Source organism: Bactrocera tryoni, chromosome 1, assembly GCF_016617805.1.
Source record: "Bactrocera tryoni isolate S06 chromosome 1, CSIRO_BtryS06_freeze2, whole genome shotgun sequence".
Classification (NCBI taxonomy): Eukaryota; Metazoa; Arthropoda; class Insecta; order Diptera; family Tephritidae; genus Bactrocera; species Bactrocera tryoni.
Genome location: NC_052499.1, coordinates 18589699 through 18733877, shown reverse-complemented (window position 1 = coordinate 18733877; position 144179 = coordinate 18589699). Strand labels below are relative to the sequence as shown.

Sequence of the window (144179 nt, the reverse complement as noted above, 5' to 3'; positions counted from 1 at the left end):
CGCTGTTCACTGTTTGCCGTTTGGCTTTTGTATTTATGAACTTTTTCCATTAGCGAAAAGCATTTCCGAAAAGCAAATAAACAACAGAGCACAATCAGGATAACACACAATAACACACACACACAGTAAAATCAGCGGTGGAGAAAACAAACAAATTGCTAACTTCAATCCAGAACGAAATTCCATAACATTTAGCCGCAATTAAAAAAGCAGCAATGAAATGGTACTTCATCACAGGCATACGGCCGAGCGGCGGCCAGGCGCATAAAGGCTTGCGGAGCAATGATGTGGAAAGGACAAAGTCATACAAATATGCCCGAACCCAGACCACAATGTACGCCTGTCAATGCCCACATGTGCCAACAGTTATATGCGCTCTAATTGCACATTTCGTACAGCTGAGTGCTTTGCCAGCGGGCTGCGGCGCAAGCAGGGTACGCGGTTGCGGACGCGAACCACGGCTCACATATGTACGTGCGCGCAGCAATGTGTTTAGTTGTGGTGGTGGCGCCATGTCATTTAATGGCAGTTGGAAGCATACCAGCTACATACGCGTACTTACCAGCCGATGTACATTCAATTTAGTTGGTCGTTTGGTCGTCGGTTGGTTGGTGCGCGGCAGGCAAGTTATTGCAATATTTTGTACCGCAAGTTCGTATGCTCGACACCGCGCGGCGGCGCGCTGCACACAGTTTTTCCAGTTCATGACTAAACGATGAATGTCACAAATCAAGCGGTGCGGCCGTCACACGCGCGCCCGCATCATGAGCTGCAGAGAGCTATATGTGCGCGCGTCGTTTAGACGCGCTTCAACAGCAGCCCAGCCAGCTCTCCATGGGCGATAATTCAACGCTAATTGAGCCGTTTCGTTTTGCGAGCGAGCGCCTAACAAAATTATAGGTTCCACCAGCAATGGGCAACATTATGTGCTCATAGCAGCAGCAACAACAACAACAATAATCAGCAATAACGTCTGCGTCATAACAAACAGACCCAGAAACGAGCGCACACACAAATCGCCGTTAAGTACAGCCAGCGCCAGCAACAGCAAAGCGCAGTTAGCAGACGGCCAGCAGGTGTCATAAGTGCACTGTTGTTGTTGCCGTTGTGGTCGTCGTTTCTGATAAACGCCACTAAATGCTACACTAATTCGGCCACATTCAGCGTTAACCGCGCCGAGTTTTACATATGGCCAGATTGTTTTTGAATAATGTTGCAGACTTACAGTTTCGTTCATTAAAATAAGAACATATTGTAAATCACCTACGTTGTACATATTTATATGTAGCCTTTGCCTGGAAGACTAGTAATACGACAGTCTATGGCTGCAGCCATGTCCCCATAGACAGAACTTCCAGTAGAATCCGTACAAAAACGTTCGATTTCTGAAGCGGATAGTTTCTGATAATGAAAAGTTGATTATTTGATATTGGAAGGAACAATCTACGAACACTGTGAGCCGATCATTCCGATCTGTTTTCTGAAGGAAACAATCGACCAGAAGCGGCCAGCTTTAGCCAATAGAAGTAGAATTGTGTTCTAGCTAAAAACGCCAGACCACCATATTGATAGTTTCTCGCCAGAAGCTCCGAGAGCTTAGTGAGCGGTTTCTTCAGCATTCACCTTATAGTGCGGGATTAGCACCAAGTGATTACTACCTATCAATTGGTATCTCTGATAATTTGGACCACTGCGCTGCGGAACATACTCCAAGCGGCATCTCCGCGCACGTACCTCCGAAATGTAAGGATGTAAGGTGGAGTTGCTGGAAAAGAGGCGCCTTATCATCGTTGAATCGAAGCTCAAAGATAATGTTGGAAGGAGAATTTCACGAATAAATCGAAACTCAAGGGGAATGTTGGAGCGAGCTATCACTCAACTCTTGTTTCGGACTGCAAGAGCACTGTACGTATAGTGTCTTTCAAACGGAAGTAGCAGCCCTTAAGATGGCAGCAAATTTCTCAACGAATTGTGGCACCTTCTGTGGAGATATGCTTCCGCTCAGACAGCAGAGCTGCTATACAGGCCTTGATATCGCTGACAGTGACCTCAAAACTAATCAAGCACTGCATGACCTCACTAGCAGTAGCATAAAGCTACTTCCGTATTAAGCTTGTCTGGGTGACTGGCTGCAGTGGAATCGTCGGAAATTGTAAAGCCGATGAGCTGGCAAGAAAGGGTACCCATATCCAAAGTCCATTAAGGGTTCCTCTGTGTTCGTGCATACAGGCGTCTATGGGCTTCTAACAACCTCGGTAAGCCTTAGACAACAACCAACACTAGTGGGATTGCGAAAGTTTTCTAACCCAGCGTGGAACATGAATCATTCTTAATCAATAATTTTTTGTTTTTAAATTAATTTGGAGTTTTTACAATCCCTTCTAAATTTTTTAGTTAAGTGTATCTATTTCAAAGGCTTATGCTTCTGTGTTCCAACAATTCTTACACGGACGAACATACATGTAGGATTACACACACTTCTACCCATAAATTGCAAGCCTAAATCATATTTTTGTGGTTACATTAATAAGTACAAAACAGGTCAACTGAAAAGTTCCCGATCTACCATAGTAAAACACATTTTTAGACAAAATTCATTTGTTTTTATTCAACAAAATTTCCTTCAACGCTGATGTATGTACCGACCACAGTACCCCTCCTACTTTGCGATACTAATTCTTGTAGTTAGACTTGTCCTTTGCTTCACAATAAGACTCAGTTTCGGCGAACACCTTTTCATACGACGGAAATTTCTTCCCAGCAAACATTCTTTCGAGAGCTGAGAACAGGAAATAGTCGCTGCTGGAAAGATCTGGGGAATACGGTGAACTCGGAAGCAATTCGAAGCCCAATTCGTAGGTTTTTTTCATGGTTTTCACTGACTTGCTGAAACAGCAACATCGACGGTTTCGTCTTTCAAACGGTCCAGTAACGCTATATAGTTAATAGTGGCTGTTGATGGTTCTTACTTATTCAAGATAGTCAAATACAGACGCCATAATTTGGCCAGTCGACTGTTGCGTTTTTCCACGCTGTGGAGCGGGTTCATCGTGTGCAGTCCAATCGGATGACTTTCGATTGGACTTTGGAGTGAAGTGTTGGGACCATTTTGCATGCATTGTCACATATCGATGCAAAAACTCGGGTTTATTACGCTTCAAGATCTCAACACTGCTCCCAATCACCAACTCGTCGTTGTTTCTGGTCAAAACTGAGCTCCCGCGGCATTTACTTTGCACAGAGCTTTCTCGTACCAAATATTCGAGAATGATATGATACACTTGTTCAGCTGATATCTTTAGAGAGAACAACTTCATTTTACGGTCATCCAAAATTATTTTTTGTACTTTTTTAATGTTTTCTTCGGTAACAACGTCTTTTGGGCGTCCACTGGGTTTGTAATCTTCGGTGGTCATTTTGCCATTACTTGATGGCTGACTTTCCTGGGGCAAAGTCCGGTCACTCGTCTTCAAGTCAAGTTTTCACTTCAGCTGTATTTTTTCCTTCCAAAAAACAATATTTTATCAACATCCGGAATTCCTTTTTATCCATTTTTTTCACAATAACAACAAAAGTTGCTTTTACTCAAAATGAGCTTGTGAATTAAGCTAATGATCCAACAGTTGTCAAATTTATACCCTCGTTTTCTAATATCGCCATCTATGTCAGACCGGGTACTTTTCAGTTGACCTGTAAGGTCTACCAAGCGCTTGTGTTGGGGTGTGTAAATAAGTATGTATGTGTGAGCTTTGATTTTGTTGTACACATGACCCTCTCGATTTCGGCAAAATACCACACACAATAAGGCAAATTTGTTCCCTAGGAGAGGAGAGAGATTTTCAATATTTCCCTTTTCGCCAATTCATTTCCAGAAAGTGTTTTGTGCTGCACCAATTACCGTAAACACCAATACCGAATTTGCACTCCGTCGCACACACATAACTACTGCGTGCTGGTTCAGTTATAGTCTCAGTTCTATTAACATAAAATCAACTCAATACAACAATACACACATCCAAATGTATGGTTCAGTTCATGGCAGATTTGAACTATATGTAGTATATGTTCATTCTCTTTCTTTCCCAGAATTGCTTTACAATTTGAATATTGTTAAGTTCATCTGCTATTTGTTGTTGTGGTCATGTTTCATATTTATCACGTTTAGGGATTTTATGCAATTGAGAGCTGTTGTGGAGCATTTCAACGATGGGAACTTTTCCAGGTGTAAGCTAATCACAAAATTTATAATTGTGGAAAAATTCGGAGAAATTCACCAGGCCAGGTTTACATTTCGATTTCGAATATTTAATGCTAGCAAATAGGATTAGGAGTAAAACATTTCTGCAACGAAAATGCTACCTAGATACATAGTTTTAATTGATTTGAGTAAGTGTTCGGGAAGCTAAAATAATACTAAAAAAATTCCACAACTTGAGGGTGTCCTGCAAAACGTAAAATTGTGTTAAGAACAAGAGGAATTTATTTAATGTTTCATGTGCTACAAATGAGCAAAAAATAGTAGTAAGACTTTGTTCATGATTTTAAAACTCTTAATATACATATTCTTCAAAATCTATGGTGTCGCTCTCATAGTAATCTCCCTTTGCTTCAATACACTTGTGCCAACGTTTGCTCCAATTCCCGAGACTGTTTTTATAAACGATTTACGGAATAGCCTTCAATGCGCGTAGCGATTCACGTTTAATTGCTTCAATTGACTCGAAACGTTTTCCTCGGAGCAGTGTTTGAGTTTGTTGAATAGCCAGAAGTCAGACGGAGCTAAATCAGGCGAATACGGTGGTTGAGGCACGATAGTGGTTGAAATTTTAGTGAAGAACTCGTGAGAATCAATGCAGTATAAAACATGGGTTTGCATTATCGATACTCCCTCAGAGTATATGCTAAATCTCCCAATAATAGATATTTTTAGGCACAAATATTGTACAATTACTTTCCTATGAACGATAATCGTAATATTCCGGCGTCATCGATTTGCTAGGACCTCCGGTGAATTCATCCCAAAAGCACAATTTTGCATCGCACACACCTTGTAGAATAAAATAGAATAGAAATAAGATGAGGTTTACACCGCGATCTAGGGTTTATTGTGCCCTCTCCTCCGTTATAGGTATTCTCAAAGGCCCAAAACTCTGATGAATTCCAAGAAACAAAGCCCAGCCTTGAGGCTATACCATCTCTATCCACGTAAATGGATCTGCGCCTGAGTCTACAAATTGCTGTGCAATCTACCATCGGGTGTTCTGAAGTTTACGGTTCCATGCCGTAAAACCAGCAGTTTGTACAAGAAGCCATCCCATATTGGTAAGTTTTTCTTGAGCCTGCAGCGCTGCTTACGATAGTTGCTTTGAAAATTAATTTCTACATCACAATAGCAAAGACTTCTGCTTGAAAATGCTCGGAAAATATCCCATTGATATGGAAAGCTTTGTATGCCGCAGTGCCTGCTCCAATGCTTTCCGGTGTCTTCGAGGTGTCAATAAACAACCAAGTAGTACTGCCCTTAGTAGTCAAGTATGGTAACACTCTAGTCCACCTTACTACCGACAGTAATTTTAAACCTCATCTTGAAGTTAACCCTAAGGCATTCATTTGCTGAGACGAAACTTTCCTGCCTTTTTCATACTCTTTTGTTGTCATGAGAAGCATGGTATGATTCGCCGTCTACCAGATCACTTGTGCGAGCGGTGTGAGCTCCAGCACTACTTCAAGTGCTGCGGTTGGAAAAGCCCTCAATGTCCCAGACGCACAGACGCAAGAAAGTCTTTGCAGTTTCGATAGTTGAAGACTTACCGAAGTATACTATGCCTTTGATGCCCAAGCTAGCGCTCTAGGTTATCCGAGAGGAATATAGTTGCGATAACTGCCGAGGCGGCCGATACGTGGTGTAGGTGCATTGGCTTTCAAATAGATATGCCAAGGACATTGACGTTCTCTCTAACAACATTCTGAACGTACATCCAAGCATCCTCTACACTGCGCCTTTTCCTAAACACATACTGCCAATCCGACCACATACCCCGCGTTGCTCCTGAATCCGTTCCACCATAACTCTCTCCAGTACTATTCCAAGCACCGGAGGGAGACTGATGCCCCAATAAGAACGAGGATCACTCATGATCTTATCGGGGAACTTCAAGAGAGAAACAACCGTAGCTCTTCTCTATTCGCATGGAAACACCAACCTCGATGTATTTTGAAATCTCTCCGTCCAAACCAAACCCAACTCCCCATCGTATAATGGTGGGACTGCTTGAGGTAGCTGACTGCCCGTCCTGGGTAAGAGCGCTCGCGACAGAACCCCCGCACACTCTCTCCGCGTTGACGACACGGTGGCACCAACGCGATGAGATGTGATCTCCTCCCTCTTACGACCACTACTTTTTTGGCGGCGCCTGCTAGATCGCTTCCGCTATCTTGAACTTTTTTTGTGTCCTTTCACTAAATTCTACCTGCGACACAGTCTATGCCTCGTATAACACACACACTATTGTCACTGCTTATTAGCACTGTTACTGCCACGAACAATGACTCTGTCGGTGGCGGCATGAGTGGATGGCTCATCCACCAGCATCTTGTGCTCTGCCGTGTCCTTACAGCCGTCGTTTAAGCCTTCCAGGACCTTATTATCATGGTGCCAACGTGAACCCTCGATTCGGAAGAAATTTGTTTGACTCATCATCTATGGTGATGTTAAGTCTGTATCCGGCATCGTCGATGCTGCTGTCAACTACCCTACCCGAGGTATTAAAGCTGACTAAAAGTATTACTTATCTGAAATAAAGACCATAGAGAGATCCAAAGCACCCACGCCACCTATATATCTCATCCATGATGTTATCTTAGTTCTTCCGACCCCAAAAACTCCGCCAGATAGTTGCGGCGAAGCACCGCCATACGTATGCCTTTTTGAGCTTCCGAGTATTTGCGCTGGCCCTGAATCGCCTGGGGGAGGGACTTGGGGCGGAGCGTTGCCCTCTAATTGTGATTTCCTCTGATTACCTCGCGATCCGTTTGCACCCGGTGCTTCTTGAGAAGTTAATTGTCCGCTAGTCGGTTTCGCCTTCCTGTAGGTTGAGTTAACCAAGCGACACCTCTGATTCTCGCGTCTAGCGATGGACCAGAAAGCTAAACTTGCGCCTAGCTTCTGGGTCGCAAACACCCTGCATTAGAAGGTGTCAGCTCTAGGTCATCGTACGAATTCGGTCCCTGGCTACCCATCTGAGGAATGCTTTACAGAACCACGCACACCGACTGAGAAGGACCGAATGACGTTGCGATTAAACCCCTGCACCACTGGAAAATGCCCGCCAATCGCAGGATCACACTTTGTAAAGTAACAGAAATACAATCGAATCTGGTGGTGGTAGGCTTCTACGAATTCTTTCATCCTGGGTAGGGAATCTCTTTCAACAACTAACATTCCCATTTCATTCTCTGCTGATGGTGAGGATGAACCGACCAACTCATTTGCAATTTCCAATAATAATTTTAATATGAACAACTTTTAGAGCAGTTTGCTCAATGTCTGTCGGTTAAGTTCTGATTATAAAAATGTTAATTACCAAAAGACAAACAGATGACTGCTAACCCGAGATTGAGAAAATGACCCTAAATGTTAATTAAACTTTATTCCCTTTCTTTTTGGAAAATTTCGAAATATATGTAATACAGATTTACTAAAATATAACAATTGAATGCCTTACCTTGACACCCTGTGCTGTGCTGTATTACTCCAAACATAATTTAAGGCCATATAAACTCATTGCAAAGCACACTTTTAAGCTTTTATTCACTGAAAGCTACTGATTGAATTTCATATAAGCCTAAAAGTCGGCAACACTAAAAGAGTGATTGCGCTTAAACCTGCTCTTATCAGTAGTCACTAACCCCAGCTTGCTGCAAATTAGTATTTACTAGTTGCTCGACGTGCTAGAGCTACGCACAAAATGCCAAAAAGGCGAACAAACGTTAAGTAGGTCAGTGCTGTAATTCAATTAAGAGCAATAAATAATCACTGGAACAATAAATGACCGGCGTTTGCAATCACGCGCTCATTAAACGCTTGATTAATTTCAGAAAAGAAAATTTTGCACAAAATTGGGTGACAATTTCTAATAGGCATTAAGATTTGATTTCGAAAGTTTTTAGGTTAGTTGGATTTCTTATTCTTATGACTTTCGGTTATATCAGGTCATCTAACTAAGTTAAGCTTAGTGAAGCGAGGATAAAAGAAATTCCATAAAAGAATTCGAAATGATTTTTTATTATTAACTCTAATTTTTGTTGGAAGATACATATGTATATTTCGAGTATTTGATTTGAGATATATAAAATAGCTTAATTTTAACAATTTGGCCGTGCTGATGACGGAGGTGAGAGTCGATGCTTTAGTACGGTGGAAAAGCGCTTTCTCTTATGTCTAATTTCTTATTGGTCGATAGCTTTCCTTTCCCATCAGGGTTGATACTTGGGGCCTTGCTAGTTTCGACCTTCACACACTATCAGAGTCTAGTCAGTCAGCGACATGGTTTCCGTAAAGTACACAGAACCATCACAGCACTTAACGTCAGAAACGCACAGCCAACTTATGGGCTTAATCAAAAATCACACACAGCGTTGCACTTGTCAGAAGCTTTTGCCAAAGTCAATAACACTAGAAGAGTCCTCCAGTGCTGAAGTGATGGGTGAATTGTCTGAGCGGTCGGCGTAATCGAGTAATTGTACTATTTTGGGGTTAAAATTTTAAGCTGAGAAGAATTAAACAGGAGGTACTGCAGTGCTTAACTTCTACATATCAAAACTATCTACTCCACCAGAGAAAATGTCTATTAACTCGTCCTCTGTAGACTGTACAATATACACGTCGCGAACTGTTATCGATGACATGTGTTCAAAAGTGAAATTCTTGTTCCTTGTTTTCTCTTCTGCACTTCAAGGAGCTCAAAAGTCCTTCCTTCTAGAACCTCAGCGCCGATATTGACCAACTGGACAAAGAAATATAGACTAGACCTCAACAGTTTTGTCAAAGACGTTAAAATTGAAGTCAGTGCACAACCTTTACATCCACATAGTACAGTGTCGCAACAAGATTCTCGGGAACCTGGAACAAAGACAATGAAACATTGATGTCCACTTGCAAGGCAATCCGCCCTAATGTAATTATATATGATGTCTCAATATGATCGTTGGGAAACAGCAGGACGCAGTTGAAGAAGGTCACCGTACTCTCGACTACCACACGCATTCCGAACTGCCATCATATGTCCACCGTCGTATACCATCATAGTAAGCTTCGCATGCTTACGGTTAGGAAACATAATACACTCCTCCCCGAATAGTTTTTTTTGGTATATTTTTGTAGAAATCATTCTGCAGTCATCTGCAACCGAAACCGCTTCGTAGAAACATCAAGAGCACATTCCGACAATATGTTGACGAATTTCAACAATACTATACCGACGCAATTTCGGTCAAGTCTAACATCTGGCATGTATTGATCGCCATTCATAGCGGAGCTATTAACACTTTGATTGACTCCAAGTAAGTGGAGTCTTTTTTCGTTGGAAAAATACCCATCGATGTCCGCATCAACATATAGTGACCCGAGCGCATTTTAATTTTGGATAGTGTAACAGGTTAAACCCCTACTATGTAGATCCTATGTATATATCCAGAAGAGACTCCGGATTAGTAATATATCCTGTATGCAAAGAGTTTGGGCACTAACACTACCTCTTCTCCTACCTCACTTAACAACTCTTTCCCTCTGGTCAGTATCCGTCGAAACAACCCATTTTCCTGGAGCTATCGCTTAATGATTTTGATGATAGTTGATTTTGTAGTTTGCAACAGCAACATTAGTCATCGGTCGGGCCAAGCACTTCCCGAGGCCGTAGGCTGGTGATAGATCATGTCCGTGGAAGCACAGCGCATCTAAGAGGTGATCCGAAGCAGTTGGGTACTTATTCGTCTCTTGTGGGCATAAGAGATATAATAGCTCCTTACTGCATCCTTATGCGGCATGCGCCTTTTTCTCTACATTGATTGCGCAATATATGACCAAACTCAGGGATTTGAGTACAAACAGGTCTTGTAAGTTCTAGGATCCTACAATTAATCCAACCTATTCTTAACTTATTTGCGCCGAAGAGTTTTGTTGAGATTGACAAGGGGAGACTTGTAAGGCAATTTTTGTTTTGCCTTTAAGCCGTCGCATGAATTTGGTAGCACTACGTCTTTAGCTGTTTTCTTTGCTTTGCTCATGCTGTCGCCGAGGGCTTGAAGTCTAGGGTTTGATTTCCTTTTCTTCAGCATACCTGCCTGTCGCTAGTCTTCGAAATCACCAGAGCTTATGTACGCTTCAGCTTCCATTTTGAGATAATTGGCTCTGATTTTTTGGATTCCGGTTCATTTCGTTTATTTTTTACCAGTTCTCATTCAGGTACTCTGTTCTTCCGGGGGTGGTGCTACATACACTGTCAGATATTTGTGTTTTTTATACTCTCGCAACAATGTTGCTAAGGAGAGTATTATAGTTTTGTTCACATAACGGTTGTTTGTAAGTCCTAAAACTAAAAGAGTCAGATATAGGGTTATATATACCAAAGTGATCAGGGTGACGAGTAGAGTCGAAATCCGGATGTCTGTCTGTTCGTCCGTCCGTATGTCCGTCCGTCTGTCCGTCCGTGCAAGCTGTAACTTGAGTAAAAATTGAGATATCATGATGAAACTTGGTACGCGTATTCCTTGGCTCCATAAGAAGGTTAAGTTCGAAGATGGGCAAAATCGGCCAACTGCCACGCCCACAAAATGGCGGAAACCGAAAACCTATAAAGTGTCACAACTAAGCCATAAATAAAGATATTAAAGTGAAATTTGGCAAAAGGGATCGCATTAGGGAGGGGCATATTTGGATGTAATTTTTTTGGAAAAGTGGGCTTGGCCCCGCCCCCTACTAAGTTTTTTGTACGTATCTCGGAAACTACTATAGCTATGTCAACCAAACTCTATGGAGTCGTTTTCTTCAGGCATTTCCATATACAGTTTAAAAATGGAAGAAATCGGATAATAACCACGCCCACCTCCCATACAAAGGTTATGTTGAAAATCACTAAAAGTGCGTTAACGGACTAACAAAAAACGTCAGAAACACTAAATTTTACGGAAGAAATTGCAGAAGGAAGCTGCACCCAGGTTTTTTTTAAAAATTGAAAATGGGCGTGGCCTCGCCCACTTATGGACCAAAAACCATATCTCAGGAACTACTAGACCGATTTCAATGAAATTCGGTATATAATTTTTTCTTAACACCCTGATGACATGTACGAAATATGGGTGAAATCGGTTCACAACCACGCCTTCTTCCAATATAACGCTATTTTGAATTCCATCTGATGCCTTCTCTGTATAATATATAGTACATTAGGAACCAATGATGATAGCGGAATAAAACTTTACAAAAATACGGTATTTGAAAAACATGTAAGTGACGTATAATGAAATCTCGATTACCACTTTATCATGCGAGAGTATAAAATGTTCGGTGATACCCGAACTTAGCCCTTCCTTACTTGTTTTACTTGTCTTTACTTGCATTGCAAACATAAACCACGGCGAAGTTTGGAACGTGTTTTCCCTCCGTTCACAGGAGTTTTGAATTAATAGATTGCTCAGAGACAGCTAGCTCATACAGTCATTTAAGCTACTCAAATTCGATTTTCATCTTCAACTGCGTAACTATAGTAGATCCTAATCGCTTTTCCCAAGATTTCGTTTTCTAAATTTTTATAAATTTAATACCATTGTTCCGCTATGCAACTTTTTCGAAAACAGTGTATTTAAATTCACAAAAATAGTTCTGATAAGAAATTAATTTACTTATTTATTTTCATTAGAATTTATATGTATATACATACATACATGAACAGATGTTTACTAGACCCACACTTCGTAGAAAAACGATTGCTTTCTCAAGTATAACATACATACATACATATGCATATGTAATCTAAAGCTCTTTCTCTCACACAATCTCTGCCGCTCTCTGTGATCGGCAACTCTGTCGTTTTTCCTGCATTATTCGGTTAATTTCAGCCGCTACTGGTAGTAATCACCGAAACTCTCCGAGGGCAAATAGAAAAAGTTTTGAATTTAAGATTTTTGTGTAGCACAAACACATGTTTACAATTTAGGGGTGCCTACCGTGCCACAAAGGTCAGCTGATAAGCCGGCTGTCGGTAGTCAGCAGCGCTTTGAACGAATTCTATTTGTTTTGAATCTATAAATTAACTGTAGTTTAGCGCAACTGATTCAGTTTGAGTTTCCAACTTGACAAGCAAACAGAAAATATATATAAAGTGAGTGCTGAGAATAAAAAAAATTTTTTAAAAATATTTTTCCTGAAACAAATATCAAAAAAAAAATTATTTTTTAAAGCAAAGTAGTATAATAACGTTAAACAAGCTTTCCAATCCTTTCTTTAAAAAATATATATAATTTTTTTTTTTAATTTTTGCTCTCCTCCCAGTTCATCATGAAAGTGCTATTCTTCCTCGCTCTCTTCGTTGCCGCGATTTGCGCCGTTATGGGTCAAAGCTGCCCGGTCAAATTCAAGTGGGATTCTGGCAATAAGCTCTGCCTGGCTGAGCGTCCCATCCATGGCGAATGTCCTCCCAACTCGCAATACAATTTGAACTACAACAAGTGCGTCTATGGAGCTCGCGGTTAAATGGCTTCAATTTATTGCGTCACTTTGTTCTTTGTCGTCAGATGTTATGAATAAGAATAAAAAAATATGAAAAGCTGAAATGTGTTGGATTATTATTTTTCATTACTCTGACTCTTTTTAGGTAATTTTGCAAAAAAAAAAATGGCTAGCGGTCTGCAGTGCTAATAATTAAATGGCGTTCGCTAATTATAAAATTTGTGTTAAATGGCAATAATTGCATTCTGCGTTTAAAGAATAATGAAAATGCAATATATTGAAGCCGCAGTCGGGTTGCCTTGTGGTGAAAATATTATTTAATTATTTTATTTTTTGAATTTGTTCCATACAGCAAGCAGTGGCAGGGTAAAAATGTATAGCTCGAAAATGTTAAACAAAAATAATAATTTTTTATAATTTTAATTTTTTAAATATTTCTAATAAGTATGTGTCTAAGCCAAGTTTTCGCCCGATTTTATTCATTTTAGGCGCATAAATGAACCATTATTAGAAAATCATGCTCTCCGTATCTTATTAAAATAACTTACATATTGACCGATATATGCGGTATAAAGCCAACCGGAAGTTCGAAAATCTTTCTGTTAGGTAGATGAGGGTTAAGGGTATTTTTGAACCGATTGAAACCATCCAGCCATATCATTATAGGAAAAGGGTTCTCTCCGAATTTATGTAATATATCTGACAGATTGAACGATATTTTCGATAAAAAGTTCGCAATTGGAACTTTGATCTACGTATTCGGTATCTGGGGATTTGGACAATTTTTGATCATAAGATATCAGATCTCAGGGATACTACTCGCTAAAAGTTTTATCCCGATATATTTGTTGGTGCCTGATTTGCATACTGGAAAGTGTAAGTATAAGATGTCGTGGTCTTATTTAACTCATTGGAATTTATGAAAGTCCATATAGTTTTAAGTTCTAAATTTGGTTGAATTTGGTCGAGGTGCTAAGATATGAAATGTGGGCGATGCCACACCCATCGAACAATTTTAACCACCGCTCTTATAACGTCCTCTTTTGTAATACTAGGTGTAAAATATAATATCCAAGACGAGCCCTTAATGTTTTACTGTATCCACGGGTTGTAGGGGGATTGCTCCCATTTGTGGCAGCCACGATCCTTAAGTTTATTTCAGGTCGTCAACGACCAGAATCCACCTCGTGGGGTTCACTTGCTCATATTTTGTCGACCACGTGCGTTGTCGCATTCCATTTCAATCACTCTGTCCCACAAAGTACTAAAAATGAGATGTTTGAGGTTTGATTCGACCCCAGGACCATACAGAGTAGTTACGACTGTAAAGGTAGGTCCCAACAACGAACTTTAATGATTTTCTCAAGCCATGATATGCAGGGCAATACTACTGATGTAACTTCAAATTAAGAATGTTGCGACTGTATATACGGGAAGCAGTCCTTCAGTTTTCAAGAGCTCATTTATCGGACCACTATAGCATATAGCTGCCATACAAACTGAACGATTAAAATCTAGTACTCGTAGGGAACTTTTGTATCTGTGAAGGGTATTAAAGTTTACAATTTTTCTTTTTTTTAGGGTTGTCAAGACTTTGCTACATAAGTGACGATAAATTAAAATTTTGCGTTATTTTTGAGACTTTTATATATAGTTAATCTGACTACTACGGAATTTCCGGTATGACTAACTTCTATTTTATTCAGCTTTTCAGTAGAATATATACTATGTACATATATATATTTGTCTATATGAAGCTCTACACTCTCTGAGAGGGTTTGTCTATGCATTTACTTGTCAAATATTTTCAATTGATAAGATCGCGACATGGGACTAAGGTTAGCGCGATTATTGATTGTGTTCATTCCATTTTATTATTTTTTCTTTCTTACTTCTATAAGTAAAAACAATTGCATTAATATAGTCGATGTTACAAAAAAAATATCACAAAATTTTTCTTAACAAACATTGCAATATGGGCCAATTTTTTTGGGAATTCGAAAAAACTTAACAAGTTGAACAAGACATTAAGGCTCATATATTCGCAAAGATTAGAATCTCATAAACTAAACAGAAATATTAGAAAAATCTTAAACCTAAAATTTCACAATTGAAAACACATCGGAACAAACATTTGTAAGAATTTTTCATAATTTTAGAATTCATTATTTATTCTTCAAAATCTATCCTAGTCGTCTCTCTCAAAGTAATCTGTCTTAACCTCCCAGTACATTTGTACCAACGTTTTTTTCAATCCTCGAAACAGTTGTCAAAGTCAATTTCCGGAATAGCCTTCAATGCGCGCAGCAACACGCCTTTTATGTCATCAATTGACTCAAAACGGTTTCCCCGGACCGGTCGTATGAATTTGCTGAATGAACACGGTGTTTGCGGCACGATATTAGTTGAAAATTTTAGAACTTTTAAAAACTCGCAAAGAATCAGTGTGGTATGCAAAAACCAAGAGTTGGCGGCCATATTATTGAATCCATTGTATTGTTTATATTATAAAAGAATGATTAATATAATATTAGCTAAGCAATATACAAAACATGCGGGTAAGCTGTTGGAGGTACGTTTTCTATTCAATTTTCAGGTAGGAAAAATTTAACCGGGCGAGCTTACCGCCCTCGTTAAAGATCTCCGTGAGTATCTGCTCTCAGTAGAGCACATACTCAATAATAACAAAACCACCACCACCAACTCCAACGACAACCCCAACGACGCCACCATCGCCGCCATGCTCCAATGAGCATCGATCCGCCAGATGACACCATGTTCATCGAAGTTCGTCGCCGGAAAAAACCTAAATATGTAACCTCCTCCTTAAGGAAAAAGCCCCTCCTCCTATTCGAATCCTCAAGAAGGAATCGTGGGAGAAGGTGAGATCTGGTCTGCGCAAAGCAGACATAAAAATCAGATCGGCTAAAGTGGTATCTGAAGCCATCATCGTCTACCCCGAAACCGTTGACGGATTTCGGGAACTTACTTCTGCCTTAGAAGGGCATGAAATCCCTTACACGACCAATCAGCTCCATCAGGACAAGGACCTGATTGTCGTGATCAGAGGCGTCCTTGAATGGCTCGATGACGAAACCATCCTCCATGAATTGAGGATGAAAAATGCAGCGATGAAAAGCATTTACCGCATGCGAAGGGGCCCAAAAATATCGCCCGCAGCGAAGGCGATTTTTGATCTGAAAGCAATCGCTGGCCTCAGCGTCGAAGTAGTGGCAAAGCGGAAATCTAAGGTCATACCGCAATACCTCCGCTGTCTTAATTTCGCCCACACGGCAAACTACTGCCACGCTCCCTGGGCCTGCGCCTTCTGCGGTCGCTCCCATGCCACGGCATCCTGCGCTCTCAAAGACAAAAAAACGTGAAGCCCGCCTGCATCCAATGCTAGAGCCCACATCGCGCCACCTATCGGGGTTGCCCTAAAGCCCCCAAAAAACACCAACCCGGACCTCCAAAAAAGGCCCACAACACTCCCAGGGCTCTCTCACAAAGAGCTACCCACCCCCCGGCACAGACCACACCACAACCTCAACCCCAATCCCAACCACGAGCCGCCAACACTGGCCCCTCAACACTCGAGGCTGTAGGAATTGACGTATTCCTCAATTCACGCAGGCATAGGATCATCACTGTATATATCGCTCCTGACAAAAGCCCTCTCAACATTTCATCCCTCTTTAACTTCTCCACCCATACCATTATCGCAGGCGATTTCAATTCCAAATATAAGATTTGGAACCGTTCTACAAATAATGCTAACGGATTAACCCTCTGGAGAATGTCTCTCCAATACAACTGCGACATCGAAGCTCCCTCCGAACCGAGCTACCACCCCACAAGCCCCAGGTTCCAAGCAAGCACCTTGGACTTATTTCTCACTAAAAACGTGACCCTAAACAGAGACCTCTGGACTCTCTCGGAGCTCAGTTCAGACCACTCCCCGGTCTACCTGGAGCTCACAAATCGCCCCCTACTCTCCCCTCGGTTAAAGACCAAAACCGATTTCTTCCACCTGAAATTCTTGCTGGAAACCTCCTCTTTCACTTGCACCCCAATCAACTCCATAGCTGATCTTGATAAGGCGGTCGCATATCTGACGGAGGAAATCCAGAGGTCAAATTTTTCAATTTAAATTTCACTCAAAGGGAATTAAAGGTTCTCCACCTCCAAAGAAGTTCTGAAGACTTCAATTCCTTTATCGCTGAAGCCGAACAGCACCCTAAAAGTTGCTGGAAGGTTATTAGATCCTTCCGAAACCGTAAACTCCACCTCCCCGCCCTAATTAAAGACGGGATATTTTACCCACAGAACAAGGACAAAGCCAAAGTTTTCGCTCAATCCCTTAAAAATCAATGCTCCCCGTTTCCAAGCCTTCAAAAACGGTCGAGTTTCAGCCGACCTCCCTCAAAGAAGTCTCCGAGGCTATCCGCGCCCGCAAAAACCGGAAAGCTCCGGGCCACGACAGTATCGGTAACGGCGTCTTAAAAATACTACCGCGCAAACACCTTGTTGCCCTAAACAACATCATAAACGCCATGATGCGTTTCCAATATTTTCCCCTGGCCTGGAAAGCCGCCACAGTCGTGTTTCTTCCCAAACCGGGTAAACCCCTAAACGATCCGGCAAACCATCGGTCCATCAGCCTACTCTGCTCCCTCAGCAAAAAGCATAATTCTCTCCCGACTGGAGAAATTTGTTACGGAAAAGAAAATTCTCCCCGACTTCCAACATGGGTTTCGAAAGCAACACGGCACCGCACACCAATTTCTGCGGGTCTCCGAATTTGTCGCTAACAATCTCAACAAAGGAAGACACATCCCTATGCTCCTGTACGACTGCAAACAAGCATTCGATCGGGTCTGGTATGATGGGCTTATTTATAAGCTTATGAAGCTAAACTTCCCGCAGTACCTCATTGGCTAAGTCAAATTCTTCTTGTCTCACAGGAAAATCACTGCTCGGGTGAATAGTGAGCTCTCCAAAGCTCACCCGATCACGGCGGGAGTCCTTCAGGGCTCCAAACTCTCTCCAGTGCTATTTAACATTTATTGTTACGACATCCCAACCTTTAGGAGATTTCCCCCCACATCTCTTCAAAAAAAAAAAGAACTTTATTTTAAAACCAAAAAGCACTTTATTAGAGAAACATCACGGGAAATTATATTATCAGTCGCAAAACGCATTAAAACAAAAACAAAAAACAATGGAAGATTTGTACGATTTCCTAACTCAATCCGCATTTCAAGAAATCAGCGAACATAACCAGACTGCGAACACCAAACATGTTCCGAAAGCTCATTCAGCGCATGGAAAGTTACGCGATATATCCAGTCGTAACTTACGCGAACGCCTTATCCACCTGTTGGCACTAAAGCCGCTCAATAAGCTTGAACTGAATGAGCGTCTACAAAAAGATGGCATACGTAAGCCTGAAGAATCTTTAATTGGAAATGTTCTGGCGGAAGTCGCTCAACTACGCAACGACGAGTACAGTTTGAAGCACTGTATGTGGAACGAAGTAAAAACAAATTGGCCTTACTACACGGAACAGGAACGACAGCAGTTGAAGTTACGGAAGACACAGAACCTCTCAAACCAAATCAGCTCAGACGAGGTCACGTCATCTTCTAATCAAACCTCTCCTTCAAGAATTATTAACGCCCCTCTACCGATTCAGGAAGAACCTGTCATTAAAATCTGTGGAAAGCGTCCTTGTTTGGAGTTTGAAGAGCCCCAGATTAAGAAAAAGCGTCGCATTAGTCAGATTTCGGTTGATCATCGCAACAATACCGCAACATAGCTTAATACTAAGAATAGAGGAAACAGAAGTTAATGCAACGGAGCACAAACGGATCACCAGCAGATCCCACACAAGGAACCAGTTCTTCAAACAGCCTCCAAGGTATCTCGTAATAATACCGCTGAGAAGAGCCAGCATCAAGAAGCAACAATACAAGTAAACAAAAAAGTATCAAGTAAAGGTACTCACAAGAAGAGCACGCAAAAAGAACCTGTTCTCAAGACAGCTTCTGAAGTACGAGCTACTGACATCCATAAAAATAAGCAACGCCAGGAACCAGTACCAGAGATTGCTTTTAAATTTTCAGGTCCTGATAAAATGGAGAATAACCAACAGCGGAAACCAGTTCCCCAAACAAACGCCGCAGTACCGGGTAACGATATTTACAAGAGTTACCAACACCAGAACCAGGAGGAACATCCGACAAGAAGATAAACCTAGAATCAGCTCTACAGATAAACAACAAAGTATCAGGTAAAGCTATTCACAAGAAGAGCACGCAAAAGGAACCAGTTGTCATGGTAGCTGCTGAAATATCAGTTATTGATACTCACAGAAATAACAAATGCCAGGAATCAGTTCTACGGGTAGCTTCAAAAGTTTCAGCTAACGATACTAATAAGAATGATCAACACAAGAAACAAGTACTCCAAACAATCTTCAAGAGGCCGTTGAGAACCCTGTTATTGAAGACGGCAATATCGAAGCGCCAAGCTATGGCTTTAGTAGTTACCCGACTATCCAAAGCATTAAACTGATAGAGGCCGAAGTTTCGGCAAAGACCAACTATTTTTTAAAATAATTTATATTTAGGCTTAAATAAGATATATTGTATTGTTGAATAGTTGTTTTAGAGATTTATATTGTTTCTATTTTTTAAATTTATCTTTAAGGTTTTTGTAATTGAAATTTCTCAAAAGTTTTTGCGATATAAAATAGTTGGGACACGTGAATTCACTAAAATTAAAATTCAACCAATTGCCTGCACTTAACTCACGATACTGTGACGAAAATTAGCGAACGAAAGAAAACGCGTGCGATCTTGATTCCGGTCTATTGATTCAGAAAACTAATTAATTTTAATTTCATGTTTTATTTTCATTTTAGGTTGAACATATATATGTAAGTCGCTTGACGCCACACCGGCCACCTTGACATGATCAGGATCCTTAACTTCCATTGGCAGTAATGCGAGTTTATGAATTGGGCGCTTAATGGTGCCCGCCTTGGTTGCCACTTCTGCCACTCGTACCTTGTCGTCTGGACCTTCGATTACCCACTGCTGCGGCGGCACGTTGTCTTCGTGAACGAGGACGAGATCGTCTGGCTACAGGTTGCGTTTGGGGTGCAGCCATTTGTTGCGCTCCTGAAGGCTCGTTAGATATATTTTGGACCACTGTTGCCAAAACTGTTGCTGGAGACAGCAACAACCAATCGGACAACCGATTAAAAGATGCGCTGGAGTTAGTGCTTCTCCGTCGTTGGGGTCCTGGCTCAATGGTGTTAGGGGACACGAATTCAAAATGGCCTCCACTTCAGCCAGTAGTGTTGAGAGCTCTTCCGTCGTTAGTAGAGCGTTGCCGAGTGCTCGAACGATCAGATGCTTGGCGGACTTCACGGCCGCCTCCCATAATCCGCCAAAGTGCGGCGCCCTGAGTGGTATAAAGCCGAAGCTGAATCCTTCTTCGGCTGCGAATCCCATTAGTCCTGGGGCTTGCGCTAGAAACGCCTCCTTCAGTTCGCGCAGCTTGCGGTCGGCGCCAATTAAGTTGGTTGCGTTGTCGCTGAATATTTTCTGTGGCATCCCTCGGCGACCAATGAACCTTTTGAGGGCGAAAATAAAAAAAATTAGTAGATAGGTCCGAGATGAGTTCTAAATATAGTGCTGTTGAAGTGAAGCAAACGAAAACTGCTATATAAGTTTTTACGGGTGGTCGACCAGGTATTTTTAAAGTTGTATATATGGGACCACAAAAATCTACGCCACATATCAGAAAGGGTCGTAACGCTCGAAGTTTTTCAACTGGCAAATTTCTCGTTATTTCGGTTTGCAACTTCGGCTTGTAATGAAAGCAGTGTGTACAGTTTCTTACGGTTCTACTGCAAGCTTCTCTGGCATTAATTAGCCATATGCGTTCTCGAAGAACGCTTTTGCCCCAGCGTGGTGATTTCGAAAGTGCAGAAACCGTAAGTAAGTGATAAAGAAATGCGAATTTTTATTCAGTAATAAGGGAAATTTGGCATTGTATGGGAGAGGTGCATTTAATAGACGACCTCCTACTCGGGTTAATTTAAACGAAAACGACATAGCCGAATACTCATGCTAGAACGGGTTGAGTTTTTGCAAGCTTGCGGGTAGCGTCGCGCCTTTAGTCAGTTTTTGGATTTCACTCGCAAAATCAGAATGTTGAATTACCTGGACAATTTTCAAAAAACTCAGGTTTAATTCGTCTGCAGTCAGAGCTCTTCCCACATTAGGCATTTTTGGTCGTCTGATCCATCGAAATAAATATGCGACCACACGAAGCAGCTTTTGATGAGAAGAGAAGTTTTCAATCAGTTCCATTATTTGCAGAAAATGTGAAAGCGTTTTTCTTCTTCTCTAAGACTTCGTTTTCTGGGGAGAGCTGAAAGTGAGCGTTAATTGGCCATAAAGCGGAGTCTTCTAGGAGGAACCGAGGACCGCCAAACCATATAGAATTATTCAATTCGTCCATGTTACAACCCCGAGACACTTGATCTGCAGGATTTTGTTTCGTTGGCACATGTCGCCACTGTACATTGTCAGTTAAGTCTTGGATTTCGGACACTCTATTTGCGACGAAGATGGATGAAGATGGATGCATTTTTACCCAGTGCAATACAATTGCAGAGTCTGTCCAAAATGTAATTTTCTCGAATCGTCGACTCAACATTGGTGCAACTCGTGACCATAATTTGACAAGAAGATGTGCTGCCGAGAGCTCGAGACGCGGAAGAGACTTGGTCTTCAGCGGAGCCACTCTAGACTTTGTAGTAAGCAGCATACATTTAACACCACTAGCAGATTGGCTTCGTATGTATATGCAGCATCCGTACGCTCTTATTGAAGCGTCGGAGAAGTCATGGATTTGGCATGTAGCAGTCGACTCTAGGTTTACATACCGAGGAATGCTAATTGACGAGAGCTGCAGTAGGTTGGCTTTTAAATTCTGCCAGCTAGTGTCGAGGCGCAATGGAATCGACTCATCCCAATCTAGTTTTTGAATCCAAAGCTCTTGCAATAAGATTTTTGCTTTGGTAACTAGTGGGGCTAATAATCGAAAAGGCGAGCGGAAACTGACAATATGTTCATTAAAGTTGGCATCCAAAATAAATCGAAACAAATCTTCTTTCGGCAACCAATGGATTCCTAGTGTTTTAGTTGAATTTTTGTCATTGAAGCTTAATGACTTTTCAGTGCAATCACTATCGAAAAATTTAGGGTGGTTCGAAAACTACTTCGTTAAGGTGAATCCTGCCGAGTTAAATATTTTCATTACTTCACTTCTTATTAGATCTAGAGACTCAACATTTTCAGATCCTGTCAATAAGTCATCGACATATAAGTTTCTTTTAATGGCCAATGAACCGATTTGGTATTTAGTTGTACTAGCATCACTGAGCATTTGTAGACACCGTGTTGCGAGAAATAGTGCAGGCGCAGTGCCGTAAGTAACGGTGTTAAGTCAATCAAAAGTTCATTCAATGAAATTTGAGATGAAGTACGACTCAAAGCGTCAAAAACAACACGTAATTTGGTTGTTGTGCTTTCGGGTCTTAAAACGCATTGATGCGGAATGTGTGGCTCACTCGGGATCTTATTGATCGTTGGGCTCATGTGCCCCAGTGCTCTGTATTCATTCATAAAGTCCGGATACATTTTACGAAGTTCTGGATCTTTCAACGTTCTTCTCTCCAGGGCCTGAAACCGCCGAAATGCGGTTTCATAAGAGTGTCCGAGTAACTTACGGTCAGCTTTAAATGGCATTGTGACTTGAAGCCGTCCTGAGGGCAATACTTGAGTTGTTTTCATGAAAAATTTTCACACTCTTTTTGCTCTGTTGTGAATTTTATGCCATTTGTTTCTGAAGGTAATTCTTCTAAAGCTCAAAATTTTTGGACCACCGAATTATTTGACGTTAAATCATCTTCAGAGGCCCATGCCCCGTAAGCAGGAAACCTAGACTTCAGATTTTGTCTGGGTGGCGCAAAAGTAATCCTCCTATCAAAAGATGCTAAAAATTTTGCAATTGACCTCTAATGTCAGTTCTGTTTTAACATTTGTGTAGTAAACACTTGCGAAATACACTTAAATAAACAATGGTACGCTACACTGCGTGCCAAAGCCGATATGCTGAAGGATGCATTTCCCGGGCGCTTAATCTCCCGTTTTGGCGATTTGCACTGGCCAGCAAGATCGCCTGATTTTACCGCTCCAGACTTTTTTGTGGGGCTTTTTGAAGTTACGGGCTTATGTTTCAACAAGCCTCAGACTCTTGTAGCTCTTAAAGACAATATCCATTAATAATGTGAGGACCTATCGCCGGAAGTTCTGGCCAAAGTGATGGAAAATGCCATAAAAAGGGCTTAAATGACAATCAACTGGCTTCCATTTACATCGGTAGAGAGGCGCTAATTCTTGTAGGAGAGATCGGAGTTGAGGTGTCTTCGTCTAAGCCGGTTGGATTTAAAAGACTCTGTGTTTTCCGCAAATTCAACTGCTGCCGTTCCTGTTCCGTGTAATAAGATCAATTTGTTTTTACTTCGTTCCACATACAGTGCTTCAAACTGTACACGTCGTTGCGTAGTTGAGCGACTTCCGCCAGAACATTTCCAATTAAAGATTCTTCAGGCTTGAGAATGCCATCTTTTTGTAGACGCTCATTCAGTTCAAGCTTATTGAGCGGCTTTCTGGCTTTAGTGCCAACAGGTGGATAAGGCGTTCGCGTAAGTTACGACTGCATATATCGCGTAACTTTCCATGCGCTGAATGAGCTTTAGGAACATGTTTGGTGTTCGCAGTCTGGTTATGTTCGTTGATTTCTTGAAATGTGGATTGAGTTAAGAAGTCGAATAAATCTTCCATTATTTTCTCTTATTTTATTGCGTTTTACGACTGACAATATAATTTCTCGTGATGATGCTCTAATAAAGTGCTTTATGGTTTTAAAGTAAAGCTCGCCGTTGCAAGCCTTTCTATACTAAAAATCACTCGACGAAGAAGCTGAAAGAAACTACCTGCCACAACTATCTGTTGTTCAAAAGGATTGGAACGCGAAACTTTTTTCGTTGGTTTTTCCTACCTGAAGGTCTCTGAGTTGCTGCTCTATTTAATTTTACTTTTGAGGGTTCCCCATATTGAAAAGAAAACGTACCTGAATACTATGAGTTTACCCAAATGTTCTGTATATTGTCTGGCTAGTAATATAATGTTAATCATTCTTTTATAATATGTACGATACAATGGACTCACTAATACATTTTATGAAAGAGTGTGATCTAGAACAAAACACAATTTCAATCAAGGAAACATAATTCTATTATTTTTTCCCCCGGCATAACGGCAATTAACTTAGAAGTAGGCCGCTCGTGGACAACGCGTTTGTATGAACAACAAATTACTAAGTTACACTACTGCATTGGAAACGTTGAAGAGCTGCGATCTAGACCTATATCCCATAATTCATAATTTTCTTCACGTATTCTGCTTATTTCAGACAAAATCTGAAGTCTGGGTTATCCTCAACGAACCCCACGTTCCTAATGTACTCGCACGTCACTCGGCCGTTAGGACTATTGTCCCAACGTTCTTGCCACATACACCTAACCCTACCTGCCCTTAAGCAGCATTGTCACCGTTTTTTCCCTCGATATGTCCACCCCCACACCAAAACCCCAAGAATTAACAATCTCTAAGAGATCTCCTCCCGCCCGCTCTAATTCAGACCTCGAGCGACCTTCAACCATAAGAAGAAGGTCGTCCGCATATGCACAACACTTACAGAGTGGCTCGAGCTGCCCAAGCAGAGTGTCCATCGTAAGGTTCCAAATGTATGGACCACAGATTGAACCCTGCTGGCAGCCACGAACTACTCCAATCTCCACATTCCCATTCATGCCGACAAGAGAGGCCTTTCTGTCCGAAAAATAACTCCGCCAAAGAGTAATTTCCGGACAGCCAAGCTCCTCCAGCCGTTGCACTACTCGATACCAGCTTAGGTAGCCAAACGCCCCCTTGAAGTCAACAAATATGCCAAGGACATACTTGTTGACATTCTCCCTAACGACATTCTGAACATCGAACCACGCATCTATACTCTATACTGCGCTCTTTCCTGAACCCAAACTGCCTATCCGACCACATACCCCGCGTTAGCTCCTGAAGCCGTTCCACCATGACTCTTTCCAGCACTTTTCCAAGTACTGGAAGGAGACTGATTCCTCGATAAGATCGAGGATCGCTCCTGACCTTATCAGGGGACTTCAGGAGAGGAACAACCCTAGCACGTTTCCACTCGCGTGGAAAGTATCCCTCCCTGACGCACTTATCATAAATGGCTTCCAGGTATTCCGGAATGAACTTCCATAAGCTTTTATACATCTCTCCGTTCAAACCATCAAAACCTGGGGACCGTTTAGACCTAACCAAGCCAAAGGCGTACCCCAACTCCCCATCATCTAATGGAGGGACTGGCACCTCTTGTGCTTGAGGTACCTGCACCTCCGACCTAGGAAAGAACGCACCTAACAGAACCCCCGCACACTCTCTCTACGACTATAGCAAAGTGTCACCGACGCGAAGAGAAGTGACATCCTCTCTCCTACGACCCCGCCAGATCCTATAGACCTGACCCCAGGGGTCGTTCCTATTCTCACTAACGAAACTCCTCCAATCTTCCTCTTTAACTTTCACTAACATCTCCTTATACTCCCTATCCGCACAACTAAATTCGTACCTAAGCTGAGACAGCCTATCAGAATTGGACCGTCGGGCGCGTTGAAACTTTCGCCTCAATCGCCTGACAGTCCTTCTCATCAAGGTTAGCTCACGCGTCCAACATTTAATTTTACTAACTTTAGAACAGTCATACCTACGAAAACCCCTATCATTAACCCCCCAAACAGCGTCATAGAGACGAGCAATCTGCTCGTCAACGCCCAACTCCTAAAATTCACTAAGCGATATACCGGATACCGCTTCCCTAACCGAGAGTCCATATTGGTTCCAGTCAGTACCAATGGTACGCCATCGCCGCAATGGACTCTCATAAGGCAAGGGAGGGGATTGAGGGGAAACCATAATTTGAATCCCTAAATTGGCACTCCCACCACAGCTTTCGCTCTCACCCTCGCTTCAGCCTTCAAGACGCGGCGACCCCAAACGCGGTTTACTCCGCGGTGGAGACCTTACTCCCGTCGCTCCCGTCACTTCCCCATCGCCGCCCGACGTGGAATCATCCACGACTGTCGAAGCGGCGGATTCTCCGCTTCCAGCGAGGGTCGTCCTCCTCTTCCGTCCACGAGGTATCTCGCTTCCCAACTTACCCTTCAGTCGGACTGATCCGCTGGCGTACCACTAGCGTAGAAGGCTCACGGACAAAACAGATTCTGGAGCAGCTGCTCTCCCGGTGCGCGCGTTTGAACGCGACGCACAAAGGCCCGCGCAGTAACAGCGACCACCCAGGCGGTCGATTATAGCGTGCTCGCGATGGCACAGCCCACAACCCCAACCAGTGGTCGTATTAAGGCCACTCAATTGGCCGCCGGCCGGACAAAGATCCCGTAACGGTCCCGAGTCAACCGATGTGGCGCTGTACCGAATCGCACCGTGAGCTAAACGGTAGCGCTGTTACGACCGTTGGTCCTTACAGGAGTCGCAAACTCCAACGCTGGACAGACGGTAGCAACCTTTGGGCAATACTGTCCAGATCCTCTTGACACTGAGCCAACTAAACACCAGATGCTCAGCACAGAACTACTGGCAGGCAGTCTAGTCAGCAAGAGTGCCAACAACTACACTGGAACCGTGCGAAGCTTCCGCCAATAACAACAACGTGGATGACCACGTTGTCCATATATACAGTAGTAATTATAAATTGCTTACCGCTCCTCACGACGATTTGGCACACAAAAATGCACAAAATTGCAAAAAAAATGTGTACCCGCACAAAAACACTCGCAGTCACCGACCCTCACTACTCGCGATCGCACCAACAATTCCATCGAACCGCTACGCACACGCGCCAGGCAATAACGGTGCCAGCTAAATCGCGTAAACAAATGACCGCACAAAAGCAAATCCCAAAAAATTCACCGAAAAAACACTTTAAATATCACAACGATGCGCACGCACGTCTATCCGAGTCGACAGCCAACTAACGAAAGCCGCTACAGATACAATCGACTATATATTTTTAATCTAAAACTCAGCGAACCAAACAAGGTTAGATCACCGATATAGAGAGAATGATCCAGCTGTCGTGGATATTAGAAACGGCTATCTCTCTGAACTTTGTTGCTTCTTCTTTGCAAAGGGCCTCCCCACAAACTGGACGAAGAAGTACAGATTAGACTTAAACACTGCAATCGATGACGTTAAAATTCCAATTGTTAAAAATCTTAAGATTTTAGTTGCGACACTAGATATCATGTGCTTCTTCACTCTTCATACGATCGCAATAAAATCCTCAAGTCACTAACCGGCAGTATATGGAGAAAAGACTAAGGCAACATACAAGGCAATCGACCGACTTATGTTTAACTACCCGCACCAATATGGTGCGACACCATGTCTTCCGGGAGATCTGCTAGAGGATGAAGTGAATGCGAAATTTTGTAAGTATAAATGATTCTTATTTAATTATTAAGGATTATATCGACTGCCACTTATTAGAGTATATCGGATATTTGCTTAAACCGAAATCTTTTACATATTTACTATTAATATCTCGCCATTAAGCGTAATCTTAGCAGGAACCACACTTTAAAGCGGTCTCATTAAAGATTCATCAGGCTTTGCTGTCACGTCATACGAAGAGGCAGTTGTTGCTTGCTGCCAGCTTTTTTTCTGGCAACTAGTGACTTGCCAAACACAGCGGAAGTTGGCTCAGAAGTTATGCCATACCGTTATGCGTCGCCTGCCAGCTGGCATTTGACAACAGTAGAAAGCAAATCTTCATATGTACATATAAAGATACACATTTGTGGTAACAAAGAAAGATGGATTAAAAGTTTATCATATATCTACATATACCAAACATTAGGTTAGTATCAAAACTGAAAGTTCTCCAGTGAAATTTTATGGTTTTAAAAGATGGCTGGGGGCACTGTTGAAGTCTCTACCGCTGAAGAGATATTTTGCAAAATAAATTATATACCACCCTAATGTATATTTATGTATGTGTGAGTGCGATCAGCTGCGAGCAAATTTCTTATATAATAGTTGGAAATATAATCGTGTTCACTGCATTGTATGTTCAACTTTAAAAGTTGAAGCACCACCCTAATGTGTACTACCTTGCTAACATATTTGCTTGTCTTTCGGTTTAGGTTTTTTGGTGTTTACTATGAATATCCTCGTAGTTGCTAAGTCTTATGAGATCTTTTGCAAAAACTGTAGGCATCACCCTAATATGTACATCGCTAGTGTGTTTGCTGCCATTTGGATGTAAATTTTTAGATGTTAACCGTGAATATCCTCTTAGTAGCTAAGTGATACGAGATCTCTTGTTAAAAAGTTAAGCACCACCCTAATGCTTATATTACTAGCATATTTTCTGTCATTCGGGGGTAAGATTTTAGGTGTTAACTGTGAATACCGTCGTGGTTATTAAGTCATATGAGAGCTATTGCAAAAAATTTAAACACCACCCTAATGTGCATATCTCTAGTGCTTCTGCTGCTATTTAGGGGTAAAGTTTTAGGTGTTAACTGTACACCTACATACATAGTTGCTAAGTCATAAGAGACCTATTGCAAAAACTTAAGTACCACCCTAATAATCGACTTTAGCCACTGAAGATCGATTCCGAAAAATCGATTATTTTAAGAGACAACTCGATTTTCGAGTAGAATCGGAATCGAGTTTACCATCCCTACTGGCAGCCATCGCGTGCACATAGAATAACCTCCGCACAATAACCACCACAAAAAAAATGTTTTTTTTTCCACATAATTTATATGGAAAACATATGTAAAATTTGAAACTGGCACCTCTTAATATTAGGTTGTCAAAAAAGTCTTGCGGTATTTGCGCTAGTTGGCGCTGATAGCGCGTAGTTCTAGTTTTATTCGTCGCATCGGGTCATGCTATACCATTTTGGAAAGCTCATTTGATTGTCGTTTCTTTTAAGTCGTTCGTGAGTTATAGCGTCGCAAACATGGAGCAAAATAAAGAGAAAATACGGCATATTTTACAGTACTGCTACGATAAAGGCAAGCATGCATCTCAAGCCGCCAATAAAATTTGTACAGTTTATGGACCCGATACAGTTTCCATTTCCACCACACAACGATGGTTTCAACGCTTTCGTTCTGGTGTAGAGGTGGTCGAAGATGCGCCACGCTCCGGAAGGCCTGTCGTCGAAAATTGCGATAAAATCGCTGAATTGGTCGAAAGAGACCGGCATAGTAGCAGCCGTAGCATCGGTCAAAAGATGGGCATGAGTCATCAAAAATTCATTTCAATTTCAATAAAAAAACAAAAAATTCAATAAAAATACCGCAAGACTTTTTTGACAAACCATTATTATTATAAAAAGCGCATCTTTTGAGTGACTTTCTTTTTCACATTTTCGAAAGTTTTTAGCTTGTTTTTCAGTTGAAAAAAAAAGGTTGACTCAGAATGACACACCCTAATATATATATCACCTTTACTGAAACTATTTTCGTTGTTACTAAGTTGCTAAGATCTACTGCAAACAAATTAAGCACCACCCTAATGCGTTTATTTGTTTGCGCGCTGCCTGAATTACACACTTCGACGCTCATTAATAATTTACAAATCCATATTAATTCCTCATTTTATGCGACTGCCAATCGAGAGTGTTGAAGTTATTTGCATATAACATACATACAAGCGAGTGTATGTGTGTGCGCGCGTTTACAATTACGCGTGTGTTTGTTTATGCGTTAACCGTTAATGGAGCGTAGCAGCTGTTCGCCCGCATAACGAAGCACCCTTAAAGCCTAGAATGGCAACAACTTGTCCTCTGTATGCAAATTACTTCACATGCGTGTGAGTATGTATGTGTATGTGTGCGTGTGTGTCTCCCCCACGCTAAAGCTGGGTGTCTTCGTGCTGGCGGAATAATTGCTTTTAAGTGTTTTTGGTATAAAATAAACAACAGAGTCTAATTGCATAATTGCAGCTAGCGTTAAGTACCTTATCATGTTGTTGTGCATTACCATATGTAGTTACATACATATGTGTTGGTGAGTGTGCATTAGTGTGTGCCGGTACAAGTATGTTAGCAACACTACGCATACACACTTCCGCTTGACTAGCGCACTCATTCACTTCCCTACTCATTCATTAACTCACACTTTGGCAGCACTCAAAACGCGCTTGTTGTGTCGTTACGTATACGCCATGGCATTTTTTCTTTTGTTCATCCTGTGTACTTATCTTGCGTGTGGTTGCTATTATTTTTTGTTGCTGTTATATAAATTAATCATATTTTGCATATATATGTATGTTACTATTGCTACACATACACACACATATATATAAGTATGCGAACGGAACTTATTTATTTAATATATACAAGCATATATTGTGGCATTGTAAAATATGAGAGACAATCTGCCACCGTTGCATAAACATAAAGGACGCGAGAACACTGTGCGGAAGCAGCAACACGTTTGCGTTTGGGGCGCCACCACCGCTAACTATAGCTGCAACTGCAGTGGCAACAACATGCGCGCTTCCTGTTATATATGCAGCATTGACATACAAAATATTTCAACATTAATTGCAATTCTCACGTGAATGCATTGCTGTGTTGCCTGGTTTGTTGTACAAGGTTGTTGTGCGGTAGCACAGTGGGTCTAAGGTGTTGAAAAACATATTCAATTTTATTTTAGAAGCTTTATAGCGGGTCTTGCGGCATATTTATTTACGATGTCGAGGAAATTCTTCAAACTGCTAGTCATTTATAGTAGAGACGCTCACAAGGAGCAAGTGAAAGCTATCGGAAATAGAAATAATCTATTTCCCACGAGGCAGGAAGTTCAACCAGCCAGATGACAAATATTAAATGATAATATAAACAAACAAAAAAAGTTTACTTCAGTCCTACGGAAGCTATAATAATTTACAGGGTCTCTGAGTTTCATTTTTTGTTTTGCAAATAACGTGGCAAACTTAATATACACTACTCAGGGTATAACAAACCTTGAAAGTTGACGTAGTTATGCATTAAAAAGCTGTGAGAGGTATCGAACGTAAAGGAGAAGTATAAGACTGGTATAAAAAAAAAATTTGATAAAAGGTTTCAAAATCACTCCAAATTGCTGTAACGTTGGCGTTCAGTGTATATTTATGCGTTATTGGTCTGGCAGCAATCCAGACGTACTTTATAAATCACCATTGCATTCCGAAAAAAATACGGTTTGAATATGGACTTGGACAATAATTAAGGTGAGCGTCTGTTACCCCGAATTACGACTACTAGATTGTAGCTGAAAAAGTCACAGCGCTGCCAGAACGTAGTGCTTCAAGAGTTGTCAAAACAATAGCTATTAGCCTGGATATAGTATTTTCTGATCATTTTCTAGTGACAGAGAAAGCTGTGGTCGCTTGGAAAATTATGAAAGTAAAGATCTTCCTATCTAAGCGATGAAATGGACTGTAATCGTAGGCTGACACGTTGAAGGAGCTTGTCTAAGAAGAAATGAGATTAATACTCTTATTCATATTCACTGAAATACTCATACTTACACTCATATAAATACTCGTAATTATACTTAAAAAGTGCGTTCCAAAGTAAACAGGACTTTAAAAAAACAGAACAAATGGTTTTTTTGGCAAAATCAATTTAATTTATACAAAAGTCTCCTTCTGCTTCAAAATAGCTTTTTGCACGGTCCCAAAGTATGTCGAACTAGTGTTTTAGCTCGTTGGCCGGTATGGCCGCCAGTATGCCTGTGCAAGCCTTTTGAATGGCCTCTACGTCTGCATAATGCTTTCCTTTCATTGGCAAATGCATTTTTCCGGAAAGGAAGAAGTCGCACGGTGCCATATCAGTTGAACACAGGTAGTGGTTAATGGTAAAAATGTAATTTTTTGTCAAATAATCGTCCTTCGAATGTTTTATTCTGAGCAATTTTTGGTCGTCAGTCAATTTGTGCGGAACAAACCATGCACACACCTTTCGTAAGCCCAAATGTTCGGTCAAAATGCAATAAATCGATATTTTAAAGATGTTCAATTCTATTTCCATGAATATCAATGTTGATTTCGGCTGATTTGTGATGAATTCACGCACAGGTTCGATGGAATTTCTGGTGATCACGGATTTTAATTGGCCCACATGTTGATCGTCATTTATGTCCTCACGACCACTTTGAAAATGGTGAAAGCACTCGTGCACTCTCCTCCGGGATAGACAATCATCGCCATAAACTTGTTTCATCATTTGAAACGTTTCGGTAAAAGTTTGACCATTTTTAAAATGAAATTTAATGTTGGCTAATTATTCGAAGCTAATTTTTGCACCGTTAACACAAACATACTGACACTTAAAACGCAATAACTTCACTTCCAATAGATGAAATGTCATTAAATATTCAGATCTGAAGCTTGAATTCTTTTCTTCTCACTTAGTAATTGATAAAGATAGCAAATTCTAACGCACCAGTCGACATATAGATGGCGCCACCAGTGGGCGCAGGATTCAAAAAGTCAAGTTTTACTTTACCATGCTTGTATAGTTGTATAAATATTCATATTCATAAATAAAAACATAAAATCATACTCATACCTAAAATAATACTCAGCCTTTTATGAATACTCAGCCTTGTATATTTACTCATATTCATATTCATACTCGTATAAATACTCATAATCAAACTCATACTTAAATAAATATTTAAATTCTTGCTCATACATACTCATACATCATATATACTTATTCCATCTTTCTATGTAATTACTCATAATCGTATAAATACTCATATTCAAACTCATAATTAAATATTCAAATTCACATTCATACATAACTCATCCTTTTATAAATACTCATAGTCATACTCTTCCTCATACTGGTATTAGTTTGTTCATTTATACTCTTATTTATTCCAAAATTTGAACTTTTGGCTCATTTGAGTATTTTTAATATAATTTATACTCATAGTCCTTCAATTGCTATTATATTCCAAACCTCCTTTTATTTATTCAAAGTCGTATATATACTAAAATGAAGATTCTTGCTCCATATTTATAATCTTACTTTGTACCAATAATATTCCTAAATTTATTTATTTACATTTATATACTCATATTCGTAAAAGTTCTCCTATGCGTTCTTCAATTTTTAGTCATACCCATTAGTATATCCAAAATCATATTTATGCTCAACTCCAGCCATTTGTGAATGTTCGTAGTAACTGTAGATACTCCAACTTTTTCTATTATTCAAATACTGCTATAAATATTCAACTTAGTCTTTATACTCAAACTTATAATCAATCTCAAATGTCGCTCAAAGTTTCACTCACATGTTTTGTTTGCCAAAACCATATTAATAATCAGATTTAAGTATATATAGGTATTGTACTCATAGCATTTGTTGGACTCAAGCTCTACAAATTCACAATATTATTCACAGCAGTAAAATTGTATTCAAATTGTCTCACTGTTGCAAACTCCGCTGCCTGGAGTGTCATTACTGTTATTGTTGTTAGTGGCATGCGGTTGCCGCAGCGAGTGCTGTGCTATTTCACGTTATCCTTGTCCGCTTTGTTTGTGGTGAACGCAAAAGGAAACAGCAATTAAACGCTCTCCACTTGTGGTCGACAGTACACATGCTCACACACACACACATATACACATTCAAAAACCATGCAGGAGACAATTATACAATTCAACATGCATATATGCATAACGGAGAATTTACGCACACACACATACTCACTCATAGCCGTAGGATAGTTTATTACTGCAATCTACTATTTGCTGGCTGAAAGCTGCAGTGGCACTCGAGCACCATACTTGGCTTCATTCAGCACGGAGCACTTAGTAAGCAAGCAGCTAACGAAGCAACCGAAATAGCGGCCAACCAAACGTACGACTTTGTCAGCCTCTGATTCAGCCTATCAATGAGCTTGCGCCCCGTACTCGGCTCATCAACAAGTTTGTAACTTTTGCACCTCCGACTCAGCTTGCTTCACTGACTCGACGTCAGCCTATCAGCAGTCTAGAGCCAGCCAGCCAGCCAGTCATTCAGCCAGCGGCAGTCTGCTTGCCGCGCTTTTATGGTCTGCTAAGAGTGTTGTAGAGCAGTTATGTTCTGGCCACTGCTCGCCTGTTTGCGCGACTACTGTGCTAATTGCTCCTTGGCCGGCATCAGCTACATTGCCAATAACAAGTAAGTACGTTGGCTGCTGCAACCCTGCAAGCTCATCTTTGTATTTCCATGCTGCTTACACATAGCACTGCATAGCGCATAAATGCTTCCAAGAGCATGCATAATTCAGATTGTATTGTCACGTAGCGCTTTAGGCTCTGGCAACTCACGTTTTACCGCCACATCTGCTTTGTCTTGCAGAGCGAAATTCTTCTACTTCCTCCTGACAAAGGCGGCAAAGCTCACAGTTCATTTCATTCTTTAGCATTAGCATAATCCATATCCTGCTCATTTCCTTTTTCCTTGAGAAATGCGTTTGTCTTAAAGCACTGTATTCATTTTCAAACATAATATACTGACTCTAATCCGTTTTGTACTCATCGTCACTTTTCTTCTTTTCACTTGCAGATTGCATATTAGTGAACGAGTTTTCTGGCTCTTTTGTTTTATACTCTCCGCTTTTGGCTCGTACAAGCTCATTTCAACATTCGAACGTGACTTTGAGCAATCCGCTGTGAGCATTGTCTTCGAGAGTCTAACGCCGTATGACAAAATATATTTTCCCAGTGTGGCCGTATGTGAGACGTTGGAGAAGGATGGCACCACGCCAGCGGTGGAACAATATATCGAGAGGTAAGTGTATTTTCGACAACTGCAGATTTTCTAGTTTCGATGAATGTAGTGCTGGCCGGGTGAGTACTTCTCTGTGCGTCAAACCATGGTAAACCCAGTCGTTCTGCCGTACCGCTGTTTGGCACCAATTCGAGATTTAAAGTATAGCCAGATCTTCCTCCTCCTGGTCTTTCCGTAGTGGAGGTCTTCTCCTGCTTCTCCCGGCGGGCACTGCGTCGATTACTCTGAGAGCTAGAGTGTTTTCAACCATTTAGACGATATGACCTAGTCAGCATGGTCGCTGTCTCATAATTCGTTGAACTGTGTCAATGGTGTCATATGTACTTATATCTCGCACAGCTCATCGTTCCATCGACTGCGATATTCGCCATTGCCAATGCGTAAAGGACCATAAATCTTCCGCCAAACCTTTCTCTCGAAAACTCGTAACGCCGACTAATCAGATGTTCTCGTCTCCCATGCCTCTGCACCACATAGCAGCACGGGATGAAAAGTGACTTGAAGAGTTTGTTCGTCTAGAGAGGACTATACTTCCCAATTACCTACTCAGTCTGAAGTAGCACCTGTTAGCAAGAGTCATGCTGTTTTGGATTTCGAGGTCGACGTTGTTGTTCCAAATATATTATTTCAATGAATAATACGAGTAATAAGTAATATTTTCAGGAGAAAAATTGTCCGAATCAGCCCATAAAGTTTTTTAACATGGTGGGGCTAGTGAAAAATTATTATTGGGGTACTTAAGATACCAAGGTCTGGCATAGTTCCACCAACGGTATACCTTTCCTGGAAAATACGGCATTAAAAAATTTTCTCCTATGCGAAATTTAGAGGAATAATTAAAGAGGTCCATAATGAACTTACCATCACTACGTGATTTACTACTTCTGAGTTTGCCCAATAACTAAACTAATCCTGTCTTGCGCGTGTAATTCTATGATAATTAGGGCAGATTCAAAAATCGGGACAATATTTTTTCATTTGTTTCTAGGCATTTTTTGGACTGTTTATGCTATCAATGAGGTAATTAACCCATTTTATATTCCAATATCTTTAATTCTGTCCTCTATAATTCATGAGACACATTTTGGTCCGACTTTAGTGCAAGGTTTGGCAGACAGTCTCTTTGTTAGATCTCACTAAACCAGGCTGTCGCCGTCAACGTTTAGGCATTTTTACGTGTCGTATCCGAAACCCAGCCGCATATTTATTGATTGCGTTTGCAAATCGAGCCACTTACTCCAAGCAGACACGCGTTTGCAGCCGCACCTCCTTGTTGAGCCGCTAAAGTGAATACTTGATGCCATTGCAGCAACGGAGTCCGGGTATGTTACTGCAACTTTAACCCAGACCTAAAGTAGCTCACCCTATTTTCACTCCAAAAAAATCTTCGATAGATGTACAATGGTATCAAAAGCGCACACGCATCCAACGGAAATGCCAAGTACTTAGAGACTTGTCTACAGTTGGGATATGGAACTGATGTGACCTCGTAACTGCCGAAGTTTTGTTTTCTCGACTCTGAACGGCCCACAGTTATAATGGCAAAGAAGAGAAACCTGTTTTATGTCATGGTGAAGAGGTTTACAATCGTGACGAGAGATCTGTAACCTTTTGTATGGGTTGGAACTTTTTTGTTTTCATAACCTGTAATGTTTTAATAATATAAAGAAAGGAAGACCACACCATCGGTATTAACACCACCGACAATGTCAGCCTGGAAATCCAACGCAGGATTGCTCTTGCCAACAGGTGCTACTTCGGACTGAGTAGGCAATTGAAAAGTAAAGTCCTCTCTCGACGAACAAAGGCCAAACTCTATAAGTCGCTCATAATTCCCGTCCTGCTATATGGTGCAGAGGCTTGGACGATGACAGCAACCGATGAGTCGACGTTACGAGTTTTCGAGAGAAAGGTTTTGCGAAAGATTTATGGTCCTTTGCGCGTTGGCCACGGCGAATATCGCATTCGATGGAACGATGAGCTGTACGAGATATACGACGACATCGACATAGTTCAGCGAATTAAAAGACAGCGGCTACGCTGGCTAGGTCATGTTGTTCGGATGGACGAAAACACTCCAGCTCTGAAAGTATTCGACGCAGTACTCGCCGGGGGAAGCAGAGGAAGAGGAAGACCTCCACTCGGTTGGAAGGACGTAGTGAAAAGAAGAAACGACTGGCGCGTTGTTGTTAACTCGGCTATAATCGCGCAAGCGGTGTCTACGCCAATTAAGAAGAAGAAAGAAAGGAAGATAATTCGCGTCTCACAATCTTGATCTCGCGACCTGTATATCAATGTACTGATTTCCATGAGAGAAAAGTGTAATAATTTCGTGATTCTTTCAGAATCTTTAGACACAAAACTTGTGTTCTTCAGACTTATAACTATGTGTGGAATTTTCTCAAAAATTTATTTCATTATATTATTTGTGGTTTCTGAAGTTATATAGTATTTTACTATGGTTGTCGGTAGTTGTTAGCTCATCTACAGCCGGAGTCCGGAGAGGATATAGGATGCAGATCATATGATCCATTAATCCAAAAAAACTGCAAACTTTTGTTGCCGTCCTAAAAATCCAAGCTCGGGAGGAATAAACCCGTTCACTGGTTGAGTCTATCTATGTTACTTTGTCGACAGTTTTTGGGCAGAGTTTCACAGCTACTTCTAATGCTGAGTATAGTGCGGATTGCACAGAATTGTTTCGGGAATTTTGAAGATAGTTAAAAAATAAACTAAGACTTACCGATCTAGATGGAGTTAGATCTCCAAAATAACAGCCCTTGGCCGAATAAAATACGGTGCGTAGAACCGGCTATCAGGTTAAACTCCTACTTATCTAGAATAGATCCCGACATATTTAATTTATGCCCCGCGTGAAATGAGTTCCCGCATGACACTGGCCACCTCTTTGTATGCCCCATCAACCCCACTCGTCTGACACCCCTTTCTGTTTGGTCCGACCCCGTCGAAAAAGTACGTTTGTTGGGCCTTTGGTTGGATGACGTCGACGACAACTTGGCTAATCCTTACCATCCTAAAGGGGATTAGATACCCGTTACAAAAACAACAGGGTTCAGAAAGCTTACTAATTTAACCACCTTAGTTCCATTTTATAGCAGCTGTAAGCGCGTCAGCGTTGCCTACGCCAACGAAAAATATTCCTTTGTTCTATTCGTACTTTAGGTCCCTGCGATAGATTAAGAGCAGTAGAGTCAACATACCCTTTAGCAATAACTTATATTTCCACACTATTTCTATCGACTTCTCTGCTAAGTTCCACACGTTTAGGTGTGATCGTAGTGCTCTTTTAAGATCGATATGGTTTAGTAGGAGCTGCTGTAAGGCATAAGAGAGATCCCAAGCATATATCAATGGGTGAGGATTTAGATTATTATGTAGTTATATCTATACTTCTATCTTTGCTAAGATGGGGAAATGTTCTAGGCTTAGTATTTAGTATATTTTCATATTCTTATCGATTATAAACTCTTTTATTAAAAACATATATTTTTACTACTAAAATCGTTATATAGTATATACTCATTTATTTCTCTTCTCTCTCGCTCTCCTCGGTTCCACATGTAGCACGTACGTACTCTTTATCATTACATAATTACAAATACATGCACATATCCGTCGCATCATATTATATGTTTGTACAATATTAATTAGCATGAAGTAGAATGAAAGATGATAGAAAATATATTTTTTTCAAACTGCTTGAGGCAATTATAAATCCCAAGGAATACAGCGCTCATCGTTAAAAGCGAAAATGCATGCAAATATGATAGTTACATATATACAAATGGAAGCATAAATTTAGGCAATTAACAGTCTATTTTGCAATATTTCCTTATTAACCACATATATTTCTCATATTCTCGGCTTTCATTTAGCAGTTGGATTATAAAATTGATTTGCCAACAGAAGATTTTCAAATTTTCAAAAGTTTCGTCTGTTGTGTGTGATTGACAATTGATTAAATTAATTATATCTAATTGCTGGATATGACAATAAATGGATAGCTTAGTTTCTATTTAATTAAAAGGTTATAAGTTAGACTTTTCCAAAAATCGAATATTTTTATTTAATTTTCTTAATGTACATATATTTGAGAATACGGCTTAAGTCTTACAGAAAATACATTAACTGATTGAAAAGCATGAGAGAGCCTAGGGGGGTAAACGAATGTTTTACGTTGGTGAACTGTCGGCTGACCGGACAGGTACTCTTCACACTCGTTGATTTGTTAGGGTCTCCTCAATATCTACTTTAATATCGACTTTGTTCGGTTTAAAGTTAAAATACCATTGAAAGACCGTAGTTTACAACAACAGTATTAAATTTTTACTATGAGCTTTTCTAATTTATTTTACGAACTTTGACTTCACATTCAATTACGAATATAAGTTTAGGTGTGAGGTATCTAAGACTATTCTTTCACATTACAATATTCACTTCTGGCTAGCATTCTGAGTTTAGCTGCGAGTTTTTACTCGAAATCCTGCACAATATAGTATAGTGTTTTGAAGTTGGTATTGATACCCTCTGCTTCCAAAACGTATGGTGAAGATTGAGAAAGAAATCAAGGCATACAACGGGTTTTTCAATAAGGACGCCACAAAAGTAGACCGATAGGAATAGCAAACGACGCAATATTTTTCTCGCTCTTTTGACATTTGTCTTTAGTAAGATTTGCTATTTCATCATGGAAAGATAAACGACCCAAAAACGAGTCCAAATTATTAAAGCTTACTACCGAAATTCGAAGTCAGTGGCCTCAACTTTAAGAGCGCTACGTCTAATTTATGGTCGCCAAATTCATCCTGTCAGGTCAACAATTGACAAAATGTTCCCGTGACAGTGAGACAAAGAAGTACCCGTAGTGTCGAGAATATGCTGCCGCTAACGCACCAAACGGGGAAGACCCAAATCAGTCTCTCACAGGTGGTTTTCAAGCATTGTGACATCTGTGACGCCGTTGTGGCGAATCTTGCGAAAAGATCTTAGCCTACATCTTTTTAAGATTAAATTGACACAAGAACTGAAGCCGTTTAACCAACAGAATCGTCGTTTGTCCGTGAATTAGTCTGAGAAACAACTTGACAATTATCCGGGTTTTCATCGAAAAATCATCTTCAGCGATGAGGCTAATTTCTGGCTGCATGGCTTCGTCAATAAGCTAAATATGCATTACTGGTCAGGCAGTAGTCCACACGTACTCCAAGAGTCACCATTACATCCCAAAATAATTACGGTTTGGTAAGGCTTATGGACCAGCAGCGTCATTGAGCCGAACTTCTGCCGTGATGATCAAGACAGGCACGTTACCGTGAATGGCAATGGCTACCGCTTAATAATAACCGAATAATTTTAGCCCGAATTGAATGATATGGACTTGAACAATATGCGATTTCAAGAGGATTGCGCCAGAAGCCACGCAGCGAATGTTACAATCGATTCGTTGAAAACCAAGTTTTATGAACTTGTTATCTCACGAAGTGGCCTGGTCAATTGGCCGCCTCGGTCGTGCGATTTTACCCCGCTGGACTACTTCCTGTGAAGCTACGTCAAATCTTTGGCTTATGCCAATAACCCAGATTCGATTGATGAACTTCGTACGAATATTAAACGGAAAATTTTCAACAGAAATTTTATCGAGTAATAACATCCAAAAAAAATTAATTGATATCCTTTTTTCGAATATATTTTGAATCAACTCCTTCCAATTTCGACCTCTACATTGGCACGTTTCATTAATTTATGTGAATCTGTGCTGCATCTGTCAATTCAACGAAGAGCCTGCTTTATACTGAGGAAACTTGGCACCTAGCAGTTTCAATTAAATTCAGACTTTTGTGGATCTTCCCGGCAAAAATTAAGTTATATTGAATGCAAAGTTCTCAGCAAAGAAATTCTGAATCACCCAAACTAAAAATAGTTCCATATGGGTGGCTCTTCCTTGCATATCAAGAGTGAAAGTAAGCGATTTATAAAAAAGATCGCATAAAAATATATATATACTACTCTGCCCAAGGTGAGGTGTAAGGTGACATTTGAATTTAAACTGCGCGCGTCGAAGGATTTGGAAAATTATTATTTTTTTTAGGTTGCTAGTACTGTCAGTCACATTTATGTCAAATTTCATGTCAAAATATTAATTAGTGTTTGAGATACGTGACGTTTTGTGAGCTGCTAAAAGTGAGTTCTTCGTTTTTTGCGATGTCGAAATTTGTTGAGCAAAGAATTTGCATTAAATTTTGTTTACGGAATCAATTTTCTGCTGCGGATACGTTGAAGATGGTGCAGAAAGCCTTTTATGATGAGGCTATGTCTAAAAAAAATGTTTACAAGTGGTATAGTGAGTTCCAAGCCGGCCGTGAACGTGTCAAAGACGAAGAACGTTTTGAAAGATTTGGTGTTGAAAAACCGTCGATTAACCATTAGAGACCTTGCTGATGAAGTTAGCATATCGAAAGGCTCAGCCAATACCATTTTGAAAGATGTTTTGGGCCTCCAGCGCGTCAAATCTCGACTGGTACCGAAAACATTGAATTTTTTGGAAAAAAGGCTTCGCGTTGAAGTGTGTGAAACGAAGCTTTCCGACTACCAGGATGTCATGAAATGCATTATAGCTGGCGATGAGACTTAAATCTATGTTTACGACCCCGAAACAACCGATCAATCGAGCGAATGTCGTGCCAAAAGAGAGCCGAGACCAAAAAAATCGCGCCAAAGTCGCTCAAAAATTAAGGTCATGTTGACTGTTTTCTTCGATTATCGTGGTGTGGTGCATTATGAATTCCTTCCAACCGATCAAACAGTCAACAAGGAATATTATTTGAACGTTATGCGTCGTTTGCGTAACTCTACCCGCCTAAAAAGGCCGGAATTGTGGAAAGACAATTCTTGGTTTTTGCACCACGATAATGCACCATACTGCCCTCGTAATTCGTGATCATTTCGCCAAAAACTCAACCCATATCGTTCCGCAACCACCGTATTCACCTGATCTGGCGCGCCTGGTGCGACTTCTGGCTGTTCACCAAGCTCAAAAGACCGCTCCGGGGACACCGTTTTTATACGATAGAGGAGGTTCAAGCCGTAGCGAAGACGAAACTGAAGGCCATCCCAGAAAGTGACTACAACCAGTGTTTTGAAGATTGGAAAATTCGTTGGCATAAGTGTATTGCATCGCGAGGAGATTACTTTGAAGGGATGAAATTGATTTGGAAGAATAAATAAAGAATTTTCAAAATAAATACAATATCACCTTATTTTTTGGGCACAGTAGTATGTATTTTTGAGAGTCTTGGTGTCAGGTTAGATTAGATCAGGGTCACCTTGAGGCCAATACAAATCTGATTAAGCATTTAATCCTATCTGAAAGAGGATCTCACATTTTATTGAGCCTAGATTTAGTAAAAGCGAGATAATCAAGAAGTAAGTGTTGAGATGTCGGCGATAATGTATTGATCAGTTAGAAGTCACAAAACTTAGGATAGATTAAACTTCCTGAAGCCACAGAGCTCACTGAACCTCTTGCGGCCGATCTTGTGCCAAAAGGATCTTGAGACAGCGCAAGTACTGATGGTTGCTCAGCGCTCGCCAAGCTGTCGCAAAGCCAAGCTGTCGGTTGTAGAACGCATTTTGAGACGTGGAGTTACTTATACGTGTTTTCAGTTAGTAACTGCTCAAGACCTAAAACTACTTTTCAATTTTGCAAAATTCATTAATTGTGTTTTTTTACTTATTTTATTGCATTTTATTTATATATTTTTTTGATTTCTTTGACTTTAATTTGCTTTTATCCCAACATTATAAAATATTTACATACCATACAACTCACTAAAATCACGATCTTCAAAACTCAGTTACCCCGAAGAGTATGACTATGACGTCGAAATTTATGTATTAAAATTACTCTTTCCGCATGAGTACAACACCGGCAATGCCAGAGCACATTGCTTCGATAAGGAGGGCACCGATGCTGAGTGTCCACATACCCACTACAGGGAACTAACGGAAAAGGTATGCTATAGTCTAAATATATATAAAAATATTGAAATTAGTGAAAAGTTTGAAAATGTCTACCAAATGGATTCCAGCTTCATGAGAACTGCTCCAACGTTTTGGTTGAATGCTCGCTCGGGCACAAGGTCTTCAACTGCTGTCACTACTTTGTACCACTACTTACACCTTATGGCTACTGTTATCTTTTGAATTCGAGGCAAAACAATCATCCGTAAGTTATACTCGTTAATAAAAATTAATCAGAAAAAATCCCAGTAATAGATGTAGAGGGTATAAAGATTATGTAAAGATGTTTCAAAAGACACTATATATGATGAGCAAGAGTATTTAGAGTTTGTATGAAAGATCAAAACTATGCAAATTTTAGTTAGTACCTACAGCTTATACCTTTATAAGACTTCGGAGACGATCAAAGTATATCGTGTCAAATCATATCTTTACAAATGTTCACAAACAAAATTCCAGCCGACGGACAGAGAAACTTTTTTCATATTCCGATATGTCTGCCATAAAAGTAGTACTATAACTACGGCTCCGAAGCTCAGCCTGCCTCACACTGGTGATTATCCACTCATCCGGCAGTGATATTAGCCTAGAGTGCGCTAACTAAACCAGTGAAAGGATGTCTAGACTCCATATCTTTACCATCGAGTTATTTTATGATTAGACTACTTTTGATGCCTGACCAAAGCGGTATTGTGTGAAACTCTAAGGCTAATGAGCTTGCACGGACAGGTACTTTAGTCTCAATAACTGCGAGTTAGGAGCGGATAGGAGATCTTTTGGCTTCCTGTGGTTGACAACTGGATTGTTGTGTCTCAGACCAACTAAACAAATGTTCGTTTACTACCAGCAGCTGTGCAATCGTAATATTCTCCTGGCACAGTGATAATCGTAAAATCTCTAGTGAATTTCTGATCAAGGCAAAAATATCTCGAACTTCAAGGTAAAAAATAATTGAAACAGCGGAAATAGAAGTTTTTGCTGTTAGCTGTTAACCAATTATAGGAATTCTCCGTTAGGCATCTCAAATAAATGTACATAACAGTCTAAGATCTCCCTGAATAGCTGAGAGAACAGCCATCTAACCTAACCCCACGTCCACTGTCTTTATCACAACAGCGACAGCAAACATTGGTTTCCGAGTGAGGTAGAGGACAATCATGCCACGATGCGCCTAGTCACCGATGTTGCAGTCGAGGTATGCTTGAAATCAAAGACTTGACACACTTAAATATGCATTTGTCACACAGGTTTTCGTGCTCAACGAGGAGGACATACCTTACGCCAATCTAGCTGGTATTACAACAAAGGTGGCAACACGAGGCAAGCATACGGACCTACAAATATCCGTGCAAGAAATGGTTAACGATGTAGATGTGCGTGAAGTATCACCAGAGCATCGAGGTTGTCGTTTCTCCGACGAGATCATGCCGAAGTCATCGTTTCGCGTCTACAGCTTCAGCGCCTGCATTGTCGACTGTATTGCTGCGTTGCAAATGCGTTACTGCAATTGCACGATATTCAATTTAATGCCATCGGCACGTGCGGATAGGCCCGATTGTGAATATAACGGAATTTTGTGTTTGGAGAAGGAAACGAAGGTCTCGCCCGATATTAAATTGCTGCTGCCATGGCCGGAGAATAATGAAACGTGTGACTGCTTGCCCTCGTGCACCGAACACGACTTACGTGCGGTTTCCGAGTATAGCCCGAGGTTTGTAGTGCCGGCTCGTTTTCTTTGATATGCTCTCAACATAATATTTTGTCGTCACAGCGGTCGCAAAAGTGTAGAAAGGCGTAGTGTTGCCATCAGTCTAGTTGATCGCCCCACTGAGCGTTATCGTCGCCAGGCATTGCGTACGCGTTTGGATGTCGTGGTCACTATCGGTGGCATATTGGGTTTGTTTTTAGGTGCCAGCATTCTGAGTCTCATCGAGCTTGTTTACTACTTTACCTTGCGGCTTTACAATAACATCCAAATGATAAGAAAGAACGAGAGAGCGCAAAACAGAGTAGTCAAAAAAAGCAGAATAAATCGAGCGAGTTTAAATAAAGGAAGAAAGTAAAGGTTTTCATTGCTTGAATGTATTTAATAGTCAAGCTACAATATATGCAATTATTTAATGCGATTCACTTCACACTAACTCTATAGTTTTGTCAAGATTAAAGAAAAATTAGATGAAGTCGCATTGCATCTTTTCAATCAAATTTTTTTAAATTGAAAAAGTCCGACGATGTGAATAATCTTCAACCGTTATTTTGCTGGTCGTACTCTTCTCAGAGTCTGCACTCACATCTCATTGCCATTTGGATTTAACGGAATTCGGGAACGATATACGAAGAAAATGCAAGGACGAGTTGATTCAACCTTATCGCTTGGCTGTCAACTTCTACTAGAATTCCTGTCATTCACCACAGGTCTAAAGACTTCGCGACTCCGGCCTAACGTTGAGCCCAGGTGAGTCTTACCTTTTCTGCAGTAAACCGCAAAAGTGCAATGTGGGTAGTTTCCACCTTCAATTCTGTAAAAATGTAATAAGTGAGATCATTCTCGTTACAGCATCCACTTTGTAGTCACTAGCAAACAAGGCTAAGCAATTGCTAACTTAGCTAAGCACACGATCAGTGAGCTAAAACCCGCATTCGTTAAGAACAGAGATTTTCTGAAAACTCGCCCTTTTACCTTCTCTAGAACCGCTAACATATTTGTTTTCATATCGACCTACCTTTCTAAAATTATTTCTCAAAAATCTAGCATAGGATGTCAAAAAATTAGTGTCATCAATAAACCATTTACCAAACCAAGGAACAATTACCTAAGAACTTCGTCGATGATTAGTTGCCATTGTGATCTTTCCCAATCTGTCCCTAGTACTTCATCGCTCCGTCATTGCCGGTTTGTTTAAGATAATTTTCTTAAAAAAGACGTGATTCGAGCAAAAACATCGAAACACATTAGGACCAGATAAAAACTTCGTCGGTTAGCATGAGATGCATATAGACGCCATACCAAAAATCAAGAATTTCGTAAAAACAGGCATATTCTTCTTTATTAGCGTAGACACCGCGCGTAACGTCGACTCATCAGATGATGTCATTGTCCGTGCTATACAGCAGGATGGGAATAATGAGTAACTTATAGAGTTTGGTCTTTGTTCGTCGAGAGAGGACTTTACTTCTCAATTGCCTACTCAGTCCGTAGTAGCACCTGTTGGCAAGAGTTCCAAGATAGACGAAATTATCTACGAGTTCGACGTTATGATTGTCAACAGTGACGTGGGAGCTAAGTAGCGAATGTGATGACTGCTTATTTGATGACAGGAGATATTTCGTCTTACACTCCTACCTATCTCCTTCCAATCAGATCAATTTGTTTCGCTTCCTTATCTAGTCTGCAGAAAGCAGAACTAACGGCGCGGATATTGAGGCCAATAATATCAATGTCAGCGGCGTACGCCTTTATAAAAGATGGTACCTTCTCTATTTAGTCACATGACGAAGCTTCTGATAGTGTTCAACGTCATTTTAAACAGTTTCTGTCGCTTATAGGTTGGCGTGAACCGAATATATTAAAAATATAATTATGCTATTCACAAATTTGCATAATAAGTTTCTTCAGATGAAATCTTCACAGAAAAGAACGAATAATATTTGGACAAGAACCAAAACCAAGGGCAATCATCTTTCCGCTTTACTGTACCTCTTAGTATTACAAAAGCTAAGTGACAAAATCCATTCAAAAATTGATTTTATATTTGCCAGAGTAAAGAAGAAATATTCCTTTAAGTAGTTGCCTCTCAATAATAGGTGATATCGAAGAACATATTTATTAGTCATTAAGTGAAGTGGTCAAACATCTCGCAGCAGTATTGATTTCGTGACAGTCTCCTATAAAGGCGTCTCTTCGCCTCTTCAGTGACGAAGGGATTAAAATTGCGGCATGGTAAAGCATACTATCAATATTTTCTTCGATACAGAGCATTCACGCGAAAGTTTGCTCCAGCTCACAAGGCAAAAGTCACTCAGCAGCGGTTTAAAAGCAATATTCTTAGGTTTGGTGGAACAAATGGTTGTTCGTCTGAAAGTCCAGTATTGAATACATTGGACAGCGTTTGACAACATGGTCTGTCGAATATTCCGCAGAAATTTGAGGAGTCGAGCCAAATTTTGTTCAGCGATGAGGCCTATTTATGGTTCAATGGGTACGTAAACAAGCAAAATTGCTGAGGTTGTGACAAAGAGCAACCTGAAGATATTCAGGAGCTGCCATTTCATTCAGAAAAAAAAACGGTTTGATGTGGTTTGTGAACCGGAGGAATCATCGGTCCAAATTTCTTCACAAAGGATGTCGGTGAGAACGTAGCCGTCAATAGCGACCGTTATCACCTCTTAACCGACTATTTGATGTCTTAAATGAAGCTCGTGATCTCTATTTAGTTTCAACAAGATGGCGCCACTTCCCACACAACGCATCATCCAATGAATTTCTGGAGAGAACACTTCGGTGAGCAGATAATTTCACGTTTTGGGTAAGTCGATTTGCCACCAAGACTGTGTGATATCGGACGGTTAAACTATTTCCTGTGGGGATATGTAAAGTCTTCTGAAGTCTATGAAGACAATCTTGTGCCGATTCAGGCCTTGGAGCATAGCACGCGTGTCATTCATCAGTTACCAATCGAAATGCTCGAACGAGTCATTGGTATTTGAACCCAACAGATGGAACAACTGAAGCGTAGCCGCGGCCAATAATAGATCATCTTAAAAAAAAAAAAATGCAAAGAATGTTCTTTCGAATGATTATAAAGATTCTCCATTACATTTGAAGTTTCTGTGTTTTTGCTTCAAAAAATTAGGGAACTTCGTACCGGTCACATTTTTTATGTTAATAAAAGCTACATTTTTGATAAAGACATTTTGACCTCTGATCTTGTAGCTCTCTTTTCGATCGAATTTCGATACTATTCAATGCAGTTTTGGTGATTGTGATTTTAATGGTGTTGAGCTCTGGGAAAATGTTTTAAAATTCTCTTTTTGATTCAATTAGCAATTATAATAGACCTCGATAGAAGAGTAGAGTGTCTCTGTTCGGTTGTCGAAACTGCTTCATTTAAATACCGATTACTTTGTTTGTTGTTGTGTAATTTCGAAAATATGCAATAAAATGGAAAGTTGCAAACATTAAAATTAAAAGCAACAATTAAATGACAATAAAACAGTAATTAAGCTGTTTTCGCACATATGGGCAATTGTATAACACATACATACGTATATACATATATTATCTATGACGGTGTGTGAGTGTGAATTGAGCAGAGTAAAGCATGTGTAAACACGTAATTCCTCCACCCAATATGAACAAAAGCAGCAACAATGCCGCGTAGTTGACTGGAAGCGAAAAAAAGGGGGCAAATTGGCGGAAGACACGCTACGGCGATTTAATAATGTCATTCCATTACTTTGCATTTCCACATAAATAATAGTTCGTTTCAATTCGCTAAACTCGCTAAACCCGCTAAAAGTGGCGAAACTCTTAGTGAGTGAGTCCGCGTCTTGAACACTTTGTGTCGACTCGTTTGTCGGTAAGTTTTGTTAAAACTAAAAATAAAGCAAAAACAAATGAAATCGGATTCACTTGACTTTTGGTTATGTGTTCTGATGAGCTGGCTTAAAATCTCTCAAAAATCCAAGGTCTCATCTCACATTGAAACAGATCAATTAGCTGAAACAATTATGTAAGTAGCAAATAGTAGTGGGCGATTGACTGACAGTGTTCGCTAAATTTTTCTTAAGCAAAAAAGCTGCCTAAGATATGTTTTGGGTTTATTTTTTATTCTTAATTAAATACTAATTGTTCAATTTACTAATTACCCAATTAATTGATGAATTCAGTATCTAAACTGTGCAATTTGTATTAGTCCGTACCAGTTAGAATCTCTCTTCGTGCAATAAATATCAATTTGAAGAAGAACTAAAAATATGTAACGGATCAGTAGCCGGAAAGCAACAAAAAAATTTAGCAGAAAAGAACTCTTACTGTTGATGTCATACATAAATTCCATTACCATACAGAAGAATCTTGAGCAGGTGCAGTTACTTGTAAACAAAATTGTTTCCCGGAAGACACCTATATAAATTAGCTGGTATGAGAGAGGATCTAGAACAGTAGAAGACAAAATTCCAAAATTTTGTGAGTGATCTCTGCAACTAATTTCAAACTGTCAACTAGAAATTAGGTCTCATATAAATTAGTTCGAATGGGCTACATATAGTATGAGTCCTCAATTCATTTTGTCAACTAGAAGTTCCTTGACTAGTAATTTACTCAATAAGTATATGTAGACTTTGCGGCGAAGGTTCTATTAATCTTAGAGATACTGCGGATATGAGGTGCGCTTCGAGTAGGGACACACTGAAAGTCTATACTATTTCGATTGCGTTCTTGAAAATCTGGATCACTGCTTTGCGGAACTTTCTTCCGGCGGTTACTTCTTTGTTCACACAGCTGCGAAGTTTATGAAGGCGGGCAAAGCTAGTGGATAAGAGGAGAAGAGAGCTTTTTAATTTTTGAGTCTATGTTAAGCAAAAAGGTTAAAGGTAGTGTTTACTGTTGCGAAATCTTCATCAATTTTAATTTCAGGGTACCAAATCGCTTTAGCCGAGTGGCTATACTGGCTTTGAGCTCGCTAACTTGCGACCAAAACTAGTCAAGGCGTATATAATCTTAATAGAAATAGCATGCAACTTCTTTCATTTTATATTTGTTTGGGTGAACGCTCACAGCGGAATCGCCGGAAACTGCAAAGCTTGGTAGGAAAGTGCATTTACCCCAATTTCATACTATTGGAACCGAGTCGGTATTCCGTGTCGCTGGTACTATGGACCTTCTGTGAGTTCAGGGAGTGGTGATCAACAGTCACAGCTTGTGCTACTACGAGATTTTTCTGAACTAGAGTAAACCGTCAGAAGAACCGGTTTACCAGACCGGTCCTCCGAACTACTTGTACTGATTAGTCAACCTCGACGCATTCACAAGGGACTGGACACTGTATAATGGGATCACACGCTATCTGGCAAGATATTTTTTAAGGACGCTCCAAAGCTGTTTGGAAGAACGCCACCCACCTTCCACCAAAAGAACTGGCTAAGTTTGATCTATATGCGACCCTAATAAATTTGAGCCAAGCTCAAAACGCTTCGTCGATCTATGACGTTCTATAGATCAATTTGTATGCAGCTTATGGGTAACACAAAGGACCCAAAAAAATATTTTTAGGAGAAATCCAGCGATTTAGGATCAGCCCAAGGACCCAATCTGACCTAATCTAAGTAACAGTGGAATAGCTGTTGTTAGTGAGAGATAGTTTAGGTACTAGGATCCTTTAAGTTTTCCAGCTTTATTCACGAGAAAGAACATAAATCTTCGGAACACAGCCGATGGCTATTTTATAAAATATTTCGTTACGATGGCGATTATTTTAACGATATTTTAGAATTGATTTCGGTAATATCAGATTTAGTCATTAAAATTACAGATTTACAGCACGGAGGCCCTATTTGGAACTGATATTCTAAGACTTAAAAATTTCAGTTAAGAAAATATAAACACTGAATATATCCATATACTACACGCACTCTTAAATACTCGATAAAAGTATCGATAAATATATATCGGTATATCACGAGAATTACGGGAATAACTATTTACTGGCCTTGCCCCATACTCACTTCCGCCATCGACTGCCATTCACACGGCTCCTAGTAAATGGATTTTGCTGAGAATGTGCCGTTGTGTGTGGGTGTGTGCAATATTTCACTTGCAGCAAGCGTCTGGCTTTGTGGAAAGCTTTCGTAAAATGCCGTAGCCGTTTTTGAATTTCCTCTTAACGGAAATTTAGTGCTGTTCGCTTTTTCTACTTTTTCACGCACAATACAAAAAAAAAAACGCAAAAGCAGGGGAACATTTGCAGCCGAGCACCAATGCATATTCACAGCTAAGTACTACAGGCTTGAGAGCGGTACAGCGTTTGCTCAAAGAGTGAATTGTTGCAAATGAAATTTTTTCAAAGAAGTTCATTATTTCGATGTAAGAATTTCCTTCTTGAAGGAATGTGTCGTACATTCAAATCTTCGGAAAATCGTCATTAATAATTCCTCAACGATTTCTTCTCGATCTGATTTCGTTATTTCGACCGTACCCATTTCTGTTGTAATCGTTCCCACTATACTCAGAGAATAAGTAGGTGCATTGTTGGTGTAAGTATAATGATTGTAGTATACTAATTAGAGACAAACATTTCTTTAATAATTTCATTCTTTGGATTACTTTGAGATCGTGAGCATTTCTCTGATACATGAATATTGGAATTGAGTAACTTGGAATTATTAATGCGGATCCTGTGATACGCGGATGAAGGCATAAATGTTAAAGTTTGTGAAAAATAGTAGGGAATGTTTGGATATATGTACCTCAGCGTTTCTGAACCTGAGTATGCTAGACCATTATGACTCTTTTCCAAATAAGTCAGTTTCTTGATTATTCTACAGTATGACAAAATGTTTCGTGAATAGCTAATCTAAACTTGAAATTAGCGAAAGATAATAACATCGAAGACACTTTCACTATATCTGCATGAACGAGAGGAGCATATTAGACTCCTGACTGTGTTTAAAATTCATCTAGAGGGGCTCCAAACTTAGCCAACTTTTCCTGTGAGCGGGAACCCAGATTATAGACAAGTGAAGTTGATACGGCAGGGGGCTTAAGGCCTTCCTGCAATTTTTGATCACTCTGTAATTATTTTTTGGTGACGACCAGGCCAGCAATTCCGACTGATTATCTGTGTGAGGGATTGCTTTCTCTATCCTCTCATAGTTATACAATAGAGCTTCACAGTCCTTCTTTATGTCTGGCCTCCCCTGGTTCGCGATTTAATTCCATTTTTTGGCGAAATTAATATTTTAAATAATTGTAAACAACACAAATGGCGCTCATACCTTAAAACATTCTGGGTATGTAAAACATGATGAAATAAGATCGAAGGCAGATTAACCAAGTAGAGAGAGGTAGAGAGTTGGCTGGAAGGAGGGGAAGTGATGCTGTGAACCTTCTTAGACATCGAAAGTGGTTTTGACAACACGTCTCACAAGAGTGTAGCCAAAGCACTGAAGGAAAGGAATGTGGCAGCAACGGTGCGCAGGTAGATATAGCTGAGGTTCGTCTTGATAATACAAGCGGCTGTCCACAGGGTGGAGTGCTATCCCCCGTGTTAAGGAGCCTTGTCGTGGACGACCTACTGCTGTCAAGGTTACGCGGATGACATTGATATTATAGCCAGAGGCAAATTCGAGTACACTCTCTGTTGCTTAAACGAAGGGGCTTAAGCCTGGCTAAAGGGTGGTGCAGTGGAGTTGAGTTGTACATCCACCCTTCTAATACGACCATTGTCCCGTTCACGAGACGTAGGCCTCCGGAACCTTACCCTTAAGGCAGAGAGATATGGATGACCAACATGGTCAAATATCTTGGTCTCACACTGGATTCCACTTTGCGGCGGAAGCAGCATGTTGAGCCGACCACTGTCAAGGCGACTAAAAAACTAATGGTGTGCAATCGACTAGCTGGTAAACCATGGGCAAGCCAAGGATCGTTAGGTGGCCTCGGCCTTAAAAGCTTTGCAGACTGCGGTAGGGCTCCAACTATCGAAGCTGCAACGACTCGCATATATCTGCATGTCGGGTGCAATACGCACTTGTCCGATGGCAACACTTGAAGTTCCACCACTTCACCTAATAATCGGTCAGGCAGCCATAGACACACTGCTACGAATGACAGCAGAAGGATGTGGCAGAGGAAAAGTAATGTAACACCATTAGCCCTTCTCCCAAGCGACAGCATTATCAATAGGTTAAGCATCACCAAAAAGTTGAAGGTTTCCCTTAGCTGCAAGACTAAGAATGGAATGATTGCACTCTCGAGCTACTGCTTAGCGATAGGTTCTGCGAAAGGGTGCCTGTAAAACCAGGAAACCTGCTAATTGACTGTATAGCAGTCTGCAGACGCACGTTAAAGGCTCTTGGATCCATGTTTCCCGATAGGGATCCCATCGATTTGCTAGCACCCAGCAATATATTGGACTTTATCAATATGCTGGTGTTGAGTGCGTCCTTGTGATTTAAGAGAGGCCACAATAAACCTAAGGTCGCGGTCCTCGTCTATCAATCAATGTCTAATATCAAAAATGTTAAACTAAATGTTAAATTGCAACATTTCTTTGCAATGAGAGCGCTCAATAAATCTGCGTTAAAGAAAAAGTGGAACAGAATTAAGCGCCGGTGCCACACCCAAAATTTAAAAGACGCTTCCACAGCAACATTAAGAATTGAAAGATGCGAAGCAGTGCGAGTGCAGCCCGAGCGTCAATGTAAAATGCGTTTCATTTCACTGATTTCCTCAAATCTCTTTCAGAGCATTGCGCATACAAATTCATCTTGCATCGATTGTATCTGCGTCAAGTTTAAAAAGTCGTTTCCAATCTACACACCCGTCATTGCACAAACACATGCACCAACTTACAATACAATTGCTCGGTTGTTTCGTAACGCGTAGGATGTGTGTTTTTGTTATTTTCTCTTCTCGTTCCTCCTTGGCCTCGGCTTCAGCTTCAGCTGCAGCTGCACTCAGCCACTCTTTGCATTGCATTGCTTCCGCATTGAAAATGAAATTAAATTCTTGCCACTGCCACATTCACAAGCACACACGCACAGACACATACATGCATGAATGTTCGCATATACATATACATACATATATTCCGATCCACTTGCATATCCAGTGCCGTGCTTATTCCCATTTCCATTTCAATGGATAATCATTATGAATAATACAATGCGAAACAAAGTTGCCATTTTTGAATGGGTAAATAGTAATGCTGCCACAACAACAACAACAACATCAAACAACAACAAATACTACAACACCAATAACAATGCGCCGTTATCGTCGTGCTTCGTTGCCATTTGCTACAAAATAACATTAAAATGTAAATAACGAAAACAACAACAACAACAACAACGCGTGCAGTTCAGAGGTGCACGGCTGTGAACGAAACCACCGTCACAACAACAACGGCCATAACAACAATGTGAAAATAATAGTGGAAAACAACAACGACAACAAAATAATTTGCAAACAAACGTCTCTATAACGCTTACAACCGACAATGGCAACAACAATAATTACCGCAACAATGTTTATAACACGCCGACTTGCCACCTGTTCCAGACGTCTAGCGCCAGAAGCGTCAGCAGTTCGGTGGCATTGTTGCAAGATGGTGTACCGTGATTGCATTTTAAATGAAGCGAACGTCATATGCGTTTAAATGTATGTATATACTAATGTACATATGTATATCATGCAAAGGAATATTTACGTATATATGAGTGGGCTTCTTAATAAAGACGTTAAAATATAATTTCTGGCTATTTTATGAGCTCCTTGTATCCTACACAGGGAGATTATGTTTGCCAGAAAAATGAAGGAGACGTCGCAGACCCTATAAAAAATATTTCTAATTGATCAGGATGACGAGCTGCATAGATGGTGCTACTAGAACTAAATCCATAAGATTTTTAGTTGGTCCTAATTTTCAAAAAGGCTGCCTGTTTCTTTTTCCTTGGGAGTGTTTTTTACGTGGCGGGTCCTAAAACCAGCGCAGAACCTCGCTGGGCAAGTAGTATAGAGCTTTCTACAAACTTATATAGCGAGCCGCTTGTTTCAAGACCGACCCGTTCGCAGCCGCACCTCTGGCGAAGAGACGCTGTAATTAGACTTCAGCGAACCCTTAAACCGAATATGTCGCGGTGGCTCCGCTGAAGCTTTCTCACTTTTAGCCGTCACACCAGGCTCCACACGGGTTGGCTACTGCATCTCACACAAAACTTACTCACGTTTCTAGGGTGCGCAGCGAGGACGCAAGAGTAGGAATTGTGTTTAGCACAACGACTTTAACTACTTACCCAGAGGCATGAATATACAGCAATACATCCCCATCAGCCTTGAAATCAAGGTGCTACTTTGGACAAAGTAGGCAATCGAGAAGTAAAGTCCTCACTCTAGAAACAAAGACCAAACTCTTCAAGTCCCTCATCATTTTCGTACTGCTATTTGGTGTGGAGGCATGGACAATGACATCATCTGATGAGTCGGCGTTAGGAGTATTCGAGAGAAAGGTTTTGAGGAAGATTTACGGTTATCCGCAACGGCGAGTACCGCAGTCGTTGGAACGATGAGTTGAATAAGATATACGGCGATATTAATATAACTTACCGAATCAAGAGATAAGGGCTACACTGACTAGGTCATTATGTCCGGATGGAAGAGAACACTCCAGCTTTCAAAGTTTTCGGATCAGCACATGCAGATGGAAGCATATTGGCGCCAAATAGCAAAAAGAAGAAGCGACTGCTGCGTTGTTGTTAACACGGCTATAACCGCGTAATCGGTGTCTACGTCAGTAAAGAAGAAAAAGAAAAACCTTCCGAAAGCACATATATAATTTTTACAGATCTCGGATTTTAAGTTTGTGAATGTGAAAAAAATGGGACCTGACCAAAAACAGCTACAAGTTCATGAATCGAAGCAGAGTTTAGAGATGATCAAGCGTAACAAACTCCAATTTTTGCGCCGATATAAGGCAATGTATGAAACCATGATTTCACTCCAAAGTTCAATCGACAGTCAATCGAGTGGTCTGCACACCCGCTCGAAAGTGTGGAAAACGCAAAAGTCGTCTTGCAAGGTTATGGCTTCTGTAAGGGGATGCACATGGAATAATTTATTTTATTTACCATTTACTGTTCTTAACTGTTACCAGGATCTTTTTGCTACAAGATTGTACAAAGTTGAATGGTAGCAGTTGATTTAACGGGTTCTAATAATATATTGATAGGAGACTACTAGCTCCTAAAAGACCCGCTTGCTGTAGCTCACTCGTTCCAAAGTTTTTTAAAATTAAAAATGTATGTCTCTTAGATATGTCAAGTATTTCTGGGGTCATTGTGTGAACTCCATCAATAGTCTAAAAACTTAATTAATTAAGGTATCTTACATACAATCATCGATCATATGGGACAAAGCCGAATGTTCGAAAATCTTGGTAATAGGTTAATGAGGGGTAGTTTTCGCAATTCGAAAGACAACGACTTGGAAGTTATATCTGTGCCGTCTTATAGCGCAGACCTTGCCCCATCTGACTACTATGTGTTCTGGTAGGTGGAGAACGTCTTTATTAGATTGTGTTCAACAAAGTTTCTGGATCCATTCTTATGTGGTCTGCCATTACATTACCAGAACTAATACTAAAGAAGAAGCTTTATTGTTTTAAACAGACCATAAGAGTGTACCATATTGGAGATAATCACTGTGGTTTCTCATATGTATTATCTGAAACCATTTGAGGTTGAACTAAGTTTTACCAGAAATTCCATCACTTAAGTCAAAACAGAAAAATGAAGATCTTCGTAGCAATGGAAGTCTTTTTGAGGCGATTTGCAATGGATTGTGCAGATGTCCATATTGGGGTTGCGAATTCTTTGCGGCCTCATTACATAGTTTGATAGAAAAAGTATGTACTAAAGATGACCATACTCGAACCAAAACATTGTCTATTATTCTTAACTTCGAGCTTTCAACCCATTTGGCTTGACTTAAAGAAAGTTAACAAAATAGAGTCCGTAAAAATCTGAGTATTTCGGCTGTATTGGAAACATTAACGAGTGTTTGTGTTCGGTGTACCTGATGTTCTTGTGAAGTTGAGTCTTTGAATTTTTAAGCTCGACTATTAAAAGTTATAACTATAACTCGAAAAGACCATCGAACCCAACCAGCGAGCTCTGACTCTAATATTGCCACAAGAAAGCCATAGTCAAAATGAATCGTATGAAAGAATCACGCTCACACCGAAGACACATTACTCTCACCTTCTTGCAAGTGTAAAAGACACAAATTACAAAACTTATTGGTAAATGTTATTTCCAGAAATAAATAGTCACAGAAAATCTCACCAAAATTATTACTTGCCGAACCCCACCATAAACCAAATTCTTCGGCATTTCCTCTGCTGTTGTTGCCATATTGTCTCTGCTTACCACAACTTGTGTAGACAGCCAAGTTTTTGGCAACAAGAATTTAAATACTTTACCATTGTGGCTGTGGTATGCAACAATAAGTGCAACAACAGCAGAACCGGCGAACAACGGTAACAGATAGTTTAAAAAGTGATTGAAACACAAAAGTTTTTTAGCACAAAAATATAGCCATGAGAAGACGGAGATGGAGGCAGAGCGGACAAAAACTTACCTAGGAACAGCAGTAATACAAAGCGAACGCAAGAAAAGTACAATAATAAATTTTAGCTGCAAAGCAAACTAACGGAACAAGATTCAATGCAACTAAATTTTTTGTGCGAATGAATAAGCTCGCTTACCTAAGCTAACAGCTGGCTTATTGTGCAGAATTTTGCTTAATTGCCTAGACGTGGGTAGAAAAGAAAGATGTTTTCACATTTAACCAGCTCCCATTCAGAGCAATTACTCTAAATAAACTGTGCAAAAAACCGAAAATGAGAGTGAATAAGTCAAGGCCTAATGCCTACGTGTTTAACCACGAAGTGGGTTAATGAAGAATGGGTTTATTTACCTTTGAAGAGTATAACTGTACTTGAAAAACGATACCAAGACGAATTCCTTGGGTTTTAGAGAGCCATTTCCTTCCGCAAAAGTTGATCAAAAGAGCAAAAGGACCATTGTGTAGTTGGCAAAGTCATGATCAATCGCTTAGTATCAAAAAAAGTATACAAGTTGTGCGAAATTTTTGTGGTTCGTCTGTTTGCCTGTATATGTACGAACTAGTTCCTCAGTTTTTGAGATATCGATCCTAGATTTTGCAAACGTCATTTTCTCACTAAAAAACTTCTTACATCGGAACGTCCAATATCAGACTACTATAGCTGTCAAACAAATGGAACATGTTTGCATAGAAAAATTTTTTCTGTGATGAGATTTCTTTATGAAAATTGACTCGGATTTTAGCCTTAGGCAAAGGTGCAATCAAAGAAGAAATCGTTCCTATCGAATCACTGTTGTATATGGCTGCCTTCCAAGCTACCGATCAAAGTAAGGAATTTTACTGTTTTTTATTTTTAGTACCAATTTAACTGACTGATAAAAAATATAAACAAGTGGCAACACACCTCAAATTTATTTCCGACTGTAAGCATCTTTAAATTTTTTTATGCAATATTTTTTTATTTCATTGATATACATATGTACATACATATGTATGTGCTAATTAAAATGTTTAAACGGGTGGCAACTTTGTCAAAGAAGAATATATAAATATCTGTATTATTAATTCTTAGCATATTAAAGCATGTTTTTGTCTTATCATATATTTGCTTGTGCCATTAACTTTTTAAATAGGTGGCAGCCTTATCAGGGAAGAACAGCCAACTTTCAACTTTTTTAAATAGTGTAATTTTTATAAACATTTCAAAGTGTTTTCGTGTGTTAAAATTTATTTACCTTTTTCTTTGAATTTTCAAACAGGTGGCAACCTTATCGAGGAAAAATATTTAATTTTCAATATCATCAATTATTATCATATTATACTGTTACTTTATCCTATCATTTACATATGTGCTTTTGCTTTAAATTTTCATACCGGTGGCAACCTTGTCAAGAAAGAATATTAGCTTGCGGTATAATTAAACATTAATATATTTTAGTGTCTCTTTAAATACTCAATTTCATTGTTTTTATATGGCATAACTATTTTGTGGTGTTCTTTTCAGTTTATTTACCTTTGTCTTCGAAATTTCGAACACCTGGCAACCTTGTCAAGGAAAAATATAAAATATCAGCGTTTTTATATGATTTAACCATTTTGTGTTCACTATTATTAACTATTAACATATTTTAGCGTTTCTTTTTCTAACAATTTATTTACCTTTGCTTTTAGATTTTCAAATAGGTGGCAACATTGACAACAGAGATTATACATAATAAATTTTCAGTATACTCAAAGATAACCATATTTAAATGTTTCTTTATGTTACAATTTATTTATTTATAGATATTATTTATCTTAAAATTTTCAAACAGGTGGCAACCTTGTCAGAGAAAATATTCAAACTTCTGTATCCTTAAAGGTAACCATATTACTTTTGCTTTATCTTATCATTTATTCACATTTGCCTTTGAATTTTCAAACGGGTGGCAACGTTCTCAAATCAGACCTTCAACTCAAGCTTTCTTAGAAATCACTTTTATACGACTATAATTTTCTGTACTAATTAATTACAGCCCCATTTTTTTAGTAATAAATTTGAAATACGTGGCAACATTCTTAAAAAATTAAATTTATATTTCCACCTATTTTCCATTTTATAACTCAAGCAAATTGGAAACGAAGTGTTTTATTAAAAACGTTTGATAGATTCTAAAAAATTTTTAAATTTACAAACTTGTGGCCACCTTGTCAAAAAAATATTCAACTTTCAATATCCTTAAAAGTAACCATATATTATTTTTTTCATTTTATAATTTGCTTGCTTTTGCCTTTGAATTTTCAAACAGGTGGCAACGTCCCCGAAACAGATTTTCAAATCCAGCTTTCTTAAAATTTACTTTTATACAGCTACAATTTGCTATAATAATTCCTTAAAGTAGTACAATTGTAATTCTTTTAATACATTTGAAATATGTGGCAACCCTCTAACAACAAATAAATGTTTATTTTCACCTACTTCTCATTTTATAACTCCAGCAAATTGGAACCGCAGCGATTTATTAAAAAACATAAGCAATAAATTTTCTGTGTTCACAAATTATATATTAAATCCATTATTTGCCTAAATATTGCCAAACATTTGCTAATTTCAAATCCAAACTGCGTTAATTTATGATTTTCAATTTACCGTTTCAACATTTTCAATTCCACACAGATTTGTATTCCCTTAACGGCAAGCATGGGAGCTTATTACGCACAGGCGTGCACACAGAATCACAAAGCAACAACAAGCGCTCGATGTAGATGGGCAATATTGCACGTATTTGTATATGTGTGTGTGCGTGTGTTAGCTGCATAATATTTTTTTGACACTTGTACACTTCAAAATTCTAAGGTGGGGCTCTATATTCCCTACTTCATATGAAAAAAATCTGGCAGTGCTTGTTGCTTACGCACCAACTGTAGACGAATATTTAGAAGAAAAAAATCTGGCATAGCGTAGGCAAGCTCAGGTGCACAACTGCTGGCACCTTTAGCCTCTAAAAATGTGTGGATGTGTGTGTGTGTGTGGTTTGTGCACATTTTCCCCTGTGCATCTGCCGCAGTGTGTTAGCATAATATTGTATTTAATATGAGGTTACGTATACGCACTGGTGGAAGGGAAAAATTAATTTCGATTAACACGTGACAATTTTGCTGATATTTTATGGAACGCCAATGGAAAATGTAATTTTCTTCGAAAATCTGTGATTTTGATATATGGTAAGTTCGACTGTAAGCTTTTTGAAATATTTAATACCGAAGTTTGTAATTTAGTTACGTTCACAAAAACTGCACCACCTACAAGATATTGCGACATAGGAATGGCATCACATTCATAAATACATCTTCATTACTCAAGGATTGTTTAGCACTGATGTTTCTCTTTTAAAAATTTTTTTTTTCGAGTAATTTTGATAAAATTCTTGCGCTAACAAAACTTTTGAGGGAGACAAAAGTACCGGCCTTTTTTTGCTATCAGTATGGCAAAGCATTTATTTCTAGGATATATCTATAAAATATATTAGATTTTTGCCATTTGCTGAAGTTAAAGAGAAGTTTCCTCTTCATATATATATTATATCTTGAAGAGGACGAGACTAGGATTGAGTTCAGGCCAGTAAAGTGGGCTTGAATCATTATTATTTAACTCTGAAAAGATTTAAAAAGACTGAAATCAGAAAATTTTTGGTTCAAAAACGGCTACCTATTCGAAATAAAAAGATTATAGTGATGCCACCAGTTACATGAAAAAAATGTAAATGAAGAAAAATATTAATATATACAATTATCAACTGAAAATGTCTGGGAGAGCTTTTTATTGAACATATTTTTTGTAGGGTGTTGCCACCTAGCTTTCATTCGACAACATCGAACAGATCTTGAAAATTTCTACATACTATACATATGTACATATGTATGTGTTTAGGTTCCAAAGTTAAGACATTATAAAGGCTTCGAAACACTTTCTGACTTCCGAAATATGAAAATCAATTTCGAGAAAGACTGCCTCTTTAAAACAAGAAAAAAAAATTATGGTAAAGTGTTGCCACTTATTTATTGAAAATAATTGAAATTAATAAAAATATCAATATATCGACTTAAAGGGGTTAAGCAAGTTTTTAACAGAAAATATTTTTACGACAGTGTTGCCACCTAATTTTGATTTCACTAAACCGTTCAGATGAAAAAGATGTCTCTCTCCATAGGTGTGAAGTTTAAGATATTAGAAAATCTTACATTCGAAAATACTTTCTGAAGGGTTGCCACCCTTTTACATTTTTTAATCAGGAAAATTAGAGAATTGTGTATAAAAAGCGTTGTAGTATAAGAATGAAAAGGAATATGTTTAAGGCAGAGAGATAAAGATGACTAATATGGTTAAATATCTTCGTCTTACGCTGAATTCCGCTCTGCGCTGGAAGCAGCTTGTTGATCAAAGCTACCTGGCACTCATGATGTGCAAGCCCAGATGGTTGTACACTATTATTGTGCGACCGATATCATATATGGAACGGTGGCTTGAACCCCGAAAGCATCGAAGACTTCGGTAGTACCTCAATTATAGAAACTGTAACGATTCGCCTGCGTCTGCATGTCGGGCGCCATGCGCACATCTCCGACGGCGGCACTTGAAATCTTGCTGGAACTCACAACGCTTCACCTAGTAATCGGTCAAGTCGTTAAACATACCCTACTCCAAATGACACCAGCAGGGTTTGACATAGTAAATGAAGTAATCTTTTCCCTACGCATGAAGGGCCTAAGTGGAGAAATACCACAATTAATTCTCTCTAGGGATATTCTTCTTTACTGGCGTAGAAACCGCTTACGCGTTTACAGTTAACAACAGCGCGCCAGTCGTTTCTTCTTTTCGCAAGGTGGCGCCAATTGGAGATTCTAAGCGAAGTCAGGTCCTTCTCCACCTGATCCTTCCAACGGAGTGGAATCTTCCTCTTCTTCTTCTTCCCCCGGTGGGTGCTGCGTCGAATATTTTTAGAGCCGGAGGGTTTTCGTCCATCCGGACAACATGACCTAGCCAGCGTAGCCGCTGTCTTTTCATTCGCTGAACTATGTCAGTGTCGTCGTATATCTCATACAGCTCATCGTTCCATCGAATGCGATATTTGCCGTGGCCTCTCTCTCTAGGGATAGCATTATCAAAAAATTTACTTCGCTAGGAAGTTTAAAGTTACCCTCAGCAGTAAGGGCGAATAGAACGATTCCGCTCTAGAGCTACTGTTTAGGGACAGTACAATCAAGTGGCTGGAAAACGTCGGAGGGAATTGGTGGAGGGGTCGCAGGATCACACACAAAACTCTCCATATCTATGGGTAGTTTCCGAGCATATTCCAAGCAGAGTCTTTGCTATTAGTTGGTGTGTAGAGTTAAACTTCCATCGCAATGAACATACATATATGTATGTATGTAGCCATACTAAGCGGTAATCATGCGGCACTCAAAGCAAATTTTGCTTGCTGCCTCCGCAACATTCACCAACATGGTAGGACCGGAAGCTTTCATTGCAGTTGGTCCTCACACCATAAAGGTGTTGCTTTGCAATAATGATGCAGTGGGTAGGGAACAGCATTGGATACAACTCGTAAGCATGCGCCATCACAAGTTTTGCTGATGCTAATTCAGATGTTGTGACTTAGGAGATAGCACAATAGACCCTAGATCGCTCTGCAATCCTCAGTTACTTATTTATTTATTTTATGTGTTTAAAAGCTTGCTGCTGGAGATACATTTAAGAAGGGTTGCCACATGTATGAAAAATTTTGTGATTTTTATAGTCATACTGAAATATGCTTCGTTTGTACAAGTTCAGATTTTTAAAACTTGCTTGAAAATGTTACTTATCTAGGATAGGATATAGCCCTTGTCACAAGTAAGTCTTCGATTCTGATGAATACTTTTGCTTCGACAGCTTTGTAGATATCGCGTGAATCTGGATGAGCTTTCACTACAGTTGCTCAAATTTGTCAGTTTGAGAAGTCAGCGTTTCCTGGGATTTAAATAGGCTTCTAAGCAACATGGTAGATACCATTATCATCCAATAATATTCCTAATATTCAGTGATACTCTTTTTCTTTATTCAAAGTATTGCCCATCACTTGTCACAACTTTTTCCCATCTATCTAGCAATACTAGAATACCTGTTCATCATGACGCTATCCAAAAATCAAGCCATTTTTCAATGTCGCCTTGCGAGTGAAAATACTTCTGAACCAGACCATATGCCATTGAAGAGAAATATTAATCGAACAGTGCAATATCTGCGGCATCACTTTTTCATGCCTCTACTGGTATTGATGTCAAAAGGCACCCAAGATCATTGGCGTGTAGTCGCCTTGAAAGAGCTTGGCAGAAGCAATACATTCTTGCGTTTGACGCGGATTCTCCTCGACCAACGTCTCCAATTCATCATATTCGAAGATTTCTGATTCTCCTACACACCAATCACGGCACGTTGTTTCACTTGAGGCAGCATTTTCGTAAACTTTTTCGAGTTCCCGATATGCTTTAGCCGGCGATTTCTTTGACTGTAAAACACTTCCCGCATATGACGATTATTTGCAAAAAATCAGACATGTTGGCACAACCGCAAGTATATGACACATAAACAAAGTCTCTAATGCGGAAACACAGTTACTTTTTGAAATTTCCGGGTTTAGTTGTAGCCATTTATTGACAAACAGCAGGAGCTTAGTTGCGCACCTAATATATTCTGCGAATCCTTAAGTACCGTCTTCATATTCCAGACTTGTAGATTTGGCACTAACAGCTAAGCGATATAAAAACCTCTATAGCTAAAGCTAAGACAACTGGCCCCTATGGCGACTATTTGTATTAAGAAGAGAAACTAAACGCTAAAACCTATCATATAAGTAATTTCTAGTAACAAAGCCCTCGACTATATAGTGGATCTCATTTTACAAACTCAAAAAACAAAACAATGAAAGTGTATGGATTTCTAACCTAACTTATTTTAGCAAACATATCTGGCACACGAAAGCCACCTAGTCACTACTTTGTGAGCTCACTTAACCCAGTCCAAAAAGCAACATCATACTACTGCCGCGCAGTGCTCACCTGTTTAAACACACGCACACACGCACACAAGCATTCGCATTGGCTTTTCCACTCTGTGACTCCGATCATAACCGAAATGCGCGTGACTTCCGTTTGAAACCATTAAAGCAGCATATCCGCTTCCTACGTGAGCGCCGTATAGCTGGCAATAATACCGTTAGACTGCAAATGGCGGGCGGCGAAAAAAAAATATTAGGAAATGATAACGGCAACAACAGCGCTGCTACCGAACATCGTCGATATTGGAAGGTGCGTTCGCAGCACGAATAACAACAACAATATATGCAGCAATAACAAGCAGAAATAAAAGCAACAACAACAACAGCAATAACAACAACAACATTAACAATAGTGACAAATACAACACAACAAAATAAACATTTACAACAAAAAGAACAACAATATAAACAATTACAATAATATAAAAAAATACAACAACAATATAAACAACTACAGCAACATGTGCAATTACAACAACATGTGAGACTACACAACAAGAGCAAAAATTATAGCAACAACAATAACAACAACAAAAATCATTAATTCAAACTAAGCAAATACAAAAACAACAATCACAACAACAAGAACAAGTACAAAAACAAAAACCACTACAACAAGAGTACGTACAACAACAATAGAAAAATTTTAGCAACAACAATCGTGAGTTCAAGCTTCACACCGAAAACACCAGGGCCGGCGCCGCAAAATGCCACAGAGCTAAGCAGCAACAAATGCGTAAGCCAGTCTTCCTACACGCGACTGAAGTGCCAGCAAGTGCGTGTGTATGTTTGTTGTGTGCCAGCTCGCTTGACAGGAGGCAATTATTGTTAGCAATCGGTATTGGTAACGGCATTAAGAGTTCCGACCGAACTTTGCAACGCAGACATGGGCGCAAACAAATATGAACGACACGTCAATGGGTGTGTATTGGTTGAATTTTTGGAGTGCATGTGTGTGTGTGTGTGTGTGCATACATACCTTCTTTAACTTCACTTGCAGTATTTAGGATTTTCATTTTCCATTCATTTTCTATTCATTTCGTTCGTTGCAGCCAAATGTGTTGAACCGAAAATGATGGTGGAAGATAATGATGAGAAAGCTCTGTGTAAGTATGTGTGAAACACAGCATAATTCCTCTACCTACATGCCGTTGCGTAATTTTTGACGCTGTTCGTAATTCAACAACTTCAGTTACAGAGATAGGATGTTGAAATACCGTAACGGTAATATGACTGAAGAGTTTTCTAAATGCTAGCAACGCTAGCTGTGAGCCAAAGGAAATCAATTTTCAAATTGCTGATTAAAGGTGAGTGAAAATGTGTTAGTACAGACACATACATATAAATGTGTACAACGAATGGAACGAGGATTGTTTGTAGAGGCTGCAAGTTGCCCAAAAATATGAGTTTCACAAAACAAAATTCTCAATATAGAGACTAACCTTTTCAGTTTTTTATCTCCAGCTCTTATTAAGTATTCATGTTTTCCAATAGTCAATAGTTCGCTCGAGCTTTTTCATCTATTTGTGTTGTGCTCTTTGGTGATGATGGATCCTGCAGGTTCGCGAGAAGTACTGGATCAGCATCCGGCACATTCATATTGCCTGTCAAACATATTTATCTTTCCGAACTGAAAACTGTGCAGAAGTTCAAAGGTAATCGTTGTCTTTGCTTTTTCTTACAAATACTGGACCCGATAAGCCTTTAAAGTTCTGGCCAGGTTTTCGAGGTCAGTATATGTAACAATATAGTCTGTGTCTCAGTCCTCAATTGCGTCCAAATCTGTCGTCTTTAAACGAAAAGGGAACCTTATTAGTTTTATCAGCGTTGTCACTTTTAAAATGAAAGCATACAATTTGTGGCGATTCCCCTGGCACTCAGGTATTTGTAAAATATATAGAAACCTCTTCGATTTCGCAGAGTATCTCCATATTTTTTTATAAATTGACATAATTTGGTTAATGTTTTGCCTAAGAAGCGTGTCAGTGTTAAACTCATAACAAAAGAATGAAAGTTTCTGCAAATCGAACGTCGAGAGATGCTTGACAAAGTGGCTGAACATCCTATATTTTCTGTTGACGAGACTTGGGCTTATGAATGAATGAAACTATATAACCATCTGAAATCAACAATCTGGAATGGAGCTTTATAAATGAGCCGAAAGCAAAGAAGAAAAAAAAATGAAATAAAATTTGTAGGTCCGGATCAATTTCAATGACAGTACTCTTTGTTGAACATTATTTGTTACATACTTGTACGAAATTTTATCAGGATTGCCGCTAAAGATGACAAAACTGTTTTAAAATGGCTACTCAGTTGAAGTTTGGGGAATTCCTTACTACTCGGTCTAGGTCTTTCTGTAGGTTATTATAGAGCTTTTCCCGGGAAGACTGCTTTTAAAGTATACAAAATTTACTATTTTCCAAGTAATATCACAATTTACAACGTTGCCAGTTTTCATAGACCGCATTGTTGTTACCAATTTCAAGTTTGGGAAGATTTCTTACATCTCTGTATATATTTAAAATTTTCTTGGTTTATATAGAGTGTTTCCAATAAAGATACGAATTTTTCAAAAAGTATAAGGAATTTACGATTTCCCAAATTAGTTGAAGTTTGGGAAAATTTATTCCATATCGGAGTAGTTTCAATTTCGTGTGATTTATAATGAGTTTTTCCATTAATAATTGCTTCTAAGGTATACAAAATTTACTATTTTCCAAGTAATATCACAATTTACAACGTTGCCGATTTGCACATGGTCATTGCAAATTTGGAGTTTGGAAGTATTTCTTACATCTCGATCTAGATTTAAATTTTCTTAGTTTAGCATAGACTTTTCCCAATAATGATACCTTCCTGGGTATGCGAAATTTAAACTGAATTTTAGGAAGATTTCTCCCTCCTCGCTGCAGTTTAATTTCTTTTGATTTATGTGGAGTTTTTCCAATAAAGACTGCTTTTAAAGTATGTAAAATGTACTATATTTCACGTCATGCCACAATTTTAAACATTGACAATTTGCTGAGAGCTTATAGTTGTTACCAATTTGAAGTTTGGGAGATTTCTCCGTCAAGATTTCAAATTTTCTTTTTTTATATAGAGTTTTTCAAATGAAGACTGCTTCTAAAGTGTGCAAAATTTATTATTTTCCAAGTTATGATACAATTGCCAACGTTGCCAATTTTCACAATTCCATAAACTCGAACTAAATACACTATCTTACCTTTAAATCTGACAGTTTTCAACTAACTGCTGTTTATTGACAGTTGAAGCGTTGCACTAAAAATTCATAGAAGAGAGTTACGCAAACTCACACACTAATCAAGCCACCCATATACATATGTATGTATGTATTTATATGCGAACTTAGAATATGCAAACATAGATTTCTATAGCACACACTCTCTAACCTTAAATATGTATTTACCGAAGCTGCGAGTATGCATACATACATTCGCGCATAGATGAGTGTTTAGTAGTCGTTCAGGTGTCAGCAGTTCGAAAACGAACCAATAATTATGCTGTCAGTGTGCTTGCCAGCTTCAACTTTGACTTTTCTGCTTGTGCTTGCTTCTGATATTGTTTCTGTTGTTGCTATTAAAGCTAATGGTAATGGTTATGGTAATGATGGCGTCGATATCTGCGAAAGCCGTAAATTCCAAAATGCCTGCGAGGCGAGTGTAAAGCACACACTAAAATTAGTTGACATTTGCGCTGAAGTACACACATACCACACATACATACATACATACATACAGACAAATACTTACATATATATAATAAGCATACAAATTTTCGGTGAGCACTCGAACTTTCTGACGTGTGAAAACTCTCGCTAAAATTTGTGTAAGTGCATATGTCACGGATTAAATAAATAAATATGTACCGAATGCTATGGAAGGTTTATGAAATTTCGGGCGTAATTTCCTACACAACCAAGTAAAACTCATTTCAATGTTATAGAGCTGCCATTATTGATTTTTTATGTGGGTGTTGACAGAAAAATTTTGTTTAAATTATATTTAAAGCACCACTTCAGGCATTACAGAAATTTAAATTGAGAGCTGTTGAGTGTTTATTTAAGCTGAATATAATGAGAGTTAATTAAAGGAGTTTCAAATCATAATATTAAGAGGTAAGAGTGTTGTTAGCGTGTGTTAATAAATATTGAAGTCTTATGAGTAAGGAACTTTATACAAATTCTGAAATTAAATAATAGTTTAATGATAATAAATTTACCCGTAACTCACAGCGTTTTAGCCCTAAGAAACTCTTTCCAATCATTCTATGAGCGAGCTGAAAAGTGTTTGTGATATAAGCGATATTTTCTGGTCAACTATTTTTATCAAAGACCAACTAACTCTTGTTTGGCATTTCATTATGGTAAAACATGATCGAGTCAGTGAAAATTGGGCTCAGCGGATGGATAATCTGAGAAGCAGCCACGACCACCATTTGAAAGAGATAAGTTTCAGAAAATCAAGGCCATAAAATGTTATTTCGAATGATAATAAATATTCCCCATTAAATTTAAAGTTTCCGTGTTTTTCTTTTCGAAAAAAGGAGCCTCGAAATGGATCCCCCTTTAATACAATTTACAAATAAATTCTTTGGAAGAACTTGTGTCTGATTGTTCAGTATTTATGACAACTATGTGCCGTTATTATGCCAACTAAACCAATTCTCAAAAGATTGCATTAATGTTTTGGATAATAATCCTTAGAAAATTTCTGGCAGTTATTTCATACACTGGAAAATATTTCCTTACAAGCACTTGATTCCGATCGTGTAGTTAATATGACAGCTATTTATATGCTACAGTTGCCTGATAACTGCGGTTGCCACAACTGAAAAGCTTCTTGAGGAGAAACAAACGAATGCAAAATTTGAAATTGATAAATAAAAAGTTGAGAGCGAATTGCCGTTTAAACTGACCCATCAAAATCAAAATAAAGGTCTTTTTTATCCCTTTATTCCATAGGAAAAGCAATCGCGAACGGTACTATAGTTTCGTTGCAGCCTTCTTGGTTTGGCTTCTTTTCACTAATCTAATATTATTTCGAAAATATCTCTCACTCACTTCCTCCAGTTTTCTATCTGTGTATCTCTCTTCATCTTCCTCTTTAGCTCTTTCTTTTTTTCCCTCCTCTTTCGTTTCTTATCTCTTTCTCTCTCTCTTTCTCGAAGAACTGACGCTGGGAAAAAGTTGTAAATCTGTCGCTGGTTTCATGATGAGCCTTTATTGCATAACGATTACCTATTATTAGGTACTATCGATATTCAACTAATATATCGAAGAAATTCTTAACATAAATGGTGTTCCTAATAATTATGTGGAAGACTTGATTTAATATATGGCGCAAATATATTCATGGAGAACACATGTCACCATATATCGAATTTCTGACGTCTCTGTTGACATCGTATATTTCACACCGGTCAATTTGGTGTACATTTCAAAGAAATTAAGTGTTTATCTATTTATACCCTGAACAAGTTCAAGTTTGCCACGAAGTTTGAAAATAGCACCCTAAAGGAAGCATCGGAGACCCTATAAAGTATATATGTGACCTACGAAAAGGGGGCTAACGTGCGAAAACTAGTTTTCTGGGAAAAGCTGTTAAAAATAATCGGCAGTTTCTCGTTATCTCATTAATGGTTCTCCTTTTTTTTGACACCTAAGCCCCTTTTTCGTAGACCAGGTCACATATATACAACAGGGGAAACCGGAAATCCTTCTTTCGCTGTCTTTGCATGTTGGCCAGAAATTGAAGAATTTTCTGAAGTTCACTTCAGAAAAGAAAAGTGGCAACGTTGCTCATTGCCGATCATCAAAATCTTTCTCATATTTTATTGTATTTTTGAATGATGGGCAGTTTTATATTAGATGTTAAATTGTGAGATTTTCCAATATGTAGTATGGGCAGACTGGCAGTTGGGTCTTTTTCAATTTGTGTTTGTGTGTTAATCTGGTGTGACCAAGGCGAAAGCACTGTCTCCGAGTTATCGTTGTAGGAAAGATTGGAGGACATCGATAGGGATTTGTGTTTTTGTAGTAGTGCGAATATCTCGCCCAGCATTCTTTTTCGACTTATCGTTAATTATTTTTTGCCTAGATATCTGAGGCCATTATTGATAATGCTAGATATATATTATATATGTTTAAAGGGGGATAAATTACTAGTTTGGTTTCGAAATCTGCTTGAGTATACCGATATGGCTGGGTATCCATGAGCGTTTTATTTTTCCTACATTTGGCAGCAAAATTTACGTTTAGGTTAGCTTTGAGCGATGATAAGGAGTTAATGAGGATTATATACTTGTTTCTACTCTTTGGTGCTATTTGGCAAGCGATAGCCGCTGCTTCTTTTAAAAAACATATATTATATAAAGCTGCTTATTCTTTTCCGCCTCCGTTTCTACATGTTAAGTTAAGTGTAGTGAGTGAGTTCCATACGGAGAGGAAGTGTTTGAGTGTTTTATGTCTTAGTCTGCTTTCCTTTCCACACTAACTGTAATTTGTTGAAGCTTTTCAGTGGCCACTGAAACTAAAGCGCGGAATTAGGAATGGTTAAAGTTATTAAACATTACTTTCAACTGCTTAAAAATTAATTCTTATCTCATTTTATAGCTCAGCAATATCCTTTGTAAACTCACTTTCTGACTTAATTTAATTTCGTTGATGTGCGCGGCGAACACTTCACATTGTGTCAGTTTAGGCGAAATACCTGCCGCGAACGTGCAATTATCCATTAAACTCAAGACAGGTAGCAGCACACATAACTTTCACACATGCACAAATAAGAGACAACGTACATTTACACACAAACACACTAATAACTGAGCACGCACGAAATTATGGGCTTAAGGTTCCACAATGCGTATGAGTTATCGGCAACCGGCAAACAGCCAATGGCGCTGCTTTGCCAAACGCAAACAATTTTACTGTCATTCATTTGAGCAGCGAGCTGCGTCCTGTTCTTTGCTCTTACGTGCTCTGCCCTCTGTGTTCCGTGCTCTGGCCTTCGATTTCTGTTTTTGTTGTGCCACCGCCGCCAGCCACCCTCTCGTACTTCATATCATAATAGCGATATTGATAACAACAACATGTTTGTCATCATCGCTTAGCGTAAGTAGATACAAAGACTTGCCAGAACTGTCACACGCAATACATGGAATAAGCAGTTACCCTCATAGAATTGTGTGCGCGCCACCTCTTCTCCAACCATTACTTGGTGCAAATCTAATGCATGCTGACTTAATCGTGCTTCATCAGTCCACATATCAATTTGTCAAAAAATTGTGATCAACTTCACTCATGAGATAGGTTTTTGTATGACTACACTTCATATACCACTGTGGTCTCTACAAACACATACGTACCTACATATGTATATCCAAAAGAACATCGTTGTATTTGTGTCTGATAATAGCCATGACTGCCGCAGGCCTACATCGTAGGCAAGCGTAATAAATGCGAATAAATCATGCTATACGTTGTATATCAGCGGCGAGCCAACCAAAGCGCTCACAATACTCGTATAAACAATTGGAGAAGCTGGAGCGCACGGAGTCGAAAGTGAAGGCAGCAGACAACAATCAGCCTGTCTGTATTTAACGAGGGCCACAAAAGCGGGTTTTACTTTATGTATGTAATTATTTGTATTACGCGCAACCCATTGAGTTGAATTGGAAATTTCCAGTTGAATTTAGCATTAATTAAGTCAAAACAAATTTATGATTTAGTTGCAACATAAATTACAGAAGGAACCCAGTTTCGAGCGCAAGCATCTGGAACCTGCTGACAGAATGACTGACATTAAGAAACTGTAAGTAAAAACTTTTCTTGGCAACTGAAAAGAACTTGACCTAAATGCTTGCTACAATATGTGACAATGGGTGAAACATGGCTCCACTATTTCACACCGAAGTTTAATCGATTGTAATCGGAGTGAACTGCAAGTGTTGAACCGACTCCAAAGCGTGGAAAAATCGCTACAGGTGGTTGGCTAGATTATAGCGTTTGTAATTTGGGATGTGCATGGAATAATTTTCATTGACTACCTTCACAAAGGAAGAACCATTAAATGCAAATTGCTTTCGCACCCACCGTATTCTCCAGATCTGGTCACCAGCTACTGTTTCCTGTTCTCAAATTTCATAAGAATGGTCGCTGGGTGGAAATTTTCGTCAAATGAAGAGGTGAGTCTGAGCCTGATTGAGGTCTGTTTTGAACCAAAGAACAAATCGTACTACAAAACTGGTATCGAAAAGTTGGAGGGTCGCTATAAACCGGGTGTCACCCTTGAAAGGAATTATGTTGAATAAAAAAATGTATTTTGCAAAAACAAAATGTGTTTTACTATTGTAGGCAGGTGACTTTTCAATTGACCTATTATCTGACTCTAAATAGTTTTAGCGGCAAGCATAAAAATACCTAACAAACAGAAGTATATGAAAGCTTTAGTTAAAAAATAAGTCTGTCATTAATAGGCATGATTGTGAGCCTTTTCTCATATTTTTATGAGTACTTATCTATTAAGTGTGATTGAAATGGTAAGGACTGGATTTACAGACCATCAAATTGTATCAACTTCTTGGTTTTACGCTCATCTCTTGTTTGTTGAAGTGTGAATACACCTGTACCAACATTACTACCCTAAGCCCAAGTGTTGAGGTACCCATGTTGATGGCTGAAAGGTAAGTGGGCGGTAATAGAATGGCTGTTAGCTAATGGTCCCTTTCAATGTCCGGCCGAAGGCGTAGGTATTATATGCCTTTTCTACCCACAGCGGTTCTGCGGACGAGTGATCAACAAATTTCGGTTGACTCATGGGAACGAAAAGAATACAGCAAAACTAGAACCTCTAACACCTTAACGACTAACACTTTAACAGGGACAACGACTTTAACAATAGAGTACAGGACGCCAGAACCATTAACGGAGTTCGACAAAAGCACCTTCCTCACTTCTAGCCAGTAGACGAAGCAGAGTACTCCCGAATGTACCAACCATAGTATGCCGGCGGATTCAGTAGTTAACGTAGCGTGTACCAAGCAAAGATCTTTAAGCTAAAATATGGAGCCTTCTACTTCAAAAGCAACCATGAAGAGCAACCAAAGTACACTCTAAATCAGCGTAAGAAAACGAACAAGTCTTTGAGCTAAGAGACGAAGTGCCGGTACTAAACGGCAGTTTTTATTCTAGAGAAGATTGCCAAAACCAAGGCTGCCGGCACTTCAGTTGATGAAGAGGAACTAGAACGTTAGAAGCAAATAATATTCCTTCACCGAGAATTTCCTGAAAAGTAAACAATCTAAAACTCTTGCTGAAACCAGTGGGCAAACTGGTTCCCAGAAAACGAAGTGGTCCCAAAGTGAAGCGACAGGAACTCTGCTCAAAATACGAAGAGAAGCAACACAGCTGAATAGTGCAGCAGTAGCAAGGAGCTTCATCGACGTGGCCACAAACACAATACACAGGTGGCTAGCATAGACGCCAACTCCATCTCATCGAGCAGCATAGAGGATAGATGGCTGGAGGTCGACCTCAAATTGTCGAACTTAGTTTTAAGGTATGTATTCAACAATCCGGCGGGTTTCCATACAGAGTATCACCTTGGATTTGCTTGCAGGTTGTATTGTTAAAATATACGGCGCTGTCGTAGGCGTCAAATTGGAGCTTATACTAATCAGCGATATCCCAAGGAGTTCCGTGTATGCATTTGACTGCCGCCTCTGGAAAAGTCAGGCGTAAAGCTCCTACGGTGCATCAAGCTATAAAATAAGTCTTTACCTGTCATAGACGACTGGCTTATGGTAATTCATATCAAAAACACAAGTCTACGAATGGTACAAAGCCTTCAAGGACGGTCGAAAGATCGGTGAAGTCAAGTCTCCATCTGGACGAACTTCGACGTATTCAAGTGATGAAAATATTAAAAAAGTGATGAATATGGTACTTGAAAATCGTCAGGAGAGTATTAGAGAGATTGTAAAAGCGCTCGACATCTCTTCCGAGTGATTTTGATAGATATTTTGAATATGAAACGTGCTTTTGTTCATTCATCACGATAAAGCTGATTTCTTTACAAAATGAGTACTGTAAACAGGTCTCTTTGGACATGCTTGATCGTGCGAATTTCGATCTCACAGTCATTGAGAGCATTATAACTGCAGTGGAGACATGGATTTATGATTTTGACATGCAAACAAGTCACAATCATCGGAATGGAAACAAGGGGGCCGAAACCAAAAAAAACACGCCAAAGTCGCACAAAAGCCAAGGTGATGCTTATTGTTTCTTTCCGATATTTATGATTTGGTGCATCATGAATTTATTCCGGAGGGACAAACGGTCAATAAAGAGTTCTATTTGGCCATATTCAGACGTTAGTGTGAGATCATTCGTCGAAAACGGCCGGAATTGTGGAAGAACAATTCATGGATTTTACGCGCTGATAATGCACTATCGCATCGAGTCACTATTCTGACTGAATTTAAGCCCAAAAACGCAATGAATACTATCGATCAACCACCAGATTTGGCTCCGGGTGATTTTTTCTTGTTCCCCAAATTGGAATTGCCGCTCCGTGGAACCGGTTTTCAGTCGATCGAAGAAATAAAACAAAGTCCGCTGAAAAGTGTTTCGAAGTCTGGAAACATCGTTGCATAAGTGTATGCACCTGGTGGAGATTAACATGCGAGAGTTCCATCTATACATTCTATCGAAATGAACTGAAATTGAGTAGTGGTCCAAAATACATTACGCTGTAACCAGTTGATTTGCGTACAGTGCTGATGTATGTAAAATAAATTTGATTTACAACATTTGTACACACAGACATACATACATACATTATGTACATAATATATTGTTTACTCAAAAATTACCTGCATGTGCACACATACTCATTTATATTTTACATATCCACATAAAAGCGCATACATGAATACATTTCAAATACATGGCTGTGAAAGCAAACGCTGCGGGTGCCTTTAGAAACGTTTACCTGTTAAATTTTAAAATTGAATTTTTATTTTAGCGCTTTCACGTATTTCCTCTATTTAACCGCCATCAGCAATCACAATCGCAATCGCAGATGCAGCGACCAAAAAAAAAAAGGAAATAAATTGTGATTGGTGTGTGGTTAAGTGGCAACGCTGCGGCAACTGTTGGGTGCCTGTCACGTTGTTGTTATTTCTAATTGACGCTTTCGCTGTGACAAATTTCTTGAGCGCGTGTGACAAAATGTCGCATATCAATTAGTTGGCACACAAGCACACACACACACACACATTTGCAAACAAGCTTTGTTGCGCACGCGAATTTCAGTCGTAAATACTTGTAATCAAAATTGTAATGGCATGGTATTTTCTGAAATAACAAAATTGAATTAAATTTATACGTTTGGCGCATTTCGACTGCGCACATATTCACGCACACTTCAGGCTGAGCTTTCGACTGCGAGCTGGCGAATTTGATAGCAAATTACTTAATGCCGTCAATTTGTTCAGCTGCTATGCGGCAAGTCTTCATGTAGGTGGCTTAATTAAGTAAGAGCGCCTGACGCATTTGTAAAATAACACGTCAATTTGAAAGTTCAGGAAATTGAAGAAAATGCCAAAGTGAGTTGTGAACCTAATTTGTAATGACAAATAATTAGTTAATTTAACGGAAAATTAGTTGAAATTAAAACTCATTGAGATATTATTGTTTACACAAACATTAGTTAATTAAAAAAATATACTTTTCATCATTTAATATACAGCTAACTAGAAACGATACATATTTTGAAGTAAATGATGTTATTATCCAATAAATCATGTATATTTATTGTATTTTCACTTTTTTTATTGAAACCTATGTTAAACTTAAACTCTAATAGTAAAAATTATGTTTGAAATTCGTTTTTGTTTTGAAGATTTTAACAAAAACATGTGGCATCAACGATTTGAGTGAGACAATTAATTAGAAACGATAATATTTTATCAACCAAAAATAATGATATGGGCTGTCAAAAAAGTCTTGCGGTATTTTTATTCATTGAAATTGAAATGAATTTTTGATGACTCATGCCCAGCTCTTGACCGATGCTACGGCTGCTACTATGCCGCTCTCTTTCGACCAATTCAGCGATTTTATCGCAATTTTCGACGACAAGCCTTCCGGAGCGTGGCGCATCTTCGACCACCTCTACACCAGAACGAAAACGTTGAAACCATCGTTGTGCGGTGGAAATGGAAACTCTATCGGGTCCATAAACTGCACAAATTTTATTGGCGGCTTGAGATGCATTTTTGTCTTTATCGTAGTAGTACTGTAAAATATGCCGTATTTTCTCTTTATTTTGCTCCATGTTTGCGACGCTATAACTCACGAACGACTTAAAAGAAACGACAATTAATCAAACACGTGTTAGCGCGTGAAATCAGCTTTCCAAAAAGGTATAGCATGACCCGATGCGACGAATAAAACTAGAACTACGCGCTTTCAGCGCCAACTAGCGCAAATACTGCAAGACTTTTTTGACAACTTATTATTACAAAAGCTTCCTTACTTTCAGTTAGTATTTTGTTGGTTATCTCTTTCACTTTAATATTGCTTCATATCGATTCCGAATTTACGTATATACCAAGTCTTTGACAGTGCACCAATGGTGTCGCTTGCGATGCCGTTCTAATTTCATCACCAAGAACATCCATATTTTGGGGATATTTTTGGTATATACGGCTCTTTTAACATCATTCAGAGATGTTCTATAGGGTTTAAGCCTGGGCTGGATGATTCTCACTTCAAAACATTGATATAATTTTTATCAAAAAACTTTTGTGTCAACTTAGACCTATGCTTTGAATTGTAATCTTCCTCATAACATGCAAATTTTCCTCAGCCCATGGCAACATGACATTTTTTAGGATATGGAAGTATTTCTCCTTGTTTAAAATTCTAACAATCGTATGGAGTGGACCAACACAATCCTAGATAAAACATCCTCACACCATGATTGATCCTTCACCACACTAAACCCCGAGTGGAACATAGCGAGGATCCAATTCCTGAATTTTTGAACGGCGAACATATCTTCGACCATCAGCACCTAAGCGATTCATTTTTGTTACATCGTTCCAAATGACATACCTCCGTTGATTTGCTTTCTTAGACCAGTAAGAGTTGACAAAGTCTACGTGTCATTTCTACGAATTTTAGTCAGAAGTGGGTTCCTGCGTGCTTCCCTGCCGTGAAGTCCAGATTCGACCAAACGCCGTGCCGTTGCTCCCTTGGATATTTGGACTTTATATTCACCTTGAATTCCATTGGAACTCTGTTTTTGGGTCTCTTCGCGAGATGGTATTAATTCTGCGTCATATTTCTGTTGAAATTTTTCGTGTTTTTTCTTTGCGTGCAATATTGAGAATAGTTTTAAAATTCTGTATATGCTTAAGGGCATTCAAATAATTTTTTTTGAGCATTTGACCTTAATCGAAATTTTTTTGCACATCTTTCCAGACCGACAAAAGTCAAAAATGTAGCTGCGAAGGTGTACAGCTGCAGCTTTTCTTCATTGAAAAATTTGAATAATACATTTTAGTTTATTTTAAACCACAAGCTTCAAATACAGTATTACCAGAAATCAATAATATTATTTTTAAATATTAACACCTTGAGTAAAAACTGTTTCTAATTAGCTGTCGCACTTAAATCACTTTCTATATCGGAACGCATTTGCTATTTGGGAAAAAAATAAAAGAACTTTAACCTCCAACCTACAAAACAGAGTGAAACTTATAGTACATAGAGTAACACGAACAATGCAAGACTTTTGGGAATATAAATAACGGTATATTAAAAATTTTAATCATTATACTCATCAGCCTTTGTAGGTGGCATTTCTAATTAGCTGTCAACAGCTGTATGTATATATATTCTGTTTTATTGCTATAAAAACATATTTATTATATTTCTGTGAAATACTGAATTTTTTTTCCATTCCAAGAACGAATGATGTCATTTTGAAGCTCTATGGTAACTCTAACAATTCTTAAAAAAACATTTTTTAACGGTACTTTTCCTACTATTGTAGGTAGTAAGCGGATTGCATTGCAAATGGTGTTTCATTACTATAAATACAGCCCGTTCACCACGAAAAAAAGGAACGGAAACAAGTAAGGAAGGGCTAAGTTCAGGTGTCACCGAAAATTTTATACTCTCGCATTATAAAGTGATAATCGAGATTTCATTATCAGTCATTTACATATTTTTCAAATACCGTATTTGTGTAAAGTTTTATTCCGCTATCATCATTGGTTCCTAATGTATACAGAGAAGGCATCAGATGGAATTCAAAATAGCGTTATATTGGAAAAAGGCGTGGTTGTAAACCGATTTCACCCATATTTCGTACATGTCATCAGGGTGTTAAGAAAATATTATATACCGAATTTCATTGAAATCGGTCTAGTAGCTCCTGAGATATGGTTTTTGGTCCATAAGTGGGCGACGCCACGTCCATATTCAATTTAAAAAAAAAGCCTGGGTGCAGCTTCCTTCTGCCATTTCTTCCGTAAAATTTAGTGTTTCTGTCGTTTTTTGTTAGTCGGTTAATGCACTTTTAGTGATTTTCAACATAACCTTTGTATGGGATGTGGGCGTGGTTATTATCCGATTTCTTCCATTTTTGAACTGTATATGGAAATACCTGAAGAAAACGACTCTGTAGAGTTTGGTTGACATAGCTATAATAGTTTCCGAGATATGTTCAAAAAACTTAGTAGGGGGCGGGGCCACGCCCACTTTTCCAAAACAATTGCGTCCAAACATGCCCCTCCCTAATGCGCTCCTTGTGCAGAATTTCACTTTAATATCTTTATTTATGGCTTAGTTATGACACTTTATAGGTTTTCGGTTTTCGCCAATTTGTAGGCGTGGCAGTGGGCCGATTTTGCTTATCTTCGAACTTGACCTTTTTATGGAGCCAAGGAATACGTGTACCGAGTTTCATCATGATATCTCAATTTTTACTCAAGTTACAGCTTGCACGGACGGACGGACAGACGGACGGACGGACAGACGGTCTCGTTAGCAACATTGTTGCGAGAGCATAAAAATTCTTGATCGATATCTCATAAACAAAGGTCTTATGTGTCCCTAAATTAACGCCTGATTTAAATTTTCCGCTATTTAGGTAGTCATTTATTGACAACCCTGAAGAAAAAACAAGTGGACAGTTCACAGTTTAGGCTTAGTAAAAGGAGAGCGTCATATGGTAGAACAACTTGTCTTTCTTATTGAACAATATTTCGAAAATAATACAAGCTTGGTGGCCACAATTCAAAAATATCATAAAAAATATTGTCTGAATAGTGTTTTAACTTCCTCAATTGTAAAGCTATTAATTATTATTAATATTATTATTATTAATTGGCTTGGAATTTAAATTTTGCCTATAGTTTGGGACACCATGTAGGTAGGTAGGCAAGAGTGCTGGCTTTCGGGCGCAATTAGCGCTAGTAGCTGCATTTTGATACACTATGGTAAAAACTTATCTTGATTTCACGTTCCTTTGTGATGTTCAAACTATCCTCAATGAAACAGCTTATACCTGTTATGTATGTTTTGTAGATAGATAATCAACCCATCGGATACTAAGCCTGGAATGTCTGATGGGTTGGTTGTGATAAAGCTGGACACTCACAGAGGAAGTGAAGAACCGTTTCCTTGCTTCCTTCGAATTTGCAGCTACGGCACGTGCTATTGTAGGGCACGCATGTGCAAGTTTTAATGCATGTTCTCCAAATGGCCAGTGCCCGTTATGGCTGTAAGCCTGTATATACTATTCTTTGACCTTTGTAACAAGTCCTAGGCTTTTGTTTTGTCATAGATTGGTCATATCTTTTTCCTTATCTTGCTCTTGGTTGTAGATAGATCTCCATCTATTCTGCGCTGTTTCTTCAATTTACGTATTGAGCTCCTTCCTGAACGCTCCTAGGGGACACGGTATTATCTCTGCCTCTTATTCATCTAGAGAGGCTGCTAACTTAGCCGACTCGACTGATTTTTCGTTGCCATAAATGTTCCTAAGATCGGTAGCACAAATTTTGGATAAGTCGAGTTGACCTGCCAGTGAGCTTAAAGCCCGTTCGCATTGTTTACTATGCTGCAGTTGACCTTTGGCGGCGACAAGGCTAGTAGTGCTGCCTGGCCATCTGTGTAGATGGTTGCCTTCTGTATCCTTTCGCATGCCAGGATTTATTATATGGTGCTATATGTAATGAAAAAATTTTCAAATTTTGCGCTAACTTTGTGGCAAATGTATGAAATCGACCCAGGAATTATTTCAACTCGTATGTACTAAGTGTTCTTGATTATACTTGTGTAATGCGAAAAGTTAAGTCAATCAGTCCAAGTGCAATATAATATCCGATATAATAATTTTCGACTTTTGACCTGACTTTAAATACTTTTAAACTAAGCGCGTATAGTTTAAGTTTAATGACTACAGTCTTCCATCTTTTCTAGTTTCCTGCAAAATTTACTAGCATTTTTATAATTTTTTTTTACAAAAACTTACCTCTATGACATTTGCTCTTTTATAAATGTATTACCATATTCCTAAACGCTTCAATTACAGGTAATATAATCATTTCGGCAATCTGCGGCGTTGTTTATTAACGGTATCGAAATTTCCGCTTAATTTCAGGGCTGTTATTATGCTTTGCACAATAGAAATTTGAGCAAATGAATTTACCATCAATCAACGGTTTTTAGATCATTCATTAATCAGTTCAAATTTCGCATGACAACTCGTCAGCTAGCCAGCACAGCACACATGTGAATTCATTATGTTAGGGTGTGCGTTATTTCTCAAGTTTTGTTTTATGTGGTTTTTTGTTTTGTTGGGAAACGCCCACTGAAGTTTCAGTTTTTGCCTTGAAAACAGATGCAACTTGAACCGGCGATTTATTTTCAATTCATTTTATTTTTGTTTTTAATTTTAATTTATTTTTTATTAATATATCCATTATTTTATATTTTTTATTAATATTTTTTCTCCCATGTACATACATACAATATATAATAACATTATTACTATTTTTTCGTAAAATAGGTATACCAACAACGTTGAAAAATTGATATTCTACGGAATACAAAATTTTCTGCTGTTTAAAAAATGTTTCAATATTGTTCTTTATTAAAAAATTATTTTGAAAGTTATGCGCAGTTAGAGTTAAGCATCAAATGAATTTCGCATTCACACAATGCCTTACAAATTTGTGTTACTCATACGCCATGGTACTGTATGCTTGGTCAGTAGCTGCAGTACTAAGAAGCAGTGCAGTTTATGCATAACTTCAAAAGCATATAACTCTTAAAGGAGTGGTTATATTGAAAAAATTATTATGACCTTTTTTGTAGGCTGGAAAATTTTGCACTAGAATATCATACTTGTAGGTTTACTTATTTAAAGCAAAATATCAAAAAAGGCTATGTTATATACATAATAAACGAAATAAGATTTAGGCACTGTTTAACTGAAAATAAAGCGCTTGATTACTTTGAAACCATATTTTAGGACTAACACTGAAACTTCAAAGGTATTTGAAAACAAATATCAAGCTAGCAAATAATGAACACCCTAAAACAAGTATATACTAGTATTCATGAAAGCAGCTGTGAAAGTGTGTGCGTCTGCCGCATTTATGGAAGCTAAAAATTTATTTAACGCCAAAAAGCGCATACTAAAATCATTATGCGTCTCTAAATGATGGATTAATAAAAGATAATCACCAGTTCAGCGTGATTACATCATTAATAATTGTGTTGTTATTAATTAATGCTGCTATTGGCGGAGACAATAAAGCTTAATGATTTCACTACTTATCACAGTGTCAGAGTGTCAACGCGCAAGCAATGAAAAATTGAATAATGAAAATTGCATATTTTGTTGCATGAAATCCGATATATGTACATACATATATAGTTAGGTGCATATGTATGGATAGCAGAGCAAATATACATATAGCAGCAGGAAGCGTTAACTACGGTTGCAACTAAGGTATATTTGTAATAGCTTCAACAAAAAAAGAGTACATACATAATGTTGATCGTTTGTATGACAGCTATATGCTATAATGGTCCGATCTGAACAATATCTTTTGAGTTTGTAGCGCTGCTTTGGATTATAACTTCTAACAAATTTCATGAAGATATCTTGTCAAATAAGAAAGTTTTATATATAGAGATTTGATTTTGATTGATCAGTTTGCATGGCAGCTATGTATATCCTATAGTGATTCGATGTCGATGATTCCGACATATTAATAGCCTCCTGCAGAGAAAAGTACATGTTCAAAGTTGCAGATCGTTATCTCAAAAAACGAAGTTCTTGTTCTGTTTACAGAGAATTATTCGTATCGAGAATAGCGGAGCTTACGTAACCAGAAAGGAAGAGCCAAGGACTGTCAAGTGTTGTTAAATACTCAAAATTATTTTGGGAATATGATGCTTACTCTTAGTTTTCCTGCTGCCATCGCAAGTTCTACGTCTTTGTATATTTTCCGATTGCAAGTTAGAAAAAAAATTTCTGGAATCTAAAATTATATTTGTAAAGCCGGCAGCCGGATTCAAGACAGCTCATCACTTCAATGCTTCCGTTGCTGTTAGTCATTATTTTTATATACATAGTATATGGTAGCTGGCAATCTTTCAGAACTGCCGAAATTGAGAGACTGGCTGGTGACTTCAATTGTCCTTCTAAGAGGAGGCCTTTTGGGGGGAGCTTTATTAAATCCTCTTCACGCAAGTTTTCAGGATTTCACTAAGGCTGGCTACCAAATACCAGACCAATATATATACTCCTGTTTGAATGCTAAAATTTTCAATTAAGACAAATTTTATTTACGTTGAAACTCTACACTTCTTAAAAGCTTTGAGAGCTTTCAAAGCCACGCTGGCGCCAAAATTATCCTCCTCGACAATTTAATTTAAATATTTCGACCACTTTATATTGAAACTATGTCAAATAGAAAACTTTCCAACTTCTATAAGAACAAAACAATCACCAACCCACACACACACATACACACGTCACCTCACACCCACGCGGGAGTATTAAATGATATTGACCTTCCAAACTTTTGTGGCGCACACTTTCCGAGCATCAAGCAGCAACCACTTAACGAATTCCAATACAATGATATCTCACTTAGAAAACTTAATTCAACCCATTAAACTTTGAAAAGTGCCAACTTTGAAAACGTTTCTATTACGTAACACAACGCAACGCAACGCCATGCCGCACCGAATTGGCAATTAAACTAGCCGAAATTGGCATATCCGCCATCGGAGATAAACGCACGCTGCCGAAAAACTCGGAAATTCCGCACCAACAACGATACTTGAACATTTTAGTGCACTCATATTTTACAAAAACAACGTTTAAAAATTTGCTATATATGAAAAGCAACAACAATGTACACATAAATATAAACCAAATAACAATCAATAGTTAGGGGACTATAAGCACACTTATGAAGTCATACAATTCAGACACTTTAAAATTTTTTCGGTTGCGGTACAATTGAATCGCATGCGACGGACGGAAATGTATGGATTTCAGCAAATACTCGCACAATGGGCATATTGATGATGACCGACAAATGTGCTGCGGCTGGGAGTTTCTCTCGAATGGGAGAACGGAGGTCGCTTAAATGGAGTGTGAGTTTGGTTGGTCCATCCCAAGCGGTCGACAATTATGCCGCTGATATGTAGTAAGTAAATAAAGGATGATTTCAATAGTTGAGAATTGTTTGCCTTTGCTCGTTCATAAATTCGGTTGTGGTCAATGTGAAGCATTTTGCGGTTGCCTTCGGTCAGACTGTGAAGCGTTGATGTGCTTGTGGTGCGTGGTTGAGTTTTTGAGTATACAAGAGCGGCACGTTTGCTCAGTAGCGAAAGTTATTGGTTTTGTCGTGGGTTACTGGATTGGCATTGGAGTATTTTAGAAAACTATACGGAAATGTGAAACTTACATATATATATGTATAAAAGAAGGTTAAACCTAAGGTCGCGGCGCATTCCTCATTTATCAATCTAAAAGAAGGCCAAGGAAAGTTTTGCCATCCGCAATGCGTTCTGGAGTTTCTCGATCGTTACGTGGCTTTCTAAAATAAAAATATTTTACTTCAATGTTAAGTCCACCCTTGTATATGGTTGTCAAACAATGAATGTAGTTGCCTCTGACATCCAAAAGCTTCAAGTTTTCACAAACCGATGCCTTCAAAATACTAGCCACTTTTTCTGTCTCAAAGTCTTTAACGCAGAGTTAGCAGCACGCACAAAACAAACATCCCTCTGTGGCAAAATTCTCAAAAGAAAGTGGCGCTGGCTCAGATATGTGCTCCAAACACATCCACCCGGAACGCTATTGACTAGAATCCACAAGACAGCCAGCGGAAAGGTCGTCTTGCTCTAAACTGAAGCAGGAATTCTGACATAAAAGTATCTAAGATCCAAAAAGGTGATAGTCAAGTCAAGATCCCAGCACAAGATAGAAAAATTTAAATGAAAAAATAGCATTGTGGCCTTCATGGGTGCGGCAACCAAGGGCAGGACTTTACTGCCGCTGTCATTGATGGAGAGCTGAATGAGTCTCCTAGTGGGCGAGAAGGTGCTACTATCCACACTGGAATTCCTGAGCGGGCTGAAATGTCAGGATGGTGAGGACAGTGCGAGCGAAGACCTGTCGCTCTTAGAACTAGTGCTGTGACCTCCAGCGCCCGGATAGAAGCTGCCCAGGTGAATTTTCACCACAAAATGTCAGCCTTGGCTTTCTCCCCCTGGAAAAATTCCGTCTCCTTCTCGCGCTCTGTACAGGTTATGCGCATAGTTTCTACCACAAACTGCCGGTTTTGCGGCATGGAACAATAAACTCCAGTACACCTGATTATATATTGCCCAGCAATTTGTAGAAGCAGGCTCAAGGCCCTAAGATCCATCTACGTGGACAGGAATCATATCACCTCAGTGGTACTCAGCAATCTCCTGGAATTATTCACATTACTAGACCTTTCTGATCATATGTGATATAGAAGAGGGCACAATAGACCATAAGTGGCAGTGCAAAACCTCAACTATTTTTCTTTCTTCATACTCTCTGTCTTTTTCAAATAAGTGTTTTAAAGGGATAATCTTACGTTAAGCAGAGGCACGCCTGAATTTAAAAAACAGCTTCTATCAGCTCTGAAGTTTAGAAATTGAAGCACGCTCTGAAGTGGAGAGCACGGTAAAGGAAGTAACTGGTCTTTACTCTATTTGGCAAAATTCATATTTCTTGAGTTGCTATACAACATCCGAATTATATATTGCCATATAATTATTTCAAGTAAGTTCTGACATTGTTTCTTTAGCCTCCTGTATGACTTCCATTGGGTTTACATTCTTCTAAATTGTCAGTACAGAATTCGAAAATAAAACAGAAATTTGGGACGGTAGCGTCTGATGTGAGGCTTTGGTTATCTTCTCCTATTCTTGTCTGCAGGTGATTTGTACCTAACTGATTTTACCCTTTCAATCGAGTGTCCAACTGAAACTTCAGCAAGAACCACTGTGATAAGAGGACCTTGCATTTATGATTGGATTATTTTCGAGATCTAAAAAATATTATTTTCGAACTCTAGGAAAGCTTTAATTTTAGCCAGTGTGAAAGCTGCATATCTTATCACCGAGGCCAACAGATGATAGATCCCGGTAGTACTACAGACCGACCCAAAGCTTTGTACATATCGAGCTGAGTTACTTTCGTTCATTCATTTCGTCATTTTTCTTTTGTCTTCGTTGTTCAGTTTGCTGTTATAAGCAACTCAAATCAGGTTCACTTGGGTACTTGTCCACTGTGGTAATGTAGAAAACTGCCTGGCGATGATTGTAGGTTCTAACTGGCCACAGTTCGATCGCAATTGATGCGGCAAGAGTGAACAGTTTACCGGATGCCCATTGCAAAAGCTAGATTCTTCGAAACATTTGCCAGATCAAAGCGGAAATACCTCCGATCTCATACTTTAATATCTCCTGGTTAAATAGCAGAAATACAAATAAAGCATATATACAGATTTGGATAGGTTCAAGGCGCTTTGTTGACAGCTGATATTCAACTACAGGAGATTATCATCTGGCTTTAGGAAGAACTGCATATAACAGTCTAAGTATGGTGCCGAGCCATTGTTGAGAGATGGGCCATCTAACCTACTGGGGTCCTCATACCATAAAGAAGTTGCTACGAAAGAAAAAAGGGTAGGCAGAGAGAGGTATTGAGAATAACTCCAAGTCATGCGCTATGCCAAGTTGCTCAAGGGGGTTAGAACCTCAGCAGTTTAAATATGTAATCAACCTCACTAGGATCAAACTCAGGCTACTTGTTCCACTGTTCACTGGCCACTGTAAGCTCAAGAAGCACTTATATAACATGTTTGTTTAAAAAGCCGTTTCTGCAATAAGGAGTCTGAAACTCCAGAAAACCTGCTAGTTGACTGCATAGTGGTCTGCAGATGCAGGATAAAGGCCCATGTAACCTTGCTTCCAAATAGGGATCACATTACTGACTAGCGTCTAGCAGCATATTAGAGATAGCTCGTTGTTACTTAAGGGGCACAGTAGACCTTAGGTCGCGGTCAATTCTCGTCTATTTATCTCATCTTTTCTTATCTAACCTAATGAAGTTCACTGGCCTCAGCTGCAAAAAAAATCCGAGTCTGTTCCAGTTACGCAGTTTCGGCAGTGGTAACACTGTCAGAGTGCTTTAATGAGAACAGATCAGCATTTGGCTTGGCTTTGTTAGAGTTCCTAATAATTAGAAAAAAAAATTTTTGATTTTCGTATTTTTTGTGCTTATCATTTAGTACTACGTGTGGTGCAAATACTCATATAAGTTGTGAAATCAAGGTCCAAGTTGCCAAGGCCACTATATTATGTATTATCTTAAGGAACCAAAATCCTTACAGATATTTTAACGTTGCTAACTTGAAGTTTAGGATTCCTGGCAATAAGTGTTTTTTTTTTAATCTTCAAACGCTTTCGAACCGTCCTCGTATATGTGAATGTAGCAGAGCTTGTGTATGTTTGCTAACTGCACCGATTTCCCCGATTTACAAGATTCAAGCTTGTCTGGTGTTTTGCCTGCCGCACAGCGGGGGTCGCTTACAAATTGTAAGCCTTTATTTCGATTTGCCATTCATTTTATCATATACAAGTATACGCTTTGTTGGATGCCATTTTTTTCAAACGCGCACCAGCGGCGGTCCGCATTTCGGGTTAAATTGCTGTGATATGCTTTTATGGTTTCTAAGTGAAAAATTACGACATGGCGCAATAAATAGCAATAAATACCGAAAAAGCACCGTACAGCTCAACAATCAAACCAACCAACCGTCAACAGCAAGCAACGGTGGCAACAGTAAGCCACATGAGCCGAAGTTCGGGTTGGTAAGCAACAACAATAGTAAGAGCCACAAGCCGAGTAATATCAATTCGCATGCAGCGCATTAGGAAAGGCAACGAATTGTCAAATCGCGTGCCAAAAGTATGGCAACCAATGCCAAACGCTACATGAATGCCCGTCTCCTACAGAATTGGGAGACAAGAAAGGGATCAACAACTTTGGGTTTGCAAACGGAATACAAAAAAAAAGGAATGGGGAAATTTTGCACATCAGTTGGTCGGCCGCTTTAATGCGGGTGCACCACATCAAAGTGTAGGCGAAAGCAAAATGCTAGCAACAACAAAAACTAATAATAATAAATAAAAAGGAGGAGCACTTGAAAAAGTTATGATAGTAAGGGCGACATGACAATGGCAGATAAGTGCTCAATACACAATGAGCAACACAGCCAAGCACAATGAATAAGCTTTTCAGCGCACAAATGTACACAGAAACAACAACACACGCATATAAATACAAATATGAAAAAAGCATGAAAAAAGCGCATTGAATGCCAGAAAAAAGTGAAAGCGCTTGAATTCTATATGCGTTTGACGCAATGGAACAATAGAGCCGCCACAACGGGCGACGACAAATGTGCGTGTCCGTCTGCGTGTGTGTGGTGAGCAGCCGGGCAGCTGCAATGATGCGCCTAACGACAACTGCGACATATGAGCGCAAATACGAATGGCGCAAAGCGTAACGCACAATCCCAACTAAACACACACATAATCGCCTACGCTTAAACACACACATACACACATAATCGCCTACGCTTAAACACACACATACACACATAATCGCTTACGCTTAAATACGCACGCACACACACACTCAACCGAAAACGCATTGAGAAGTTCTCAGCCATAAAAGGAATTTGTTGGGGATAACACAAAAATGTGGCCACTCAAAAAGGCAGCACAATCGAACAGACGATCAAACAAGCAACACCAAGAGTGAGTGAACACGCACACATAAACACACATATACGCACGTAGCCACCAAATGTAGGGACAATCGAGTCAATGAACTGTACCAATACAGCGCGGCTCGATGGGTGGTCGGCATCCGTTTGTTGGTCGTCAATTTTAGTAATGAATCGGCGCGTCGGCTCGTCAGTTATTTGTTGCAGAGGTTTTTGAGTTATTGGAGGTATTTTGTTTTTGTTGTTTTTGCCTGTAATGGCTGCGTACTACTTGGAAGGGTATTTGGGTAATATAATGTTGCTTCTATATATTTTATATAAGATGCATATAAATCTCATAAATACACTATGAAGCTTCTCCAGCTCTTTGAAGTTTGCTTATCGATATTTTCCTAGATGTATAGAGCTCTGAGGGCCTTAATCTGGAATTGTGAGGGTACCGGATATAACAGATGTGTGGTGGAGAGTCGAAACATTTGGAAATTTATATTATTTTGATTAAACTTTCCGTTATAATATCACGTCATTGCGGAACACATACGAATAGTGATATCTTATGTCGATATAGGTATATAATATCTTCTTCTTCTTTATTGGCGTAGACACCGAGAATCAGGTCCTTCTTCACCTGTTTTTTTCAACGGAGTGTTGTCCTCATCTTCCTCTGGTTTCATAGACGGGTACTGCGTCGAATACGCTCAGAGCTGGAGTGTTTTCATCCATTCGAATGACATGACCTAGTCAGCATAGCCGCTGTCTCTTAATTCCCTGTACTATGTTAATGTCGCTGGAGATTTCGTGCAGCTCATCGTTCCATCGACTGCGATATTCCCCGTTGTCAATGCGAAAGGAACCATAAATCTTCCGTAGAACCTTTCTGTGGAAAACTCGTAACGCCGACTCATCTGAGGTTGTCATTGTCCATGTCTTTGCACCATATATCTGCCATATATATATGAAATAGTTTAGCAGTCTATCGTACTTGCAAAGCTGATACTAGTGGCGAACTTCAATAATATCTCACTTTCAACAATAATAGTGGGGGCTGAAATATCAAGAAACCAATTTCTGAAAGGACAAATAATATTTGAGCGATTAGGTTAGGTCATAGAGCTGATCTTCACATCAAAGGTAACCTATGATCTCACTTGAACAGCTGTGAACCTTTGTGATTCCGTAAACTTCTAAATGTAGACCAAATTTGAAACCGAAAATCAAATCGCCTCAAGCCTACCACAATTTTGTTAATCTCAGTCACTTTGCCAGGTTCGCCGAATGTGTGTCTACCAACCTCAGTCTGTCAAAAGCTGGATGGCACGGAAGATCATTAAAGATGATTAAACTCGCACTCGTCCATACAGTATTGCAATTAATCACCGACGGAATATATAACCTCAGCACACGTAAGCCTAAGTATTCCATAGAGTACACTCTGATCACTTCCTAGACGGAAACACAGACATCGCTTGACTCACACGGCCTCAGCATAGGAGCAGAAAAAACCGAGCTGATCCTGCTTACTAGAAAACACATCCCTCTGCAGGTGATTATGCAAGTTTTTTCAAAATATACCTATGTATGTATAAAGATGGACAACAAACTGAGGTATTGGGCTCAAGTTCAGCATGCTGCTAAAATTCAGCAATTATAGCCATTTTGCTGTCACGCTTACAAATACCGGTGGTCTGCTTGCTAGCAGAAGGAAGCTGCTCCTGAATACAACACAGTCAGTCCTATTATATGTTAGCGAAATATGCGCTGATGCATTAAAAAGGAATGCTTCGGCGTACCGCGCCGTTTCCGAATCCGCAGTGCTAGTAATAAGCAATAGCAAGGAGAGAATAAAACTCTGGTTATGGAGAAGAATTGAATTACAAATATCTATAGGACAGGTGAGGGAGCAAATATTTGAACACTGGCAAGATCGGTGGACAAGCGCAATGGAAGATGATAAAAGATATAGACATGTGGTATAGTCGAAAATACGTCGAGGTTAGCGTAGCGTTAATATGCTCCGGTTACGAGTGTTTCCGAAATTACTTGTACAACATGAAAAAAATGTAAAGCCCTGCATGTATTTATAGAGACGAACAAGTAGGCGACCGAAATCATATCTTTCTTAAGTGACATCAGTGGAAGGAACCACGGAGAAAATTGGAAAACAAGTTTGGACAACAAAATATGCAAAACGAAATAGAAAAAGTTATAGCTATCGGCAAAAACTTGCAGATAATTGTCCCGAATGTGGAACATGTTTTAAGAACAAAAAAGTGAGGTGGACGCAAACTCTCCGATCTCTGAAAATTCGAGCTAAGACAAGAGAAGTATAGCCAAATAGCATAATTCTGGCTACAAAATCGTAAACACCTCAGGATGCAGGGAGAGTAGGAACTGACGTCTCTCTCTCGACTTGGCTCCCACCTCATTGTTGATAGTCATATATTCGAAGTCGTAGATAATTTCATCTATTTTGGAACGAGTATTAGCTTCTAAAACAATATCAGCTTCGAAATCCAACGCAGAATAACTCTTGCCAACAGGTGCTACTTCGGACTGAGTAGGCAATTGAAAAGTAAAGTTCTCTCTCGACGAACAAGAGCCAAACTCAACAAGTCACTCTTCATCCCCGTCCTGCTTTATGATGCAGTGGCTTGGACGATGACCACATCTGAAGAGTCGACGTTACGAGTTTTCGAGAGATAGGTTCTGCGGAAGATTTATGGTCTTTTGCGCATTGGCAATGGCGAGTACCGCAGAAAGCAGAAAGAGCAGAAAGAGATATATGACTACATTGACATTTTTCAGCGAGTTCAGAGACAGCGGCTACTCTCGCTAGGTCATGTCATCCGAAGGGACGAAAACACTCCAGCTTTGAAAGTATTCGACGCAGTACCCGCCGGGGGAAACAGAGAAAGACCTCCTCTGCGTAGGAAAGTGAGGAAGGACATGGTTACACTTGGTATCTCGAATTGGCGCCAACTTACGGAAAGAAGAAACGACTGGCGCGCTGTTGTTAACACGGCTACATCCGCTGAAGCGATGTCTACGCCAGTAAAGAAGAAGAAGGAATGGACTACAACATATACATAGATTTAATTTGATAAGATATTTTAGATTTCAGTAGGATTAATATATAAGTAGTATGGTCCTCGGAAAATGTTCCAGCCACTTATGAAAACGCAAGTCGGAAAAGGTTTCCCTTTTCGCACATCAAAAGGAAGCACAGTTGATGTTTAAAACGAGATTACATTACTTTACCCCTTCCAAGCTCTGTATCCCCATTATTAAACAATACCACATAAAAGAAGCAAGCTGTGACTTGTCAAAACAACCGTCGCGATGATAAAGCTCCGAGACATGTAAAAAAGTTCCCCCCCAAAAAATGCGATGGGGACTTTTTCTCACATCTTGTTTGTTTCAATTAAATGTCCATGTCCAAGCAGCCTTTGTGCATACGCATTTGATTTTATTTTGATTTTACTTTATGACTGCAACGGCCGCCACTCCGGAACGGAACAATAACAAAGCGCATTCCCCAAAAGTACATAAAAAACCAATCAGTTAGTCAACATTAGAAAGCTTTTTTTCTGGCTGGATTTCTGCCGAAACTGACAGTTGTGGGAACAACGGCTCACATAACTGTACACATGTATATTTGCTTGTCATTGGGTCACTCAGTCATCGAATGTTGGGTCGTCGTGTCCACCAATACGCTCACGGACGGACGCAGCCAACAATAACTCTGAAACTCAACTCTCTCTCAGCGTCAAAAAAAAGAAGAAAAAGAAAAATGAGAGTAATACAAACGAACAATGACAATTGTCGAGTCACTTCCGTAATTTTTTTTTTTTGGACACGGCTGCTGCCTTTCCGTTTTTTACGAGCACTCTTTTACCTTAAACGAATGTGTGTAGATACCCATGCGTTTGCGTTCACAAAAACCAAAGTATAAACAACTCTACACGAAATAATAAAGTACTATTTTATGTAGAACAATTATTTTTGACGAGTGTGCATATTTGCTTTGATGGAGGGCGGGAAAAAATTGCCACTTAAAAGTTATAAGCTGGCTTCCGTCCTTCCGCACCGCAGTTAAAGAAGCTTATTTACTTTTGTGTGAAACAGAAAAAAATGTGCGCCGAGATAGCTTTTAGAATGGCAGTAATCAAGTATCTTTGTACGGGAGTTCGTTTCTATTTGGAACTCCAAGCTAACTATCATCTCTTGTGGGTGAAGGCGTTTTCATTTGCAGATTTTTTTTCAGTTAAGCTGTCAGCTTTTATCAATTAGTCCGGTGTCAGTTTCCGTGTAGCTTAAAGTCACCATGGTCCCTCGGATGCCTCTGATCGTGTGTTAGTAGAACAGGAAAACAAATCTAACTCAGAGAATTAACAAACTCCCATATTTCTATACTTTATGACTCCTCAAATACCTGTAAAAAAAACCCCGTCAGCCCGTTAGATAGCGTGACAGTAGCGTATAAATAAAGAGATCTTGCTGGAAAAAGTACTAAGAATCCTTGAATCTCTCAGCACTTGAGAACAATTTTCAACCGATGAGAACGAACTCATTCCCTCTATTGTTAGCCCAACTCTATTTAAAACCCGCACAATATCTTCACATATAGAATATTAATTACGAATACTTGGGATGAGAAAGCTCGTTGAAAAGTGTGTGCTAGCGAGCGCTCTTTTGACCGAAAACAACGACGACTTGATGATTCGGAGCAGTGTTTGGAGATGTTCAAGCGTAATATTCCCAAGTTCTTGCATCGATGAGTGACCATGTGCGAAGCATGGCTCTAGCATTTCACTCCGTAGACCAATCGACTGTGATGCGAGACGTGATGACGACGAACCCGCACCAAAGTGGGTGGAAAAAATGCAATGGTCGACTGGAAAGGTTATGGCTTCTGCATTTCGGGATGCGCATGAAATAACTGCGACTATTACTTAGAGTTATTGGATTGTTTGAAGAACGAAATCGCCGTAAGCTGGCCGCATGTGAAGAAAAAGAAAGTGCTGTTACAAAAAGACAGCGCATCGTGTCACAAAAACCACGTCGAAGTGCTTCCTCACCATTCAAGATCTGGCCCCGGTGACTCTTTTCTGTTTGTAGACCTCAAAAGAATGCCCGCTGGGAAGAAATTTTTACTACAAAAATGGCATCAAAAAGTTGGTGAGTCGCTATAATCAATGTATCACCCTTGAAGAAAACTAGGTTAAGTAACAAATCGAATTTTGCCAGAAAAATTGTTTTCTTTGGTAGTCCGGGGACTTTGCGATTGAACTGTTATATTGTAAAATCTTTTGATGTTGAAATGCCGAAATACGTGAAACTGATCCCAATTTCCAGAGGATTACATTCACGTTGGAATATGGTAAGAATGGTAAGAATAACATTAATCAAATTATATGGTCCGAACCTTTAGATATGGCTACAGATGCATTAGAATGGAAATTCTACTAGACGCCTTGGCTATACCCTAATATTTCGGATCCCTTTAACTGAAAGCTGAGTAAATTCGTTACAATAATTTATTAGTTCACCAGACGGACTCTTATGACTTTATGAGGTGGGCTAGCTCCCTCAAACTATTATTATATTATATATAATACTTAAATCAAGTTGAGGAATATTATTCAGTCTGCTAGTCAAGGATGAAGAGGTAATCGCGTTGGAGGAAGCTATGTTTATATTTGTGAATTCCTCCGCTTCAGCTTCGATTATATTCATCCAAAATATGGTCTTAAATTCAATCCATATCCTTAGCTCTTAGTTCTTTTCATAACTCTTAGTTTTTAGCAACAAACTGGTGTCGGCCGACGAAGATATCAATTGTCGCTGATCCAAATAGCAGAATTTATACCCAGAATAGTAAAAATTTGTAGAGAGAGAGTGTACTTTAGATCTGGGAAGATAGGTCGATGCTTGTGACACCACAAGGAGAAAAGATTGGTCAGATAACTAGTGAACCAACAAATGTCTGTTTTGTATCAAGTATATTTATTTTCTCCGATTTGCAGTTTTCAGACCAGCTATTCAGGCGTATCAATATCATATATGTAACTTGATTCTGACATTTGTTAAAATAGAAATAGAATAGCTAGAGCTTGGTTCTGAAAAAGCAAGTTTCAAGTGCCTACGGCCCTTAAGAGTCAAATTACTGATACATACTTCCAGCTGTCATATTTTCTATCCTCGACTTGTCGCTGTATTCGTTAATACATACATATATCCTGTGGCAAGAAAGCCAGCCATTTGCACTTTTCTCGCAAACAAGAGCAGTTAGTCCCATCTTCCTTATAAATTTTTCCATTATCCTTGTTCGTTTTCACCATGCGGCATATAAATAATTGTATGTTTCTCGCCCTAATTATCAATATTCTTTTTATTTATTTGCCTTCTCATGCCGGCGACAATGTATCACTTTGTGTGTAAGCTTCAACTCTTTGGGTGTTCTGTGAATTTTCCGTTTTTTATTTCTTTTACCCTTTTTGCCATCTTTTGTGTTCGGAGCTGCCTTTGTGCCATAAAACAAAACCGAAAATCATTAAAGTAAAAATTAAATGTTTAACTCTGCACCAAAGTCCAAATTACGAAAACGCGTAGTCATACACATACATACACATATATATTCATATATGCCGGATATACTTCAACAGGAGAATGTGCTGAGCACTCTCATATAATTTACTGCCTTCAACACCAAACAGCAGACGATGCCCCAAGAGAGTGAGAGTGTGAAAAGCTGTGAGAGTTTATAATGGGTTGAAGTGAGTGAAGGCAGGTAGTATTTATTAGTGTTATGTATGTTATGAGCACCGTGAATAGTTGGTAACTTCTTTCTAAGACTGGCATTTGTTTGGATGTTGCTTTAACTGAAAATTTTCAGAGAATAATCATAACATTTTAAGAATAAATCCGAATTTCTTATTACTAATTTATTTTTGCTTGTGTTTTTTGCATAAAAGCCAGACCCTCCGATATTACAGGTATGTTGTGTTAAGCTTAACACAACCATTAATGGACTATTTGTAGTCACTGGGCGGCTTATTCTTTTAATACAAAATGTGATTGGTTCAAAGGCCGAGGAAGGCAGAAGAAAACTATTTATCGACTACCGTAAGTATCATCGTCACTCTCCTTTGATCTTTCCGAACCCACTTGCGACTAAAAGGTAATATTCAAGTATAGCACCATAATCTCGTTACTTTTCTTCAAAAGTTTCAAATGACAGATATAACAGCCAGTTTAAAATGATAGTTTGTTAAGGTCTGAAAGAGAGTTCGAAAAAATTTCATTTATGATAGCCACATAAACAGATTATTTAGTTTATTAAATTTTTAAGAGTTTAAATTTGATGATAATAATAAAAATTCCTCTGTGTGCTGATAAATCTCGAGGTGAAAACTTTTTAACGGCTCATTGGAAATCTCTAAAAACACTAAATCAAAGAACTTAATCTTTTACAATGTGTTTTCGAAATTCTTTTTTCGGAATTCGAGATCCCGAAATGTATTAATTATGATTTTGCTTATATATAGAAAATATTTTTTTAAAGACGTCAAAAGCATATAAATTAAATTAATCGAATCGGGATCCCGAAAAAAAAATCTCGAAATTCGGGAAATCGAAACGCATTAAAGGTTTTACAGTTTGAAATTTTGTATGCATTTCCATCAAATAAATTTGTCTTTGGTATTCCAAAATCGTTGTTCCCTTATTGCTTATTGAAAAATATTAGTTAGTGCAAAGAAGCTAGAAAAACAATAAACTTTTCAATAAAAATGTTAATATTATAAGATTTTTGAATTCCGAAATTCAAGCCTCGGAATATATTAGAAGGCTAGAAAGCACTACAATTTTTAATAAAACTAATAAAAAGTTAATAGCTTTAATAATAATAATAAGTACATATAATTTATAAGTTATCGGGTTGCCGAAATTAAAATTTGGAAATCCGGGATCCCGAAATGTATTACTTATAATTTGTGTTCTGTAAATATTTTAATATTCTGAAATATTAAAAATAGAAAAATTTATTTAATAGTACCGAGATCCCGAACCAAAAATCCCGAAATTCGGGATGTCGATGCTAAAAACATACATATTTTTAAAGTGTTAAAGTTATAAAAATAAAAATAAAAATAATTTAATAGTACCGGGATCCCGAAACAAAAATTCCGAAATTCGGGATACCGAGTTTAAAAACATACAGAGGTTAAAAACATATGGACCAAGGTAATAAACATACCATTTGCACAGTACAGCATACTATATTCACTACTGTCAACAGCAACTGCCTTATGCCTTAACAGCTCCTAAAGCCAATGCCTTACACACAAAACCTTAATTTTTGCGCCATTTTTGATTTTATTCTACCAATGCTTGTTCTTACCATTTTATTCTCTTTGCCCTTCTTTCGCCTATTATTCCACTTGCTTTTATTTTCTCTCTGTTCGCATTGTTATTGTTGCTCTATCATTTATGCTTACGCTGAGTAGACGCTTAATATACTGGGATATTTTAACTCAAGTGCTGAGACAAAAAGCTTCTTTACATTACTCAACAACACTAGAGGCCAAAGAAGCGTCGTTCGGCCGTCGCTGCTGCATATTACACAGTACAAAGCACTTTGCAGTATATCAGGCTTAACTTTTAATGTGTACAACGTTGCTTCATTACGCATTAGCCCATGGCGTGGCGAGCATTGTCGGCTGGCGATATGCTTTCGCACCATAACTTATTGTCCTACAGATTTTTTCGTACGATTTTCATAAGCACACATACCAATGTCGATGTTTGTATGTGTATATACATATAGAAAAAAATACTTATGCGGAATGTTGCGTATACGCCGTGGTGTGCGTTATATGGCATGTGCGTGTGTTGCCAATACGCATATCTTGTCCCACTTATAAGCGAGTAAAGCGGGTAAATAGGCTGCTCTTTAGACACATTTTCGTGGATTTTTCTTTTTGCCTTTGTATTTGCTTTTTCGCTTTTTGATTTTTTTGCTTCTTAGACTGTGTAAATGCTTTTATGAATGCAGACACATATAAATTGTATTGGCACGGATTTAAGCAGAAGCTTGCGTAAGTAGGTGGTGCCATATTTACGCTACATGTAATACAGCAATATATTAGTGTATGCTATATAGAAAATACTATTATGTTATTTGCTACTTGTTATTTGCTGATGAACTGTTGGGCATGGGCGATAGGCAACACTGACCAGTCTGAGATACGAAATAAGTACATGTCGGGAGTGGGGAAAAATACACGAGCGTAGATAAATAAACATGCGTCTTAAGTAGAAAGCAAGAAAATTATAAAAAAGTAAGGAATATGAGAGTACGGCTGGCACCAAGAGGCGTTTTTTGGGCAATTAATATATATTGGGTAGTCGAAGAAATATTTTCGTATTTTGTCAATAGATATCGTTGCAGTAGTATATCTCCAGTGTTACCAATCACATTGTCTCATACCATATAGTGTTGGAAAGGTGAGATATTAAGCTCCATTGAACCGAAAAAAAATTAAATTCGGTAATGTTGACAAAAAGTTACAGCTGTTCATAACTGAGTGAAAATAATGAAGAAATTTGTTTTATTTTGAAATTTTTGTATAAAAAAGGAAGAATGTCACGCAAGCCATCAATGAAATTTGTGAAGTTTACAAAGACGATGCTGTCTTAGTTCGTGTGGCACAACAATGGTGCGCTCGCACCTAGCTCTGGTCGACCTATCATTGAAAAAGTCGATGAAATAATGGAAAATATTGACCAGAACCGTCACACAAGCAGCTATGACATTGCTTAGGAACGTAACATTAATCATCAAACGGGCGTGAACCATTTAAAAAGGCTGGCTACAAAAAGAAGGTCGATGTTTGGGCAACACATTAAATGTCTGTGAAAAATTTGATTGACTCAATTAACATTTGCGGTTCTTTGCTGAAACGAAATAAAATCGAAACATTTATGAAGCGAAAGGTAATAAAAGACGAAATGTGGATCAAATGCGACAATAATGTGCGAAAAAGATCATGGTCCAAGCAAGGTGGAGCTCAAAAAATGGATGCAAAGCCAGGATTGACGCCTCGAAAGGTTATGCTGAGTGTTTGATGGGATTGGAAAGAAATCATTCGCTATGAGCTGTTCCAGCCTGATCGAATGATTGATTCTACATTTTACTGTCAACAACTGATGAGATTGAAGCAAGCAATCGAAAAAAACTGCCAGAAATGATCAACAGAAAGGGGTTCGTCTTCCATCAGGACAACGCTAGAATACACACATCTTTAATGACTCGGCAAGAACTGTGAGAGCTTGACTGGGAAGTTTTAATGCATCCACCATATAACCCTGACCTTGCACCATCGGACTACCATTTGTTTCGATCAATGCAGAACTACCTTAATGGGGTAAAGTTGGCTTCAAGAGAAGCCTGTCAAAATAACTTGTCGCAGTTTTTCGCCGAGAAACTAGAAAAGTTTTACAATGATGGAATAATGTCTCTAGCTGTAAAATGGCGAAAAATGGTCGACCAAAATGGTACATATTTGGGTCAATAAAGTGCATTATAAATATAAAAAAATAATTATTTCATTATAAATACAAAAAGACTTTCTCGACTACCCAATAAAAAAATAATCGATTTTTTGAAAATCCAAACTGTATATAACCCTTTAAGGGTGCAGTAGCTGTATGATGCACAGCATTCAATAATTTCCGGAAGTTCTTTGGTACAAATAATAAGTAACTTATATCAAAAATTTTCTTTCGAAAGCTGTCTGAATATCACAGTTATTTATAGTTTATGCCAAAGTATCAATATAACTCAACATACCGTTGTATGGCAGGTAGGCCATATTATTTTTTGGAGTATCTCAAGAAGAATTCATAAAAAGCATTGCACAAAATTTTATTAAAATTGGTTGAACGGTTTCAGAGTCAAAAGTTCTAATGAAAAGTGGGCGCCTACTTTTAAAAAGTTTTATTTTATCTATGATATTTTGGTGTCTGGGCTCCTACTAAAGGTTGGCTTTGTGGTCCCAATTTTTTATTTAATTGAAATTATGTAGTAAAATACCGTTATTTAAGCGGGTCAGCTGTTCGTTTACGCTTTTTTGCAGAAAAAATCTCTCTTCCTTCGAATATTATATAAAATTTAAGCCAGATATTTCAAAATCCTTTCCTCTAACCTGAAGTTCACCTGCCTTACGGCATGCGGAACGAGTGAAACACCGTCCAAACAAGCTTACAGGCACAACTAAAACAACTCCTTAACTCCACGTTTACGCTCATAAACAACCGTTAGTTGAACAAATTCTATATACTCCACCCAACTAGTGACCACAGCACAAAACTAAAACCTTACGCACTAGCAAGCGAAAAGCTTCGCCGGACAATGCCTCCAGTCAAATGAGTTTCAATGTGGCTGGATAAAAGCGCGCTTCGCAAGCAAGCAAGCCAAAGAAATATCTGCTTGCACATGCTTCAAACTACTCCAAGTGCCACTCAGCGCCCTCTGTGTGTACAATGCACTGTGCTCTTGTGTAGCTTACATGTTTATTTGTATGCACATAAAACATATCTATGCAGTTGAGTATGTGAGCGGGTGTGGGGATTTTCCCGTTGATTGCGGTGATGCCAACATTAGCTGTTTAAGTGCCTTAACCGCAGCGTAAGTAGTTTTTATTTAATTTCTCGCGTCAGCTTTGTAAAATATATAGTACGCACAACAACAACAACAATTACAACAATAAGGCATTTGCTTGAGTCCCATTTGGTGGTGTGAATATTTTAGTAAAGAAAAAGCAACTTAGCGCGTACATGTTGCGTATACGCCACGGCGCATGGCCTTTGCTGTTTGCGTGCTACTTACGCGCATAGTAAACACTAGTCAAAGTACAAAGCTAAATATCTGTGAATGTAAATATGCTTTTTATTGCACATTTTGGCGATATTTTCATGGCAGAGAAGACAGCTTGAAAATTAGTGGAATTTTTAATAATTTTATTAGAGAATATGGAAAAATATAGACATTATTTAAAGGCGATTGCTGTGGGTATTTCTTAAACAAATTTTCATTAAGTTTAACACTTTTTAACGTTGAAGGTCATCAGGATTATATATCTTTGCATAAAAAGAATTTCTTCCGTTCTTCATTAGTGTTAATATAGCTCAATTTTAATAAAATTGTCTTAAGTTCGCTGTACAAAAAATCACATTTTATGTGAACAAGTTCTGACAGCAGACGCCTGCTTTGGGTTAGGTTAGGTTATGTTTTATCAGATGCTTACAAGGAACTATTCTTGCTCGATTTTTTCACTGGTGGCCTGCTCTAGACATTTCCGCAGTCTTCTCGCTCTGTCAGCCTCATTCTGCGGGCGTGCGCCGCCACCAGACAATTACCAGTTAGTATTCCGATCTACGTTTTGCCCATGACTTTTGCAGTTTTGCACGGAGGTAGCTCATTCTATGGGCTTCCAAATCCTGATCACATTTTCGGTTCTTGAACCAACACCATTCTTGACAATTACCCTCGATGCCTTTGTGGCCTAGCACCCTGTAGAAATTAAGTTTCTCTCTTCTGGCAACACTTTCCAATGCTGGCCTGCTTCCCAAGGTACTACAGGTCGATATGCGATACGAGGTTACTGCCTTGATTTCTGCTTGACTGTCTACATCGATGTTGACTCTGGAACTGCCTGCAGGTATATTAGTGGCCAGCTCAGATGCTTTCGCAATAGCAAAAACCTCAGCTTGAAATATACAGCAGTGGTCAGATAACTTAAAATATTGCCATGGTCCATTTTCGAGCCATCCGTATAGCACTTTAGAGTGTTGCGCTTAGCTAACATACCTTTACGTCAGCCATATTTTTCTATGTTTACGTTGAAAAGTGGGCTCATGTAGTCGGTGTTTGCCCAACCGCCATTACCCACCGAGCTATAGCCGAAGGTTCTATGTGTAAATTCTAAAGCCACCAGTAGTCGTTCCGTAGATTTTGCTGCGCAGTTTTCAGCGAAGAGGTCTACAGGTGGCAGGTTTAGTGACGCTTGCTTTCAAGCAAGCAAGAAAAAAAGTTAACCTCGCTTCTATCGAAGCTGTAATATCATTCACACTTATAAAATATGTTGACCGGGCAGTTTGTATGGTAGCTCTATGCTATAGTGATCCGATAATGACACTTTCCTCTGAGATTTTATCACTGGCTTTGATAATAATTTAGGTAAAATTTCTGGAAGATATCCAAGCAAATGAGTGAGTTTTCCATACAAATACTTCAAATCAGGCAGATATTTTACAGTGCCTAGGACGTTTCCTTTTAAAAATCCTCGTGGCAAACTTAATATATCCTAATCAGTGTATAGGATACCCTCGAATAATAAGCTAAACTCGAAGTTCCTTTAATACACCTGAGAGAATGTCAATTATATGGAGTTAAATGACATTCAAATGGAAATCAATGGAAATCAATTTAAAGATGTTTTCCTTTATAGATCCTTTGCTGCAAACCTTTATCATCGTCCCTGTATTCTTGTGGAAATTTTTCAGGAAATTTCATCAGAAATTAGTTGGCGGCTTATGCTTTGTAAGTCAGTTTATTTTGTCTTTATATAACCTTATTTGCATTATTTTTATTCGATCTGTTTATGGAACCCTTTGTAATCTTCTACGATAAAATAGCTGCTATAATAAGATTTCTTGAATTTTTTTTTACAAACATTTACAACATTCCATTTTGAGAAAATTAACACTTCAGAGTTGCCCAGAAAACGAAATTGTTTTCAAATTTTATTCACTCAATCGTTAACTGATAATTAACGGGTGATGCAAACAAGTACTTTTTTCAATAGTCTTTTTTTCATGAATCGTGCGTGGGTCGTATCAAGCTGGCGCCACTTGCCATATATCGCATCAGTCAATGGATTAACTGAGAGAACACTTCGGTGAACAGAAAATTGCACATTTTGGGTCGGTCGATTGGCCACTAAGATTGTGTGATACTATACTGTTAGAGTTTTTCCTGTGGGGACGTATGCGGACAATCCCGCTTCTTTTACAGGCCTTGGAGCAAAACATCACGCATGTCATTACGCTAGAGATATAATTTGTTTTTACATTCACAAGCGGATATAACCTTTTAAGATCTTGACATGTACGAAGCACCCATTATTTGCATTCCTCATCCTGACATTTATTTCCATTTAGCTCTCTTAATTATTTTATTTCATGCCATTTTGTTTGCAATTCTACTCACTCGTGTTGGGGTGTTGTCGCCGAGCTCACAAGTTTACTTAATTTTGACACTGCCACCTCGCAAGTGTCATTGGCTGGCGCTCTCCACACAGATTCTTGTGTAAATGACCAAGTATGTGGACGAGTAGTCGTTTCCAGTATCTAGTTGGTTAGTTGTTGCTACTGTTATTCTTGTTGTTTTTGGTTTGGTTTTTGTTGCCAGTGTGACATGTAAGTGCACTCAGCATATAAATGCTACAAAATAATAAGGAGCTTAAAGGGCAAACAAAGCAAAAGCCAGCACAAATAAAATGCCGAGACCGAAAAGCAAGCAAACAGAGCCAGCAAACGCCTTTTGGCGCACCAAAAACAAACTGTCAACGTCCGTCCGTGCTCCTCTGCTTTTGAGTAAACACTAGCCCGGCAGCAACAAAAACAATCACGTCGCCTTAAAATAAGCATAGCCACAGCGGCAACTTCCAGCGCTGTAAAATGAGAGTTGAGAAACAATAAGCATTTGGCAACAGCATTTTGGTGTTGCCAGACTACCCCTCCAACCACCTACCCTGCTGTTCGGCAAACAACATGAAGCTAAGTCATTTCGTAGAAGAGTCACCGACCAAGTCAAACCAAAAACGTCCGATTATAGGCACCTTAATGAAGCCAAAACGCGTTTAACCAACCGACTGTGGGTGGGTGGTGGAGGAGACTACGCGGCGGTGAACAGTTAAATTGGAAAGCCAACACTTCAGTTAGGTGGGCATGCAGGTCATGTGCCATGGACAGGTGCGATGCTGTGACTGTAGTAAAGAAGAAGCCACTCAAGCGACTTGCAAGCGCAGCTGAGCAATGGCAAGAGCACACAAACAACAACAACAATAAAAACACAATGACAATAGTAGCGCTAATGAAAGCGTAAATGAGAGCAACTACATACAGTACAAATACAGATTACAAAAACAACAAGAATAACAACAAGAAAAACAACAACAATACGACAATGTACCAAAGAGGTTCTGGAGAGCACAACGCTTTCGGCTTAGCTTTTAGCTTAAACAAACACAATTTTACGGTATGTTTGAGTAAATGAGTTGGAAATCCGCAGTTTTCCAAAATTTTAATTTCTTTTGAGTTTTGAGTGCAGCACCCAGCATTTACAAATAATCGCTCTCAGACCAAAGTTGTACTATAAACTGATTGCTTTTATAGCGGCAGCAAATTTTCCTCTTGTTATTTGTTTATGATCTGAGTATAGGCTGAGATTGAATACTAAGGTGCTTCGCTTTGACGGCCAAAGGTCAAGTCGCTCAGAAGTGAATAATCGTGCTGCATTGAGTCGGGGAAATTTTTGGTATCGAGGCAAATTTTACCACAAGAATATAGGCTGATGGATTATATATGAGTAAAATCACTTTCTGGAAAATTATAAGTGACAATTTGAGCTTATTTTTTTTAACTAAATGTAGCAAAGTTAATAAGTTTTTGATGAAAAATGGTGTTTCTCTCATCAAGCAACCTGCGCATTTACCTAAACTATCACCGTGTGACTATTTTCTGTTTCCAGAAGTAAAAACTGATATTAAAGAGTAATTTAGGATGAGGATATGACGTTCATTTTATTCCATATCTAAAAAAATATTTTTTTAGAACACATTTGTAAATTGCAGTCGATGTATTAGATAACGTATATTTTTTCCTAAAAGGTGTGGTTGATGTCTTAGCTAACGTTTACTTTTTTCTGAAAGTTACTAGAGTAGAGACCTTACAAGTTTAAGTTCTTCTTCCCTCTTCCTTTGCAGTTGGCAACTTAGACAATAATTAACTAAAGAGCCGGATTTTAACTCTTTAGAGAAAAAAGAAAGCCACCGATTAGTTATTTTATACACTTTCAAAATGCTTAGCTTTCCTAACGGTTGTTTGTAACACCTAAAAATAATCGCGTTAGATTAGAGTTATATTTATAAATTATTAAAATTAAAAAAGCCATAAATTTGGTTTAAAAAATTATTTTTATTTATTTGAAAGTAAAAAATGTGTGAAAATAATCATAAATTCAGGATAAATTCACTTTTGCTCGATATGTCCACTTTTTGCCTTAACTATGATCTTGAGGCGGTCAAAAAACGAATCGCAAGCTGTCCGTATGTGACTTGCCAGTATTTTGGCCCACTCACGAACAATGGCTTTCTTCAGCATCTCGAGACTGGTGTATTTTTTACTTCGTACCTTGCTCTCCAAAATGGCCCCGAGAGAATTATCCATTGGATTCGCATCTGGTGAATTCGAGAGCCATTGTGAGGTCGTAATGAAGTCCGGAACATTGTTTTTCAGCCATTCTTGGTTCACTCGCGCTTTGTGAGCCGGTGCTGAGTCTTGTTGAAACGTCCATGGCTTGCGACCGAAATGTTTGTATGCCCACGACTTCAAAGCAGCCTCCAGAACACTTTCCCAATAATATGTCGCATTTACGTTGACGCCAGGCTCAAAACATTATTTGTGTGCCTCCTGGTGGCCAACCGATGACTTAGATTCTCGTATGAACGGTCGGTCAAGTAAACCCTATCGTTTTGAGAGTTAACGAATTGCACAATTGGAACAATTTTTTCGTCAGAAAAAAACAATGTTCGGAATTTGACCGCTTTCGGCCAAGCGAAACAACTGCTTCGCTCTATCAAGCCTTATTTGTTGCTGCTTCGGTGTGAGATCATGGGCCTTTTGGAACTTGTAAGGCTCATTTTTCAATATGCGTCGGATGCTGCGGTCGAATATTTTCAGTTCTTTAGCCATTTGATTGGCACTTCGTCGTGGATTTCGCTCAAGTCACTTCTTCACTTTCCGAACCAACTCACGTGACGTTGCAGTCTTTTGATGACCACCTCCATGGCGTTTTGCGATGCTACCAGTATCATTGTATGATGGTGCGATAAACAAAAACTTTATTCACATTAAGGTGTTTGAGCTTACGAACAATTGCTGGCTGTGATTTTCCAGCTAAATATAAAGCAATCACAGCATTTCGTTTGAATTCCATTGCTGATCACTTTTTTTGCGTTCACTTTTGGCAAAACGCATTTGTACACTTGTGAACAGTACTCCGAACTGTCATTCAGCAAATTTATAAACAGCTGGTGCCGGACCCTGTATAAACTATCAGCTGACGAAACGAGCTGAGATCCGAGTGAATATCTGTCTGTATGTCAGTATGTTTGTCTCGTCCGTCTATACAAGCTGTTACTTTAGTAAAAATAAAGATTTCTGAATGAAACTCTAATAAGTTTAATATATACATATGTATTTTCTAAATCATTCAAGCTATAATGAAGAAGTTCAGTCAGGCAAATATTTTTGGTATACCTACCAATCCTGTGGATTTGTGTGTATTAAGATAATAACACCGCTCACTTTTCGTAACCGGTTTTGTTAAAAACTACTAAAAGTGGTATAAATCAATAATCAGAGACATAAAGTTTTACGTCTGATATGATATGAAAGGGCTTTAGAGTAGCTGGTATCAAATTTGGGCGATGGGCGTGGCTCCGCCAACATTTTGGTGAAAACTCATATTTCGGGAGCTCCACCAACGTTTTAAACCGAATTCGGTTGGTAATATTAGTTTGACATTCCCATATTAGACAAAAACTATGCCTATTTCCCATAAATATTGAAGTATAAAATCTCTAGATATTGTCCTAAATTTTCAATTTGATCCGAGTAATAGTTTCGGAGATACAGCTTTGAGAACTTGTGAGCGCCAGGCTAGCTAAGCTGAGTGCGCCGTTTTTAACGCGAAACTATGTTTCAAGAACTACTCAATCGATCTTCATGAGCTTGTACACAGATCTTTGAGATACAACTCTTAAAGACTTGGACGAAGGATTTCTTTCTAATAAAATTAAATTTTTTAAATGCTCACTGAAATTTTCATTTGTTTGTAAAATTGTCTGCCAAAAACCAAATTTTCAGTTATTTCGTTCGTCCAAATTTTAAGTTAAGGATTTAACTAAAACAGGTATCTTTTGACTTTTGATGATCCTGTAAGGAATTATTCTGCCAACAGGTGCGCATCTTTTTTGCGAGAGTTCACCGTAAACTACGTCGCAATAGCCGAGTTTAAATAATATTTTTCCAAAAATTTCAGAATTTCTTTTTTAATAGTTTATGTTTGTAACAATAAAAATTCTAATAAAATATTTAACTTTTTATATGAGAAAAAAATTTTGAAAAAAAGCTGTTTTTAACCAGGGGAAACCATGGAACTCCTTAAATTTCATATGATTATTTCACTTTCTAGTATACAAAAAATTACACGGATAAAGCTTTGGACGAATAGTGCCTTTGAGATGTGTCCCCTGGCGATCAGAAATTGCCTAAATCGTAACAAAACTATCCAAAACCCTAGACACTGAATATGTCACTTGTTTCTCATTGCGAACCTTTTATGGAAAATATTGCTAATCTGTCAGATTTTTAGTGAGCTTATAATAATTTGGAGATAATCCTTTTCTGATAATGGTATGTCTATATGTCAAAAAATAGGTTGATTCGGACCTTCGAACTGATGTTTTTTGCCTTCCCAGAGGATACTTGGTCTGAGACCAGAAGTCGTGAGCTGCCTGAGCCTTAAAAAATTTGTTACACATGGCTCTGAAGCCGCTTGACCACCAGAATCGTCGTATGTTCGTAAATTGGGCTGAGCAACAACGTGTAAATGATCCGGATTTTCAATGAAAAATCATCTTCGGCGATACGGCTCATTTTTGGCTGAATGGCTTGAAGCAGCAATCCACGCCTACTCCATGAGTCACCATTGCATCCCGAAAAAATTACTGAAATTACTTTGTGGTGTGGTCATGGGGACGTACTTTTGCCGTGATGATCCAGATCAAATATTTTTGGCTCGATTGATGAACTTCGTATAAATATCGAACGTGAAATTCCAGCAGTATCGGCCGATTTATGTTCGAAAACCGTCGAAAATTGGGTTCAGCGTCAGGACTTCTAGAAGCGTGCCCGGGGGCCCCATGCAAAAGAAGTCGAGTTCCATACATAAAGGAATTGAATGTACTTTTACAGGAGTAAAAAATTCCTTGCATATCCCAAACCTTTATTTTATTTAACTTTTAATTTAATTTTTGGCCACTCCGAAGTGAAAGGCCAATTGAGTGAACTTCTACACATGGCTCCATACTCCACGGGCTGTTTCTTGTTCTGGAGAAAGTTAGTACGCATGATGAATCAGCTCAATCAGATTTTCAGTTGTCTACATCCGTCATATAGGTGTAAGTACATAATTAAATTTGCATCAAGATATACTAGAGACGAATTCATTTAAGACACCATCTATCAGCGTTCTAACAGGTTTATTAACAAAAGTGGAGGTCAGGTCCATTCTGTAGTCGATTGAATTCAAGCTCTGTACCATAAGCTCAGAACGTGTTGCTGTTGAACTGTTTATTTCTAATCTTTATTTAAAATCCGCTTGACTCAAAACAAGCACTTGTTCACAGCCATACTTTAGATTAATAAAAACCTGCAGTTTCTGGGCAAATTCCACAACAAATAGGTTAGTGTCTTCGGACTAAAAATTGGCTCGAACTTGACGATTTTATTTTTCTTTACATTTCTCGTTTACTTTAGACCCATATAGTATTGCTGTAGGCATGTGCTAATTATATAACATTTAGTGCCCCGCCAGGCGTATGAGTAACGTTGAAAAGCCTTCTTGATTTTGAACATCCCCATAGTGATAGTGTGTGAGAAAATTGGACGAACTGAACATTTATATTATATGTTTAATTGTGTTGTATTTTTGTTGTTGTTGTTTTTTATGTTGGAAGTACAAGTTGCTAGATAATTTACTTGTTATAACTAACGGCATGAGCCCAGCTCAGCACACACTTATATAACCATGAATGTATATCCACTAGTAACTTGAAAAGCAGCCACACAACAACATGCAACAAAAGCAGCGAACAAGAGCACATTTTTAACTTTTGTTTACTGTTGTTTATTTTTATCTTTTGTTGGACTGAGCACCTTTTGCATTCTCATAGCGATACTTCATGGCTATTATGCTTTTAATTTTCAGGCCACTTTTTAGAATCATCCTTCGTTATTTGTGTTGTTTTCATCTTTGTTTTTGTGATTTCTTTTTGCTTTCTCTTTTTTGTATTGTTGTTTTGTTTTGCATCATCTGTTCTGCCACTCACACCATAGCCACATCGCTGTGCCACGGAAAAAATCTGAAACACCGATTCTTTGTCGTGTTCACGTGGCAACAATAACAACAAGAGCCTGCCAGCTCTGAAGCAAATAAATCTCTGTGTTCTGTAAAAAAGCAGTGCAAATTTTCCACTTCCAGTGTTTATTCTTATAGTGGACAGAGTGTAAGCTATGTGCGCAGCCCAGCTATGCTTGCACTTCTAAGAAGAGCGTTTGAGCTTTCGCAAAGAGGTGGCAAACGCGTTGACGATTGCTTCAAGTGTGATAGGTAAGCGCGCACATGCCACTGCTGATACTGCGCTTCTAACGTAGACTTTGTTGTTGTATTGCAGCTGTTGTCACCTGGGTCGAGGTGAATGATAAGGGTCGCTCGCTGAGTGTCATAACGAGCGTCATATTAAGTGGGTAGTTGAGAAGTAAAAAAAAGTGTATACTAAATAAAAAAAATTAAAAACATAAATACCAAATAAGAAGGGGTTGTTTTGGAGACATTTCCGATTTAGCTGCTTTTTTAAAATATTTCTCATTAATAGTATCAATTTCAATAAAACATAATTTTTGTCATCAGAAATGCCTAGTTTTAAGTTAATCGATACTTCGGTAATCTGTGTATCTATTCATTACTTCAAAACTAGTATAAGAAATGAACCGTTTTCACGCACTTATGGTGTCAATTCTTATTAAACTGAACTAATATTTCTGACCAATATCAACAACAGAGGCCGGTTGATTACCCGCCAAGCTATTCTAATCAGGCGGCGATGAACTGACAAGGTGCATGTGTGAAATACTTCTACTATTGACCAGATTTTCTCCATGCGCCAAATCTTGGAAAAGACCAGTGAAAGAAACATCGACAAACACTACCTCCATGCAGGAAAAGGAACTGCCTTCATTCCACTATGTCTGAACTTAGTATCCCCGTAAAGCTACTACGGCTGTGTAAGCTTTCGCAGAGCAATAGCAAAAACGTTGTTAGGATCGGCATGCACCTCTCCAAGGTGTTCGATATCAAGCGAGGTTTCAGACAAGGCGACTCCCTACCGCGCGAGTTCTTCAACCCTTTGTTGGAAAAAATATAACGAGAAAGAAAAATAGAGAAGGTACAATATTCTTTAACAATGTTCAGCTGCTGGCGTACACAGACTTTCTCCAGACGGACGTTGTGTTTCTTTAGTGTCGTTACCAATTCAAAGAGCAACACGCTCTCTTAAGTTTATTCAAAAGGCTCATTCATTGGCCAGTGCATAATAGATTTTGTTTTACTAGACCGTACATATAATTTAGCATTGACTTGAAGATTTAATTTACCATTGAACGCTTTGATATAGGTGAAATATAGACCATTTAGTTCGATAACTGGTTGTCATTTTGAAAAAAATTTCATAATGTCACTCTCATAAGTCTCACTTTATTCCTCATTTCCAGAAACTAGAGTAGCCGATTTTCACAAGCTGCACTTGCGGTGAATGTTTAACCTACAAAAAGATTCGCCATAGACAAGAAAAGTTAACAATCACTTGGAGACAAGTTCAGATTATAAGAATGTTGCCAAGAATTTGAATGTAATTTCACTTTCTTTTCTGAGACCTAAGGTATCAAACCCGCAGATCTCCGTGCGCAATACCAAGCTGGTGTTGCCTATTTGCCAGCTTTGTCGCTACAGATTAGTTATTCAAGTATTACTTTGGCACACGCAGTATTGTCAATGGTTTCAATAATCTTTTGACTATTGCTGCTGCCACCGAAGTGGAGTTCAAGGAAGCTGCTACCATCAAGAAGTTTATTAAGGAACCCAACAAGTTTTTTGCTGCTGTTTCTGCCACTGTCTCAACTGCTAGTGTCGCTGCCGCTGCTGAAAAGAAGGCGAAATCCAAAAAAGAAGGAGTTGATGATATGTGTTTCGGTCTGAAACAGCCCGATACCAAAAGGCGAAAGAATCTTTTAATCAACCTCACAGAACTCCACAAACCATATGACCGCTTTTGGACTTGGCGCTTACAATGACCAGCCGATGCAATTTGTGATAGTGGTACGAAGTGAGAGTTTGGTAGCAGAAGAGCAGCGCATAGTAGATGATTCCCTAAAAATACCATCAAACACATAAGAAAACCCTCCTGACAATCAATGCTGGCTTAGCCACCGTTTATGCCGGCCGTTTTCACCCACCGCTTCTGATTAACATTGTCGTTAGTGACCCACTTTTTAGCAGCAGTAAAAATTCGACCGAAGTCCAATCGACAGTCATCCGAATGGACCGCACACGATGAACCCGCTGCAAAGCGTAAAAAAACGCAACAGTCGGCTGGTCAAGTTAAGGTTGAAAAAGAAGAGATCATCAGCATCAACTATTTCATAGCGTGATTGGACCGTTAGATGAACAAAATCGCCGAAAAACGGTCACATTTGAAGAAAAAGAAAGCTGGCTGTTTCACCAATACAATGCACCATGTCAAAAGTCAGTTTCGAATTACTTCTGAATCACCCATATTCTCCAGATCTGGCTCTCAGCTATTATTTCCTGTTCTCAGATCTCAAAAAAATGCTAGCTGGGAAGAAATTTTCAACGAATGAAGAGGTGATCGCCGAAACTGAGGCCTATTTTGCAGCAGAGGAAAAATTCGACTACAAAAATGGTATCGAAAAGTTGGAGGGTCGTATCACCCTTGAAAGGAACTATGTTGAATAAAAAAAGGAATTTCGCGAAAACATGTGTTTCACAAGGGCTTTTCAACCGACAATTTCGTTGGTGTGACTTAAGACCACTGTCACTCTTTGTATGATAAACTTACCATTTCTTTTAATAACTTGACGCACAGATAGTTATCGTGAAATTTGTGCTCTATCTCCACTTTTTGGTGTCGCTGTGAACAACCGTCAAACGAAATCGAATTATCATTCCACTTAGGAAGTGTGGTGCGTATATAAATAACGGTACACACTTTTCCATAACTCCAGAAGATCTCTAATTTTTTTTTTTTTGTATTTTCTTCATATATTTATATATTTCCATCTCGCACATTCTTTGTTGCAGCATCTTCTACGCCTCCGCTTTAAGTCAGCGTTCGTTGCGGGCGATGTTTATCGAGATAACGGTGCGTGTGCGTTACGTTGCAGATTTCTGCGCTTACACAGTTGAATAAACAGCGGTGGCGCGGAAGAAAAAACGTTGAAGTCCACTTGCTGATTGCTGCTGCTCGTGGTCAGCCTTCGCCTATCGTCTACCTGCTAGGCCGTGCTCGTGTTTGCCTTGTCATCGTCCGAGCGTGGGCAATACAAGTCTCTGATAAAACAACAAGGAATTGAAGTAAAAATATATACGCAGAAATTTGAGCTTCCGAAAGGGGGGAGGGTCAGGATCTATTTTACGCATCGAGGTCCGGCAATAAAATGGCTCGTGCTGTTAGCGGCGCATTTCGCCTTTTTTCCAGTTATGAGAGGCTTTGGACGCGTGTGTGTGTGGGTGCGTATACACGCTCGTTTGGCTAAGTGGCAAGCATTGATGCGGAAAAATTGCGGTGCTTCACATTTCCGATTTATTAATGTCTTTTTTCTTTCCTTTTTTCCGGTACGGTTCGCCGTATTTCTTTTTTTTTTTTGAACGGCTACGCGCTTTCTTCATATAATCCTTAGTTATTAAGGCGAAGTGGGAGGAAATTTTTTTAAATTGCGAATTGTGCGTAGTCAGCTGTTTCGCTGTTCATTTCGCGAGGATGCAATAAGTGCTGGGTAAATGAAATTAATTTGAAGAGAGCAAACACCAAAGAGAAAGAGAAATTCAGTTGAAGCCTTTTGGGCTGATAAAAATTTTAGCTATTTTTAATTACGTGTAGCGTGCTGAATATTATAAACAAAGTGAAATTAATTAAGGTAAAGATAGCAAACTAGACAATGAACGACTACGACTAAATAACAACCTAACCACAAAGCACGCAAATAAGCTGAAACAGAAGGGAATATTTAGTTCCGTTCGCATGAGCCCAGTTACAGATCAGATACTGACAAGCAGACTTAGCAACAGTTAAAGAGAATCAGTGTATAGTGATGTTACCATGGATCATGTGGGCCGTATGTGGAACTCTAAAACTACAACTTCTGCTTCTTTGACATAACAACCGTGGGACGGTCTGGGCCGTAAACAGAAAACTTCGCCAGCCTCTATCTTTACATAACAAGTCTGCAAAGACCGCTATGCACTTGATTTTTGGGTCTCAAGTCAAGGCATCATTCGTTGGATTTTTAGCATTTTATGCTACCATATCGATATCGCCGTAGAGCTCGTTCAGTTCATGATTCCACTTTTTTCAAAATGCATCGTTCACGTGAACGGCTCCATAGATCTTGCGAAGAACAGTTCTCTCGAATGCTTTCACATCTCGGGTCATCATCGTCCATGTTTTTAAACTTTTAACAATGCGTCGAAAAATATTGGAGGAGTTAAAGCATGTTGATCAAATAAGAACCTTGTATTTAATGTAAAGCATCCATCTCCATCAATTAGAGGCTTGCACCTTTATTTTGTTGACAAGGTGAAGTAGCTGTGGATAATTTTTGACGTAATCTTAAGTCGAGACTAAAAATTTAGCAGGGAGAAAGCAGGGCATCCGTTGCCACTTACTGCTGTATGGGAATTATGAGGAAGAGGTGGGGCCTCTGATAAAAGTGGGAGGATTTTGTAGCATTTCGGCTTACAGAAGCGTCGTCAAGGCAATGATGTTTAAATGGGGTGTTCGTTTCGTGGAGTGCGTTCAAACCGGCATGTATATTTCTACGAGGGTGGACACACTTGTTCCGACTTCACCGGATCGTTGACGGGTTGAGTCTCGTTCAACTAACTAAGCATGTAACTGTATACAGTTGCAATATTGAGAATATAAAACTAAAGCCGGCGTCCTCCGCTATAGCATCACTGATAATGATACAGATATAATCTAGGTGGTCTTATTTATCACAAACACAAGAACTTAAGTTGCACAAAGCGTTCATAGTTAAAGAAACAGTGCTAGAACATCTTTGCATAGGCAAGAGAGAGAGAGATAGCAGCGGTTCTCAACATCGCTTATGGATCGACTCAAAAGTTGTGGTTAATGTTTTGGGTATGAAACGTATCACTGCTAGACTCATATCAAAAGACCTGAATGCGCCGCGCCGTCACTTTCTTCTAAGATTGCGACTGAATTTTTGGACAAACACGAAACGAGTGTTATCACTCAGAAATTAAAAGTCCTACTCGGGGAACTATTCGGGAGTGCATTGAAGCCATTAAAAGTTTTTTTCTGTAGGCACTGAAGGAAATCGCGAGGTTTTAGAAACTGTTGAGAAAATTGAACTGAGCATTTAATGTTTGTGTTGGTTCAACAGATCCTCTTTTGAAAGCGACTACAAAGTTTTGTATTAAAATTCGTATTAATGTTGTTTTTTGGAATATGGTTTCAAAACTTTATTATAATTTTGTCAGCTTTATGAAAACACTTGGAATTTCTTCCAACTTAGTTAACTTTTCATAAATGCTCTTTCAATGAAAACAGAAACAAATATCAATCGAAATGAAAATACCGAGCTTTTGTTATCTTTTCTCAATTATGCCACAATTATATTTCATTGGAAAATTTTTCTGTCCACTTTGCATTTATCTGTAACACAATAAAATGCTCCGCCACACATTGTCCCTTTCAATACTTCACCGCATTCATCTGTTCGTTATGAAATCATTTGGCTTTAACCATTATATTCTAAACAGACTGTTGCAATATCAGTCAATTAAAGTGGAATGTAACACAAAACGCGTGGCAATTATTTCGGTGTTTTACATTTTTGTTTGCATTTTTCCTTTGACAGGCGTAATCAATATGCTAGAAAACATTTATTGCTATAACTCGATGTAATACAGGGTGTTGCAGTTTAATCTAGAGGTGACGCATATTTTGTGCGCATTATTTCATTAGGTATTTCGTACAACTTGGGAATTATTCTGTTAAGAAGTTCGGTCTGAGTAACTTTTTAGAGCTTAACTGGGCTTAGGTATAATGTAATGAAGAATGCAGAGGTCGCTTAATGTCCGATTTGCATCTTTAGTAGTTTGCGATATGACAATTATGGCATCTTTCGAATTTTCGGAAATGTCTCCACTATTAATAAGATCCTCCGATTATTGAAATGGAGATGATTAATGGTTGGTGTAGTTTACTTGAGTGTTTCCATACACTAACGCCAGAAAAGAATCAACATGAAAACGTAAGCGCTGATTGAAAGCTTTTCCGAGATTCCCTGATTTTTTAAAGAAAAAACACAAAAACTTAAAATTTAATGGGGAATATTTATTATCATTCGAAAAAACATTGTTGTCATTTAGCGTTTCAAGTTTAACTCTTTCTTTTGCCCTCGGCTACGTCGCAGATGGTCCATCCGTTGAATTCAATTTTTGATGATCGTTCGAGCATTTCGACTGGTAACTGGCGAAAGACATGAGTGATGTTTTGCTCCAAGACCTGAATCGAAGCGTGATGGTCTATAAAGTAGACTCTAGAATTTCCATATCCCTACAGGCAAAAAAGGTGTAATATCAGAAGTTCTTGGTGACCTATTGGCCGACCTAAAACGTAAAATTATCTGCTCACCTATGTATGTAAGTGTTCTTTCAATAAATCTATTAACTGATGCGATGTGTGGGAAGTGTCGCTGTCTTGTTGAAACCAAATGTCGCCGAGATCACGAGCTTCAATTTCAGGCAAAAATATTCGTTTACCATGATGCAATGACGGTCGCCATTGACGGTTACGTTGTGACCACCATCATTTTTGAACAAATATGAATCGATGATTCCACGGCCTACAAACCGCATCAAATCGTAGTTTTTTCTGGGTCAAATGGCAGCTCTTGAATTCCTTTAGATTGCTCTTTGCCCCAATTATGGCAATTTTGTTTGGTTACATATCCATTGAGCCAGAAATGGGCCTCATCGCTTAATAAGATTTTGGGCGAAAATGTGGGATCTTCTTGGAAATTTTCAAGAGCCCATAGAGCAAAGCAATGTCACTTGGGAAGTTCGAGCGCCTTCACTTCTTACACAAGCAGTATTTTGTGCACTTTCTAGTTAAGATCTTCACGTAAAATGCGCCAAGTTGTTCCATTCGTCGGTCCGACTGTCTGCAAATGACTTCGAATCGACTCTCCACGGTCGCTCGGCTACGGCTGCTATATTTTCTTCACGGCGAGCTGGACGTTGGCTATATAGTTGAATATTATCTAATAATGAATGCTGGGTCTCAAGAAGGCTATTGAAAAAAGTACCTCTACTTGGATCACACGTTATGACCATTTTTTTCGTCGAGTGGTTTGCCACTCCAGTCGAGTCCGAGCTACTGCCACGTGGTAGCCTTTTATATATCAAGCTGACAGTTTGCCAATTCCTCTCAGAAGTCGGCAGCTGTTGTACCGGCTGATTTTGTTCCTAAAGTAATTTCGAGGAGTGGTGCCAAGAACTACAGGCCGAATAAAAATACTAGTTACTTGTACCTGTCGTAGGAACGGTCGGCTGTTGGGGTATACCGATCTTATTCGGTCATCCGAGCCGCTTTTGTTAACGACAAGATGTGCCATAGTGTAAGGGAGGTCGGCGGCAAAACTATCATTTCGGTTGAATGAGGTGGTCTAGGAACATTGGATCTCTAACGTTGTTTGTTGTGTTTTGCAGAAAGTGCTAAAATATTCTGCGAAAAGCTTCTACCTATCGTAGGAACGGTCGGTTGATAACAGACCTTAACAACTCAATACTTTTCCAAGCGCGTACATTCCGGCAATCAAACCTCTCCTGGCAAGTTCTGTTTCCTCAAGCTCAGCTGAAGATGCTAGAAATTTGACTCTATAGTGGTAAACCAGAGTGATACGGCATGCATACTTCAGTACTAAAAGTATGCAATATGATTATGGCTACTGGCAGTTGAGAGGTCTTTTCTGCGTTGACAGAATTAAATAGTGGAAAATTGGTTTCACTTGAGCTTTCAATTTCGAAACAGTTTAGAAAACTAAGATAAGACTGAGGTCATTTGGTGGGCTCACGTTTTCCTTAGATAATTTCGATTACTAAACCGAAACAGCCGACAAAATGATTGTTAATAAGCTTTGAGCAACTCTGAAGTCGTTTTCAGGAAAATATTTGTATTTTTCAAAATCTTTTTTGTGAGTTTCGAACAATAAATCGGCGAGTGCTAGTCACACAGTTTAAGGCTAGAAATATAAATTAATTTCTTTCATTCTTTTTTTTTCTTATCCATATTAAACTTCTTCTCATAAATCACCCTTTATGTTTGCTTAGAGGAATTTTCTAATCAAGAAAAATGCATGCGTTTCCAAACATTTAATTGCTGAACAAAATTTAAAAACTATCAGAGCTATAGTGGGTAAATAAAATATGAGTAAACATATAAATACACTTGTATATTTTAATAAATGTACTCATAACAAAAATTTTCAATGCAAGTACAATGGCAATTTCCAACCTCTCGGCCAAAGCCCTACAAACGAAATTGAAATTCAAATTTATTTGCGGCACTAACCGACGGAAATTTTGAATGAAATGCCATCAGTTATTTATGTGCGTGCAAATATAATCGATATGCCGCATGCTCGAGCCAAATTGGGAATATAGGAAAAGCAAGCAAACAGTGAAAAATAAAAAACAAATAAACGGTGAGAAAATGGAAAAAATATTTAAGTAAAAAAAAGCGAAAAATTAAAATAATAATAATCGAAAAAATGTAAAATAATAAAAGCCTAAAAAATAAAATAATAAAAACCGGAAAAAATGAAACAATAAAAACTGAAAAGCATTAAATGGAAAAAATAATTTGGAAATAAAAAAATATAAAAATTAAAAAAATTTAAATAAATTGAGGAAATAATAAAAAAATGTGAAAAAATGGCAAGAGAATAGGATCATTGAACAAAGCGTACATGTATGTATATGTAACTGCACAGAGTCACACATGAACTTTCAGCAAGAGTAAAAAAGTCGCTCATACGCCGTGTTGAGCTGCGCCTTTTCCAGTAAATATTCTGACTATATAGAGTTAAAGGCCATAAATAATAAATTTTAAAAGTACTACATGCATATAAGTAACCACACATACACACTTACACATATGCAAACGTAAGCACATACATACATATACACACATGCGCAGCATAAACGCCTGACTGCAGCACGCAGAAACAGGTGGTTTCAAATTGGTGGCATGACAAGTCATGCAAAAAGCTGCACAATTTTTTCGCTTTTCATAGCATAAAAGCCATCGTTAATAATAATTTATTGCGATAGATTATTTTTTAACAAATTTTTATCAGAAGTGCCAAACAATTTGTTGTTTAAAGAGCGATTGAGGCACTTGAGCCATAATGGAGTTGTTATAATATTTTTTTCTTGCATTTACTTTATTATTAATATATAGTATGTGTACATATACATATATATGATAATATATGTGTATTTTTTGCGTATAATGATTTATAATTTATTTGCTTTTTAAAGGATATGCAATTTGAAGTATGCTAACTAGGTGTAAATTATTTGGCGTTCGCGCTTTTCAACAAAAAACAGGAAAAAGTAGAAATGCTTGAAAATAAATGTGGAGCTTCTGTGCGCATTTTCATTATAAATAATTGGTTAGGTAAATTATGCTTTTCCACTTCATGTAAGCGCAAATGAACTTTTAGTAAACGCTGTACTTTGCAAATGAAAGTGCTGGTGGTTGGAAAAAAAATTTACTGGCAATTTTAAAATGTCTTTCCAGGCAGAGTTCGTTCATTATAGGGGCCTCACTTGAATAGCTTACAACGCTGCTTTGTTGTGGTACCTAAACCTCTTAAATACTGAATCATAAGACTCTTACAAATCGACAAAGCGCTTTGAGTCTGCCACAAATTTGTTGAGACGACTTATAGCAGCTCCAGCAATGTCTTTTGGTTTCATGAGATTAAGATATGCAACATAAATGAGCGAAATTGACAAAATTTTCAATGTTTCGAGAACTATTAATTTAAACATCTATTGTAAGAGGGTTGCGCCGACCTCATTACAACTAACTTTTTAATATCCCACACCTTAAAAAATATTCACCACAAAATTTGAAGCACCTTTTAGTAAGAGTTATTCTGCGTTGGATTGCGAGGCTGAAGTTGCAGTTGCTGTTTATGCTGGTTCCCAGATAGACGAAATTAGCTACGGCTTCGAAGTTATGACTGTCAAACAGTGACATGGAAGCAAAGTCACTATTTCGACGACTGTTTGTTTGATGACAGAAGATATATCGTTTTGCCCTCATTCACTACCAGGCAAATACGCTTCGCTTGATTCTTCAAATTTATGCTATGTACTAACTAATTGAAGGTTAGGTTAGGCTAGTCTTGTAGGTTAATGAGTAAATAGCCAGATGGAGTTCCGTTGCGAGATGCAATAAGAAAAGTGAATCTTAAAGATCCCCCAATTTAAATATTTGCGTATTATTATACCGATTAATAATTTTGTTTTAATATTTTTTAATTGTATAAAAAATTTTATAATATTATATATTCTGCATTTTGTGTCATTACGTTTTGTCATCTTTCGGCTAAGAAATTGACTTCACTATCATAAAATGTTTGAACCTTGCAGTCTGAAAACTGCTGAAAGTGGTTCTTGACGTGCTGATTTGAAGTGAAGGTTCTCTGATCCAAAAAATTTTGGAGATACCGACACAAGTAATGCTACGAAGGTTCTAAGTCTCTATTTGAATTATTTCTTTCTTGGCGGTCGATTCATGAGAGCTGAATGCTTTACCCCAACTTACTCTCTTGTTAACATCGGCAATCATTTTATTGTTATCATGATTAGTGACTATTCATACAAAGATATTAACGAGGGCATTGAAAAAATACGTGCTCAGAGTCTTTTATTCACTTTGTACACGTCGGAAAGTATAGACTAAGGTCGTGATGGAATCGGAACAGATAGCTTCTAAACCAACCATGTTCACGCAGTATTTGGGTTAGAGGAAGTTTAGATCCCCATGTTGTCTATCTCTCCACGAATGAATGTCCGGGATTAGTCCATTGTCCTACCGTTGAGGTTTGCCACCGCTGTAGTCAGATTATGATGCTTTTGGTTCTCTCCTTTTTTTGAAGCCTACATGCGGCTCGGATATCTGGTCCAATCGAGCGAATTCATCTCCAAGGATGGCAATGCACAGCTTTTATGCAGTGTTTATTTCTTTTACTTATGTTTTAATATCTGGTGACTGTATCGATATTGGTGATATGGAACTCAGTGCATTTGCTATTCAAACTCGCCGGCTGAAGAGCACGAAGTCCCTATTGGCCATGTTTCTTGATAGAGCACTATATATTTTGTTTGTTACCATAAGTATAGGCCAGGGGTTCCTTAGATTTTAATTTGAATTTCAATATTACTCCTAGATACTTCAGTTGCGGCTGTGAAATAATTTCGCATTCCCCTAAGGTTATGGTTACGCTTTCCCCTCTACCTTCCTTGTATTTATGAACAAGATTTCCGTTTTCTGTTCAGCCAACTCTTAAGGCATGGTAGCAAGCAGACCATTTATGCTATCCTTGCATTTGAGCCGGAGATCACCCAGATGTTTAGCCACCGCTGCCACTATGACGTTATCCGCATATGCGATTGTTTTCACGTTTTTTGGTTGATGTATTCCTAACACCTGTTCTCTTGTCGAACCCACAAAAGTGATCGATGCCCAGAGCATACCAAAATTATGGAGGGAACACTTCTCCAGCCTGCTGAATGACAGTGAAAGTACAACGCCAGAAGAAGGCGAACCCGATTCCCCAATCGATGACGATGGAGCAGACGTTCCATTGCGTGACTATGAAGAAGCTCGAATAGCAATAACCCGCCTGAAGAACAACAAAGCGACAGCACGAAAAGGAGCTGCCGATGTCTGAATTTGGTATCCCCGCAAAACTGCTGTGGAAACTGACGTTGAGCAACACCAAAAGCTCCGTCAAAATCGGGAATGACTTCTCCGAGCCGTTCGATACCCAACGAGGTTTTAGACAAGGCGATTCCCTATCGTGCGACTTCTTCAACCTGCTTCTGGAGAAAATAATTCGAGCTGCAGAACTTAGTTCAGAAAATGGATCTGGCAGTGAACGAGGGCAAGACGAAATATCTCCTGTCATCAATCAAACAGCCGTCGCACTCGCGACTTGGCTCTTACGTCACTGTTGACAGTCATAACTTTGAAGTTGTAGATAATTTCGTCTATTTAGGAACCAGCGTAAACACCACCAACAATGTCAGCCTGGAAATCCAACGCAGGATTGCTCTTGCCAACAGGTGCTACTTCGGACTGAGTAGGCAATTGAGAAGTAAAGTCCTCTCTCGACGAACAAACGCCAAACTCTATAAGTCTCTCAATATTCTTGTGCTGCTGTATGGTGCTTTTTTAGTTTTTGAGGTAGAACCAAACGCTGTGCCTTCCATGGATCGGATAACACCTCTTCTGTTGTACACGCACTGTACATTGCTTCTTTTAGTGCTCTATTTGATATATCATCAATTACAGGCGCCTTCGTGATTTTGATTTTTTACACAATTGTCAATATTTCATCTTCCATGACTCATTGGGGTGACTCTGTAGTTTCGTGTCACTTACCAGAGGAAATGGGATCATGTGTCGGAAATAATGTTTCGACGACTTTCCTCATAAACGATGATGGAACTTTTACATACTTACATATTTTGTGAACAGTACCGCAGTGACAAAGTCTCATAAAGTTTTTCTAAGCAGGCTCTTTTACCACAACCAATGGCTGTTTTCAAAAGCTTTTTTGGCTTTCAAAGTTTTTCAGAGTCGATCTTCGCTCACCCCATCCTGGTTGCATCTCCCATCCCATAGAGTTGTCTTTTTTTAGGTGCTTCTTGCCACATACTACTCTAGATGTCCTAAGATTGCACTTTAAGTAGAGGGTTATCAGCGTTTCTGTATTCAGCGCTTATTCAGCTAAAAACATCATAGCTTAATAAAAAGCTGAATACAGCATAGTGTAATATCACTGAACTGAGTTGCGCTCTCAGCTTGTTGAAAACATGTGGGACGCAGCATTCCATTGCTATGAAATTCAGAGATGAAGAACCGACTTGAAATTAATATGTTTTGTTTACAAAAAAGTAGCCTATATTTAGATAGTTACCTTTTCTGCGCCAAATACTATATGGCTGGATTATTTTCATATATTTTTCTCCAAGTAGCAATGTGAGTGTATAGATGGCACTCTGACAGTCATCGCTAAAGCATGGCTGATTTACATGGAAGAAGTCCATAAAAAAATTTTCCTCCTCAATACAGCAGTGGTTAATTTATTGGCTATTTTTTTGTTCGCATTCAATAAATTTTGCTGATAAAACAACACCATTCAATGCTGTCATTTTAAATTAAATTCCTCAACACGCAAATGGTTCAAGGTTTAAACTCTTCCACTTACCTTTTGCCCCCAAGCTGAAGCCAATAAATGATGCAAAGCTTAACAATACCAAGAGTGAAGTGAGCATTTATAACGCAAGCTGGCGGCCCACGCACAACTCGCCGCTTATCCTAATTACTCACGTAACTTAAAATGTTTCTTAAACTCGAAATAAATTCCACAAATAACGAACACTCCGAAAATGTCGGCTAATAATAATAAATCACAATCACTTTCAGCTGGCCTAACTTTCCTTAATAGAAAGCCTTAAAATCGTCTTCAAATTGTCAGGTCGCGCGTAGTCAAAGGGCCGAAGGCGAAAGGCGAAACAAGCGGGGCGCCTGAAGGTAAGCGTAATTAAATACAAATTTTAAACCCATTTCAAAAGTAATACAAATTTTCCAATTTTCACCAGCCATGCCGTGGGCCAAGCTATAATGGCGCCATCATCAACGCGACGCGTCGCCACAGGAAGAACCCTTTCAACTAAAATTGCTTTAATCAACATATCAAAATTTGTGGCAAGTTAGCAAACCGGGGGGATAAGCTGAAGGTGTTGGTCGCGGTGTAATCAGCTGTTCGCAATATGCCATTGAACCCTTTTCTCAACATCCGTCCACACACACACATATATACACATAAATACACACAAATGTTTACTTACTTACTTTCAGCTATAAATACCCTTCCACCGACTTAACTCAAGCGTGGCATAGCCGAAGGCAAACCGGCCATTAGATGCCACAAATTTTATGTCGCCTTTTATGCCTGAACACCTTGCTGCCTCGTTGGCCGTTGTTGTTGTGTGCTTTACTATAAAGTTGCTTTAATCACAAGCGCTGAAAAGTAGACTAACCACAGGATTACCCAAAAATGTGTGCTATTTTGACACAAACCTTTAGAAATACACCTACACAACACGAGCGGCTGTCTGTGTGTAGGTACTCGTGTTTATATATGGCCGGTAGATAAACAGACATCAATAAGCTGCACGCTACGCGCCTAAAAGTAGACTAAGTAAAGCGCTGCCATTGTACTTGTATGGACAAATAGCTTTTGACGGGGCAAGGTGAGCTTGTGCGGGCTAATAGAGGGGATAGATGGTGTATATTAAGCTGTTCTACTAGTTGACTAAGGTGTTCTTGGGCTGTGGCGCGCATGAAAAGTGTGCGCTTCTGTAGGTTGTTACTTGCATAGCCTTTAAGTAGGATACATGTTTGTGGTTTCTGACAAGTTATTGAAATATAAAAAATACTTTAACCAAATAGGGTTGCCAATTAAAAGTTGTGATTATGAGAAAAATTACATAAAAATTAATATTCCGCTTACCTTCTTTTAGTTTGCTTTGGTGTTTTTGAATCTAAACTCAAAATCGCTAAAAGTAAGCGTGTACAAAAAAGTACCTTAAAGGTTGCCAAATAAGTTTACAATTAAAACTGTATTTTTGAAAAGCTGAAAGAAGTTGAACTAAAAAATGTATAATTATAAACAAAACTTCTAACTAAGATCATTATTTTTGTCTATAGGGCTAACAATATGGAAATTGTATTTCAAATTCCCCAACTAAATGATATTTCAAAGAAATGTATTTTGCTAAGTAGGTAGGACTGTCTTTAATAACTATACCAAATATGAAAGCGATCGGTCAACTAGTTATGAGTAATACAAAGCCTTTAAAGACGGTCGAGAGATCACTGCAGACACGCCTAGTTCTCGGCAAACTTCATTTTCTCCAGCTGATGAAAATATTAAAAAAATTAAGAATGTGGTGCTTGAAAATCGTCGGACAAGTATAATGTAGTACATACATAGGTAGCAAGAGAGCTCAACATCTCTCACGAGTTCGTTTAAATGATTTTGGTAGATATTTTGGGTATGAAACGCGTTCTTGCTCAACTCGCCCCCTTTAAAGGTGGATTTTTTTTAAAGAGCACCGTATATAAGTCTCTTCGGACGCGCTTGATCGTGCGCGTTCCGATCCCACATTCATGGAAAACATTATAACTGCCGAAGATATATTGGTTTATGGCCTTGACATGCAAAAAAGTCAACAGTCATCGGAATGGAGTGAACAAAACGAGCTAAAACCAAAAACAACATACAAAACCGCACAAAAATCAAGGTGATGCTGATTGTTTTTTGCGATATTCGTAGTTTGGTGCATCATGAGCTTGTTCCAGAGAGACAAACGGTCAATAAGGAATTTTATTTGGCTGTATTGAGGCATTTGCGAAAAAGCATCCGCCGAAAACGGCCGGAATTGTGGAAGAACAATGCATGAATTTTACACGCTGATAATGCATCATCGCATCGAGCCACGATTGTGACCGAATTTAAAGCCAAAAACGCAATGAATACCAACGATCAACCACCGTATTCACCAGATTTGGCTCCGTATGATTTTTGCTTGTTCCCCAAACTGAATTTGGCGTTTCGTGGAACCCGCTTTCAGTCAAACGAAGAGATAAAAAAAATTCAATGAAGGAGCTGAAGGCCAACCCAAAAGGTGCTTATGAAAAGTGTTTCGAAGACTGGAAAGATCCTTAACATAAGTGTATTACATTTGGTGCCGAATACTTTGAAGGCGACAAAATAAATATTGATGAATAAGTAAATATTTTGGGGTTTTGCATCTAATTTCCGGGTACTTTTTTGTGACAGCGTATATTAAAATAACAATTGATTTGTGTTGGTTGTGAAAAAAAATATTTCTATAAAAAAATACTTATAACAAAAATTACGATGAGGCAAAATCGCAAAATGGTAGTTTAATAATGCAAAAGATAATTAAAAAAAATTTTGGAAATAAAAAATTTCATTCAAAAATAAATATCTTGTATGCGTAATGCTATCTTTTTACAATTTAATGATAATAAATATAAAAACCATGACACGAAAAGCTTTAAAACTAAAATTCACCACCAAAAAACTTGCCATTAAAATTTGTTTTAAAAACCATATCAAATAAGCAAAAGCATTATTTAAATATAGAACAATTTTTTTTTAAATGCAAATATTTGTATATTTCTTTATATTTGTGAATGCTTGGGTTTGACAGTAAATATTTTTAAGCTATTACGTAAAAATAAATTCTACATTTCTGCTTATTTTTGGCCTAAAAATATTTTCGTGGTATTTTTCTTTTCAATGGTTGCACAAAAATTTAAGTAGAGTTCTTTTTTCGGCAATTCGTAGGCCAAGCCGACTCGGATAAATATGAATCAAGCCAATTTTTGATTGCCTGTGCTGATATAAACCATATTCCACAGAGGTCGTGCTGCATTGACGGAATGGTAGTCAGATGTACCAAGGGCTGTAAGGCGTAAGAGGCAAGATTTTCCAGCCGCTGTGTTCCAAATAGTTTTTAACCGGTCATGCAATATGAGGTCAAGCGTAGACATGAGGGCAAATATGGTCCCGTGTATAGTCGCAAACTTTTCGATCATCAAATAATGCTTTCTGTTTCTTGTCTTTAAACTATCTTAGTCTTCATCTACCAACCCAACATCACCACTTTTAAATTGTGCAAACCACTTTCGGCATGTTCGCTCAGCTAGAGCATGTTCAACATAAATTTCCACCAAAATATGAAGACTTACGGTTGAAGTTTTCTTCATGTTAAGTTAGCGGAGTAAGTTAAAATTTGCAACTAAGTGGCAACTCTGTTCAGAAAATTTCAACTGAAAGATACTAAGCAAGCTATGCTTTATACTCGTATAATGTCCGGCAAATACATAACATATGCTGTAAAGGGTGTATTACAAGGTGTTTTCAAAGTAAACAGGACTTTTTGAATCTAGCGTGAATTCATCAAAAACAGCCGAAATCATCATTGAAAATCATGGAAATGGAATCATGGAACGGAATTGAAATCACATTTTAACCATTAACCACTCCTCGTATTCACCTGATATGACACCGTGCGACTTCTTCTTTTTCAGAAAAATGCATTTTCCTATGCAGGGAAAGGATTATGCAGACTTAGCGGCCATTCAAAAGGCTTGCACCGGCATACTGGCGGCCATACCGGCCAACGAGCTAAAACACTCGTTCGACAAGCTTTTGGACCGTGCAAAAAGTTGCATTGAAGAGAAGGAGATTATTTTGAATAAAATAAATTGATTTTGTCGAAAAACCCATTTGTTCTGTTTTTTTTTAAAGGTCCTCTTTACTGTGGAACGCATCTTGTAGGTTAGGTTAAGTTAGGCTGGATGGCTGATCGTAGATTTAAATTCAAATCACGTCAATTCGGTGGGATGTCTGGAGGTATGCGCTGCTAAGTGTTTAAGTCTTGAACTCCCAAGCTAGGGAAAGTCAAGAAGGAAGTGTTGAGTGGTTTCCACCTAATCTTGTTCCATACAAATTCTGCTAACGGCGTCTGGTAAGACTACGGCAATGGCCTGTTTAAAGCCCCACAACTACGGATAGGCTAGCCGTACTGAGGACAAAGAGATCACCAGATCTCCTCCGATGAATCTTGGGCCAAAAAACATTTGCGACAGCGCAAGTACCAATGAGATATATTACATGGTATATTAAGTTTGCAACGAAATTTAAATTACCAAAAGGAAAACTTCGGGGACATATAAAATATATCTACAAATAGCCAGCATGATAAACTGAGTCGATTTAGCCAAGTCCGTTTGTCTCTGAAATTTTCACACGTTCCTTCCTTCGCAAGGAGCCTCTCATTTGCAGGAACGTCAATTTTGTTATTAAACGAGATATTTTGACGAAATTTGGCTTAGGTCTACTAACTGTTCATATCGGATCACACAGCATAGAGCTGCCATACAAACTGAAAGATCAAACTCAAATCCTTGTATGGAAAAGTCTCTTGTTTGGCGTGGTACCTTGACGAAACTTGCCCTGAATCATTAGCCGAGGCAGCTGTACAGTCGCTGAACAAAATTGTTCAGATCGGAATAGTAATGTTATTTTCCCTTTTTTTTATAATTTTTTTTTTTTTTTTTTACTTTTTAGTAAGTTTAACTAAGATTTTCTATAAACATTTTAAAATTGTTTTTTAGTTTCGCTATAATCAAACCAAGTTTTCAAAAATTTTTGCCTATTCGCTGCCAACAAACACAGCCACCAATTTTAAGTCATCTACGGATTGCTAAATACATTGGCATAAAACGTTGTAACTAGGGGGAGGGGAAGGGAAAATAAACTCGTAAGTGCTATGTAAACAGGCCACAGCTTTACTACCTGCCCGCGTGTTACTTATTGTGGCTGGATAAAGACGCTTTTAAGCGCCTAACAATGGACTACCGCAAAAAGGAACGAACGCAATGGCAAATGCAAACAAGAAATTCAGGCCACCATCCAGTCACCGTAGAACATGGTAAGGTTGTTGCCATGGATGGCGTAGTTGACGGGAATTTTGAACAGTTGCTAACAGATTTTGGTGTTTTGTCTACCGTTGGCGTGCGTTGTTGTTGCTATTGCTGTCTTGACTAATTCGCCATTTTTGTTGCTTACAGCCGACACTGGCGCTTTAATCTACGTGTTATTAGCAGAACTAACAGCACTTTGTTCTCGGTTTTTTACTTTTTGTTGTTTTTAGCTTTTGTTGTTGTTTCTGTCGTTATGCTACAGCTTGACAAAGCAGTAGGACACGTGCAATAACAACAGCAGCAACAACACCTGCAATAAACTTTGCTTTTAAGCGAATGCCTTCGGCTTTGTTGTTGATTTTATTACCAAAATAGTTGCTGTAAAATGTATTGTTGTTACTGTTGTCGCCGCCACTGTCTCAGGCGACTACTACAGTTCTGCTTCTTCTTCTTCACTTTTTTTATTGCTGCGCACAGCCCAGTCACGTTCGATAATGTCAACGTTCCAGTCATTGGCGCTGGCGGCGGATGTCCTAGTCTATTGCATTATTGTTATTGCTATTGTTGTTGTTGTTGCACGCTTGACTGCCTTTTGCGCTCGGCCATTAGTGTTTCGCCATTATAGTGCGTAGCCGGCGTGCCAGTTGAAAAATCGCTAACAACAATTTGTTGTTTGTTATTGTTTTTATAATTGTTGTTGTTATCGCTTTTAACTGCTCTACACTACTCACAGTTCTCTTTGCTTTCCGAAACCCATACTTTGCACAGCCGGAAGCTCTCTAACTAACGCTGTCTTAAGGCGCGTAGTCTACTTTTAGGTGCACACCAGCGCTAAACACTTCAATATTGCTATGAAAAACGCAAGCAATGAAGCTTGAAACATATTATTGCTTGCTGACTAGCTTACCGGCCAAAGGATATATATTGTACGCTGCTCAGCTACTGCGGCTTGTGTAGATTACCAAAAATTAGTGCTCAAAAATTTGCCCACAGCCGCAAGAGCAAACCAAGCGAAAGCGAAAATCAACAAAAAAAAGAGGCAACAACAAGTCAAAACTCACAAAAATACGTGCGGCAGCCAACTTGCGGTGCTGCTAGCACGCCAGTGTGCCGGAGTAACGCGTGTTGGTGGTGACAGCCGTGCTGCCGCGCGCAAAGTTAGAAAGCCGAGGCATTACAAAGTGAAGTGCAGGCACGTTGTTGTTGCCTTGTCGACGTGGAAACGCAAGTGGAAATAGCTAAACGGAGTGTTAATGGTTACAAATGGCAGCTGTCGGCATGCTCGGCCGCTCGCCTGTGCGCCAACAACACCGCGCAAAGGAGCAAAGTATACCCACGCGCACATAGCAACACTTACACATACATACACACTAAATCAGGCGCACTTGCACTCTTCAAAACGCTATCTTATTATCTGCTGTCCGCGCGTTTGTCTACGCCAGCTTTCCACTTACCTACGGTCAGCCGGAGTTGGCCTGTCGTCCGGTCAGTGTCTGTGTCTGTTGCCGCTTGGCGGCTGCTTCCTTCCTGTACCTTTTTGGCTTTGACACACACAAGGCTTGGGAAATTGCCGTCGACAAACCTTTGATAAGATATATTCAAGTTGCAAGCCCAACTTTCACTTTCAGCGCCACCGCTTGCTACTCGTGCGCGCCCCGCCAGCGGCCGCGCACAGTAAGAACGCTACTATGCGGTAGCTCTCCCGCGGCTTCACTTTGACTTTGACTTGGTTGTGACTCTGTCGAGCAATAAGCGCTTGTGCGGTTGTGTTGTTGTATATTAGTTTGTGTGTGCGCCTATCGCTTTAACGCTTGCCTTTGCCACTCGCCATTGCCGTGCGCTCTTTCCACACTCCCTTGCCGTTTTCGCCGCTATTTGCAGTCAGTCAGTGAGCTCGAGCGCTCAAGCCAACTCTGGCTTTCACTTTGCGCCATCATTGCCTCGGCAAATATTGTAAATGAAAGGCAATTTAACGTTGTTGACGATGGGTCAACCTTGTTTGCATAATTTCGTTATTATCTCTGGTCAGAGCGCGGCACGAAACAAATGGGGAAAAAGTGCAAAAAAAAGGACGTTGGCGAAATCAAAAGGGAAACGCAAGAAACACCGAAAAATGGCAGTTGGCAGCGCGCAACATGCAGACACACACGCACACAAATGCACACTCGCTAACGCACACATTTACAAACAAGTATGCCTTCGCTAAGCGCTAGGTTTGACTAGCTTTGCCTGATCAACAGCCGCTGCTGGTAGCGCCGACATTGAATAGCACTTATGTGGGCACTCAAGTAGTGTAATTGCCTGTTCTTTTGGCCATTTCTTTAAATATTTCACATTTTGGTCCGTGAAATTTCTCTTGGCGCGCCATCGTCGCATATTACGAGCGCCCAAATAATTGGCTACGCACCGGGAACTAAGTGGTAACGTAACGCTTGGCATGCGCCTGTTGGCAGTGCGAGCGCGTCGCCTCTTTTTAACGAATTCTAATTTTTAATGCATCATATCGTATTTTCTAATTTGAAATTATTTACATTTTTTCAAATTTTCTTCGCTTCGCTTTAATTCGTTGCTTTAGGCAACGCGCTTATTGTTCGCCCGAGGGAGTGCAGCAAGCAGAAGAAAGTAATATGAAAATGAATTAATTTCTTTGTTTTTTTTTTTGTTGTGTGTGCGAGAAAAAAAGTCGTAATTAATTCTTTAAATTGGCGAAATGTCAGCCATATGAATAAATTAGTAGACAGATTATATGACGGGAGTTTTATGGATCTCTGCGCAAAGAAAAGCCTACAGTTTTACAGCTAGTAGGATGTTCATGTCAGAGCTGCTGGCTTGGAATTGTGAATGTTGCTGGAAATTTAAGCATTGTGTTATTTATAGACTTTTTGAAAGGTGTGACAGTATCTGGTACTAGGATTATTGATAACTTAAGCTCTACTTATACTTTAACATTATCTCAACTCTGTCTTAACTTCTAACTTATCCTCAACTGTTTCTAATCTTAATTTTCAACTACCTTCATCTCATCAAATTTGAGCCAGACTGACAACACAAACTAAAAATTCACGTGTTTTATACAAATATTTATTATCGGCTTCAATGTAGACTTCTTTTGAGTCATTATGAGCTGACCACGGCTGTTATGGGCTTCAGTGCCGTTAGCGTATGGCTTTTAAGGCATTCATAGCACTTTTCCCGTAGCGGATTTTTCAGTTTCGAACACAGAAAAAAATCACATAGCACCAAATCTGCCGAATCATTGACTGAGGGATGACTTTCGTTTCGTGTTTGGCCAAAAGTTGCGGGAGTCCATGGTGAAACGCACTACGGCAATCAAAGAAACGTGCTATTTTCGGTTTCGGCTCATTTTTGAAGCGATTAGTTCGAATTTTTGGGTCGAGATGAATATTTTAAGTTACTGTAAATAGCGCTCGTATCAGTTTTGATCACATGGTATATCTTTATCTTTAATTTTTTCTCTATCTTTATGCTTATGTTTATCTCTAACCAAATCGTTGGCTTTTGTTTTAGCTTTAGCTTCGACTTCGGTTCATAGTTCGCTCAACGTTGACCTCGTAAAATCATAATAACACACCTATATAGATCAAGATATTTCTATATAAAATCGTTTACAGACGTTATTCATTAATTTGTCTAGTTCGATCATTCGGCTTTTACCTTTTTTTACCAAGTTTCGGTGTATACCAAATGTTAAGCCGTTATTACTGATAAATTCGATGGAGCAAGGGAATGGTAAAGATTTCGTAAGTTCTTTTCAGACTTGACATGAAATTTAAAGTTAAAGTTGTTTGTACTTAAAACGTCTGAATGCTTTTTCTGAAAGTAATAGGATTTGGTGGACAGCTCGATCGGTGAAAAGTCCATAATCCTTCCAAGTCGACAGGCAAGCTACAAATATAGCTTTGCAGGGACGCAATAACTGGACTCTCAAGGAGAAACTCCGTACAAATATATCGGGATACTCAGACATATAGGAATAGAAGGAAATGAAAGGACAAATAATTGGGATCGCATTGGGTAGCTGGAAACACCATTCTCTAAGCTGCTCTGGACACTAAATTGTCACTTCAAAACAATGAACCCTCTAGGAAAACCTCAGGTCTTGGAGCACTAGCAATATAACGCAAACCTCGAAAGTGTTTTGTGGTAGGTCGATGGTGGTCATACCAAAAATCATCTACTTTTAGGCTCGACTAAGCTTAATAATATTATAGGGGTCATCTTAGGCACCTAGCCCAAAGGTCACACCTATAGAAAATTGTTCAACTGAATTTGGTGGAATGGAGAGCAAGTCCAGAGCATGACAAAACGCTAGAAGAGTAGCCCTACTCATGCCAAGTATTCAGCCGTTTATGCGGAATATCTTCCACATCTACCAATACTCCAATATAGCTTTAGGGTAGCTGTTGTGGAATTTTTTTTACCAAAGCCACTGAGTTCTTGAATAAGGCGCAATTAGTCACCGGTCGGGCGCACAGTGGACATAATGATGGCCTAAGTGCTGCCGCCTGGGTTCTGCATTGTACGGAATTAAAAAGTCACGAAGTTTCGTCTACAAGTACTTGTTTCTACTCTGTCCATTTGAGGATTGACTGAACATAGAGAAGTACGCCCATATCAACTACACAAGTATGGTTGCATATAGATTAAGATGGCAGCAGTTTACTTAAACGGAGAGACGCTGGTATAGTAAGGAGAATACTACAATCATTTTTGAAGACTCAGTTTTTTGAGAAAAAATTTCTGAAGTCTAACGGAAAGACTGATACTGTGAACTAGTTAGAATGTCGTAAAAAAGCTAAGCAAATAACGGCTGATTCGACGTATGTCAGATAAGTCTTGTTGGGTATACATAAATTGTATGTCTATCAGATTTTTTTGACACTTGCAATGAGTTTCCTCATCCATTTTTAACGACTTGATGAAAAAGAAGGAAGATACTGCTTCTAAGAGGTACTTCAGGTATGAAAAAACGCTTAATGTTTAGGTGGTTAAGTGGAGAGAAGCGTAGGACTTATGGTTCGCCAACTGTCGGAGGAATGTACTAATTAGCGGAATTGGAAGTATACACTGGCGGAAGCAATGGTCCAGCCAATAGTGTCTTGTTAAACAGGTAGAAGTGAAGGAGGTAGACAATTGGCAGCAACTCCAAAGGAGGCCGTGTTAGATTTTGACTGCTTGATATGGATGATAACAATAAAGAGATATACTATATGGAACAATATGGAATGATGGAAGATGTAAGGACACGTCGTCAAATCCAGTCTGTTGATACAGTTGTTCCAAAGAGTTGATCCGAAGTCGTTGAATCTCACTTGGGCAGAAATTCTTTCCTCGTATTATATCTACAAATCGCTTTGTGCTTACAAAACTATCTTCTTAAGGCAGTTAGTATCGATCCCAGCAACTTCGCTGTGTTTGCCAAAGGTGTGTCTCCTGAGATATTCCAATCTGAGTCTAGAAAAGACCGAGGAGAAAGTCACAGTGATTTCCCCTCGTCTTCCTCCATCCAATAAGAACTTTTATAGTTTTTGACGAGATTGGTTTTGCCAAGAGCCAATAGTGTGGATCACCTCTCGTTTGGCAGCTGCGTAAGTTCTGGCTATTGACCAGAGCTTGCTGGGCTCACGGAGTTCCAATGGTCCAACGCCAGAACACAAACAGACCGACTCGATTCCAATCTCATGAAATTAAGGATTGTTCAGTCCACGTAGTTCATAAACAAAATTTTAAAACCTCATATTTCAATAAATAAAAAAGCAATAAATAGAAACCATTTCTCTAAAATTTCCCAAAAATAATTATACTTGCACGCCACCACAAGCCATCTGAGTTAATGGTATTTCAGAAATGGGGTGGCCGCTAATGCGACTTTGTCAATATTAGCCTTTGTTAATTTCATTTACTGTAAAATTGCGAGCCGAACTCAGTCGCTAATCTCTGCGCCATGGCACAGAGTATCACCGCACAGTTGTTGTTGGGCTGAAGCTAATACCGTGAAAAATCGTCTTCCCCCTAATTACTCGTAAGTATATATTTACACTGTCACTACACTTAAATAAATACGAACTGCGTTAAATTGGGGTTCAAAAAACGGAAAGTACTTAGGCCGATTTCCAAGCACACTTTGACACAGACGACCCTTAAAAGTGAAATTGGAAAGCAACAGCCACCGTTAGGGGGCCGAGTTGAAGTTCGTGCACACATAAGCAACTCGGTCAAAGCACCCTGTTTTGCTGTCACGACTGCGAGTGCGATTATTCGTGGGCATGTTTTTGTAGCTTTTATTTATTCTGGCAAATCACTTTGATATGATAGCGATGGTTTCGCCGTTTAGCGGTAGTTATTGTAATGGTTTTGGCTTATTTTCGTCGCTTTATTGCTGGAAAGTTTTTCTCTTAACCAATTTATACCCTACATGAGTTCAATCTCGTATTATGACTGTGATAAAGTTTTTATGTGACGATGAAAATACTTCTAACAGTACTTTTTTGTATGAGCAGTAGATTCATATCATAACATATATTATAGACTAAGCAGAAAAAGTCTGCGTACAATTGGTAAAAGGGGAATCACCCGCTTAATAACTAAGTATAAAAATATTGTGAGTTTTGGCAGGAAAGCTTGATGCCTACTGTGAAGAATAGTAGTGGTGGAGCAATGCTATGGATGTGTGTAGCTAGTAATGGAGCGGGCCGAATATAATTTATAGAGTCCAATGCGGACAAATAGGTTTAACCTAATATTTTAAAAAGAAATTTGAGCCAAAGCGCGAAAGAATTGGGTCTAGGAAACGACTAATATTTCCAACAAGATAACGACCCGAATCATACCACAACATAGTTAAGCTTTGATTACTCTACAACGTGCCCAAACAGCTTCGAACAATGCTTCAACGCCAAAACGCCTAGCAGAAGTTTTAAAATGTAGGGGATATCTAACTTCCTCTTAAATTTTAAGTGCAACTCCGAAGATGAATATATTTAATGGACTTGTGTACCTTGTACGCAGACTTTTACTGCCTAGTGTACATTTATTGGAATTATTTGTACGGTATCAAAGAAATTTTAATATAAGTAGTCCATCGTCGAGACTATAAGCGAACGAACTATACATGAATGTCTAATACCCGAATAAACAAAACCTGATTGAACTAGACTAAAACGGACCAGACAGTAACCGATCAGATTTGGTACTGTAAGGTTTTGTAGGTTTTGCCCTATGCCTTTATGAATTCTGGCACTAATAATATAAGTTATCATAGTATATTTCTTCTTCATTCTCTAGAAATATGTATATTATGAAGTTTATTGAAATCGAACAGTAATGATATATCGATTTACGATAACAATAGACTATGGCTCGTTTACGATCAAACGATCGGTCGTTTTAGATTTCACATCACAATCTCCTAGTTTAAACTGCTATGTATACCAAATTTTATAAAATATTAACGTCATAACCAGAAACTGTGGGGTGGAAATAATCAATATCGGCTGATTATGACGTACGGTTCCCAAAGAACCGATAAGTTGGAAATGAGACTATATGCGCTGTAACTCTCAAAGTTAATTGGCTAAAAATACCAAATTTTCTAAATTTTATTTATTATGTGGAGGAAAGATACAGCAAAAATCGATGTAATATGGATTAATATAAATAATAGTTACCATATAACCGACCGATCGTTCAGATATCGGTTTTTGCTTAGAAGCTTAGCTAAAAAATTTGTTACTGGATACTGTAAATCAGTAAGATCGTAATATACATGGTCTGCCGCAAAAGAAACAGGACTGTTAAAAAAAATAACAAAAAAATTAATATTTTTAAAAAGTTATATTTTTTTATTCAAAGTAGTTTCCTTGTGTTTCGATACAGCGTTTAGCCCGGTCAATTAGCATTTCCAGTGGTGTTTAAGGTCATTTTCGGAATGCTCTTGAGAATATCGGTCGTCGCCTTTTGGATCGCTGAAATGTCCTGAAACCAGTGGCTTTTCATGGGCAAATTAAGTTTTCCAAATAGATAAAAATCACAGATTGCCAGATCAGGTGAGTAGGGTGAGTGATTAATGATTAATATGGAGTTTTTTGTCAAAAAATCAGTGACAAGCGTCGATCGATGACACGGCGCATTATCGTGCAACAGGCGCCAGCACCCTGCCCCACGGTATTGTGGTCGAGCACGACGAATGCGTGTCAAAAGACGCTTCATAATATCAAGGTAAAACACAGCATTAATCGTTTGGCCAGGTGGGTCGAACTCTCGGTGTACAATACCCTCGGAATCGTAAAAACAAATCAGCATTGTCTTTATTTTTGACTTCTGAAGACGACCGACTTCTGATCGTCACAGAGGTTCTCACGACCTTCTTGGAATCGCTTAAGCCACTCACTCACATTACTACAGGATAGGCACTGATCCTCATAAACTTTTTGCATCATTTGAAATGTTTCAGCAAACATTTTCCCAAGTTTAAAACAAAATTTAATATTTGCTCTTTGTTCAAAATGCATTTTACGACCGATGACCAAAAGCTGCTGTCACTTTTTGATCGATAACATCGATTATAGTTATCCAATTGTCTTAAAATTTTTACGAACTGCCGAGAAGAGATCAAACTTTTCATTTCATACACCCACCAATAGGTGGCGCCACCAGAAACAGTTATATTAAAAAAGTTATGTTTCTTTTGCGACAGACCTTGTAGATAACTATAACACGGATGTAATATCTAATACTACCGATTGTTCAGTTATTAGACTTTGCCATATATCCTCGCCAATTTAGTTGTTAGAAACTCGAAGTTTATGTCAGATATTTATCTGTTATAAGTAGACATAATTTTTATTGATGGAAACTGAAACTATTTAGGTGTTTATACCTTTTAGTTGTCATATAACGGATCGTTCAGATAACCGATTTCGCACTATAACTTCTCTATTTAAGTGACTAGAAGCATAAAAATTTATTAGACTTAAGGTAATATTAAATAAAGAAAAGATGAGAAAAAATTATTAAGATCGGAGTAGTACAACATACTCGTATAACGCCTATATAACCGATCGATCAGATTTGAAATTAAGCACTGCAACTCTCACACTTTTGTAGCTGCGAACGCAATATCTCGCGGTATTTTTACGAACAATGATATCAACATCTGTTGTAAAAATCTTTGGGATCGGAAGTTTATAAGATATAGCTCTCATACAACCGACGGTTCAGTTATGAAGTTTCCTTACCCAAAACATAATATCTGTTTACATTAAAAAAAGAACCTTTCAGCCCATGAAAGGTATAAAGCCTGCAGCGCAGTCGAAGACAGCGCTCCCTTGTTGTTCTTGTTGTTGTTTTCCATTTTTTTGTTGATACTGCTGGGCACGCGCTGATTTCAATCGGGTATGTAAGCGCTGGGCGTTGAAATTTGCACCAGCTTATCTGCTAATTAGCGAATTTATGCCATGCAACGCGCACAGCTGCAACACAAGCACATAAATTTATATAAATGCGTATGTATTGTGCTTAGACACACACATATATACGAGTGTGTTTGCATGCGTTTGCATGAACTTGATTTGAATTAATGCGCTGGCGCAAGGTTAATAAAGCCGCTACAAGGGGCGTGGGCGTGTATGTATGAACCGCTGCAGCTAACGGTAAACACATACGTGTAAATATTTTTCTAAAAGCAATGCGCACATACCCAAGCACATTGACCGTTATTGGCCGCTAGGCATACTCTTTTGGCGCGTTGTAAATTTTCTAATTATCACACGCATTTTTATGCATTCATACATGCATGCCTGAGTGTGTGTGTATATAATTATTTATGTATGCTGGTATGGGTGTTTGCAAGCGCGATAAACCACGCGCATATATTTCACGAAAAAAAATTACGCACATAATAAATATTAATTTAGGCGCGCGCTTTATTGCCAGGCGGTGGCGGGGTGTGGCAGTGAAATTACCGCACACGCATACAGGCAGAGAAATACAGAAACACCAGCAAACAATAGTTAAGGTGTAGTTGCGGTGACTATGCAAAGTATGTACAGCGCTGTGATTGCATGCACATTGATTGCGATTGTGATTGTGAAGTCATTAGCATACGCAAACAAGGCTGACAACCACAACAACAACAAATACACACCCACCCGCCCAGAATGTGGAGACTAATGAGCGAACGCACAACGCATACGAGCAAACGAGCAAACTAACTAATATAAACAAGCGCATAAAGACTCATGTACGTACACACATACATATATATAAATATATGTATACATACACATACATACATATGTATATACGTGCATATATACAACTACACTGATACACATATAATATTTGCATGCAGGTGCGCCTACTTGGCCTTAGAGTAGGTCATAAAGGTGCTAGTTGCACAATGCACACACACATAATCATGGTTACATTAGGGTATGCGATAATTCTACAGTTGTTTTTATGGCCAACGCCAGCTGAAGTTTCAGCTTTTGCACCAAAAAAATATACCAGAAAATATTTTTTAATTTCAATTTAAACCGTGACTAACTCAAATTTCTTTTACTATGTATGTTATATAATATCGCATCTTTAAATATTTTGCCATAAAAAAGGTAACCTACAACTGTCCCTGTCCGAAATTAAATCAAAATGAAGGCGAAAATATAATTTTTTTTCCTTTATTTAATTTATTTTATTTTAATTCAATTTAATTTAGTTTAATTTACTTTTAATTAATTTAATTCATTTTAATTTTAATTTAATTTATTTTAATTTAATTTAATTTTATTTTATTTTTTTTTATTTATTTTTATTTACTTTAATTTAATTTATTTTATTTTATTTTTATATATTTTTATTTTAGTGTTACTTAATTTAATTTGATTTAATTTATTTTAATTTTTTATTTATTTTATTTTATTTTTATTTTATTTTATTTTATATTTTTTTATTTTCTTTAATTTAGTTTTATTTATTTTGATTTAATTTAATTTAAGTTAATTTATATTTTAATTTTATTTTAGTGTTTTTTCCAATAAGTTTCAACCGACTATGATTTTTTTTCACTTTTTCTCATTTTTAAAGGCACCTGGCTTGGACTACATGACGTATGAGCAACACATAATTTACATAAAGGCTCCTGTAGGACAGCTCAGTACATTTGATCCATGACTTTAACTGCGTATAACTTAAAATACAGTAATTTAAAAAAAAATATTCAGACATATTTGTAGAGCACTAAATTTTGTACGCGAATACTCTACTTCCAAAGTTTTAGATTTGTTTCCTTTGGCGCTACAAAAGTGATTACAAAAGATCAAAAAATCTCATGTTAAATATATGGGAAAGGTTACGACAGGAAAATTGATCATAAAGAGCTACTTTATTTGGGTAATTTTTTTTATTGCAAATCTTGAAACTTCAGTGCGATTTTACAAAAACAAAAAAATTACGAAATAACGCACACCCTAATAAACATATGCATACATGAGCAGCAATGTCGGCAAATGAGTGCATCACCGGTAGATAAGCGACGAATGACAAATGGCAGCACAGATAAATAGTGTTTAATAAACTTTCAGACAGACATGCATATTGATACATACAACAAAGCCAAGATAAGAACAGTAATTGGCTTGTACTTAGATATGTACATAGATATTTTAAATGAAGTACACAAATCGCGATCGCAATTTCGGTTTGAAATTGAGGTAGATCGTAGAGGGCGTTATCAGCAGAATAATAAGGGATTGCAAAGCGAGGACCATCTACCGACTTTGAAGGTAATAATTTAATAGCAATATGGAGCGTAGAAGTCTCTAATTAAATGAAAAGTAGAGGATCGGGGATGATGGGGTTATATCAATTTCCAAGTCAGAAAAACCATGATTTTGTTTCTCGTGATTATTTTTTGTGTATACAAGTAAGAGTAATGTTCAAGTACAGAACAGAAAGATTTATGGCAGTGTGAAAGGATTTTTGCTTGGAATTCCGAACAAATTCCAAAACAAACATAAAAACAAGTAAAGAAGCGCTAAGTTCGGATCCAACCGAATATTTTATACTCTTTCAACGTGCAAGAGCCAAACCCCAGGAAAATGTATTGGGTGCGAGCAAAGTTTTGTATTAAAAAATATTGTGAGATGGTTGATCATTAATTTTTCGACGAAATTGTGAATAAATTACAATCGACTTTCGTATCTTCTTGATTTTGTTTGATGACAGCAGATATTTCGTCTTGCCAGAGCCTTTTGCTTCACTTTTTTGTCCAACCTGGAGAAAGCAGAACGAACGGCGCGGTTATTGAGGCGAATGATATCAATAGCATCAGCCTACGCCAGCAGCTGTACACTCTTGAAGAACATTGTTCCTGCTCGATTAAGCTCTGCAGCTCGGAGCTGCTGATGCATGCTCCTTATCAGTTCTATGCCGCCGTGTTTGAATAGCTTGGCCGGCAATCCATCTGCCCGCGGCGCTTTGTTGTTCTTCAGACGAGTAATTGCTATTCGAACTTCTTCATGGTCGGGCAATGGAACGTCTGCTCCATCGTCATCGATTGGGGAATCGGTTCACAATTTCCAAGTATTATATTTTCACTGCCATCAAGCAAGCTATAGAAGTGTCCCCTCTATGTATTATTTCACTATGCTTCGCGCATCAGTCACTAAATCAACTCTGGAGTTTTTATAAGAGTAGATTAAGGGCAGTGGGTTGCACATCTTGAGATCAAATTTTAGTAAATTTTTCAAAGACACTATTCGCCTTATTGTAAACATATTCCCACCGGTTTCGGGAGGTGGAAGCAAGAAATATACATAAAGGAGAAGAAATGAAAGTTTCCCTTTGACAGATTGGGTTAGTTTGGGCTAAAAAGTTTGATGCTTAAAAGAAAATCTCGCTTGGTAAATAATAAAAAGTAGAGAATCGGATAAATCGACAAGTCGCTTTGAGCCGCTCGCAAAGTTGTTGAGGTGGTCAATGTTAATTTCGGCTACGTCTGCTGTTTCGCCGAAGGTATGACCGCCAAGATGTTTCAGTCTCTGCTTGGTAAAGGCTGAACAATGGAGGAGGCACTGCCTAAATGTTATGGAATTTCTGTGGCACGTGGAGTATATATTATTTTGGAGGGAAGGGAAAGTATATTTTCTTGATTGAAGAAACTTTCTGCTCGATGTAGCTGGAGGTACGTAGACATCGGTACATTCTAAAAAATGTTGTCAAAGGTTTTGTTAGGCTCTCGGTTAATAAACGAGGAATGCACTGCGACTTTTGGTCTATTTTGCTCATCTATCGGTATTAAAAGGGTGTAATAGTATACAACTGACTTATAAAAGTAACAGTTCAAAGCACATACAATTTGAAGTAAGTTTGTTTTTGGCCTTTCCTTAAAAGCGAGGGAAGAGAAAGGAAACAAGTAGTCCTGGCCATAAAAAGTCTGTTCAGTTTAAGTTTTTACTATCGGCCGAAAACTTACGTTCTTAGTAGCAGTTGTTCGAACTTTTAATCTCTCAATTCCATTCGTACAACACACGAAGAGAAAGCTTGTTGGAGTGCACTGGAAGAATATCAATTTCTCATGCCTACTATACGTTTGATAATATCTAAATGGCTCTTCTTTGTATATTTAAAAAAAAAAATTCTCCTATTCTCATATAAGAATGTTGACAGATTTCTTTCAATAGCATTGAGCAGTAATATGCATCTTAGTTCTTCATAAAATACAACATCTATCGGTAATTCTTAAACTCAAGCTCTTTCGTAGTTTTAAGGTTGAAAGCTCATTCTCTTAAAAAACCTTAAGCTTTATTTGTGAGCCTAGATAGATGATGACCTCACATACTATATACGTTAGCCACAATACCTTTGAAGCATATCTCGCGACTCTGTAAAGTAGTAAGATAAAATGATGCGAATTTCCTTACTGCATCATAATATAATTAAAGCTGCCACAGGAGGTCGCGGTTTTGATTTGCTTCGTTTTTATGTATATTATTTTCGAAATTTGTTTGCTGTTTGTTTTATTTTACCTTGCCCTAAAAGCGTTCTCTGTTCATTATTGCAGTAAGTATGTATGTAGTATAGTAGCAGTTCATACCAAGAGGTCCAGAATTAATTTTGTCCCCAAATTCTATATATCATGCACGCGAGTGTATTTGGTGGGTGCAAAGCTATATTGGTTACATTCAACAGCTGCTAACAGTGGTGCCATATGCATTATTGCTTATTAGGGTGGTACTTAATTTAATTCTTTTCAATTATCGATCCGGATATTCTTGTTACAAGGCGAACTAGCCTCTTAGTTGCAGAGATGCCGCTCGGAAAGTATTCTTTTCTCCCAACGAAGCTGCCCATTTGTCGGAACTGCCGGTTTCGGATCACTATAGTGTATGGCTGCCATATAAACTGAACGAAAGTAACATATTTTTTGTATAGAATCTTTTTTATTTCACAAGACAACCCCAAATTTTGCATGAATGATTGTCCGAGGCACCGAAAGTTTTCAATCTTTGGAATCTTTAGCTTTATGGATCGATCTATGACTTTCTGGCTGTATTTCTGCGCCTCCCTAATGTATAACTGCACATTTGTGTAGTTGGTGGCATAAATTTAGGCGCAACAGCAGCCTACAACTGGCAAACAACCAACAGCTAACAGGAATTAACAACACCAGCAGCAATACCACAACAGTAACAAAAGCAGCAATGCAGAAAACAATTTCACAACAACAACAAGAACAAAAATCAATTTCACAACAACAACGACAACAATAAGAACAAATACTTTAGCAGCAGCAACAACTTTCACAACCACAGTGACAACAGTATCAATGACAACAAAAATAACAACAACAATAGGATATTCTCAACGACAACGACGCACCAATCGACAAACAACCAAAGCAGCCCAATAAGCTGCCGCCGCCGCCATCGTCACCGCCATCGTCAATGCCTTCATGCAAGCCGGCCATGCTGCCGTCGTTACCTCATGCTGTTTAGTTCTAATTTCGTTGCTTGGAGACGACAAAGGTCGAGCAGCGGCGGCGGTAGTAGAAGAGCAACACGACCTAGCGCCATAACGCCTTCATCGCATATACATACATATATATTTACTTGTAATATTGTGTGTACTTAAACTTCGGAGAACGCTTCATACAGCCCAAACGTGCGCGCATATGTAAACAGCTAGCTTGGTTACATGCTTGTTTGCACCAAGTTTAATATCAACACGCACACACTCACACACACGCATGGGCGTTTATCTAGGCGTTCGATAGGAAACGGCGGCTGCACCAGCAGCGGTGGAGAGGTAGTGTGGCAGTGTCTGCTTTGGCGCTGATAAATTTTAAATTATGTCGCCACTGTCGTTGTTGGCCCATATTTGTAGCGCACACTGTTGTCTAAATTGCAGCGTTGTGTGCCCTTTGCGCGAGCTGTTGTTGTTGTTGTGGCGGTGTTGATGGTATTTTTGCTGTTATTGTTGCGACTCTGCGTTTTTGTTAGCCGTGTTGTTGTTTTGTGTTTGGTTTTTATGTTATTCTTGTTGTTGCGGTGTTGTTGTTGTTTTTATATTTACTGTTTTAGTTGTTATTAGTGTTGTTGGAATTATTGTTGAATTTGCTTTTGTTATTGTTGCTGGTTTTGTTGTTGTTACTTTTGTTGGTGTTGTTGTTGTTGGTTTTATTGTTGTTATCGTTAGAGGACTTATTGTTGTTAACGTTAGTTGGATTTGTTGTTATTACGGTAGTTGTTATTGTTGTTGTTCACGGTGTGATGTTATCAATTTTTAAGTTGTTTTTGTTGTAATTATGTGCCGTGTTGTTGTTGTTGTTGTTGTTGTTGCTGTTATTATTATTGTTTTTGTTGTTATTATTAATATTGTTGTTGTTGTTGTTATTGTTCATATCTAGGCTTAGGCAGTTCTCATAAAATTTGCGACTACAAGCAAACACGCCCCAATACTCACACACACACACGCACACTCGCTAGCAAACCACAAACAAACAGTGCCAGCAGCAACAGTGACAAACCATTGCCCCCTCCATAGTTATGCACAAGCAGGCACGCAAAAGCAATGGACTCGATTTTGGCCAAAAACAGGCAGGCGGACAAGCAAATATATGAGCTGAAGTTCATTATTTATTATATATGTATGTATGTGTGTGTAGTTATATCTGTTGGTATAACTGTACATATTTTATGCATCTACAAGGTTAACTGAATTTAATATACAGCTTCGGTTATATATCTACATAT

General features: G+C 38.8%; 1 protein-coding gene and 1 pseudogene across 1 annotated transcript; both read left to right on the top strand.

Annotated features, from left to right (window-relative positions):
• Positions 1-33974: 33974 nt before the first annotated feature.
• Positions 33975-44932, top strand: LOC120782304 (pickpocket protein 19). The gene is made up of 8 exons (XM_040114514.1): positions 33975-34150; positions 34538-34762; positions 38348-38350; positions 42637-42793; positions 42871-43007; positions 43919-43997; positions 44050-44513; positions 44574-44932. The coding sequence occupies exons 1-8, from the start codon at positions 34068-34070 to the stop codon at positions 44863-44865; spliced, it is 1440 nt and encodes a 479-aa protein (XP_039970448.1). The 5' UTR covers positions 33975-34067; the 3' UTR covers positions 44866-44932.
• Positions 44933-52311: 7379 nt separating this feature from the next.
• On the top strand, positions 52312-111103 carry LOC120766183 (annotated as a pseudogene).
• Positions 111104-144179: the final 33076 nt, after the last annotated feature.

Excerpts from the sequence above, each read along its gene's own strand:
- LOC120782304 (XM_040114514.1), top strand. The coding sequence starts at position 34,068 with ATGTTCTGGCCACTGCTCGCCTGTTTGCGCGACTACTGTGCTAATTGC. Across the intron at positions 34,151-34,537 it reads AGCTACATTGCCAATAACAA|ATTGCATATTAGTGAACGAG; the intron begins GTAAGTACGTTG and ends TTTCACTTGCAG. Across the intron at positions 42,794-42,870 it reads ACAGGGAACTAACGGAAAAG|CTTCATGAGAACTGCTCCAA; the intron begins GTATGCTATAGT and ends AATGGATTCCAG.